General features: G+C 43.5%; 11 protein-coding genes across 16 annotated transcripts in view; 3 read left to right on the forward strand and 8 right to left on the reverse strand.

Moving 5' to 3' along the window:
• Positions 1-24,754: 24,754 nt before the first annotated feature.
• On the reverse strand, positions 24,755-33,937 carry gpr176 (G protein-coupled receptor 176). The gene is made up of 4 exons (XM_012826582.3): positions 33,150-33,937; positions 32,116-32,711; positions 28,291-28,543; positions 24,755-26,627 (listed from the first exon to the last, which is right to left on the reverse strand). Exons 2-4 carry the CDS (start codon positions 32,351-32,353, stop codon positions 25,364-25,366), a joined length of 1,755 nt encoding a protein of 584 aa, XP_012682036.2. The 5' UTR covers positions 32,354-32,711; positions 33,150-33,937; the 3' UTR covers positions 24,755-25,363.
• A 5,144-nt stretch (positions 33,938-39,081) lies between these two features.
• Positions 39,082-44,763, reverse strand: LOC105899396 (acyl-coenzyme A thioesterase 5-like). The gene is made up of 3 exons (XM_012826581.3): positions 43,894-44,763; positions 42,441-42,643; positions 39,082-39,724 (listed from the first exon to the last, which is right to left on the reverse strand). Exons 1-3 carry the CDS (start codon positions 44,405-44,407, stop codon positions 39,119-39,121), a joined length of 1,323 nt encoding a protein of 440 aa, XP_012682035.2. The 5' UTR covers positions 44,408-44,763; the 3' UTR covers positions 39,082-39,118.
• Positions 44,764-57,641: 12,878 nt separating this feature from the next.
• Positions 57,642-65,238, reverse strand: LOC116223743 (acyl-coenzyme A thioesterase 1-like). The gene is made up of 4 exons (XM_031581593.2): positions 64,221-65,238; positions 63,919-64,121; positions 62,421-63,061; positions 57,642-58,372 (listed from the first exon to the last, which is right to left on the reverse strand). Exons 1-3 carry the CDS (start codon positions 64,729-64,731, stop codon positions 62,456-62,458), a joined length of 1,320 nt encoding a protein of 439 aa, XP_031437453.1. The 5' UTR covers positions 64,732-65,238; the 3' UTR covers positions 57,642-58,372; positions 62,421-62,455.
• LOC116223745 (acyl-coenzyme A thioesterase 1-like) lies at positions 58,090-62,413 on the reverse strand. The gene is made up of 3 exons (XM_031581594.2): positions 60,172-62,413; positions 59,870-60,072; positions 58,090-59,013 (listed from the first exon to the last, which is right to left on the reverse strand). Exons 1-3 carry the CDS (start codon positions 60,680-60,682, stop codon positions 58,408-58,410), a joined length of 1,320 nt encoding a protein of 439 aa, XP_031437454.1. The 5' UTR covers positions 60,683-62,413; the 3' UTR covers positions 58,090-58,407.
• Positions 65,239-66,464: 1,226 nt separating the features above from the next.
• Positions 66,465-69,258, reverse strand: LOC105899441 (acyl-coenzyme A thioesterase 5-like). Its single transcript, XM_031582140.1, has 5 exons — positions 69,250-69,258; positions 67,695-68,190; positions 67,380-67,586; positions 67,203-67,210; positions 66,465-67,097 (listed from the first exon to the last, which is right to left on the reverse strand). The coding sequence occupies exons 1-5, from the start codon at positions 69,256-69,258 to the stop codon at positions 66,504-66,506; spliced, it is 1,314 nt and encodes a 437-aa protein (XP_031438000.1). The 3' UTR covers positions 66,465-66,503.
• A 750-nt stretch (positions 69,259-70,008) lies between these two features.
• Positions 70,009-72,467, reverse strand: LOC116223877 (acyl-coenzyme A thioesterase 1-like). Its single transcript, XM_031582142.1, has 3 exons — positions 71,170-72,467; positions 70,861-71,063; positions 70,009-70,587 (listed from the first exon to the last, which is right to left on the reverse strand). Exons 1-3 carry the CDS (start codon positions 71,678-71,680, stop codon positions 70,009-70,011), a joined length of 1,293 nt encoding a protein of 430 aa, XP_031438002.1. The 5' UTR covers positions 71,681-72,467.
• An 81-nt stretch (positions 72,468-72,548) lies between these two features.
• On the reverse strand, positions 72,549-76,121 carry LOC105899443 (acyl-coenzyme A thioesterase 2, mitochondrial-like). Its single transcript, XM_031582227.2, has 3 exons — positions 74,977-76,121; positions 74,448-74,650; positions 72,549-74,072 (listed from the first exon to the last, which is right to left on the reverse strand). Exons 1-3 carry the CDS (start codon positions 75,428-75,430, stop codon positions 73,467-73,469), a joined length of 1,263 nt encoding a protein of 420 aa, XP_031438087.1. The 5' UTR covers positions 75,431-76,121; the 3' UTR covers positions 72,549-73,466.
• A 223-nt stretch (positions 76,122-76,344) lies between these two features.
• On the forward strand, positions 76,345-107,797 carry susd6 (sushi domain containing 6). Of its 2 annotated transcripts, XM_012826629.3 has the most exons (9): positions 76,345-76,592; positions 83,992-84,153; positions 98,201-98,392; positions 98,646-98,855; positions 99,663-99,854; positions 100,568-100,762; positions 101,082-101,220; positions 104,001-104,452; positions 105,063-107,797. In XM_012826629.3, the coding sequence occupies exons 2-9, from the start codon at positions 84,030-84,032 to the stop codon at positions 105,086-105,088; spliced, it is 1,530 nt and encodes a 509-aa protein (XP_012682083.2). In that variant the 5' UTR covers positions 76,345-76,592; positions 83,992-84,029; the 3' UTR covers positions 105,089-107,797. The 2 variants fall into 2 exon arrangements, with proteins under 2 accessions (XP_012682083.2, XP_012682086.1); XM_012826632.3 differs by lacking the exons at positions 104,001-104,452; positions 105,063-107,797 and adding an exon at positions 101,725-101,973 and having other exon boundaries at positions 76,346-76,592.
• A 1,915-nt stretch (positions 107,798-109,712) lies between these two features.
• Positions 109,713-115,112, forward strand: srsf5b (serine and arginine rich splicing factor 5b). 2 transcript variants are annotated; one of them, XM_012826634.3, is made up of 8 exons: positions 109,713-109,816; positions 110,373-110,528; positions 110,780-110,850; positions 110,970-111,104; positions 111,249-111,321; positions 112,983-113,056; positions 113,234-113,341; positions 113,550-115,112. In XM_012826634.3, the coding sequence occupies exons 2-8, from the start codon at positions 110,403-110,405 to the stop codon at positions 113,851-113,853; spliced, it is 891 nt and encodes a 296-aa protein (XP_012682088.2). In that variant the 5' UTR covers positions 109,713-109,816; positions 110,373-110,402; the 3' UTR covers positions 113,854-115,112. The 2 variants fall into 2 exon arrangements, with proteins under 2 accessions (XP_012682088.2, XP_012682089.2); XM_012826635.3 differs by having other exon boundaries at positions 109,742-109,812.
• Positions 115,113-126,766: 11,654 nt separating this feature from the next.
• On the reverse strand, positions 126,767-129,865 carry LOC105889775 (sodium/bile acid cotransporter-like). The gene is made up of 2 exons (XM_031581537.2): positions 129,184-129,865; positions 126,767-127,140 (listed from the first exon to the last, which is right to left on the reverse strand). Exons 1-2 carry the CDS (start codon positions 129,597-129,599, stop codon positions 126,927-126,929), a joined length of 630 nt encoding a protein of 209 aa, XP_031437397.2. The 5' UTR covers positions 129,600-129,865; the 3' UTR covers positions 126,767-126,926.
• A 7,988-nt stretch (positions 129,866-137,853) lies between these two features.
• The window catches only part of max (myc associated factor X), a 6,648-nt gene continuing 3,173 nt past the window's right edge, over positions 137,854-141,328 (forward strand). Inside the window, exons 1-3 of one of the 4 annotated variants that reach the window (XM_012815745.3) lie at positions 137,854-138,005; positions 138,445-138,471; positions 141,072-141,221. In XM_012815745.3, coding sequence (XP_012671199.1) covers positions 137,970-138,005; positions 138,445-138,471; positions 141,072-141,221 — 213 coding nt within the window. In that variant the 5' untranslated portion in view covers positions 137,854-137,969. The remainder of the gene's footprint in view (positions 138,006-138,444; positions 138,472-141,071; positions 141,222-141,328) is intronic. The other 3 variants (XM_012815747.3, XM_012815746.3, XM_012815748.3) reach the window with 3 other exon arrangements.

Below are 141,328 nucleotides of genomic sequence, written 5' to 3' on the forward strand. Positions count from 1 at the left end.
CAACTTAAACCTCAGAAATCGAACTGTGGAAGTGAGTGTGTGTGTGTGTGTGTGTGTGTGTGTGTGTGTGTGTGTGTGTGTGTGTGTGCAAGCAGGAGTTTGCGGTCCGTCCTGCCGAAAGGAGACCGGGGGGGGGGCAAAGGTTTTGAGGTCAGCGATTGAAAGACGACCTGCTCCACTCCTCTGTCCACTGCTGTGTTGTGGGGAATGGGAGGGGTCATTCAGTTTCCCAGTATGCAAACAGCTGGGCAAGTCCATCTCTTGTATGGTTCTAATAAGGCAAGTCCATCTCTTGTATGGTTCTAATTAGGCATTTAACTGGCGTGAACTACCTCTGAGAAGAAAGGAAACCACAGAGGAGGAAAAAAGAGCAGGTTTGCTTTTTACAACCAGCCATGAATTTGTGGCCCAAAAAAAACGGCCCGCTGAGGATGAAGTTGATTTATTAAGAGCATGACCAGTCCTTTTTTACGGGTTTAGTATTGAAAAAAACACTCACATTTTGAACTTGAGGTAGCTAACAGCCCCAAGGCAAGCAGGATAACACTGATGGCTTTTCACAACTAACACGGCCTCGTGTTTATGTTCTTTCTTTATTTTGTTGTCACCTAACTGCCCATCTCTTCATCATGTTTCAGCCGATGTCAATACCATGTGTGGCTATTAAAGAATGAGACTAGAGTTTTTTTCTGTTGCCCTCGTGCCTTGCTATGCAAAGATGACTTGGCTGTCTGAGAGACTGTCTCGGGCAACAGCGTCGTCCCAGGGTCACTCCCTCTGTCCACACGGTGAAACATCAGACTGGAGTCGGGTCACTGGTGTTAACTGGCTCCAGTGTACCCCTCTGGCTGTCTCTCTCTCTCTCAGTCTCTCTCTCCTTTTCCCTCTGGCTGTCTCTCTCTCTCTCAGTCTCTCTCTCCTTTTCCCTCTGGCTGTCTCTCTCTCTCTCAGTCTCTCTCTCCTTTTCCCTCTGGATGTCTCTCTCTCTCTCAGTCTCTCTCTCCTTTTCCCTCTGGCTGTCTCTCTCTCAGTCTCTCTCTCCTTTTCCCTCTCTGTCTCTCTCTCTCTCAGTCTCTCTCTCCTTTTCCCTCTCTGTCTCTCTCTCTGTCAGTCTCTCTCTCCTTTTCCCTCTCTCTCTCTCTCTCTGTCTCTCTCTCGGTCACTCTCTCTCAGTCTCTCTCTCTCTCTCTCTGTCTCTCTCTCGGTCACTCTCTGTCAGTCTCTCTCTCTCTCTCTTTCTCTCTCTCTCTCGCTGTCTCTCTCTCTCTCTCTCTCTCTCTCTCAGTCTCTCTCTTTCTCTCTCTCTCTCAGTCTCTCTCTTTCCCCCCCGCCTATTGAGCTCAGTTTTTCCAGCCGTTACTCACCCTCCTCTAATTAAGACAGGGACTTCGCCCAACCAAAAGGGCAAACCATTTTTCACACAAGGAAGTCCGTTTTTGGGGACTTCCCAAACTCCCGGTGCCTAAACACCTTAGCCAGTGCATAGCCTTTCCAGGCAAGCATTGGTTACAGTTTGAGAACTCTTTCAGTGTGATGAAAAGTCAAGATAAATCTTTTGAATTTGGCTTAAATACCTATATTCCTGGGCACAGTATACATGCCTAAATCTGTCATCTGAAAATGAACACAATGGGTCCACTATTGGTCCACCACGGGTCCTTGTTTATGTGTTTTTCACAGCTTTTAATTAGCTCTCTGTACCGTTGTTGGGGCAACATACCAACGCTTGCACTTGCAGGGGAGACGAGGGGGGACCAGGCAAACTCAAGCACGGCAAGAGACTCTCACTGCTACACATGTTGTGTGGACCTGGGTTGCAGGTCAAAGTTGAGTGCAGCATGGAAGTGAGGTCATGTTTTTTCAGACACCACAATGCTCCAAGGAAGTGTATATGTGTCACCATGATGAGGAGCACAAACACAAACACACACACACACACAAACACACAAACATTCAAATACAAGTAGATGAGTCGCTGATACATTTTCTTACATGCCTACATATGCACCTGCAAGCAAGTACACACACAGATGCTCAGTTATGTTATGTTATGTGATATTTCATTCCCCTTCTGATTTGGTGTGGTACACTAGTAAATGTATCACTGTCATACATGAACTCTGCCATAAAATATAAATGCTCCAAAACTCAAATTTCTAAATGATTAACCATCTGTCCTCTGTGCTCAGTATCACTGCATCACTGCACAGGGTGTTGAATGAACAAAAGCTTAAAATAAAATGAAAGTGACTTACTGACACCTTTGTATTACGTGCACGTGTTGCATTGTATTTGCTTAGGTAATAAAGGATGCCATGTACTTCTCGTGTAATATGATGGTAAATGTTGCAACATGGTACCAACCCTAACCCTACTCATAAGGCCATGTACATCTTGTTGTACTATGTTCTAGTACAAAAAGACCAATGCATTCATTAAGTGTTAATTAAGTCATTAAGTACATAGCGTGCAAAGGGGAAAAGCAAGTCTACTGTAGAATCCAAATAAAGCAAGATTGGGAGGAGCAGTGAGAGGGAACCACAGTAGCTCCTGTCCAGCAGAGAGGACCCTTCGCCCAGGCTCCGAAAACACCCACCGACAGGCAGACTTTACAGGCAGACTTTACAGGCCTCGGCCCATTTAAACAGCGCTTGTAACCTAGAGGTGTGAGAACCATAACCCTCCCAGACACAACATGATCTGCAATACATGCAGTCCCCAACATAGGTCATTGGTGGCCATTTTTGTGCTTGAATGAAAGCATGGCACAGCTTGCACGTGTGACTTCTTTGCAAATCATACAACGGAGCCAGATCCATCCGCATCTGAGAGGAAAAAGGCCAGCAGAAACAGGGCGACATCACTGCTGCTCTTTATGCAGCCTGGGTTTTTATGAGAGAAACAGTAAATCCTGTGTGAGGTGCGGCGGAGGCGACTGCAGAAGCGCTTTTACAAGGAGTTCACATGATGGGAGCAGCAGCGCCATTGGACAGGGCTGAGGAAGGAGGCGCAACGCCATTGGACAGGGCTGAGGAAGGGGGCGCAACGCCACTGGGCAGGGCTGAGGAAGGGGACGCAACGCCATTGGACAGGACTGAGGAAGGGGGCGCAACGCCATTGGACAGGGCTGAGGAAGGAGGCGCAGCGCCATTGGACAGAGCTGAGGAAGGGGGCGCAGCTGAGGAAGGAGGAGCAGCGTCATTGGACAGGACTGAGGAAGGGGGCGCAACGCCATTGGACAGGGCTGAGGAAGGATGCGCAACGCCATTGGACAGGGGGCGCAGCTGAGGAAGGAGGAGCAGCGCCATTGGACAGGACTGAGGAAGGGGGCGCAACGCCATTGGACAGGGCTGAGGAAGGGGTCACAACGCCATTGGACAGAGCTGAAGAAGGATGCGCAACGCCATTGGACAGGGCTGAGGAAGGGGGCGCAACGCCATTGGACAGGGCTGAGGAAGGAGGCGCAGCTGAGGAAGGAGGAGCAGCGCCATTGGACAGGACTGAGGAAGGGGGCGCAACGCCATTGGACAGGGCTGAGGAAGGAGGCGCAGCGCCATTGGACAGAGCTGAGGAAGGGGGCGCAGCTGAGGAAGGAGGAGCAGCGTCATTGGACAGGGCTGAGGAAGGAGGCGCAGAGCCATTGGACAGAGCTGAGGAAGGAGGCGCAGCTGAGGAAGGAGGAGCAGCGCCATTGGACAGGGCTGAGGAAGGAGGCGCAGCTGAGGAAGGGGGAGCAGCGCCATTGGACAGGACTGAGGAAGGGGGCGCAACGCCATTGGACAGGGCTGAGGAAGGGGTCGCAACGCCATTGGACAGGCCTGAGGAAGCTGGGTGGCTGGAAATCATGACTCACCTTTGCGGTTAGAAAGAGAGGAAGAGAGAGTGAGGGAAAGAAGGAGAAAGGAAAAGAGAAGGGGGAGGAAGAGATAGACAGACACAGAAAGAGAGGGAGAGAGATATAGAGAGAGTGTCTGAGAGAGAGAGAGATTTTTACAAGGTATTCCAGATGAGGAAGTGAGAACCCCTTTCTTGGGGAGCTTTATGGAGACAGCGTGCTAGAGCTGTTTGTTGTTGTGCTGCTGCGTATTAATGTCACACCACGACGCCCAAGTGAGTTTAAGACGCCACCCTCCCCCCACAAGCCCCCTGCAACAGTCTCGCTGAAACAACACAGACAGTGAAGCAGCACAAAGCCATACATTTGCCTGGTTTAAACAGAACTTGAGCACCTGCTATTTCAGAGCAGTAGGACTTTCTTTTGTGTTGTGTATGTATGTCACGCGACCTTGAAAACCACCATTTATGTTTTATTTCTTCTAGGACCCCCCTCCCATGTCGCTATTGTTGTGGTGTTATTAATGTGTTGGAACTTGTTGGATACTTGTTGATACAAGACCCAGACCTCAGTGAAAATTCTCTTGTCAGGGCCGAGACATTCAGACCATAGCTAGGAGGGCCAGACTGGCTCTGAGTGGGTATAACTGTTTTTCCAGATCCTAGTAAGGATTTACAAAGGAAAAGCAAATGTTCAAAGTAAAGCAGGCAATCGTTTGTAGATACTTGTAGGTATCAGTTACCAGTTATTTTTTTTTTTTTAAAGGAATGAATTAATGAAAATCACCACCAAGAATAAATACTCTTGTCACGGTGTCACAGGGAACGGACCCCATATTGTCAGTGTGTGTGGGCACACACTCCAGCATGCCGAGAGTTAGAGATATGCTCACTACTTTAATACGTTTTTTAATAGCTTTTTAACCAGTTTATATACTTTGAATGAAGAGAGCATCTTCAGTCATGGAGAAAATGTCTGGACCAGGCAAATATTTAGATACAGTATTTTACTTTTACTTTTAATATTTCACAAGGCAGCACTTCGTCCCAACAGACGAAAGCTTTTTTGTCCAGTAGTTGTAAATCAGAATTGGAAAAGTTTGTAATAACATTTCTCTGGGATATGTTTTTTTCTGAGCAGTGTCAGAAGGTGGTCCGTTTGGTTACTCAACCAAACTGCTGTCAAACATCCACATGCCCCCATTTTAGGGCCTTCCAAAAGCAACATAACCCCCCCCCACACACACACACACACACACACACACACACACACACACACACACACACACACACACACACACACACACACACACACACACACACACACACACACACACACACCCCACCCCCAGACACACACACACACACAACCAATACAAATATCTCACTTTGTATAAAGACTTTGTGACGGGTTGCATTAATCCCAGTTTCACAAACCATAAATCTCCATAAATCTCACGCTGCACCAGTACAATGCGTATAAAGAGAACACTGAGGAGTACTGGGAGGTCTGTGACTCAGATTGTTCTGTAGCACAGAGCCAAAGGCAGATTTACGGCCTGTCCTCATTCAGTTAGCGTCGAGCGGGACCTTTCTGACTCTCTGACTGCCACACTGTCTGTTGGCTTTGCCAGTCTGGAGCTGGAGCACCTCCTCAGTCAAGCGTCTCCTCTGTCTCTCACAAACGCCCTGATGGTAACCATTAGTGGCAAGAAAAGTGACAAAGATTGGACAAGGTGAAGAAGAAGGTTGTGTTTGCTTGTAATAACCAGTAGATGGGGCCAGAGAAATAAATATCCAGTCCTCTCTCAGCGTCCCTGTCTTTTTCCACTGGAGTGACAAAACACCCTACTGTCAATCTACTGTGTACATACATGGACGGATTAAGGAACCACGGGCCCCTGGGCCTGGACATGTTAAAGGCCCCCCCTTCGCGAAAAAAAAATGCAAAACACGCACGCACACACAAACACCATTAGGCACATATATATATTTGACCAACAATGTGTTGGATTTAACGGTCGAATTAGATACTTTGGCTATTGTATTGGGAAAGTAAACAGGTCAGTAACTTCGGTGCACTGCCCTGCTATTGTTTCTGACATTACATGTGACAGGGCAACAGCCGAGTGATTATTTTCCAAATTGAAACTGATTAAGACCTACCTGAGCAGCATGGGGCAGGAGAGGCTGAATGGGCTGGCTATTATGTCCATTGAAAGAGCAAATCATGCATCACCACTTTTATGTTTGAAAGGCGTCTTTCGACAAGTGTACGGTGCCTCTGGCTATGCTCAGTCAGCTTGTAGGTCTTGACGTTCAGATTCTGCACCTAAACTAGCTATATTGTCACATGATCAAATAGAGACTTGACTCTGGCGAACAAGATACATATTACCCAGCAATCATCATTGCATATCTGTATCTGACAAAAATAACAAATTAAACAAGAAATGATTCATTTAATTGAATCAGCTTTTTAATAGTTTCTATAGTGTATGTACGATAAGCATATAATTGTGTTATAGATTGCTACTGATGATTTCCCCCTAAAAATGAAAATCATGACAGAGACAGGTATGCCATTTTGAGGGAATATATAGCATAAGGTATCTGAGATAGTCCATAAAAAAATCATCCTTGATCACTGTCGCATTAAACTAGTGACACTTTGACATTCATATGTTCGAAACATTTTAGAAAGCAGGTTCTGCTTTGCCTACGAACCTTCCGCGCTGGCTGCATTGTCTATAGTTACGCCCCTAGCGCACATGCACATTTTCTAACACAGCACAGGTACACTCAATTAAAGCCATTAGCAAATTAACAATATACACCTTTTTCAACCACAAATAAGAGATACATAACAGCGACTTCACGCAGAGGCTCTGGCTTAGGGGCCCCTTGAGCTCATGGGCCCCTGGGCCTGGGCCCGGTAGGCCCGTTCGTTAATCCATCCCTGTGTACATACATGTACTGATGCCTAATATGGACACATCTTCAGTGATGTTCCTGGAATCATTGGACGTTTCGGGTCTTTCAACATCATACGCCCTCCTCCAGGTGACCCAGCCGGGGCTGATCAGACCCCAGCTTGTGTCCAGATGGCTAGCTAGCTACCATGACTCCATGGCTCCCCTCTTTTGAGCCACAGACATCTTGAGGCTCTCTCTGCCGCATCGGTGGTACTGCGGATGGCTCTCCTCTTTCTCTCACCCTCGATGCCTAAACTACTGAAGGCTCTGGCCAAGGAACGGGCTGCAAATCCTCTGCATCCAACCTCCACAGGGAAACACCTTGCTCTCCAGCCAGCCTGCTGGCAGTCACTGACCAGTCCTGCGTCCTTGGAGAGCTTCCTCTCAAAGGCTTCTTCCAAGCGATCTTCCCACGGGACTGTCAGCTCCAGCAGCACTGCTTTCTTGGTGGACTCAGACACAAGGACAATGTCTGGTCGCAGGGTGGTGACTGCAATATGGCTGGGGAACTTCAGCTGATGTTCAAGGTCCACCAACAACTGCCAGTCTCTTGCAGACGTCAGGATGCCTGCAGATGATGTTCTTCTGGCAGGAGTTGGCTTGTCCCCAGCTCTGACAAAGGCGATGGTTTTCTTGGAGGGTCGGAACTGCTTTGCCCACGCCAGTCCTGCGCTGATGGCTTCAGCAATGGTCTTGAGGACTTGGTCATGCCTCCACCTGTACCGACCATCTCCAAGTGCCCTTGTACAGCAACTGAGGATGTGCTACAGGGTTCCTCGCTTGGAACACAGTGGGCATGCTGGTGTCTCTGCTATGCCCCATATGTGCAGATTTGACGGGCTTGCCTGGATGAGGAATTTGATGCGGTGAGGCTCGGCTTTCCAAAGCTCAGCCCAGGTCACTTTCCTTTCAACCTAGAGGGAAATATCTTAATTTTTTGGTTCAAGTTTCAGAAATGGTCCAGGAATGTGACTCAATCGTCCCACTGATGACCTCAGCCGTGAAAAGACTGCAGCACAGTATTGGCTTTGTGCTGCACGGGTTCTGTTGCTCTGCTATAAACATGAGAAGTGCACATGTACTTGTAGAACCCATCAGGCACTTCGGGCCACAGAGGGGCCTCCCCAGGGCACTTGTGTTTGGGGCCACAGAGGGGCCTCCCCAGGGCACTTGGGTTTGGGGCCACAGAGGGGCCTCCCCAGGGCACTTGGGTTTGGGGCCACAGAGGGGCCTCCCCAGGGCACTTGTGTTTGGGGCCACAGAGGGGCCTCCCCAGGGCACTTGGGTTTGGGGCCACAGAGGGGCCTCCCCAGGGCACTTGTGTTTGGGGCCACAGAGGGGCCTCCCCAGGGCACTTGGGTTTGGGGCCACAGAGGGGCCTCCCCAGGGCACTTGTGTTTGGTGTGGAAGTTTTGCTTGGGGTCAAACGAGAGGAACATGTACACTGAACAGATGTGCCTACATCTGCCACCAAACCATACATCGTCAAGACATAAAACAGTGGCAAGCAGCATCCCTTACAAATATCACTTTTCCCCACAAACCCACAGACATCAATAATTAATACGTTATTGTGTGGACATGTGCAACATTCAAACAAGCGTGTGCCAATTACATTCTCTCGACTGCATGGCTCCGCAGTGCCTTCGAGAATAAGTCTTAAAAGCAGTATTCAGAAAATGGACACCTTGCACAGTAACGTATTACTTAGCAGTCAGGTAAAAGGATCAAATCATTCAGTGATTATGGGAGGAAATCCAAGCAGCCCAAGGTTGCCGTGAGAAACCACTGAAGGTAGAGTGTGTGCCGGCAGCTTGTCCATCATTTAATCCAAACGGACATCTTGCAGCTAAAGTAGATCTGTGGATATGTCTGACTGTAAGCACAGGACTGCCACCCCTGAATAACATTGTTACCATCCATGGTATTTGACTGTTATGTGCATGCAGCACTTTTGAATCCAATTTTTATCCAAATATGTATGTGTGTGTGTGTGTGTGTGTGTGTGTGTGTGTGTGTGTGTGTGTGTGTGTGTGTGTGTGTGTGTGTGTGTGTGTGTGTGTGTGTGTGTGTGTGTGTGTGTGTGTGCTTAGCATGCCCTGATAGTGTGCAGTATCTACATGGCTTTTCACTTAGTAACAGTGACCTGGAGTCTGGTTCAAAGTGGTTGGACTCATGTGATTTTGGCAGTAAATACACATAATATACTTACAAAGGATTTTTGTACTTGTATGTGTTTACAGTCATAAAATGTTCAGGGACTATCATTAACCTGAACTTTGACTTTACATGCAAATATATTATTCAAGTGAAAGTGAGGTCAATGGTGCTGTCAGGTGGCATGTTGTGTTGGACGCTGGAATGTCTCCAAAGCCAGGACACCTGTGTCACTTTGGAATGTGCATAAACACATGCGTGAGGTAAAGCTTTGGGTGACCTGCTGGTCTGACTCCTGGTCAGGTGACCTGCTGGTGCTGACTCCTGGTCAGGTGACCTGCTGGTGCTGACTCCTGGTCAGTGGCAGCAGCGTCTCTGGAGCAGTTGGTGTGACAGCGATGCCTCAGGCTGGAGCAGGTGAGGTGCCCACAAGACCCAGACAATCAGTCACACATATGCCCCCCCAGGTGTAGCACTGTGACCTAGTTAAGGTGAAAGCCCCTCTAGAACACAACAAACTTGAGTCTGGTCAATGCCAAAGACCCAGACAACCGCTCTGAACCCATCATGACCTTTCGCGAAGCAGGATACAGACAGACATTACGTATCAGAGAAAGAAAGAAAGAAAGAAAGAAAGAAGAACCTTCCGCAGGACTGTAAGAGAGTGACTTTTTAAAACCTTATTTTGTGATGATACAGTAATACCAAAAGAGAACAAAGATCAACACATTTTCAGATAAGCCATTCCCCAGAGCATGTCATTGTTTCTGTGTAGAGAGCAGGAATGTACCAAAGACCTTTTAAATCCCCCCCCCCCCCCCCCCCCCCCCACCTTTGTTTTTCATGAGTGAGCTCCATTTGCAGTTATTGCAGCACCTTTATGTGTGATTGTGTAACGGCAATAACAGGCTGCTGTTCTTTTATCTCTACTGCTGAAGAGCCACGTGGTCGGCACTTCACAGCACCATAATGAACATTTGTTTTTGTTTAGACCCCGGGCCGGGAACGAAAAAAACATTTCTTTTCGAGACCAGGGATTTTCTGTTGAATGCGATAAAGGTAAGCAGTGACACTGATTAATTGAATCATTACAAGTGGCTGAAGAGTCATTTTGGATATTCATTTCATACTAAAGTGGCATACTGCCCTTCAACATGCAATGGAAGTCATATATAAAACATATATTTTTTTCTATGTTAGTGTATACGAAAGGGACCCTAATTATATGTGTTATCACATGCACCATACAAAAATGAACCTCTTTTAATTTTTTACAGACTTTTCCCATATGAATAGTAACATATGTACACCTAATATACGTGTGTGCTATTCCCTTTGTCTATTTCAGTCCTCCTTTCCTTGTTACTTACATATCTCCTTATAACCTCTCTCTGTCCTTTCCTCCTGAGATAAACTGGACTTGAAATGAATGTTGACAACAAGGACAGCTGTGTAGTCCAAAACCAGTGAGAGACAGAGAGCATATATCCTCTCCTGCTCGAGCACTGAACTGTCTGCTGATGTAACGTCGCCATCTAGTGTCAAAAGTCTGCCAGTGAGCGCAGTTTGATCCACAGCGTGAAGTGCTAGACGGGGAGGGGCGGGTGAAGAAGTCCACCTGCTAAGCACTAAAGTCTGTACTAACACACACACACTTACGCACGCACACACACAGACACATATACACACATACAGTCTGAACTGGTTCAAGTTCTTACAACAGGGATGTAATTCCAACCCTGAACTGTGGAAATGGAAGAAATGCTTTCCCTGTTTTGTTGTTGTTTCTTTTCAGACACTGTTCACCAGAAAACAAACAGGCATTTGTTACAGTCTGCTATGCTGAACGACAAGCAGCAGCGATGACCATGTATCCAGTCAGAGAGGTCACAGCAACCTCTCTTTCTCACCAAAGAGGCTAGGCTTTAATGAGGTCTGCGCCATCCGCCTATCCCTCTCTTTCTCTCTTTCTCTCTCTCTCTCTGTCTCTCTCTCTCTTTCTCTCTCTCACTCTCTCTGTCTCTCTCTCTGTCTCTCTCTTCCTCACTCTCTATCCTCTCTCTCACTCTCTCTCTCTCTCTCTTTCCCTCTCCTTCTCTCTCTTTCTCTCTCTTTCCCTTTCTCTCTCTCGCTCTCTGTCTCTCTCTCTCTGTCTCTCTCTTCCTCACTCTCTGTCCTCTCTCTCTCTCTGTCTCTCTCTCCTTCCCTCTCCCTCTCTCTCTCTATCTCTCTGTCTGTCTCTCTCTCTCTGTCTCTCTCTTCCTCACTCTCTGTCCTCTCTCTGGTCTCAGAGGCTCGGCTCTGAAGTGGAGAGGAGTCGGAATGGAATGAAATCACAGTTGCTCTGAGTAACTCAGGAGACTTTTCACTTGCGAGGGAGCTCACCATCTGTCTGTAATGAGTTAATGAAAATTATTGGTAACACTAATAGAGGGTATGAAAAGGATCATGGATATAGGATGTGTTATGTCCAAAGAATGAGGAACAGTTTGTTGGGTTTACTCTCTGAAACAGATGCATTGAGAAGATGACATGCTCAGGCTCAAAGAAAGATTATGATTTTATGGTGTTGCTATGTCAATCCTTAACAGACAGTTCACTCAGTTGAAACAAAATGTATCTGTATTCCCAGATCTGTGTAAATTTGAACACATTGAGTGCTTTCTTCTAAAGAAATCTTGTCTGGATTGTTTAATATTTGATATTTTAAAAATCAGTATATTTATGAATGTGTTTATTATCAATGTATTAATAAACATAGTGGATAGAATAGTTGTTGGTAGAGTCCTGTGAAACATAGCCTATGTATTTCGAAATTTGACCAAATTATGTCTATTTACTGTTTAACAAGCAGAATACTACACGTCTAGTCACAGATGCACAAACACACACACACACAGAAACTATTGCTTGAAAAATAAATCATTGAACGTTATTTGTTATCTGTTTTCCTGTGAAATGCTTAATAAAAAAAATGAAACCCTTCTCTGTTGGGGAGAAGCTCTAGCTTCTTTAAAGAAGTGACACCGTCTACCATTACCTGCATTTTCATCATCACTGATTGCAGTGTTATTGCCTTTTGCCATACAAAAGAAACACCATTACAGGTATCCTAACTGGTAAAAACAGCCTATGTTCAAAACTCATCAAAGAGATGGTGTTTGGTAATCATCAAGATAACACAAGGTAAACATATCAACTAGATGTGTGCTACACGCATCATCACATTTTCAGAGTGATTTACGATTACACGCAGATTAATTACATTATTATGAGTGGATCAAATCTGTCTCTGTTTGGTTCATTCAGCTCCTCGAGGCAGTGCCCGCTATGGCCTGGAGATAACGCCATGGAGATTAATTAGATTGCTTTGTCATCGTATCACAGAATCCTCATTGATTAACTTCTACCGGGCTTTAACGATGTGCTCACTCTGCAGCAGAGAAACACAACAGAGCCGCTGGAGACAGAGAGAGTTGCCATGGTGATACTTTCCATTCAGTTCCTTGGGTGAGTTTTCTTCTCCCTCTTTCTTTCTTTATTTATCTCTCTTGCTTAGGACCTCTTAGTCCTCTTGATTGCTAGTTCTTATCAAAAAGCATAATTATATGTATTGGTCAATTGCAGCCTCTATTAGCAGTTATCAAAAGCCACACACCCACAATCAGCTGGCACACACACTCAATCCGTCAGTCTTTACACATACACACATACACACACACACACACACACACACACACACTCAACTGGCACACACGCACACACACACACTGAACCAATCCGTCTGTCATTACACATACACACACTCACACACACACACACACGCACACGCGCGCAGGCACGCATGCACACACACACACACACACACACACACACACACACACACACACACACACACACACACACAGCTACCAGGCGACATTATGGCTCATCGTATCTTTCATATTACAAAAGCCGTAGCCTCTATCTTTTGGGCTAACTGGTGTGCTGTGTGTGTGTGTGTGTGTGTGTGTGTGTGTGTGTGTGTGTGTGTGTGTGTGTGTGTGTGTGTCAGTTGTAGCCTGTATCTTTTATGGCCTAACTGGTGTGCAGTGGAATCGACTAAAGGACAAAGGTGTTTACGAGCCGAAAGGCATCAGAATCAGAATCAGAATCAGAATCAGAAAGGTTTTTACTGCCAAGTAGGTTTTCACCTACGAGGAATTCTTTGTGGTACAATGGTGCAAACAATAAACATACACAATAAACAATAAACAATACACATATTAGGTTACAGCAGGAGTGTGCAAAAAAGGGATTAGAGTCCCTGTTGGGGGGCGGGGGTCCCGGGCCTTGTTGATGAGGCCAACCGCAGACGGGAAGAAGCTGCTCATAATAGAAATGTTTCACATTGTATCCACTCAAACTTACTACTCATCCCACATTTGGTCTGTCTTACAAAATATGGAATTCCATTGATGAACATTAAATGATTTGAGTCTTAGAAAGTATGTGAACCCTTCCTTCCAATAACTGATGTGAACAGGTACACACACACACACACACACACACACACACACACACACACACACACACACACACATATAATATGTGTGAGAGAGATAGAGAGAGAGAGAGATCGTCATGGAGCACCAACAGCCAATGTAGTTTACGGCCCAATGTTGCAGAGGCAGGAGAGAGGGAGACGAGGGATGCGGATGACCCCCAGGAGGTGACCCCTGAACCACCCCCGAGCAACCCAAGGACCGATTCAAGCCAAAAGGCCAAAAGTCTGAACGAGCCGAGAAGGAAGATCAAATGGCCAAAGGCCAGCGAGACGGTGAAGTGGAAGAGGCTGGATGAGTCGCTCAGTGATCTGCTGCAGAAGGCACTGCGTGGGACAGTGGAGGCCAAGCTTAACCTGTTTGGAGAGATTCTCTACGAGGAGTGTAGCGGCAGGTATGGCAAGGTGACGGGCAGGAAAGCAGCCGAAAAATCTAAGGGAAGAAGGGAAAAGGAGATTGACGACCTAGTAGCAGGCAGAAGACAGCTTCGCAGACGCTGGAGGAAAGCAGAGGAATCAGAAAGAGAGGGTCTGAAAGCCCTTTGGGATGACATCAGAAGGAGGCTGGCCAACCTGAGGAGGGCAGAGCGCATTAGGCGGCGAAGGAAGAGGAAGGAAAAGGAGAGGGCAAACTTCTTTAAGAACCCCTTTCGCTTTGCACGAGGACTCCTTGAGGAGAAGACCAGTGGATCGCTTGAGATCTCCAAGGAAGATCTGGAGGATCACATCCATGGTCAATATAGCGATCCCGCAAGGAATGAGCCCCTGGGCCCACCAGGCTATGTGCCAAAGCCGGGAGAACCATCAGTGCTTTTTGATGCTTCACCACCCAAGCTCTGTGAGATCAAGCGGGTAGTTTGGCGGGCAAGATCGGCATCTGCTCCAGGGCCAAATGGGATACCATACAAGCTGTATAAAAACTGCCCAAGTGTGCTGAAGCTTCTATGGACCCTGATGAAAACAGCTTGGACCAAGCAGACCATTCCATCACAGTGGCAGAGGGCAGTGGCAGTTTTCATCCCTAAAGAACAGAACTCCAAGACCATCAAACAGTTCAGGAGCATAGCCCTGCTGAATGTTGAGGGGAAGATCTTCTTCTCAGTCATGGCAAGAAGAATGACTTCCTACCTGATGGAGAATGGCTATATTGACACCAGCTGCCAGAAGGCCGGGATTCCAGGTTTCCCGGGGTGTGTGGAACATGCCACCATGATCTGGGAGCAGATCCAGATTGCCAAGAGGGAGAAGAAAGACCTGCATGTGGTTTGGCTAGATTTAGCCAACGCATATGGGTCAGTGCCACACAACCTCATAGCATTTGCCCTGGACTTCTTTTACATCCCACAGAGCATCAGGGCCATGGTGATGAGCTACTTCCAGGACTTGCACATGTGCTTCATGTTGCCAAATTCCACCACCATCTGGCAACAGCTGGAAGTGGGGATCGCGATGGGATGCTCCATCTCCCCCATCCTCTTCATCACAGCTTTTGAAGTGATCTTGATTGGAGCAAGACAGGTGGTGGGAGGAGCCCGTCTGCCTACTGGACGGAAGCTCCCCCCACTAAGGAGTTACATGGATGACATCACATGCTTGCTCCAAACTGCTCCATGCACGTCCAGGCTTATGAAGAGGCTGGATGAGTTGATCATTTGGGCCAGGATGAAGTTCAAGGCAAAAAAGTCAAGGAGCCTTTCCTTGTGGAAAGGGGTACTGAATGACAGGGTCACCTTTATAATCGGCGGAGAAAACATCCCACGCATTGCAGACCAGCCCATCCGAAGTCTTGGGAGGCAATATACAGCCAGCCTCTCAGACAAGGAAATAGGAAAGACCACCTTGCAGCAGCTCTCAGCAGGCCTGGCCAAAATCGACTCAAGCCAGTTACCTGGAAAGTACAAGGTGTGGTGTTTCAATTTCACACTGTACCCAAGGGTAATGTGGCCGCTGAAGCTGTGCGAAGTCACCTCGTCAGCCGTGAGCAAGATGGATGCAAAGACCAGCTCGTTCATCCGCAAATGGCTAGGACTCCCAAGGGGCCACTCATCGGCCAGCCTGTATGGAAAGAACACACTTCAGCTTCCCCTGAAATCTATCACCATAGGGTACAGGCAGGAGAAGGCAAGGCTGGTGATGGAGCTGAGGGAATCTACAGATGAGACCGTGAGGGACATGGAAGCCCGGGTGGTGACTGGGAGGAAGTGGAGGGCCGAGGAGGAGGTGCAGAAGGCAGTGGGCAGGTTGCAGCACCAGGAGATGGTGGGCAGAGTCCAGACAGGGCGCGCTGGCCTTGGGTGGGGAGATCCGCATATTCTGTGGTCCAGAGCTAGCAGGAAGGAGATGAAGGATCTTGTTGTCTCGGAGGTGACAAATATGGCAGAGGAAGAGTACAGGGTCAAGGCAGTGGCGCTGGGGCAGCAGGGACGCTGGACGACGTGGGAGGGGGTTGCGGGTCGGGTGGTGAGCTGGGCAGACTTCTGGAAACTGCCACAGGCTCGACTCAGTTTCCTCATCAGGGCAACCTACGACACTCTGCCTTCCCCCCGAAACCTCCAGCAGTGGCTGGGCACGGAGCAGGCCTGTGACCTCTGTGGGACCATCAATGCTTCCCTACAACACACTCTGTCAGGTTGCAAGACCGCGCTATCCCAGGGCAGGTATGGATGGCGGCACGATCAGGTGCTGAGGAAACTGGCAGAGGTAGTGGAAAGGAAAAGGCAAGAGGCAAGCGCTGGGAGGCAGCCGGGGAGCCAGCAGAGGACCCATTTCCTTAGGGAAGGGGAAAAGGGGGACACTGTCAGAAGGAGACCAGCATCCACCCTTTTGTTGCCAGGAGTGGAATGGAGAATGGAGGTGGACTTGGGCAGGCAGCTCCACTTCCCAGGGGAGATCTGCAGCACCACACTGAGGCCAGATGTGGTGCTGTGGGCCAGGACGGAGAGATCTGCGCTGCTTGTGGAGCTGACGGTGCCATGGGAGGAGGGGATGGAGGGAGCCCACGAAAGGAAGAGGGCAAAGTACTCTGACCTGGTTGCGGAGTGCAGGGAGAGCGGTTGGAGTACACGACTCTTTCCAGTGGAGGTTGGCACGAGGGGGTTTGTGGGAAGCTCAATGACTCGCCTACTTAAAGAGCTAGGGCTGAGGGGCAAGGAGCTACACAAAGCCACCAGAGAGCTGTCTGAGGAAGCAGAGAAGGCAAGTTTTTGGTTTTGGTTAAGGAGGCGGGACAAGGCATGGGGAGCGAGCAACTCCTGAGAAAGGCTAGCTGCGGGGGGTGACTGGGAGACGTCCCTGTTCACTGCCCCGCCACCAGGAGATGTTCCGGGATAAGGGGCGAAACATCTGTGAAAGGCGGTCCCCGGCTGACGACCCCGCAGCTAGCCCAAAGGGCACCGGTGGAGGTGCGGCAGGCCTAGAGCCTAGCAGGTTTTTACCATCTACCTGTTCACACTAACTGCCCTTGTAGATAGCATACAATGGGAACAACAACACACAACAGCTGTTAAGAGAGAGACAGAGAGAGAGAGAGAAATAGAGAGAGAGAGAGAGAAGGAGGGAGAGAGAGAGAAAGACAGAGAGAGAGAGACAGAGAGGGAGGAAGGGTTTGGAGGATTACTGTGTGAGGAAATGTAACACACTACTGCTGGGGTGTCTAATGTTGGATATACACCCACACACTCCCAGCAGAGTCGGGTGAGGGGGGAGGATGAGGCTGAGGCTGAGGCTGAGGCTGAGGCTGAGGCTGATAAACAGTGCTCTTCTGTTCCCATGTCTTTCCACAGTGATCTACTGAGATGCGCACTCCCTAACAAGGTGCATTGCTCTCACTGAAATGAAAAAAGGCTTCCAAGCTGCTCTTTTTGTTTAGCGGATACATTTCATCCCAGTTCATGCACAACATTTCAAAATGAATGCTGCACAACACGTATGGCAGTATATGTGGTTATTTCAGGACGAGGACAGGATGTGCAGTAATTCTTCACAGACTCAGTGGAGTGGTCGTATGAACAATACACAGTGGACACAAGACACAAAAGACATCATTTGAACATCCATTTTCTTTTGAGGCTTTTTCAGTCATAATGCTCTGAGTTCTGAGAGACAGAAATCCTTTTCTCTGCCCCTTCATTCAGTACTACTGACCTGCTTCAGCTCTGTGGGCACCTTGAGACTAAATGAGATTATCACCCCCCCTAAATTCTCCAAATGATGGCTTGATTGTGTGTGTGTGTGTGTGTGTGTGTGCGTGCGTGCGTGCGTGCGTGCGTGCGTGCGTGCGTGCGTGCGAGTGTGTGTGCAGCGTACCATTCTAGGGCTCCACTGCAGTCATCCAAACCGTTGATCCTCTTTTGGATGGGTGGCTATATGGATTGATGAAGGGGTTACTGATACATGGAAGAATGGATTGATGAAGGGGTTACTGATAGAGTGGATACACACTTCCAACTCACGAGGAGTGACTGAGAGACTCCCAAGGGCACGTCGGGGCAGATTGATCAGTCAGCGGGAGGGAATCAGCGGTGGGGCGGTGGTGGTGTATGAAGGCAAATGGAATGGAATTCCATCTGAGAGCCTCTTGTCTGGGGAGGTGGATCACAGAAGGTCCCTGAGTGGCCAACGAACAGGGGGGTGTTTTTCGTTTTGACATTTGTTGGAAAAGACACAAAAACATCACATTTGGTTTCCTTGAAGTGGGTGCGCATCTGGGTCGTGTGCTCTATGGCAGTCTGTCTCTGAACAACACTCTGACACGACACCAGGTGAACTTAATGCTGCTGGTTTACACATTCACATAAATGGGGAAACGATTTCCTAATGAGACAGGAGACATGGTCAGAGGTACAGGCTGTGTGTCACATTTACATTTCCATTTACATTTAGTAATTTAGCAGACACTTTTATCCAAAGCGACGTACAAAGCTGTCGTGTCAAAGCTGTATGTGTCATAGTTGTATGTGTCATAGCTGTCGTGTCATAGCTGTCGTGTCATAGCTGTATGTGTCATAGCTGTATGTGTCATAGCTGTCGTGTCATAGTTGTATGTGTCATAGCTGTCGTGTCATAGCTGTATGTGTCATAGCTGTCGTGTCATAGCTGTCGTGTCATAGCTGTATGTGTCATAGCTGTCGTGTCATAGCTGTATGTGTCATAGCTGTATGTGTCATAGCTTCTGCACCTTTGTGTTCCACATGCCGTTATGGGCTTTTCAACTGAAATCCAACCACAAAGGCTTTCACAAAAACACAGAGAGACACACAAAAACACACAAAAACACAATGTCTCGGTTCAGGTGTGTGACTCTACATGAAACACCCCATAAGTATGTCGTGCTCAATTTTAAAAACACTCGATGAAAACACTTAAAGGCAATTCAGACTTTTCCCCCAGACCTCTCATCAGTATTCAAAGACCTTTGGAATAGAAACAGCTATCAGGTTTTCCATGAAACACATGATCCATATTAAAAAAAAAAAAACTTTCCAGAGTTTGTGTGTAATCTGATTTGTGAGTGTTCACGTCAGACCATAAACACCTAATAATAATACCCTCGCCTGAGACAGCGGTGCCGGGCGACCCACTGTGTCCATTTCACTGAGGCCCAGAGATAACTGTGCCGGGCTACCCACTGAGTCCATTTCACTGAGGCCCGGAGACAGCGGTGCCGGGCGACCCACTGTGTCAATTTTAGCACAAAAAAAGACCACAGAGAAGCTCTAAAGGGGTGATTGGTCTGTCAAACTCATTCCACAGCCACTCCCACCAACCCCCCATTTCAATTCCAGAGTGTAAATCTGAATCACAGCTTTCTTTCTCCGTCTTTCTGCCCATGCTCTGAATAAACAAGCAGGGTATTTTGCGAGGCGGATAGACATTATGCAATAAATCCATTGTTCCACAAGCACATTGATTTGTTTGACTGCCCTGATGCATAAACGGATTGCACTGAACAGAGAACAATGGGAACGGCGGCCAACACCAACACAATGTGACCACACACTCCTTACCTTTTGGGAACACTTCACTGAAGAACCCTTATGATGTCCTCAGAACCCAGCTGCTGAAAAAGTTACAAAGCAGACAGCAAACTAGCGTGTGGGGGGGGGGGGGGGGGGGAGCGCAAGATAGCTTCAATTAAGTCAACTGATATGCATGGCTCAGGCTTTGAAGCATCAGGGTTATCTGTTGCCAAGCAACTCCACTAATTAAATAATCATTTGCTTCCAGACCTGAGGAACAAACTAAGCCTCTAAAATGCATGTCTCTATCTTTCCACACATTCGCTCTTGAAGCTCGGTCAGTCGAAGCAAATGTGCAATTACACCACGGTGGTTTAGGCAGCAAGAGCGTATTCAACTTTTAACTAGTGCCACTGCTTCATTCGAGGTGAATAGATGGAAAACCTGAAAGAGCCGGTGATTGAACAGCCTACCCCCCATTGCTTACTGTGAGGAAATCAATGAGTCAACATGCATACAGGGCACAGAGGAAGTGAAGTGGTGTTAGTTCCTACTGATTTTATCTACGATAAAAATATCAGTGCTCACTGTCACCCAAAGGTACTTACAGACACAACCTGACATTACGTATATTATATGCCTTTATATATGTATATATATATATAGCAAAGCTTCTAGTAAAGACAAAATGTGGATAGAAGAAGAAGCACCATATTTTGGCACAGCTGACCCAATGGTAAGGATTGAGGTAATCTGTAAGATATATATTTAATAAAAATAATAATAAAACTTTATTTATATAGCACCTTTCATGCAAAAGAATGCAGCTCAAAGTGCTTTTGATTTAAGATATATTACCTATATACATACAGTTTGCCCTTTTGCTCACTAAAGCCCACTCTCAAAAAAACACTTTTTTGTTTCCAATCCCTGTTTCAGGAATCCCACTAATCGCGAGGGGCGGCCAAGACGTTACAATCTGATTTCAACATGACGCCAATGCAAAAAAAAAAAAAACACACACAAAGGAGTTTCAGGACGCTTAAAAGGGTGTCAGAGCCTGATTAGTCATTTTGTTGACATGGCCTAGTTCAAAATCTCTGGCTAATTCCTAGAATGTAAAGTAAGTTAGCAAGTAATGGCCCGGAGGATGTATCTCTCTGTCTGGTTGCTGACGATATGCAGTTTGCAGTGAGTGAAAGCAATTACGTATGTTATTACGGATTAAGTAGCCTATGTGATGTTTGCCTTTGACAAAAATCACACCAGTAATTATTAATGATGTAGGTGAAGACAAGGGTTTCCTACAATAGTGTGAGCTGTTACATTGATCACTTGCCTCTCATGGGTTTCAGCTAAGTCCACTTTCTCTGCTGCCACACAAAAGAAGATTAATTAGTCATTAAAGTGTTTCTTTCTTAGTTATTCTTTGTCTCTTTTCTTTATTAACTTCTGTCACTCTTTATTTCTTATATTGTTCATGACAGCACAGGGGGAGAAAGATTTAGCTGAATGTCACTTTAAAGTAATAAGTCGAGGATGTATGTGCATATCGCACGTTGGCCCTGGCTTGTTGCTATGGGAAACGTGTCCCATTAATGCTCTTGACATTCTCTGATGGCTGACATAAAACCCCGGCCCTCGCAAAAAATTGCTTGTTATGCTGCAAAGGGATCACATTACAGAGCTTAGTAACCAATTACCCCACTAGCCTCGCTAAGCGACACCGCCAATATGTCCAGATATTCAGCGTCCTGCCCCTACAGAAAAGGCAGGTGATAACCCAACCAGTGTCACCACAGAAACAAATGACCACTGACTGTCCCATTGGTGCCAACTTCAGACGTGACCTTCCAGTCATCTGAAGACAGCCAAAATGAGTGATGTCAGAGAGAGGCACCGGTGAGACATAAGCGATCAAAGTCCCCTCTCTGCCAGCCACCAAGGCTTATCGGGGTTGACTACATGGCAAGAATGCACTGCATAGTTTTTACATATACAATTACAAAAAAAACCTAAATGAACTTTGCGCGAAGGGTTGGCATGTAATGCATTTGTATGACAGCAGGATATTTTAAACATGACAGGATGGAAATCTTACGTGCAGTCTTTGCATGCAAAGACCATCCTGATCAATGCTTTTGTAAGTTAGATACAGACATCGATATGTCTATTTTTGACAACAGGATATTTAAAAACATGGAAGCACAAAAATATTGCGTTCTACCAAGAGATATATTTGTTTTTACTGTGTCCGTTTCCGCACTATTTCTCTAAAATAAAGCATGTTGTTGTTTATGCTTACATCCGGATGCAGAAACGACGACGGTGGATACAAGAGATGGATTGATGCTTCTGTTTCCGAGCGAGAGCACGACAGGACAGCAGCCTGTCTGATGGCGGGTGTCTTAGCAGCTAAACAAATATTTGAATTCGGACAGCCTTCTCTTCACGCCCGTGTGAGCGCAAACACTACAGGTTCTACTGTCCTACAGCCTCCACACTTGTCATGTTCGGCACTTTCTAAGACGACTGAAGTCTGTCTCCATGTTTTAAAGCACCTGTAACGAAACCTCACAGGATAATTGGCACTAAATCGTTGTTTGCGATTGATGAATACGAGCTAATTAACAAGAACTCCAATGCAGACGCCATTAGTCGTTCAGTTCAACTAACTAGTTGTAGATTTAAAAGTTAAATTGATTAATTAGAGGCATTATAATAGCAGGCTCTAAACAGGACCGGGCAGAATATATACGGCCCAAATGTGGACGGGGTTTATCACCATGAGTGGATGTGACCAGCAGGGGAGAGAGATTTCAGTGTTGCGCTTGGGTGTAGGCCAGGGGTCTTCAACCGGGGGTCCGCGACCCCCAGGGGGTCCGCGGAGGTACTGCAGGGGGTCCGCCAAATTATTTCATCTGAAGCATTTTTCCCTCTTCCAAAAATTAAAAACGTCCAATAGGCTACATAAACATAAACAGATCGTAACAATTGCTTTCTATTCGTTTATAAAATAATACATAGGCTACCCATGAATCTTCACGCGATCATTTGATTACCATGGCAACATATGCACTTTTAGCTACATTTAGCTATCTGGTGCCAAAACACGTTACCTGCCATAACCATACAATTTAAAAGTTTTGTAATTTCTCGGAACAAAAGCTCCACGTCATACAGCACTGATGGCGGTTCAGATGATCTACCTTCAGAGGATGCCAACATGCCTTAATACCCAAAAACGCAAACTGTAGAAAACACGTAAATATTCAAATAATTATCTGAAGTTTGGCTTCACCTACAAAGAGACCGATGGTGACAAACTACCAGTGTGCGTGGTTTGCTCTCCCGTGCTATCAAACGAAAGTATGAAGCCATCAAAGCTGCAACGACACATAGACTTAGAGACAACCCATGCTCACTTGAAAGAAACAAACATTTAATATTTCCCGTTTAAAATCTTTTGAGGGCCAGCAGACAATCAGCCACAGTTGGCGAGCTAGCTTTAAAACCCTCTTATCAAGTTGCATTACGTGTCGCTCAGACCAAAACGCCATACATAATTGCGGAAAGTTTAATATTGCCAGCAGCTAGTAATATGTGAAAAACAACGTTTGGGAAGGAGGAGTACGTGAAAAAAAAATGAAAAGCATCCCTTTGCTTTTTTCCCCCTTTCAATTGATGAATTGGCAGCTGATGTGAGGGCACAACTAGTCGCGAAACTCCCGAAAGCAGATTATTTTGCACTACAATTAGATGAATCCACAGACATGTCAAACGACCCTCTGTTTTTAGCGTTTGTGTGGTTGTCTACCAAAATGAGATGCAGGAGGAATTTATATTCTGTAAGCAGCTGCATGGACGTACAGAAGAGTTCAGAGACTTTCAAAGTGATCGACAATTTTTTCCGTGAACATGATATACCCTGGCCAAAATGTGTCGCGATGTGCACAGACGGTGTAAGAGCCATGTGTGACGCACTGAATGCTTCATAGGGAGAATCTTGTTGCCAAAGACATGAGAGATGAATTGTCAAACGTCAGGCCTCTCACTAGATCATGAGATATTTCATCCATACTTAAGCTTCTCAAGCTACTCAATTATTTGTCCCCCCCCCCCTCATTGAATACAGAGTAATGGCTAACTGTAAGGGAGAAAAAAAAATCATAAAATTATAAACAGAATAAATTGAAACGAGTTGTGTGTTACAAATTATGTATCATTATGTTCAAACACGTGTAGGGGAGTGTGTTTGTGTGTGTGTGTGTGTGTGTCTGATACTTAGTTCCAGATAAAATATATGAATATCAGGCCTAAATTTGGGGCGGCGGGGGTGGGGGTCCCTGCTCAGTGTCTCTCTCAGCCAAGGGGTCCTTGGGCTGAAAAAGGTTGAAGACCCCTGGTGTAGGCTATTTCAGAGGAGAATCCCAGACCTGGGGGAGGTGAGACGGTTCTCTGATGTGTGCATCACTGCGGCTACATTTCTCTCTCCTCCATCAATGTCCTGTGAATTTCAAACAGGACTCTGAGAAACAGACAAACTGACAAAAACAGACATTCCAATCCTGAACAAAAACATGATTCTTCTGGAATATATGACTATATGATGGTCACAGATTTATTTATAAGGAACAGATATTTTTTTCTGAATTTAATTGTGATCAGTGGCATACGCTACTTTTGTTGGGCCATTAAACAAAATAAATAGGGTATAAATACAGTTTTATATATACTAGAAGTTAATTATATACTAGTAAGTGTTGTTAGATTTTGTGTTTGTGCCTCAATGATACTGCTTGCTGTTGCGGAGGGATCCTCTGCCTTTAGTTACGCCCTTGATTATGACGCTGAGAGAATTCAATGAGCAGAATGTAGAAATATTTGTAAATCATTTAGAATTACTAATGTATATAAATTATTTTATTTACAGTATATACACTTGCCTTGAGAGCGGGTAAAGTACTAATATTTTCAACTGTATTTTTTTGTGCTATGCGATATTTAAATCAGTTTAGTTCTTTAAAATAATGTATTTTTGTGTGTGTGTGGCATGTACAGCAGCAGAACCCCTGATTTACCAATTTTAACTCCATACAGCTGTAACTATCTGATAAAAGAGCCAAGAGCTCACATAACTTGAATACAAATATTTATTATTATATTCTCATCCATGATCACAGACTGTTGGAAATGAATACAACTGAGCCACCCAAGGAAAAGGTTGAAACCAACGGTAACAACAAAAAAGCATATGCTAAGCTTCTCTTGTCTGCATAGCCAGGCTCAAGGTGTTAAAATATATCACGTCAACAACAGTAGAGATCAACTTTTCTTGACGTTTTCCACTCTGAAACATCCTTAGACCTACTGCAAATTACGATTCAGACAGACGTTGAAAAAGACTACAAGTAGATATGGTAATGTTGACCTTTGAAATAAAAAAAAATGGTTTCAGATGATTGTAGGATGAAATGATTTGTTGTCTGATTATGTCCTAGAACACAACTCTGATTACTGAGCATTTTCTGAACTTGAAATAAGATTAAAATGCAAACTTCCATGTATGTCATGTAAACAAAATAGGCGTTTGGTCAGTGTCAGGAGATCGGCTTGGTCATATTGATCTCATTCATCAAATAGCCATCTGGCTAGCAGCAGAAATCAATCCACTTCTCAGGGTGAAAAAAATACATGTAAAAAGGGAGTTCTTAAGGGGAGAAAACAGCGCAAGATCAAGATGTGAGAGAATATCTTCCTTCAGAAATATAAAAAAACAGAAGCCTGTTTCAAACTGTGACTTTGGCACACAGCGCAGTCAGTCTATATGTCTTTATCCCTGTTATGGTCCCAGTTCACTGTTTCAGTGCTGCTGTGTCATGTCTTTCAGCCCCTCGTCAGGTGTCCACGGTGGGAAAGGTGCTGACTTTGTTGTTGCGGCTGATGCGGCGTTCTGGTCGTGGCCGTGGCTGCTTGGTCTGGATGAGTTCTTCCGGCGTGTTCCCCAACGGGGGCAGGAGCCTGCGCTTGCTGTTGCGGGTCTCGGGCAGCCACTGTGGCGGCAGCTCGAACGGGCCGAACCCAAACTGAGTGGCCTCCTCTGGGTCTGTGGGGGTGGCGGGCGCCACCTGGGAAGAGGAGTAGGCGCAAGCGTGGACCGGGGAGGATTTGGGCAGAGACAGGCCCACCTCCTTCTGCCCCTGCTGGTGCTGCTGCTGATGCTGCTGCTGGGTCGGGTCCGGTCCAACAGAACCGGCACCTCTCCCCAAACCAGCTATAGACTCGTCGTCTCTGTGCTGGGATCTTCCTGAGCCCACAGACGGGATCTTGTGCCTCCCGTCCTCCTCTCCCTCTTCATCCTCCTCTTCCTCCTCCTCCTCCCTGGGCCTGAAGATCTGCTGCTGGCCGATGTTGAACATCTCCAGCAGCTGGCTGCCCGAGCGAGCAGCCGCCTCTCCGCCCAATACTCCACCTCCACCTCCACCCCCACCACCGCCCACCTCTCCCAGGCCGTTGGCTGTCACGGCATTGCGGCGGCTGCAACGCCGGTGCGCCCGTGCCAGCAGGTCGGCAAGGCAGAGGCGGGCCGAGCGGTTGACAGTGAGGAAGAGCAGCGGGTTGGTGAGCAGCGACAGCTTGGGCAGCCAGGCGGCGGTGAGACGCAGCGCCACGGGCACCGCCACGGCAACGCCCTTGGCCCCCATGCCCAGCACCAGCGCCTGGTAGACCACCAGCGCGGCATAGGGGGCGCTGCAGAGCGTGAAAGCCAGCACGGCGGCTAGCAGCGTGGAGTGCAGTTCGGCCTCGCGCTGCGACACATACGGGATGGAGATGCAGTTCTGCGGCGTGCGCAGCGCTGCGATGATCACCTTATTCTTCTGGCTGGTGCTCAGGGCACGCCGGATCAGGGCCATGGCCAGGAACACGGCCACCAGCGGCACAATCACCGTGGTGACGTTGTACGCCACCACGTACACCAGGTGGCCCAGCGGGTTGCTCGGGTTGGCCAAGCAAGAAGACGTGGCGTAGATGTCGGTAACGTTGGTAACGACCAGCACGGGCACGCTCGCCACCACGGCATGCACCCAGATGTAGATGACCAGGTCTCGAGACTTGGCATCAGATATCTTCCTCTCCAAAGGGTAAAGCACAGAGTAGTACCTGAAGAAAATAACAAAAATCATAGCAACTGAGTATCAATGCATTTACTCTGGCCACCATTCACTGTAAGCAGAACAATGTCGTCCCCCTTGCTGTCCTGGGTCACTGTCTGAACAAATTGGCAGCATTCATTAACCAGCAACTGTCAATGTCAAGACACAGTTGGAGCAGTGTGCTCTGCTGTGTGTTATTGACTGTGTCTGTGTCTGTGTGAGTGTCTCTTTTGAAACCCACAGTGAATGAAAACAGCTTGCTGAATAAATAAATAAATAAACGTGGCAAAGTGATATTCAAAGTGAAATGTGGTTCACAGCATGTCTTTCCCTGTCTCTACACAAAAAATCACAACAAGATAAACAGATTGAGAGGTGTGAACGGTATAACTGAGGCAGAAATGTGGGGGGCTGGGGGGGGTCTCTTCCCAGGCCCCACCATAAAATAAATTATTCAATGAATCGATGAAGGGGTTGTAGCAGCCCACGTTGCTATGGAAGCAGGGTCCTTAGAGCTGGTAACTGGGGTAGGGAAGGGAGGAATGGAGAGGCCAGGAAAGTGGTTCCTTTCTGGAGGTTGCCATTGGATGCCCGCCGTAATGGACAGCTGGACGTGACCGCTCAAGCTCCACTAGTTGAATAGTCGATTAGTCCTCAGCACGTCCCGCAGGGCCCCAATGGGATCAGAGGAAGTGGTGGGGGGTGGGGACAACCGCCATGGGAGATCCCTACAGATAAGACTTTGATTGGGTTTTCATATTTCTAAATGAAGCTAGCAGTCATCAATTAATGCTGTGTATTTCAACATCATTTTAATTTATTTTCTCTTCCGTCCATCAGCCATACTGTTAATACTTCACCTGCTAACCCCTGCTCCCTACCCTCCACTACATGACTCATTTCGCACAGCTTTTTACTAAAATGTTCTGTTTGTTTGTTTTGTTTGATCCTCTGTCTTTTGTATTTGTGCTGTTGTATTGTTTTGTTTGTGTTCACACATGTAAAGCGTCTTTGAGTATTTAGAAAAGCGCTATATAAAAATAAATTATTATTATTATTATTATAATACTTGATGAGCACAGTACAGTACAGACACCTAAGCAAAGGAAGGGTTGTAGCACATATGGGGGGTGGGGGGGGCGTTGAGGAGAACACTGAGGGGTGTAATTCTTTTAGCCCGCAGGGTTTTACCTTCAGCCGCTATTGCAGACGCCAACTCTAACTCCAAAAAAACATTTATATACTACACTTGGACACACACACACACACTTGGACACACACACACACACACACACACACACACACACACACAGACACACATATGTGCAAATTAAAAAGAAACAGAAAGAAAGATAGATGAAAGGAACACAGAGAGTGTACAGGAACACTGGGAGACCTTGTCCTTTCCTTTCCCTTAGAATTACATAACAGTAGATCTATAAAACTGTATGTTTCACCTTCAATCTTGAATTCATTGTTGATGGATTACAGAATATGGGTCTTGCTACATTTTTTTTCTCTGAAATAGTTATTTATTGTTAATAAAATTAAATTTGCTTTTGCCATAACGAGTGGCCCCATTCAGTCTATCAGCATAAACATGCTGGGCCTTGGAGCTCCTGGACATTCTATGTCCCGTCCCCCCATAAGACCTCACCCACCCCACCCACCTGTCCAGAGCGATGGCAGTGAAGCTGAGCACGGTGACGGAGCAGAAAAGCTTGTGCAGGAACTTGACGGCTTTGCAGAAGAAGAGTGCACGGAGCCACCAGCAGCAGCGCGGGCTGCCGCCCAGCGCCACGTCGAAGGGCACGCACACCAGGGCAGCGCAGATGCCCGAGCACGCCAGGTTCTTGATGAAACGCCCAGTGACCGACTTGAAGACATTGGTGTAGCAGGCACACCAAAGCACCGCGGCATTGCCTGGCAAGAGAGAACAAGAATGAGCGACAACATCAGTTGTGGAGCAAGACAGAGTCATTGACAATGCTGTTATGTGGTAACACCCAATCCTGGATATCCAATGCCTCCATTTTGAGTGATGGCGCACATCTACAAATACTGAGGCTGGTTTGATGTGAAAAGTCACAAAGAGAACCTTCCTAATTCTATCCCATATAAGGCATCTCAGAGAATTATCTGAATCCATGACAACCCAACCATGCTCACGCCATGCGTCACGCCAGACTCACGCCAGGGTCGAGATGTTTGACACAATCCACTTCAGTGTGAGAGCAAATAATAGGCCCAGCAGGAGGTGAGAACAAATCCATTCCGCTATTTTACACACACACACACGCGCACAGACACACACACACACACGCACAGACACACACACACACACACACACATCACATCCTTCACCCATGGAGTGAAACGCCAGCCTTCCCCTCAGACTCTGCTACTACTAAATCCCTATACTGGTTATACTGACCGGGCAAACACCACTCCTGCTGCATCTACATCCCATTATTTGTCTACCGAAAAGGTTTTAAATCGTCACTTGCAAGTATCCCCCTACTACCTAAAATTGGCACCATGGGGAAGGTGACATTTTTGGCAGTTGTATTTCTGCCAATTTCTTTGCCCTGGTACCCACTTAGATAGAAATTACTCTCTTTCCACTGGAATTACCTTCTTTGATGGAAAAAGCACTTAGTGACGGGTGCATTACTCACAGCAGAGGTGAGGGTAAAAAGGGATGCAAAACACAATCATGGGGTGCATCCAGCCTGGAGAAGCTGGAGATGTACCTGACCCAGTTTTGCTAAGCGCATATTTTGTTTCAACAGCTCCATGGCAGTGCATATAAATGTGTTTTCTTTTCTGGGTGCAAGTGACAGGGCAGTATGAAACCTCTCACCCCCTCCGCTGTCTGTTGTGTCGTGCACATTCACAAAACACACACGTGTTATTGGCGAAAATAAAGTTCGAAAAATTATCCATTTGACTTGATGATTTTCTGTCTTCCGTAGTGTACCCAAAGCCATTTCAGTTCTGTTCAACATTACACGGCATGTGTGGGTCACACTGAGTGGACTCCAAACACATCTGAGATAATAGGATATTTCTACACTGGAAAAACCCCAGTATTGAACAGTGATGGAGTTCTTTGTAGCCGTATTTTATGTACTGTACTTATGTTGAAGAGTGACAGCCATGGTATCAGTAAAGGCCCTAATTACCTGAAGCCACTCTTCATGCATGTCATACCTCAGTTCAGAAGTAAAGTTACCTTGCTGCTCAAAGGAATAATTACAATTTGTAATCCTCAAGATGGCATTATCTATTAGCATGTGTTAGTGTGCCGTTTGGCATTTCTACTGGATCGGCTCTGCGACGGTATAAGGCTAAACTTTGGATGTGGAAACATTAAAAAACGTTTGTTTGGAGAAATGTGCCGCTTCTTTATTGTGAGGAATTTTCAAATTGAAAACTAACAGAGAGAGAAAAACTGCAAACCTTATTTGTGTCAAGGAAGCAATAAATGTACTTTGCGTAATGTACTGTTTCCAGTCTATAGAATTGGATGGAGTTCCTGGTTCTGATTCTATGTTCCAGTGTATACAGAGATGTAGAGAATATGGACTGTAACAGAATTGTAACAGTCAGGAAGTGCTACTCTAGCACCTCTAAGAAAGAGTGTTGATAAAACAGTGATGGGACTGGCCTCCTTGGGGGACAAAGTGTTGTATTTACCAGTGTTAGAGTTGATTTCACACTGGCTGATTTGCTGTGAAAAGACGCTATTCAGGATGATGGGGAAAGTAAATACAAAGCATGACTCAGTTCGTAAACACAAAGCATGACTCCCCAGGTGCTCTGAATGTGACTTTGTTAGTCCGGCATCTTATGGAGCAGCTTAATTGGCTGCTAACTATGTCTCTTAATGCGCTCCCATGTACGTCTGCTGACGCATGTTCTCAAAAGAAGGTCCTGTATGAGACACACAAATACCCTAGGGTCAAGAAAGTCATTTTTTCTCTCGTCAAACCAAGTGATCTAATTGTAACTCCTCAGAAGTAAATTACAAACAGTAAATTCCTCTCTATGAAGAGATATAACACAAGACACACATCTCTTATTTTCTCCTTTAAAACATCTGAACTTTGCACCTTAGTACTACCTTAGTAAAAAAAAAATATGAAATAAGACTGCTTGCGAAACAGACCATTTTGTTAATTTACATAGCTTGTTCAATACATTATTGAACATTCTGTTGGTTCAAGTATTCTGGCAAAGTGCAAATCCCAAAGTCTCTAATGTCATGTGACATTTTGTAAAGCCAGCTCTAGGTGTCTCAGTACTTTTCCGGCCCAACACAAAACACATACAGCTTACACTGGTGATTACCACACCATCATTAGCTCAGGTTGAATAACAAGATAAAAACCACCACGGGAACAGAGTCCTATTTTGCAAATCATCCATATATCCACTTTGTCACAATCATCCTTGTCTCATTGCCAGGGCATGTGTCAATGTTTGAGTGGCCAGCCAGCAATAAACATAACTCCTTGGAAACCACATTCAGTGTATAACAGAACTTGTGCAAACAGCAATAATATCAGAATATTTCAAATACAAAAGCACAAGCATGACTTCACAGCACTTGTGCAAGATATTCTTTCACCAGGAGATTAGTTTAATTTAAAAAACGAATATAAATGTCTGTCACATTTTAAGTCTGATTAAGCCAAGCAATAACATTGGCTATCTTGGCTATTGTACCATTATACAAAAAGAATACATTTCTTATTTACTAAATTAGTAATTCATTCTGAATCTTTCCTAGTAATTACATCCTGAGTGATTAAGTATCACAGATGAAAAGGTCTTGATAATGTTCTTAATCAGCCTTGTATGGCCAGCAATGAGACAACTGATATGCAAAACTAAAATGACTCCACATTTTCAAAACTAAATCTAGATAAGGGCTTAGACACCAACTGTAATTACAAGAGAATCCCAAATATACTGCAATCTCTGAATTCATCTGAACAATCAGATAATTGCGATCAATGTGAAAAACACCCACAAGACACTGTGAGAAGGGAAATAAGAGTGTGTTGCTGACAGATTCAATACATTGTTATTACCAGATCAATGTGCAACAGGACTTTCAATGGCTATGGTTATGGTCAGAAGAAATCTTTTTTGAGTTGTATTAGAACTTCCCTGTGGACGTATGTCACCACTCAACAACACCAATAATAAACACAATTTAGTCAACTGGTTTTCACTAGTTGATGACAAGATGCAACATCACAAAATCTAATCTCAGTAACAAAACATCTCCAAATATGATGGTCATATGCAAATCATTTCTGAACTGTTAAGACAATATTATGCATTTACACGCACAAGTGCTGAGTTTACACACTGAAAGTAAAGGGCACCAGAACATAAGGGGCCTGAAGGCCTAAACTCGTGGACCTGAGAACGGAATGATGAATTTAACACATTAGTGTTGTAATTATCTGGTCATTGCTTACCCAGGAGAGACCCGATAAGGACAAGAATCTGCACGGCAGTGACGAAGTCTCGGTAAGCTAGTTCCTTGGTAAAGTAACGGTTATCCAAACGTGCCATTTCAGTTGAGTGTGCGCCCTCCCACGGATCCATCTGGATCGAGGTGTTCTGGATTTTCACCTGACTACTGGCAGCCGCAGTGAGGTTAGCCGTCCCGTTTTCAGCAACTGTTACCCAACTTCCAAAGTTGTCCACGTCCATCTTTCACGCCCGCTTCGTCAATTGCTTTACATCCTATGAATTATCATTGTGGAATTTAGGCTAGGCGAGTTTTATAGTATTTCATGCTCGTATGAGGTAAAATTTTGTTCAGAGACTCATGCTGTCGAAGCTGTGGTGATGCTTTCATGTGTCCAAGAATGCATGGATGGATATCTCTTGCAAAACAAAAGTCCATGGCAGGATGGTGATACCCTCACCACAACCATGCTGTCAATCCAAATCAATTTCCAAAACAAAACACAGATGAATGAAAACCCCCATTTTGTCATTTGATGCTTTCGACAATATACGGATGTCCATGATAGATGATCCAACGCGCTGATCTTGCCCAGTTTCCCTGTAAGAAAAGCACTCTGTGAAACTTAGCAACCCGTCAATAAGGCTACACGGACACAAATCTGAGTGTAATCGCAACCAAAAAGATCTCAACTTTATCCAGGTTCAAGCTACACTCCGAGGTGAGCTACCCTACGCTTCCACTAATGCGATTCATCTCGCTCATGACACTACTAAAATGCCAAAACGTTGTGATAATCGGTTGCTTGGATTTGTTGTAACCATTTCACAAATACAGTTGTATAGCATGTCATTGCAGAGATATATAACCCGTTTGGCTATTCGTGTATTATGCACTGTCACCTAATCTACCCAAACGCCAGTCTCATGAACTCTTTGTGGAGATGTAGGCTATCCTTCTCCCCTCACGAGTCGGCTGCATACACATTTGCACAAATAATGTCACGGTGCAATGAAAAGAGAAATTGTTCGCCTTTACCTTGAGTGCAGACGACGTTTGTTTGCTAGGGAGAATAAGTAGAGGTCTGTTTTCTTCAGTAAAAACTGCCCCCGAATGCTTTACGTCACGAAAGCATCTGTCAGTCACAAGGCACCTTCGACAGACTGTGAGCACGGTGTCAAAAGCTCTGGAGAAAGAAGCTCCACCTCAGAAGGCTAAAATCAAAATAAGGTCGTGTTGTCGCAACACACTTCAGTGCCGAACAAATGGAAACAGCATTGTGTTCTCTGTCGTTGCATGCTTTAGTGGGGAGGTGCAATGCTGTAAATTGTATAATATTTGGTCAGTATTAGGCTACTGTCACTCCTGACGTGCTCCGAATACGGGTAATCCACCTCACAGTTAGGAGAGAAATTCCTCTTGGAGTGACTGGATTCTGCCAAGGCCCTTGTCAGAACGAAAATAAAGGGGAAGTTTCCGCTCTTGGGTAAATTAGTATATTTAAATAAGACTCTTGTCCTTCACATTGCAGCGATCCCAACTGAGTCCTAATGCACCTGCCCCCCCCCCCCAAATGTGTAGGTCTACTCAAGTGGATTTACTGTGATGATGAAGATGACGGATCATTAAATTAAACACGGCAGCTTGCATGATTTTAGGGTCCATTGTAGAGCTGGGCTTGGTTAGAAGGACTCTGTTCCTCGGCTCTCAGGATTGGAATTTAAAACCACGTGAAGAGACTCTCGATTTTGTGTTTGATTGTGTGTGTGCGTAGTGTGTGTGTGAGAGCGCATGTGTGATGAACAAGAAAACGGCTAATACACATTTAGTCCAGGCAAAGTAGCGTTTTACGACAGACTAATTGTAAAATAATTTTTTTCAGCATCGATCATTTCTATGAGGTGTCCAGAACAACATACTCAAATACCTTAGAAATCCTGTTTGAGGAAATATGTTTAATTCTCATCAATCTGAGATGTGTGCTAATAATGCATGGCAAAAATACACCTCAAAAATGTAATTGTTTCCTTTACTCCTATCAAAATGAAACTTTACACAATGAAAGTACCCATGAAAAGTAAAACAAATTGTATTACAAGTTTCTTTTGAAATTAATTTGAATATGCACATGAGCTCCACACTTATTGAATATGTCCATAGGCAGAAACACCATTCATATGTATGACAAATACATCGGCCCAATCTTCATCCAATCATCCTACTGCCAATGGGAGATGGCCATGCTGCTTTTAGACTGGCCTCTAACCTGAAAACTGCCTGGCTTGGTAGTACCTGCCAGGGGTATGGTGTTTCTGCCTATGCAATTAGGACATATTCAATAAGTGTGACGCTCATGTGCATATTCATATTCATTTCAAGAGAAACTTGTAATACAAAAAAAGTAAAGGAAAAAAATAAGCTTATTTGGGTGTATTTTGGGCATATTCGATTAGTGTATAGCTCATTTGCATATTAAAATTCATTTTCAAAGAAACTTGTAATACAAAATGTTTTACTTTTCATGGGTACTTTCATTCATCTGGTACAGAACTGAGCAGAGGACCAGAGGATGTCCAGATTGACTTGATCTACTTTAGAGGCTGCTCTTTAATGATCCAGTTCACCATTACAGATTGACCTCTACTTTAGAGGCTGTTCTTTAATGATTCAGTTCACCATTACAGATTGACATCTACTTTAGAGGCTGTTCTTTAATGATTCAGTTCACCATTACAGATTGACATCTACTTTAGAGGCTGTTCTTTAATGATCCAGTTCACCATTACAGATTGACATCTACTTTAGAGGCTGTTCTTTAATGATCCAGTTCACCATTACAGATTGACTTGATCTACTTTAGAGGCAGTTCTTTAATGATCCAGTTCACCGGTAGCTGCACTGATTCATGAACACAGCAGCAATGAAGTGACAGAAATGTCAATCTAAACAGATGCTTGGAAATAGTCTCTTTCAGGCGATTTAGCAGCATACATACACCCCAGTTCCTGCAAGCAATGTAAATGATAGACAATTTCGAAACACTGTTAATGACTTAAGAATATATTTATCAAGTGCCCTGTATTAATAATTACCTTGTATGAATCATGTGCTTATGTAAGCAGAAACATGGCTTTTCTGTGTTTCTCTGTGTGTGTGTGTAACTTAGATTATTAGGTGCCACTTAGTCTGCATATGTGTAAGAGCATGTTTGGACCATAGGTGATAAGAAGGGTTGAACTGTGCGACCTTGTGTAAAACTGACATCCTTGCCAGGCAGGAAGCATAGTAAGATGACCTTGGACATCAGAGACCCACCACGTGGTTATCCCTGCTGACAAATTGTTTTGGCATCAGAGAACGCTAACTTCTATCTATATAAACCTTGTGTGATGTGTTTACCGTGAATCCTCAAATAAAGACCGGGATTCAATTAGAGGCCGGGCTTCAGATAGTAGCCGGGGGCGTGGTCGATACGGACAAATAAAGACCAGGCCCCGAATACAAGCCGGGGGTAAAAAAAGATACCGGTAGTACTGTAGCCTACCAGCATCAGTCCATCAGCACAAAGCAGACATCACAATTTAATTGAATGCATTTCATAAATACATGTTCTCCTCATGTTTAATGTTGTTGGCTAATTTCATGGCTGTTTGCATTAAAAAAAGAAATGTTTCAGCCTACAAGGCGAATTTGTTATTATACAGTTACTTGCCTATACGATAGAAGACATTCCTCCAAAATACCTCTTTTTAATGATTTTGTTGCCGTTTCGTGATTTCTGCGTTCCAGGTGTTGCGTAGCAACCCATTACTTGCTGACTTCAAGTTACAATGACTTTCCGTTACGTTAAATGACCGTACTTCTTGCAGAATGATATGAAAGATGTGAATTAGAAGCACAAAACCCGTTGCCAATGACAGCGGTCATTAACTCTCTGAGAGAGGGCCCGTGCCTCTCTCTGTGTTACGAATCCCAACCAGAAAACATAACATAAACGAAGTCACAGTGTTGGTTTTGTGCACAAAAGTATAAGTTTACTATAATCAAAGAAAACGCCAAAATCCAGTACAAAAACAAGGTGGTTACAAGACTGAAAGGAAAAAGGAAAAAGAAAACCTCACGCTTGCTGTGTTTGTGGTGTGAACTTGCCTGGCTCCCGTCAAGAGACAGGCAAAACTAAAAGTGAGTCTTCCGAAGTCCAACTTACTTACCTATACTAACTAACTACCACTAATAATGTGCCAAAAATAACCACCAAGTAACAATAAACAATATCAGGAATATTAGCAGAACGGAGCATTCAAATAAACAGGCAATAGACAAAGTATAGAGTGTGTGCCAGCGTTTGTCTTTGTGAGGCGAGAGCGAGCCTCCATCTTGAAAAACTGGATGGCTTTTATCCTTATCGGCCAGCTCCAGTAATTACATGACCCCGCCCAGTCTCCACCTACAGCAAGAAATGCACAGACCAGAGCAGGAAGCAAAGCAAAAACCCAGCACTTTGTAACACTCTGACTTGCCAGGACGTGGGAGAGCCAGACGAGCTTGTTGTTGTTGTTTAATAAATATACTTATATGCAACTCCGGAATCCTGAGGTAACTTGAGTGAATTTTCACCTAACAGTAAACAATACCTCTTTCCTTAAAGCAGCCTGGTCTCAATCAGCCGTCGTACATATGTATACGAAAATTTTGAACATAAAAATTCGTAGTGATACATACGAAATAAATACGGACTGGCGGTTCCATGTAGGATACCTTTATAGGATTGATTTTATAGAAGAATTTGGAAAGAATTAGATATCCTAATTGTTTGAACTACAAAGTAGACCTAGCCTAGGAAACTATTCACGATTACATCCAATAGCACCCTAGATAGCACGTTGAAACTTGTATATCTGTAGTGATTACAGACTACAAAATAGGATAGGCTAATAACCTTAGAATATATTGCTATAGCTTTCCTGGCATAAATACCGCAACTTGTTGATTAATGCAAATGCATATCTCAACTGTAGTAAATGCTTGTCAACACCTGCCTTATCTAAATTACTTACTATTTCAACTGATAACTTTATTCCACGTTAAGTTGGCCTCCCCTGTTTCTGTTAACTGTGGCCTTTTCGTTTAACAAACGCACACATCTAACGTTGCATTTTTTTATCCGCAAGGTATGCAAATATAAATATATAAATACAAATACGGCAAGGAATAGTGTAATCTTTGAATTTACATAATAGAGTCAGAGGGTGGTGTTGTCTGCGCAAGAAGACGTGCCATATCCTATGAAGAAGTTGGAAAGAATTATATATCCTCATTGTTTGAACCAGTTTTGTTACTCTATCCAACAGCACCCCAGATAGCACGTTGAAACGTGTAAATCCGTAATGATTACAGACTACATAATAGGATAAGCTAATAACCTTAGAATAGCTTTCCTTTTTTATATGGCAATGACAGTACGAGCGTTCTGATTGGCTAATGCGTAGTGATGCCACCCGCGTATTGCCCTCCTCACGGATCCATATCCTCCGACGATAATTTCAAAATGAGCAAAAGCGATTCATCTAATTATGCATAGTTCTTGTTCCATGACAATGTGATACAATATTTACCTACTAGATTACACACGATTTGAGCAAAGCTTTGTCTGGCAAATTATCATCTGCACTCAGTTTGCAACCCTAACGGAAATACAAAATCTAAGTTTCAGTGAACTACAAATTCCAGCGCCATTTCTTTAAACACCGTCGGAATAAGCACTATACATCATGGGAAATGAAGTCAATGGAAACTCAATGGGAAATTAAGTCAATGGAAACAGCTCTGACGTACTTAAGTATGAAGTTGTAGTGCAGGTATTATGTTTCATTAAATGTTAATTATCCACTGTTGAAACAAATACATTCTTCAAGTCTTAAAGCTGCTATTTCATTTTTTTTTTTTATAATTATTTTTATTTAGTAAGAAGGTAACAGAAATTATGAAAGGGTACCAGGAATTACAATGACATTAAAGCTGCTACTTCAATGAGAGGCAGACGACTGAGTGCGATGAGCTGAGGTTTATTTCAATCTTGCAGAAATGCAATCTTACTGCCAAAAATCAGTGCACCTACTTCTTTTTACTACAATTCTCCTATTCAGAGACCCCTTCATGAATACTTTGCCGTCTGCGGCAGGGCGTGACATGGCCCTGTGTTAGGTGAAAATTCACCTTACTTCAGGACTCCCGAGTTGTCGATCAGTATATTTATTCAACAAGAACAATTGCAATCGGGCTCACTCACAGCACAAGGATGAAAGTGAAGAAATTTCACTCACAAACCACAAGGTTTATATACTTAAGATGTATCTAATGCTGACGCCATAAATGTTTAACATCACAGTCAAAATAAAGTTCTCGACTGAGCTAGAGCTCCTGTCCTCATGCCAGCAACAGCCACTTATAGGATAGAAAATAAGATGGGTCTCAAAGACAAGATAGGCATTCAATGCAGTGTCATATTATCAACATCTCAGTTGTAATGTTGTTTCTATTCATCTAGCAGACACAAAATTGTTGCTGAGCATTGTTTGTCTTGCCACTATATAAATAGAATAGAATTGAATAGAATAGAATTGAATTGAATTGAATTGAAGTATGTTTGTATTCTTCAAAAGTACAAACTACCCAGTCAACATAGCACTTCCCTTTTACTCATTGTTTGTTATTGTTTGTTGGAAATATGTTTATTTATGACCATGATTATTTCTCAGTGCTCTCTGAAGGACCCACTCTATTAAGTCATACTCCATGCAGTATTAATCACAGTAAAGTCTTGTGGGGCCACACAACCTACTTCTTGTGGGTACTTCATAACGAAAGTTCAATCTAGAGTCAACTGGTTGAAATTATTGACTAGAATAGCACAATTCTAGAGAGATTATTTTTGTCTGAATAATGTTGTGATGCTGCTAGTTATTGAGTAGACACAAACATGTTGATTTATGTGTGCCCTAAGTGCTTTAGAGCCTTGCTTTGCATTGTGGGTGGCCACTGTCTAAATGCTTCCTGAAGAACTCCTGGACCCTCCCCCATAAGTCCACCTGAGCATGTGCATTAGCTCTAGTCTCTCCTCCAAACATCACCACTTCACCTGCGGCTGCATGGACCCCAGAGGGGTAGAAGGGCATGTAGGGGACGTCCACAAAGTGACCTGCCTTCGGGTACCTCACCACCTCAAAGTTCTCCTTGCCATGCGCTCTGAGTCGCTGGCCAGCCAGCTCAGCGAAAAAGACACTGTCCCAGTTCTTGTCGTCTTCAGACGCTACAAACAGGAAGTGGCTGTCTGCATGCTCAATGGGGATCACAGAGGCCTGGTTCTCTTTGGCCATGGGATTCGGCATGGTCTTGGTGATGTCCAAAAGTCCTTGCTCTGTGCGGATTATTTTCTCTAGGTCAGGCAAGAGCGGAGGGAGAACAGTGCCTTTGTACTTGAGGGGAAACAAGGTGTTGGCACAGCAACCGTTAATGGACACAACCGCTTTGACTCCTGGTAGATATGATGCCATTGACAGGGCTATATCCCCACTCTTGGAGATGGAAATAACTCCCACTCCAGAGCCTTTCACCTGGAATAAAATGGAGAAGCAAGACATTTAGACAGCATTATAGTATTAACATTTCCATATTCAGGGGCGGTTTGTCCATAAGGGCGATTTTAGTGACTCACTGCCCAATTGTAAAAGGAGATATATTCCACTACTAGACCGTCTGATCTGCCTCTGAATGTAATTGTCCAATCAGGCTAAAGTCGTGCTTCAAATGGTCCCGCCCCTTTTTGGGGCGAAATGAAAATTGTCCCAGACCTTTCTCATAGACTCTTATGTTAAATCCATTTTTTTTCACAAAACAGGGCTCTCAATGCAATCTCTATGGCTTCCGGGAGGGCTCGCCCCACCATGCCGCGTCATATGTAACTGCGTATAAGGACGTCATACGGCTTTGATCAAGTCACATTCTGTCAAGATTGCTAACGTTCAGTGCAACAACTCGATTCGCTCTTTAAAAAGAAACTCCTTTTAGTCGACGTACTAATGAAGATAAATTGACCACAAAACAAATAGGACCTATTAGGGAAAACCAACACCCGAGGATTTTCCAATAGGTATGAAAGAAAATCGTGGCTAGCAGGCTGTGAACGCGGTCTGTATTTCTATACCACTGACAGTTTTCATAGGTTTCTCAGTTTGAATGTTCGCTACTTGCACTAACACTGAGTTATTTTCTATGTGATGACTTATTTTGCTTTTGTAAGCCAATACTTTCAAGATCAGTCAATAAATATTGTTGGTTATGACTTATATATTGCCCCCTTCTTTATTTATTGATTGATTGATTGATTGATTGATTGATTGATTTATTTATTTAAGCCTCGGAAAACACATTGAGGAATAAGACCCTCATTTACAATGGTGCCGTGGGTAAAATGAATAGTTAATACATTGAAAAATAAAATAAAGAAATAAAATTAAGAAAAAATTAAATAAATATGCATATAAAATAGTACAGGAGTACAAGGGAACGATCATAAATAACAATTTTGAATATTCAGTAAAATACTATGGTTGAGTCAACAGTTACAATCATTGCACGAGAAGTCAGTTGTACATGTGATAAGATTTGAGAATTCTCTTAGTGAAATAAATAAGCACAACCGTAAAGATTTTTGGACCTCATTCCAAATGTAGGGTGCCTTATAACAAAAGTCTGTCTTCCCCAATTTGGTGTTAACATGTCGCAGATATAATGAAAGCCAGCTTTGGGAGCGGGTATTGAGGGTATTACAGTTCCAGTGTATGAGAGAGGAGAGATAGTGGCATTAGCCCAATGATCGTTTTGTAAATGAAGGTCTTCCAATGACCATCCCTTTTTTCAGACAGGGCTGGCCAGCCAACCTTGTTATAAAGAGTACAGTGGTGTGTGCCATAGCGGTCTCCAGTGATAAAACGCAGAGCAGAATGGTATACAGCATCCAGGGTTTTTAGTGTGCTGTGGGATGCATTCCCATAGATTACATCACCATAATCTAAAACTGATATAAAAACAGACTCAATAATGCGTTTTCTGGCTGGGAAAGTAAAACAGCACCTATTTCTGTATAAAAAGCACAGTTTTTTTCTTAGCTTTTTTACGAGTTGATTCACATGTGGTTTAAAATCAAGCTTCTCATCAACCCAAATGCCTAGGTACTTGTAGCTGGTGACCCTTTCCAGAGCGGTACCATTTCTAGAGCAGAGTTTTAAACTGTTAAAATCAGTGCTTCTAGCTTTAGTAAAAATAATCCATTTGGTTTTAGCACAATTAAGGACTAGCTTCAGGTCACTTAACTGCTTCTCAAGCATGTGGAAGGAGAGCTGCAGTCTATTTTTAGCAGAGTCAATATGAGAGGCACTACAGTACAGAACTGTGTCATCCGCATAAAGATGAACTTGACAAAGTGGAGTGAGTGTGGAAGCAATTTCATTGATATAAATTATAAAAAGTAAAGGCCCAAGGACAGAGCCTTGGGGTACCCCCTTGTTAATATCTAAAAAAAGCGATGTTATTTTGCCCACCTTTACACATTGGGAGCGACCAGTGAGATAACTCTTAAACCACTCTAGGTTCATATGGTCAAAGCCGATAAGTGATAGTTTGTGTAAAAGCAGATGGTGGTCAACCGTGTCAAAGGCCTTTGAGAGGTCCACAAATAGTGTGGCACAATGTTGCTTATTGTCCAAGGCAGCAATGACATCATTCACCACAAGAGAGGCTGCAGAAATAGTGCTATGTCGGCTCTAAAACCTGATTGAGATGGACTCAAGAAAGAGGATAGTGATAAAAATGACTTTAGCTGGGTATTAATTTATGTTGTTACTGGACATATCATGTGTCCTGTTCAGCTATTTTACATTATACAACATTTGAGTAATGTGAATAATGAATAAGTGGGATCATTTATTGTGGAGCCACATCATTTTGGCTTATGAAGGCTCCTGGATGCAACTTTCTTCCATAGCTTTCCACCTGTAACTATATCTACTCTATGTAGCTGGATGGGACATCTGTCTGTTGTGTGCTGCCATCTAGTTTACAAAAAGGTATCGCTGTATGAGTTAATCAGCTAACACCAAATTGATACAATTGTACTGAATGGGTCGCCTTAATCATTATCAAAAAAATGACCCCCCCCCCTGATAATCTTTCAGGAGCCACTGTCCATATTACCATTAATATGTATATAGCTTGTCAAATAGGTCAGAGTTATGTGCATACACTTCACATGATGGCAGATTTGATACTAACTTTGGGTTGTTTCAGCAAGAAGCGTACTCCCTCTTCAAAGTACTCCAGATCTAGTTTGCCAAGTCTTTTAGGCAAATCCTTGTAGCGGTAGAAAGCCAGAGCGAGCACTACGAAGCCTTTATCGGCCAGCAGACTGGCTCTCGGTTCTGATGGGCCGCCACCTAAGGTATACAGGTCCACAATGCCAGGGAATGGCCCTGGCCCTGAAAGGGAAGAAAAAGTAATAGTTGATCTGTTAATGTCCTAGATCTGTTAATGTCCTAGATCTCTTGATGTCCTAGATCTGTTATTGTCATTGATCTGTTAATGTCCTGGATCTGTTAATGTCCTTGGTCTGTTAATGTCATTGATCGCTGGGTTAAATAATATACTGAACCTGAATATATTTGGCTGTGCTAAGGTGACAGACAAAATAACGTACTATAAATAAATATATGTACTCACATATCACATTGCATTATGTAAAAAAAACCTTAATTGGCTTTGTTGCTAATGATATTGAGAGAACAGGAAAACACAGCATATCACAACAGTCCAGTATGGCACTTGTGCAATATTTCAACTGCTATACCAAAGGACTGGGGTCTGATTTCTGATTTTTATAAAGTAGGCTCATCGAAATAAGAATAAACTGGTGACATGTGTACTGCAATAGCACAGACAAACATTATCTCCGAATTTCCGGTGACAAGTTCCAAAGGTAAAAAGTCAACCAGTAGACTATTACTCATATCCTGTCAAATTCCCCGAAAACATAAACACCTTACAAACCTGCCTATCTTGAATAACAAAACCCATACCCTAACATCAGCCACATGTTTTTTGTGAATTAACTAAGTTTAAAATGGTAGTTCAAAACGGAACAAATAAGCCATCAAAACGCATATCTCACAACGACAAACTAAATATACAGTATATAACACATATATAAATTCCTTTTTTTAAATGCTTCTTATCTGTAACGTCAGGTCTACAAGTCTTCTGTCTCTTCTACAGGAAATGCAACGAAACAAACTGTACTATGAATACATCGATCGTGTAGTATAGTACAGTATTACGTTCCCATGCTCTCCTTCATGTAATTAAGATTAAGTGATTAGTCATGTCAAAATGCATGGAAAGTTCAAAATCAAATATCCAGCTAATATCCAATCCCAAACTATCTTCACTGCGATTGTGTAAACACATTTGCAATGGACTCTGTCCGTGTGTGAACCTGACTTCGTGAATGCCCATATGTTTTAATTTTGGCACTGGAACGGAATGTGATATTTGCAAGGACATTTAGGGGGCGGCAACTTTTTGTCAGCGTGTACACATAATCTAGGCAGTATAACAAAGTCCAAAGTTTAACAAAACTGTAACTCACACCATGCATTCAAGTATTTTTCTAAATCGGATTTCTAATTATTAATTATTATTTTTATTAAGTATAAATCACAGTATAAATCACCTGGTGGAATGAAAAGGGTTCCACGTAGTCCACCATCTGTCACGACCACCCTTTGGACACCTTCCTTCATGAAACGCCTTTGGTGCGTCTCCTTGGCGAGGACAAGTCCAGCTCTTTCATTACTGACCACCTCAATATCCACTAACAAAGGCATTGATGCATCCCACCGTGTCAATTTATGATGAGGGGCTAATGGTGTCAACGACCAAAAGAGTCCCATAGGCTCAACTCCAGTGTAGGTGCCACCCAGAGAGGGAGAGAAGTTCAAATCCACCTCTCCATTTTCAGTAGCCTGGTGTACGGCAGAGGACTGGAAGATTATATCTTTGTCATCTTTCACTCTCGCTATCAAATTCACAGTCTGTTTAGGTAAGAGCCCACGAACTATGACCTGTACTGGCTCATCGAAATAAGAATGAACTGGTGACATGTGTACTGCAATAGCACGGACAGACATTATCTCCGATTTTACAAACCTGCCAATCTTGAATAACAAAAACCTATACCCTAACATCAACCTATACCCTAAAATGGTAGTTCAAAACGGAACAAATAAGCCATCAAAACGCATATCTCACAACGACAAACTAAATATACAGTATATAACACATATATAAATTCCTTTTTTTAAATGCTTCTTATCTGTAACGTCAGGTCTACAAGTCTTGTGTCTCTTCTACAGGAAATGCAATACTTTAGCGGTGCAACGAAACAAACTGTACTATGAATTCATCGAAGGTCGTTGGGTAATTTCTTCATGCAAAGCCTACAGAAGAAAACCGCTTTCAAAATAAAAGTGCCTCCTTATGATGACGCCTTATGAAAATGGTATGTCTTCTTAACAACATTGAAATTGTGTAAGACATAGTATTACATTTATGGCTAAGTACTGTCATGTCATATTCCTTCTGAGAAGAAATTAAGTATTGGGCATGATGTTCACCTGCATTTTTTTAATCTTCAGTCTGATTGGACTGCTTACTCAACAATCTTCAGGTGCTATCTCAAATGGGCCCACGATGTCCACCGACACTTTTTCCCAGGCAGCAGATGGTAAGGGAACAGGTTGAAGTGGGGCATCATGGGTGACAGTGGACTTATCATTCTGTCTGCATGTTGTACAGTTCTTAATCATAGTTTCTATATGACAGTCCATTTTAGGCCACCAATACAATTCCCTAAGGCGCTGTTTGGTGCGCACAATACCTTGGTGCGTTTCATGAGCAATATCAATGAGTCTCTTCTGCAGTGACTCAGGCACCAGCAATCGATGAGTACCTCTGACGATGCATTCATTCATGACTGCAAGTTCATGGCGAATTGAGAAGAATGGCTGTAAGTCAGGTTTCAATGTTGCTTCATGTGAGGGCCAGCCTTTCTGTAGTTGTGCACGTAGCTTTGTTAGCACAGGGCAGGCACGGCACTCTGATTGAAAGTCTCCCTCAGACACCGCATACAGGTCAGTGAGGATGGCTGCAACTGACTCCAACTCTTCTGCAAATGCAGTGTCTGTCTCCGGAAGTGGGAGCCTCGATAAACAGTCAGCAACATGATTCAAGGATCCAGTCCTATATTCAACATTATAGTCGAACTCCATCAAGCGGGCTGACCATCTGGCTATCCGAAGACCAGCACGGTTATTCCCCTTGGTCATCAGCAATGTCGTAAGGGCTTGATGGTCAGTACGTAACAGAAATCTTCTTCCCCACAGCCAAGTGCGCCACTTCTCAGCAGCCCAGATTCAGGCTAACGCCTCCTTCTCTACAATGGAGTATTTCCTCTCAGCATCAGACAGACTGCGAGATGCAAAAGCAACTGTCTGTTCCGCACCATGACTGTCCAGCTGAGTCAGAACGGCACCTACTCCATAGTCTGAGGCATCTGTAGAGACTATTGCAGGCTTGCTGGGGTCGAACAACACTAAGGCAGGGCTATGCACGATCAGCTGCTTGACTCTGTCCAACGCGGCTTGAGCTGTGTTATTCCACTGAAATGGACAGTCTTTTCGCAGCAGAGCTCTCATGGGCTCAACAACAGTTGCATAGTTTGGGACAAACTTGCTATACCATGCACTCAGGCCAAGAAATGAGCGCAGGGTAGTAGGGTCAGTAGGCGGTGGAGCATTCAGAATGGCAGCAACATGAGAGTCATCCGGCAGCAGACCTTCTGGACCAATCTTTTGGCCAAGAAAGGTTAGAGTAGTTTGACGTGGCTGACATTTATCAACATTGAGTTGCAGTCCTGCATTGTTGATCCTGTGTAGCACAGCACGCAAATTGACCTCATGAGCGGCTTCTGAAGTCCCATATATAATGACATCATCAAGATAGCACTGCACCCCCTTTAGGCCACTAAGAATTTGTGTCATCATCTTTTGAAATGTAGCTGGAGCTGAACACAGTCCATAGGGTACTCTGCAGTACTGATACAGACCTTCATGTGTAATAAAAGCAGTGTCCCCTGCTCTCTTCATGCAATGTCAACTGATGGTAAGCAGATTTGAGGTCCAGGGTAGAGAACATAACAGCCCCATGCAGTTCTGACAGTATGTCCTCAATCAGTGGCAATGGGTGGCTGTCAGTGATTACAGCTTTGTTTGGCTCTCTCAAATCCACGCGCATGCGTATATCACCAGACTTTCTTTTAGTCAATCAATCAATCAATCAATTCAATCTTATATAGCGCTTCTCTATATATATACCCGAAGTCGCTTTACAGAGTCCAGAAGTCATTCATACACAGTCATACCGGTGGTGGTAAGCTACCTCAGTAGCCACAGCTGCCCTGGGGCAGACTGACAGAAGCGTGGCTGCCAATCAGCGCCTACGGCCCCTCCGACCACCACCAACATTCATTCATATTCATACGATGCAATGCATGTCTTTATGGTGGTGGGGGAAACCGGAGTACCCGGAGTAAACCCACGCAGGCACGGGGAGAACATGCAAACTCCACACAGAAAGGACCTGGAACGACCAGGATTCGAACCCAAGGCCTTCTTGATGTGAGGCGACAGTGCTAACCACTGAGCCACCGTGCTGCCCAATAGTGACTACAATTGGGGAGACCCACTCAGATGCATCAATTTTCTCAATGATTCCATGTTGCTCCAGGTTCCTGAGTTCCTGGGAGACAGCATCACGAACTGAGAGAGGTAGACGTCTAAGTTTTTGCTGTACCGGCTTCACTTCCGGTCGGACATTCACCTTGTGTACGAAGCCCTTTGCACACCCGAATGCTGTTGGAGACTTGCATTCCTGTTTGCAGTGGGTGTCGGGTTGGCGAAGTGTTGCACACATCTTGACAGTCCCAGTCTCAGATCACCTGGTCACCTTTAAAGTGTAACTGGAGGGCAGTCACCAGGTCCATGCCCAGTATAGGCGTCCCTGTTTTCACAATGAAGAAGTCTGTCAAAGCACTCTTGCCCTGGTAAGCAGTGCTAGCTCTAAGGCATCCTAATACATTCCGTTTCTCTCTAGAGTATGTCACCAGCTGCACTCCAGGCTCCTTTAGTTAAACTGCGCTGAAATTTGCACTGTAAATATTCTCTGGCAGTATAGAGAAACTAGACCCTGTATCCACTAACTGTCTAACAGTACATGTCTGTTCAGTGTCTGGTACAGTTACAGTAACATTGCACATGAGTTTAGCTGTGTCAACAGTGCAACAATGTCCAACACTTAAAACAGAGGATTCAGGCACAGTCACTTCATTAACAGGCTGTTGAGATGATTTACAGACACGAGAATAGTGCCCAACCTTCCCACATGAGTTACATTTACAGTCTTTAGCAGGGCAGGATTTATCGTTAGCTTTGTGATCAGCCGAACCACAACGGTAGCATAACATAGTTCCATCCATTTTCTGTGCGCCTTTGTATTGTGGTTTGCGCGCCTTCTTTTGAACTTGAATGGCGGCAACGAGCTTTGTATATGCCACAGTAATGGCCTTGGCATCAGCAGCTTCAGTACACCTAGCAAGAGCCAAAGCACGGTCAAGAGTCAAATCTTCCTCCATTAAAAGTCTTTCACGTATCCGGGTGCTATTGGTTTTCTCCACAATCTGATCACGTAGCATTTCATTCTCAAACGTTCCGAATTTACACTTTTTAACGAGCTCACGCAGTGATGCTACGTAGTGATCTGTAGACTCCCCGACAGCTTGTGCTCGTTGTCTGAAGCGGTATCTCTCGGCAACAACGTTGAGTTTGGGCTCAAAGTACTTTTCCAAAGCACTCACGGATCCGCCATAATCATCGGTTTCGAGTGGTAAGGTGTTGTAGATTCGTTGCCCTTCCGTTCCCAAACAGTGAATTGGCAAGGCTCTTTTCCTCGCAGCAGGAAAAGCATCACCTCCAATCGCCAGCAAGTAGTTGTCGAAGTAGCCTTTCCACGCAGTAAATTGAATTTTCGGCTCTCCTGGGCAATCCAGGAACACGGCAGGAGGTTGTATAGATAGCAGAGACATTTCTTCACTATTATCCTCGTCGCCATTTTGTTGTGGTGTTGTTTCAGAAGACATTAACACACACGAAGCATAAGGAACAGAGAGCGTAGTTTACTCAGTCTCTTAACTTCATACAGTACATTCAACACAACCCTTCCGCTAGTACTAGCGCCCCTAGTGTCTGTACTCGCAAGTGCATATCACACCATACTACAACTGTGAATGCATAGAACAATGCAATACATCAATGGACACAACAACAGAGAAGTGCTCAAAACGTAGATCTGGTGAGATACCCTCCTTTGCCTGTGTTATATTAAGTTTTGTCATTCTAAAGGGTTAATAATGTGTCACAAGTGTGAAAAAGACAAGTGCAGCAACAACTCATCAGTATCTCAGTCGGTTATTTCTTCCTGATTAACAGTTTTGTTTTTGTCTTGCCCCTGTTGCCATTGTGCTTGCTCTAAGGGGGGTTCAGGCACTGGGCTCTGTAAAGCACCTTGAGACAATTGTATTGTTTTGGCGCTATATAAATTGAATTGAATTGAATTGAATTGAATTGAAGTATGTTTGTATTCTTCACGAGTACAAACTACCCAGAGTCAACATAGAGCTTCCCTTTTACTCATATTTTGTTATTGTCTGTTGAAAATATGTTTATCAGAATCAGAATTCTTTTTAATGGCCAAGTATATTTACACATACAGGAAATTAACTTGGTGTGGTTGGTGCACAGGACATTAAACACATAACATACCAACAAAATAGCAAAAACAAGAATAAAAGACAAATGTTTTACAAGATAGAATATTAAATAATAATAAATAATTTGGGCACATGCAGGGCTAAGATGCAGTGAATTGGAATTAGCAAACCCAGAGTCAGCGTGATGCAGGGGGCTTGTTTGTGAGTCAAGTCAAGTCAAAAGTCAAAGTGTTTATTATCGCATACACCAAATTTCTTCAGCGCAGCGAAATTCTTACGACTTGGCAGCCAACATCTACGCAGTAGACGGCATACAACAGGTAACAAAAATAACATATACCAAAATAACATATACCAGAAATAACATATAACACTATAACATATAACAAGTAACAACAAGAAAATACAAGAAGGGCAGTTTCCAGGGTGGGGAATATTAAATTAAATAAAAATATGTGCATATATATGGGCCATTCTACCGAATTGGTGCAAAGTGTGGTCCCACAACAAGAAAAACTATTTACAATACAATTAAGTATTCAGACATAGATATTTACTAAGAATATGTTATGGTCTATTTAAACCCAAGACATTAAATGAGATAGGGATAAGCTAAATATATACAAAATCATCATTTATAGGGTACTTTCTATTGGGAAGTAGCTGTCCCCAACCCTGACATCTAAATTTAAATTTCAGTAAATAACACTTATTACATTTTTTTTATTTGTTTCAATGATCTAATTTCAAAGATCTTTATGATTAAGTTTAAACAGAACTTGGAAGATTTAGATTTATTGTGGGTTTAATTTAAAAAAAAATAAACTACACTCAAAAAATCATGTCCATAGTTTTCATGTCACTACCGAAACACATGAGTTTTAGTCCATTGGCTGAGCCTGGTTTTTAGCCACACCCCTGCATTTATAACCAGGCAGTGATACTGCATCCCTGTCCCTCATGGCTGAATGGTAAGTCGCTAAATCCCATACTTTTGATATAAATGTGTTCCAAAGTCGGAAAATCAGTGTGTAACCTTAAGAATTGTCACTACCGAACACATATTTTCTTCAATTAAGTAAACTTTTTGGGGTTTTATGCAAAGTATTATGTTTGTTTGTGTGTACACCTCTTCAAAGATTTGTTTGCTAGCCATGTGCTTGCTAGAATTATTTATTTATGCTCAAAATTAGCTAGAATTGTCACTACCGAAACAGTCACTACCGAAACATATGGTAAAGTTTCGGTAGTGACATGATCGTTTCGGTAGTGACAAAATGGAATGGTAAGTAGTTCAATCCCATCATTTTGAAATAAATGTGTTATGTGGACTAAATGGTAAACATGTAGATAATGCTGATTTCTATCTGATATTGTTCAGGAGAGAAAGAATCATAAGACACCAAAATGCCAAAAGGACAAAGTGGAGCAGAGAGGCTGAGAGAATACCGACAAAGAGTGAGGGAGGACCCAGTGAAACACCAAGAATATTTAAGGAAGGAAAGAGAAAGAAATAAGAAACGAAAGGAAGAAGGAAAGTTGAAATGTATCAGTAATTTATCCAACAGGGAGCAAAAGAAGGTCAGAAAATCATGGAGCAAAATACAGCAAAAGCACAAAACATTTGTGTTTTTATGATTCCCAACCTAAAGCATGGTATGAGTTAAGATTAAGCAATAAGTTTGAGGAAATATGATACAACCTTGCAAACAAAATCCTATGGTCACTACCGAAACAGTGCAGTCGCTACCGAAACACTGGATGTTTTGTAAAAAATAAAGTATATTGAGTTATCAACTAAAATGTTATGATACTGATTGGTTTAATGTATGTTCAATTTCATCAATCATCAACTCTGGAATCAATATGATCAGTATTTTGCATTTTATAAAGAAATATTGCACTTAGATTTTGATGAATTGTATAAATTGAACTTTGAAATTTGGTAAAAAAATTCATTTTTATTGATTTCATTGTGAAAACCTTCAAGAAATATTTGTAAAAATACTCTTCAGAGAAGGGAAGGAAACACAATCTGAACAGGTTAATAATAATACTCTTTTACTATAGTGTATTATTATGTTTCGGTAGTGACAATTTTTGGGAGAGGAAACACATTCCAACACATTCTGAAAATACAACATAAAAATGTACGGTTCTTTTACTAGATATGTGTGCTTTAGATATGGTTCAATATACAAACGGACAAAGTTTTGGGAATAAAGCATACAAATTTTCTAAATATTTCCAAGCTGACTTTGCACCAATTCGGTAGAATGGCCCATGTATACGTAGCAAGTGTATTTGTATGAGTGTGAAGTACAAGGTGATGGCGACTGTTCAATGTTGCTGATTCAGAAACCTTACAGCCCGGGGGTAAAAACTGTTTGTGAGTCTGGTAGTCCGTGCTCGGATGCTCCGGTAGCGTCTACCAGACGGCAGCAGTGTGAATAGTCCATAGCCTGGGTGGCTGTGGTCCTTAACAATGTTCCGTGCTTTTCTCAGGCATCTATTGTTGTAGATGCCCTGCACGGAAGGGAGATGGCCGCCGATGATACGCTCCGCTGTCTTCACCACCCTCTGCAGGGCCTTGTGATCGGCAGCGGAGCTAAGCTAAGCTACCGTACCAGGCAGTGATGCAGCCTGAGAGGACGCTCTCAATGGTGCATCTATAAAAGTGTTCAACACTTTAAACATGTCACAATACATATGTACAATACATATGTCACAAATATGTCACAATACATATGTTTAAAGTATTGTGGAGCATTCAGGGACGTAAATCTCAACTACTTCACACATTTTATTTAATGTTTGGAATGTCCTGAACATATTCCACCCCCCTTTCATTGAGACACAATCTTTAGTTTCATCAGCAAAGTGTGAAACGTGTCATATGGCCCTGCCATTGAAGCTAATGCATTTTCGCCTGTGTGTAGGCCTATGTTTAAAGTATTGTGGAGCATTCAGGGACGTAAATCTCAACTACTTCACACATTTTATTTAATGTTTGGAATGTCCTGAACATATTCCACCCCCCTTTCATTGAGACACAATCTTTAGTTTCATCAGCAAAGTGTGATACAGTGGGGAAAATAAGTATTTGAACCACTGCCGATTTCGCAAGTTTGGCCACTTGCAAAGAAATGTGTGATCTATAATTGTAATGGTAGATGTATTTTAACAATGAGAAATAGAATATCAACAAACAAATACAGAAAACTGCATTTTATAACATTTATGACATTATTTGTATTTGATGCAGAAAATAAGTATTTGAACCCCCAAGCAAACAGCAAGAATTCTGGCTCCCAATGACCAGTTATGTGCCCAAGAAGCACACAGATTAGTCCTCATTAGGCCTAACAAGGTACATCTGATCTCAACTGGTGACGTGTATAAAAGAAACCTGTCCAAAGAATCATACTTCACACCTTCAACCTCACCACCATGGGCAAGACCAAAGAGTTGACCAAGGACGTCAGAGATAAGATTGTAGACCTGCACAAGGCTGGAATTGGTTACAAAACCATCGGCAAGCAGCTTGGTGAGAAGCAGACAACTATTGGTGCGATTATTCGTAAATGGAAGCAACACCAAACAACTGTCAATCGCTCTAGGTCTGGGGCTCCATGCAAGATATCACCTTGTGCGTTATCGGTGATCATCCGAAAGGTGCAGAATAACCCGAGAACTACTCAGGGGGAGCTTGTGAATGATCTCAAGGCAGCTGGGACCACAGTCACCAAGAAAACCATTGGCAACACACTAAGCCGTAATTATTTGAAGTACTGCAGCACTCGCAAGGTCCCCCTGCTCAAGGAAGCACATGTACAGGGCCGTCTGAAGTTTGCCAATGAACACTTGAATGATTCTAAGGAGGATTGGGAGACAGAATGTGGTCAGATGAGACCAAAATCAAGCTCTTTGGCATCAACTCGACTTGCCGCGTTTGGAGGGGGAAGAATGCTGAATATGACCCCAAGAACACCATCCCCACCGTCAAGCATGGAGGTGGAAACATTAAGCTTTGGGGCTGTTTCTCTGCCAAGGGTACAGGACGACTCCACCGCATCAAGGGGACTATGGATGGGGCCATGTAACGTGGAATATTGGGCTTGAACCCCATTCCCTCATATTGAAAACGCAACCTTAAGGATTTGGAGAGGATCTGCAAAGAGGAGTGGACCAAAATCCCTCCTGAGATGTATGTAAACCTGGTGACCAACTACAAGAAAAGTCTGACGTCTGTGCTTGCCAACAAGGGTTATTCCACCAAGTACTAAGTCATGTTTTGCTAGGGGTTCAAATACTTATTTTCTGCATCAAATGCAAATTAAGTCATAAATGTTATAAAATTCAGTTTTCTGGATTTTTTTGTTGATATTCTGTTTCTCACTGTTAAAATACACCTACTATTACAATTATAGGTCACACATTTCTTTGCAAGTGGCCAAACTTGCGAAATCGGCAGGGGTTCAAATACTTATTTTCCCCACTGTATGTGTCACATGGCAATACCCTGGCATTGGAGATAATCCTTTTTCACCTGTGTGATCTGTGTGTCAAGTGTTTTTTCACAGTGAATGACCAGAATAATGACTGCTAAACATATGTTACCCTTTCTTTACAGTGTTCTGAACAAGTTCAACCAACTTTAATGAAGGCATACTCCTTTTATCAGCAGATAGAACTATCGTTGCTCACTGAACGCTGCTCTCAGCTGCACCTGTTTCACTTCATCCGGTTTTCATCAGGCTTTTATCCGGTTTGAACCACACTGGGAGACGAGTTAAGACCTCCATAGACTACAACTGACGAGAAAAGTTTAAATAAAGCAACCAAAACATATTCCATTCCGTATGCTAATCCTTCTTTATAATGTTCTTTGTCTGTCGCACCTCTTAAATGTTTTCCAGCGGGTTTGTAAAATTACAAAAGACGCTTAGTCTTTCAGGAATACTGACGTGACAGCTCATGCACGAGTTTAGTTTATGTTGAGATCATAGGTAATTTCCTTATTTTAGTCATAGGAGACTGGCTGCTGAGAGTTGTGTCGAGGCTAATGCCCTTTTGCCCATATTGAGCCATATATAGGCTATAAAACAATAAAAAAAAAACATGAAACAAAGCCCAAATGGATTCTGGACTCTCATCGCTGGCAGTTATTCAAACAGGGAACATCCACCAATCTGCATAGACAGATTATAGATAGATATAGGCCGCAATGTGAAGCACGAAAAGTCCTTTAGAAAATGAATCCCGCTCCACAGGCGTGCATCTACACAATATTTAGTTCATAAAAAAGAAAGAGTCGTGCTTAGCTACCAAAAAAAAGTTCGTCGCTGACTTTCCAGTCAATTTTTGGTGCGTTTTAAAGGCCTATGTTTTATGCCGAACTAGTTTCTTCAGAGCGTAATAGGATCTTGGTCGCGAGTGCTGGCACTTTTCGACACGTGATCATGCTACACCAATAAGGTAGCTGCTTTTTGTCAACAGAGTTGCAAGATGGCGTCCACCATGCCTTCATCGAGCAGTACGGAAGACGAAGAAAATACACCGGAATGTCTTAATAAATCAAAAAATAAACATTGTTTTATGCATATTACTTCAGTCAAGCACGAGGAGGTACATTATTTCACCACTACACGATGGAATACATACAGGACAAGCCTACAAACGTCTCGAGTCTCGAGACATGGCTGAACTTCAAACACTGTGTTGATGTGGAGTTTGAAAATATTCCCCCGAGGATGCTGGCTTCCATGACACATGCTATCGTAGATTTACGGACAAAAAATCCATCGCAAAGGTGGAAAGACGACTCGCACGTGAGAGACAAGAAGCGACGGAAGACCACGAGGCCATTCCATCGGCTTCTGGGGGCACGAGTCCGACAAAGAAACTGCGATCCAGGTCCGGGCTGCCAATCGCAGGCTCTGGCCCCGTTCTTCCTGCCCTGTGCATAATTTGCCAAAAAAAAGAGAAGTTCATCAACCGAGCAGGCAAACGACAAAGGGATCCTCTGTCAAAGGCTGAAACATTAACAGCAGGTAAACACACACACACACACACACACACACACACACACACATTGTGGTTGAGTGACTGAAAGGTACAATTATAGGCTTCAAACTACAGGTAACTGCAATGCATTTTTCTCTCAAGTCTTATTATTTGTCATGTGCAAGTCCAGCTTTACACAACATGTGTGTGACAGGCCTGAGAAACTGTTTTTAAGTCTTGCTGTTTGCACAGACATGTACCAGTTGGCAACAAGGAGAATAGCTGATGTGTGTGTGTGTGTGTGCGTGTGGTGTGGTTTGTGATGTTGTGTGCCTTTCTTGGGCATCTTTGGTGTTAAATGTGCTGTATGGCAGATATGTTCTAGCCTGTAATGTCTTGTACCACCTCCACCACTCTCTGCTTTTCATGATACTCCTGTGACTCTTAATTGTCACTGTTTTGTTGTGTTGCAGACAGGATATGTTGAAGAAGAGGCTGACTTGTGATTTCCCCCATCAGTATCAAATCAGGACCCCAACCCAATGGAAAAAGTTTCTCTCATAAGGAACAAATAAGGAAGCACTTGCCGAATTCCTGTATGTTGCATGGAAAAATGCAGACCTTACAATAGTGGGCAAAAACCTCTGCTTGTACATCGCACATACAAATCAATGTCACTGTGTGACTGTTAAGGAGGGTGTACAGTCTGTTCGTGTTGTTGAAGACCTGTTGTTGTTTTTACATGCACAACATGCTGCACTGGAGCATAAAGCTGTCATTATCAAGAGCTCTGACATTGATGTGGCAGTCATTGCTGTAAGTGTGCAGACAGATTTGCCATGCAGTTTATATGTTTTCACAGGGACTGGCAACAGGACACGTATCATTGACATTACCAAGGTGTCATCAGCTCTCGGAACCAGTGTGTGTTCAGCCTTGATCGGAATTCACACATTCTCTGGGTGTGACTCCACAAGTGCCTTTTATGGCAAAGGAAAAATAAAGACATTTTCTGTTTCATGTGAGAAAGATGAGTACCTAAAGGCTTTTAAAAGATTAGGTACTAACTTTAACTTGGAGCAGTCAACATTTGCACTTCTTTGCCAGTATGTATGCCACTTATATGATCAGCCAGCTGCCGATAATGTAAATGAAGCTAGGTACAAGGCTTTCTGTATGGCATCATCAGCCTTGCCAGAATTATGCATTCCCTCTACTACTGATGCCCTCCATCAGCACTGCAAAAGGGCAAACTACCAGGCTGCAATAATGAGGTCCTGTCTCAAACTAAATATAAGTGCTCCATCACCTGCTGGATGTGGTTGGCAAATAGAGGATGGGACCTTGCACATCACCTGGATGACCAGAAATCCGGCCCCTGACAGTGTTTTGCATGTGATACACTGCGGCTGCAAAGGTGCCTGTGAGACAGGAAGATGTTCCTGTTTTTCTGCAGGACTGTTACACAGACTTGTCGTTGCTGTAATTGTGCCAACACAAAAGAAACTGAGGAACTGGAAGATAACTCTCCTGACACTGACAGTGAGGACTGAGTGTCTTTAATCTGTTATTTCTTATTTAGTTTTGTACAGTTTTATATATCATATTTCATATTTTTCATAAAGATTGTTTTTATGGTTCATCAGTGTTGTTTTCATTTGTGGAAGAATGAATGAATGAATGAATGAATGAATGAACGAACGAACAAATGGTCATTGGTATAAGTACAATTACTGCCTTTTATTGATACAAGGAAGGAGGTTTATTTGTCACATACATAGAAATACTAACGTAAAGCATGTAGTCATTGTGTGTGTTCAGGATACGGAATGCTTGAGGAAAGAAGCTCCTCCTCAGTCTCTCTGTTCTGGTCTTGTAGCAGCAGAGATGTTTGCCTGACCTCAGTGTTTTCAAAAGTCCATGGTCAGGATGTTAGGAGTCCTTTACAGTACTTTGGGCCCTGGTACGTAGTCTTCTCTTGTAGGTCTCCTGCAGAATAGGGAGAGGTGCTCTGATGATGCGGCACTGCAGTCACAGGCTGTACAGTTCCCATACCAAGTGATGATGCTGTCAGGACACACAGCTAATGGGTGCTGATGCTCTGAACTTCCTCAGCTGACGTAGGAAGTACAGTCTCTGCCTTGATTTCTTCAGTGTGTGCTGGGTGTTCACAGTCCATGTTAGATCGTCAGTAAGGTGTATTCCCAGGTATGTAAAACTTGATCTAAATTACTTAACATAAGCATAACATTATCGTATATTTGCCTCATTGTTCTTATTGGACGCGGCTATGTATACAGCACTATTTATAATCTATTTAGCCCACTTTTGAGGATGTTCGGGTGTTTTCCTCTTTATCGGTAACGTTGAATCTAACCACGGGAGCCGCCATCTTGCCATTCTGTTGACAAAAAGCAGCTACCTCATTGGTGTAGAACGATCACGTGTCGAAAAGTGCCAGCACTCGCGACCAAGATCCTATTACGCTCTGAAGAAACTAATTCGGCATAAAACATAGACGGACCACAAATTGACTGGAAAGTCAGCAACGAACTTTTTTTTGGTAGCTAAGCACGACTCGTTCTTTTTTATAAGCTAAAGATTGTGTAGATGCACGACTGTGGAGCGGGTTGAAACGAAAACAGTGTTCACATTGCGGCCTAATAGGCATAGATCGATTTAAATGCCTGTGGCCAATTTGTTATGTGGCTTTTCGTATACAAGGTGCAGGAAGTGAGCAGCCCATGGGACGACAGTTTTAAAGATGTCGGTGGTCAATATCCTACGTCCAAGACTGAAGTAGCTGAAGTTGGCCATTGACATTAATGGGTGTGATACCTACTCACTCTCTCGGGTCTATATACATTTCTGTATACCCACAGTTCTGCCTTTATACTCTTAGGTTTGCAAATAGGTAAGTCTATCAGTGATGCGCAGTTACGCTAATTGTGCAGGACTAAAGGAAAGTGTCACAAATATTTACAGACATTTAGCCGAAAATGTATTTAAAGCAACAAGAAATCTGATCAGAGATTTGAATGCACACATCACTCAATTATTTATTAATAGGTTCAGATTAAAGGGTTTGATTAGGTTAAAGGTGAAATATGACTCAGTTCAACCCCTCAGGACAAAAGAACAGGAAATCCTGATTATTATGGTGTTGTATCTGAATTTGATACACAAGCACAGATTAATCTACTCTGGCACACAAGCCTGCCCTGATTTCGAAGTCATGACAATTCTGCAGATACACTGCATGATTTTATGATTAGTGTGTTCACCATAGATGCCTCCTGAAAAACTCCTGGACCCTCTTCCAATGGACAGACTAACTTGTACACATTCTAAAACACACTACAGCATGGCTTTAAAACTGGAATGATCACTGTTTAAATGCTTCCTGAAAAACTCCTGGACCCTCTTCCACAGATCAACCTGGGCCTCAGCATGAGCTTTAGGCTCCCCTCCCATCACCACTACTGTGCCCACTACTGGGTGGAAACTGCTGGGGCAGTGGGGCATGTAGGGAACATCCAGGAAGTGACCTGCCTTCGGGTATCTCACCACCTCAAAGTTCTCTTTCCCATGATCTCGAAGCCGTTGAGCAGCCTGTTCGCTGAATAAAACACTGTTCCAGTTCCTGTCGTCTTCAGACGCCACAAACATGAAGTGGCAGTTTGCACGCTCAATGGGAATCACAGAGGCCTGGTTCTCTTCCATCATGGGATCTAGAAGAGCATCCCTTATATCCAGAAGTCCATCCTTTCTGAAGATTATTTTGTCTGTGTCAATGTTGAGAGGAGGGATCACTGTGCCTTTACAGTGAAGGGGAAACACAGTGTTAGCGTTGCAGCCATTGATGAAGACAGTTGCGGAGACCCCAGGAAGGAATGCTGACATTGCAAGGGCTAGATCCCCACCCTTGGAGATGGAGAGGATCCCTATGCCTGGTCCCTTTACCTGAGAAAAAAATTATGTATTTATTTGCAAAGAAATATAAGGCCTTGGCTGATGACGATACCGATATCATCTTCAGACAAAACCTACGCGCTCTCTTTTTGTGCTTCTATGTTTTCTGTTTTAAATGCCAGTTCCCTACCTTTGCAAATTGGGATGGGGGCAGACAGTCTCAGAGACGACTGAGTGGTGCGTGGAAGCCAGACTGAAGCATGCAAGTGAAATTGTTAATTAAGAGTGAAGTAATAAATCAACTTGTTCTTCAAAATAATGTAAAGTTGTCCATTGTCATTTATGTAGGCTATTATATAATGTCAAATAGGCTAATATATAGATTATATTTTTAATAACATTTCTCAGACCTGTAGATTAAGCCGGATATGATTTTGACACGATTTAGCAATAGTAATAATCATTCGTTGTGGTTTAAAATCGGAGGAAATATACGAATGCATAAATTTCACAAGTGAACAGATGTAGGAGTGAGAGAAAGAGAGAGGGAGAGAGAGAGAGATAGAGGGAGAGAGATAGAGATAGAGGGAAAGAGAGAGGGGGGAGTGAGAGGTCAGGTGTTGAGGAAAAACATTAAAAAAAATTGAATTGAACAAATAAATAAATAAATACATAAATAAATAATGCTCTCAAATTGAAAGACCACGCTCTATTAAAGATAGGGAAAAAACCTTCTGCCTTCTGTTGTCTGCCATCTCAATTGAAAATAAAACATTTTAAACTTAAACTTCAAAACCTACACGTTGCAGTTTCCTTAATAGGCAAAGTTCATCATCTCTGTCTCACTTCTGCACAACTCAGTTCACAAGGACACTGCCGTCAAACTGAACATCCTTCCAACACTAACCTTGGGGTGAGCCCGCAAGAATGTCACAGCTTCCTCAAAGTACTCCAGGTCAAGTTTATCCATGACTTTAGGCAAATCCTGATAACCACGATATGCCAAAGCCATGACAACATAACCTTTATTGGCTAGCAAGCTTGCTCGTAGTTCTGTCAAAGCACCACCATAGTGAGGCACATCCAGAATGGCAGGGGAGGGACCAGGTCCTGTAAAATCAAGATTTTTGTAAATCATGTTTCAGCGTTCATCATTTTCAAGAGATTTTAAAACAACAGGAAATAACACATTAACCTATAGTGACTCACCAGGTGGCAGAAACAGTGAACCCCTTATACTGCCACCTTCCAAGGGAACTTTCTGCACACCATCTCCCAGAAATCGCCTCTGGACGGTGTCTTTGGCAACGACCAGTCCATTGCACGTCACCTCTATGTCAACTGACAGCGGCGTCGACACATCCCTCTTGGTTAGCCTACTGTGTGGAACCAATGGTCTCATCGAAGTAAACAGTCCCATCGCCTCAATTCCACTGTAGCTGCCACCCAACGAAGGACATCTCGCCAAGTCAATATGTCCATTTTTGTCAGAACAAAAAGTGGCCAAGGCCTCGAAGGAAACGTTTCTACTGTCTATAAGTTTGGATCGCACCTCAACATATTGTTCAGGGGGAAGTCCCGTGACCTTCACGTCAACAGGCTCGTCAAAATAACGGCATGGCCCGGGTGAAAGTTGTAAGGCCACCCTCGAGTCCAAACTCAACTTTGCCACTATACCTTTCCAATACAGTGTCCAAACACTCCTCTTCAAAAAAGTCATTCTTTTTTATTTTCACTCTTCTTCGCGTGCAGTTCCACCAGAGTTAAAACAGTTTTATTAGCGCCGCCGTGTGTTTTGGTTAGGAATGGCAGCAGCTATTGTATTTTCAAATTCCCCAGCAAATATTTCTCCAAGGCCTACATATTTATCCACAAAAAGTGTATATAGTAATTACACCGATAATTCGATGAGACAATTAGGTCGGTTAGGTTTTCCAGGGTAGTTCGAGGTGTTGGGCTACTGGGTTAATGTGACATATTAAATATTAGAACACCTCATACATTTAAAAATTTTTTACATGTATGTTTGCCTATAATTGCCTATCTTTATGATCACCACCTTAAAAATCAAACCAAATTGTTGACAGCAAAAGCACAGTACACATCTACCTAAACAACTGAAGAACATTTTTGGAAACTGTAAAGGCCTAATGACAACCTTAGTGACGAGAATTGAGTTATGATAGCATGTGACATCTGGATATTGACTATTTTGCTGAAACAGGCAGTTAATTAAGCAAAATATATTCAGTTATGTTTAAGGAAATAAATAAGGCCACCCCATAACAGTGTCCTGATTTCAGAAATTCAACTTCCCTTTCCTGAATTCTTCATTGCAATCCGTTTGAATTCTTATCAAGTCTACAGGATGTCCTTCATTATGTTTTTCTCATGTACAAGGTCAGTTATATTACAGCAACATTGTGGTAACATGCCAACACCGGCTATGTAAGAGGCATGCTAGACACTAGGCTTGCTAGAAGCGTTACCATTAAAACATAATTGATTCATATGCACAAGAAAAAAGAATCTTCCGGGTGTATGTTGATTTAAGGAACTGCTAGTCATCAACCCAACAACATAAAAGGTAGCTTGCTTTATCTATTTATTATTTCACTGTCCAAATTTTCAAACACCTGCATCACCCAACATTGTGATACCTTTATTTTTGAGCACCACACGCTGAACTCTTTGTAGATTCATTCCCAGGACAGAGATATTGTTCACTGGAAACCAATCTTCACTCTTGTAACTTTCATACGGCCTCCATAGATATGAAAGTGCATTAAAGCATAATAGACATATTTCTTTGTGCAGAGGTTTATGTTTTAAGTCAAAGCGATTTTGTTAAAATGAATACATAATTATGAAAAATCCTGGTACAGGAGAAGTGCCATCAGAAAACACTATAATATATTTAATAAATTTAAATAGTTAATGTCCATGTCTTAGTCAATGGCTTAGTTGGAATTGACTGGTCTGTTGCCTCTCACACCAGAACTGCTCTATCTGTAGGCACTGTGCAGTGTCAATGGTTGCCCAGTTGATTGGGCCTGTGGTCCCTGCTCTTACAAAGTTAGGTGTGCTTCTCCAGACAGACTAATGTATCACCAAGACTGAGTTTGGCTTTAAACAGGTAAATCTCTATTGAAGGTACCCTTAGGTCCGAGAGAACCCTTTGCAGAAATCTAGAATAACATTTAGAATGTCTGTGTCAGTCTCTGTATAGTACAGCAGTGCTCAACTGAGTACACACTCATGAAGTGACCTGGCTTTTGGGGGAATTACTGAAAACATAAGACAGAAAGGCAGAAACAACCTACTAAATATCTATTTACCACACCACCTGTTAGTAAAAGTAAATGTCATTACAATTACATACACACTCAAGCGAATCTATACAAGTGCATTCACCAAGCCTATATTTAAGGCCCTACATCATTCAGTGAAATGGGAAAATGGACAGACTAACTTGTACACATTCTAAAACACACTACAGCATGGCTTTAAAACTGGAATGATCACTGTTTAAATGCTTCCTGAAAAACTCCTGGACCCTCTTCCACAGATCAACCTGGGCCTCAGCGTGAGCTTTAGGCTCCCCTCCCATCACCACCACTCTGCCCACAGCTGGGTGGAAACTGCTGGGGCAGTGGGGCATGTAGGGAACATCCAGGAAGTGACCTGCCTTCGGGTATCTCACCACCTCAAAGTTCTCTTTCCCATGATCTCGAAGCCGTTGAGCAGCCTGTTCGCTGAATAAAACACTGTTCCAGTTCCTGTCGTCTTCAGACGCCACAAACATGAAGTGGCAGTTTGCACGCTCAATGGGAATCACAGAGGCCTGGTTCTCTTCCATCATGGGATCTAGAAGAGCATCCCTTATATCCAGAAGTCCATCCTTTCTGAAGATTATTTTGTCTGTGTCAATGTTGAGAGGAGGGATCACTGTGCCTTTACAGTGAAGGGGAAACACAGTGTTAGCGTTGCAGCCATTGATGAAGACAGTTGCGGAGACCCCAGGAAGGAATGCTGACATTGCAAGGGCTAGATCCCCACCCTTGGAGATGGAGAGGATCCCTATGCCTGGTCCCTTTACCTGAGAAAAAAAATTATGTATTTATTTGCAAAGAAATATAAGGCCTTGGCTGATGACGATACCGATATCATCTTCAGACAAAACCTACGCGCTCTCTTTTTGTGCTTCTATGTTTTCTGTTTTAAATGCCAGTTCCCTACCTTTGCAAATTGGGATGGGGGCAGACAGTCTCAGAGACGACTGAGTGGTGCGTGGAAGCCAGACTGAAGCATGCAAGTGAAATTGTTAATTAAGAGTGAAGTAATAAATCAACTTGTTCTTCAAAATAATGTAAAGTTGTCCATTGTCATTTATGTAGGCTATTATATAATGTCAAATAGGCTAATATATAGATTATATTTTTAATAACATTTCTCAGACCTGTAGATTAAGCCGGATATGATTTTGACACGATTTAGCAATAGTAATAATCATTCGTTGTGGTTTAAAATCGGAGGAAATATACGAATGCATAAATTTCACAAGTGAACAGATGTAGGAGTGAGAGAAAGAGAGAGGGAGAGAGAGAGAGATAGAGGGAGAGAGATAGAGATAGAGGGAAAGAGAGAGGGGGGAGTGAGAGGTCAGGTGTTGAGGAAAAACATTAAAAAAAATTGAATTGAACAAATAAATAAATAAATACATAAATAAATAATGCTCTCAAATTGAAAGACCACGCTCTATTAAAGATAGGGAAAAAACCTTCTGCCTTCTGTTGTCTGCCATCTCAATTGAAAATAAAACATTTTAAACTTAAACTTCAAAACCTACACGTTGCAGTTTCCTTAATAGGCAAAGTTCATCATCTCTGTCTCACTTCTGCACAACTCAGTTCACAAGGACACTGCCGTCAAACTGAACATCCTTCCAACACTAACCTTGGGGTGAGCCCGCAAGAATGTCACAGCTTCCTCAAAGTACTCCAGGTCAAGTTTATCCATGACTTTAGGCAAATCCTGATAACCACGATATGCCAAAGCCATGACAACATAACCTTTATTGGCTAGCAAGCTTGCTCGTAGTTCTGTCAAAGCACCACCATAGTGAGGCACATCCAGAATGGCAGGGGAGGGACCAGGTCCTGTAAAATCAAGATTTTTGTAAATCATGTTTCAGCGTTCATCATTTTCAAGAGATTTTAAAACAACAGGAAATAACACATTAACCTATAGTGACTCACCAGGTGGCAGAAACAGTGAACCCCTTATACTGCCACCTTCCAAGGGAACTTTCTGCACACCATCTCCCAGAAATCGCCTCTGGACGGTGTCTTTGGCAACGACCAGTCCATTGCACGTCACCTCTATGTCAACTGACAGCGGCGTCGACACATCCCTCTTGGTTAGCCTACTGTGTGGAACCAATGGTCTCATCGAAGTAAACAGTCCCATCGCCTCAATTCCACTGTAGCTGCCACCCAACGAAGGACATCTCGCCAAGTCAATATGTCCATTTTTGTCAGAACAAAAAGTGGCCAAGGCCTCGAAGGAAACGTTTCTACTGTCTATAAGTTTGGATCGCACCTCAACATATTGTTCAGGGGGAAGTCCCGTGACCTTCACGTCAACAGGCTCGTCAAAATAACGGCATGGCCCGGGTGAAAGTTGTAAGGCCACCCTCGAGTCCAAACTCAACTTTGCCACTATACCTTTCCAATACAGTGTCCAAACACTCCTCTTCAAAAAAGTCATTCTTTTTTATTTTCACTCTTCTTCGCGTGCAGTTCCACCAGAGTTAAAACAGTTTTATTAGCGCCGCCGTGTGTTTTGGTTAGGAATGGCAGCAGCTATTGTATTTTCAAATTCCCCAGCAAATATTTCTCCAAGGCCTACATATTTATCCACAAAAAGTGTATATAGTAATTACACCGATAATTCGATGAGACAATTAGGTCGGTTAGGTTTTCCAGGGTAGTTCGAGGTGTTGGGCTACTGGGTTAATGTGACATATTAAATATTAGAACACCTCATACATTTAAAAATTTTTTACATGTATGTTTGCCTATAATTGCCTATCTTTATGATCACCACCTTAAAAATCAAACCAAATTGTTGACAGCAAAAGCACAGTACACATCTACCTAAACAACTGAAGAACATTTTTGGAAACTGTAAAGGCCTAATGACAACCTTAGTGACGAGAATTGAGTTATGATAGCATGTGACATCTGGATATTGACTATTTTGCTGAAACAGGCAGTTAATTAAGCAAAATATATTCAGTTATGTTTAAGGAAATAAATAAGGCCACCCATAACAGTGTCCTGATTTCAGAAATTCAACTTCCCTTTCCTGAATTCTTCATTGCAATCCGTTTGAATTCTTATCAAGTCTACAGGATGTCCTTCATTATGTTTTTCTCATGTACAAGGTCAGTTATATTACAGCAACATTGTGGTAACATGCCAACACCGGCTATGTAAGAGGCATGCTAGACACTAGGCTTGCTAGAAGCGTTACCATTAAAACATAATTGATTCATATGCACAAGAAAAAAGAATCTTCCGGGTGTATGTTGATTTAAGGAACTGCTAGTCATCAACCCAACAACATAAAAGGTAGCTTGCTTTATCTATTTATTATTTCACTGTCCAAATTTTCAAACACCTGCATCACCCAACATTGTGATACCTTTATTTTTGAGCACCACACGCTGAACTCTTTGTAGATTCATTCCCAGGACAGAGATATTGTTCACTGGAAACCAATCTTCACTCTTGTAACTTTCATACGGCCTCCATAGATATGAAAGTGCATTAAAGCATAATAGACATATTTCTTTGTGCAGAGGTTTATGTTTTAAGTCAAAGCGATTTTGTTAAAATGAATACATAATTATGAAAAATCCTGGTACAGGAGAAGTGCCATCAGAAAACACTATAATATATTTAATAAATTTAAATAGTTAATGTCCATGTCTTAGTCAATGGCTTAGTTGGAATTGACTGGTCTGTTGCCTCTCACACCAGAACTGCTCTATCTGTAGGCACTGTGCAGTGTCAATGGTTGCCCAGTTGATTGGGCCTGTGGTCCCTGCTCTTACAAAGTTAGGTGTGCTTCTCCAGACAGACTAATGTATCACCAAGACTGAGTTTGGCTTTAAACAGGTAAATCTCTATTGAAGGTACCCTTAGGTCCGAGAGAACCCTTTGCAGAAATCTAGAATAACATTTAGAATGTCTGTGTCAGTCTCTGTATAGTACAGCAGTGCTCAACTGAGTACACACTCATGAAGTGACCTGGCTTTTGGGGGAATTACTGAAAACATAAGACAGAAAGGCAGAAACAACCTACTAAATATCTATTTACCACACCACCTGTTAGTAAAAGTAAATGTCATTACAATTACATACACACTCAAGCGAATCTATACAAGTGCATTCACCAAGCCTATATTTAAGGCCCTACATCATTCAGTGAAATGGGAAAATGGACAGACTAACTTGTACACATTCTAAAACACACTACAGCATGGCTTTAAAACTGGAATGATCACTGTTTAAATGCTTCCTGAAAAACTCCTGGACCCTCTTCCACAGATCAACCTGGGCCTCAGCGTGAGCTTTAGGCTCCCCTCCCATCACCACCACTCTGCCCACAGCTGGGTGGAAACTGCTGGGGCAGTGGGGCATGTAGGGAACATCCAGGAAGTGACCTGCCTTCGGGTATCTCACCACCTCAAAGTTCTCTTTCCCATAATCTCGAAGCCGTTGAGCAGCCTGTTCGCTGAATAAAACACTGTTCCAGTTCCTGTCGTCTTCAGACGCCACAAACATGAAGTGGCAGTTTGCACGCTCAATGGGAATCACAGAGGCCTGGTTCTCTTCCATCATAGGATCTAGAACTACGTCCCTTACATCCAGAAGTCCATCAGCTGTGACAGTAACATTCTTAAGGTCCATTTTGGTGGGAGGGATGACCATATCTTTGTAATGGAGAGAAAACTGGGTGTTGGCATTGCAGCCATTGATGGAGACAATTGCTGCGACTCCAGGAAGGAATGCTGATATTGCAAACGCTAGATCCCCACTTTTGGAGATGGAGAGGATCCCTATAACCTGTTCCCTTTACCTGAGAAACATCATTTAATTATTAGCAAATAAATATCTCACAGAAATGCCATATTTTAACATCTGTAATACAACTAACCACAGGAAGGAAACATTGCCTTCTGCTGTATGCTATCTCAATTGAAAACAAAATATCTGGAACTTCATCTGGAACACCAACACGTTGCCGTTTCCTTAATAGGCAAAGTTCAAAGTTCATCATCTCTGTCTCACTTCTGCACAACACACTTCACAAGGACACTGCCGTCAAACTGAACATCGTTCCAACACTAACCTTGGGGTGAGCCCGCAGGAATGTCACGGCTTCCTCAAAGTACTCCAGGTCAAGTTTATCCAAGACTTTGGGCAAATCCTGATAACCATGATATGCCAAAGCCATGACAACATAACCTTTATTGGCTAGCAAGCTTGCTCGTAGTTCTGTCAAAGCACCACCTAAGTGAGGCATGTCCAGAATGGCAGGGAAGGGACCAGGTCCTATAAAAGCAAAAAATTTTGTTAAATCATGTAGATGGTTTCGGCGTTCATCATTTTCAAGAGATTCTATAACAACAGGAAATAACACCTTAACCTATAGTGACTCACCAGGTGGCAGAAACAGTGAACCCCTTATACTGCCACCTTCCAATGGAACTTTCTGCACACCATCTCCCAGAAATCGCCTCTGGACGGTGTCTTTGGCAACGACCAGTCCATTGCACGTCACCTCTATGTCAACTGACAGCGGCGTTGACACATCCCTCTTGGTTAGCCTACTGTGTGGAACCAATGGTCTCATCGAAGTAAACAGTCCCATCGCCTCAATTCCACTGTAGCTGCCACCCAACGAAGGACATCTCGCCAAGTCAATGTGTCCATTTTTGTCAGAACAAAAAGTGGCCAAGGCCTTGAAGGAAACGTTTCTACTGTCTATAAGTTTGGATCGCACCTCAACATATTGTTCAGGGGGAAGTCCCGTGACCTTCACGTCAACAGGCTCGTCAAAATAACGGCATGGCCCGGGTGAAAGTTGTAAGGCCACCCTCGAGTCCAAACTCAACTTTGCCACTATACCTTTCCAATACAGTGTCCAAACACTCCTCTTCAAAAAAAGTCATTCTTTTTTATTTTCACTCTTCTTCGCGTGCAGTTCCACCAGAGTTAAAACAGTTTTATTAGCGCCGCCGTGTGTTTTGGTTAGGTATGGCAGCAGCTATTGTATTTTCAAATTCCCCAGCAAATATTTCTCCCAAGGCCTACATATTTATCCACAAAAAGTGTATATAGTAATTACACCGATAATTCGATGAGACAATTAGGTCGGTTAGGTTTTCCAGGGTAGTTCGAGGTGTTGGGCTACTGGGTTAATGTGACATATTAAATATTAGAACACCTCATACATTTAAAAAAAATGTACATGTATGTTTGCCTATAATTGCCTATCTTTATGATCACCACCTTAAAATCAAACCAAATTGTTGACAGCAAAAGCACAGTACACATCTACCTAAACAACTGAAGAACATTTTTGGAAACTGTAAAGGCCTAATGACAACCTTAGTGACAAGAATTGAGTTATGATAGCATGTGACATCTGGTATATTGACTATTTTGCTGAAACAGGCAGTTAATTAAGCAAAATATATTTCAGTTATGTTTAAGGAAATAAATAAGGCCACCCCATAACAGTGTCCTGATTTCAGAAATTCAACTTCCCTTTCCTGAATTCTTCATTGCAATCCGTTTGAATTCTTATCAAGTCTACAGGATGTCCTTCATTATGTTTTTCTCATGTACAAGGTCAGTTATATTACAGCAACATTGTGGTAACATGCCAACACCGGCTATGTAAGAGGCATGCTAGACACTAGGCTTGCTAGAAGCGTTACCATTAAAACATAATTGATTCATATGCACAAGAAAAAAGAATCTTCCGGGTGTATGTTGATTTAAGGAACTGCTAGTCATCAACCCAACAACATAAAAGGTAGCTTGCTTTATCTATTTATTATTTCACTGTCCAAATTTTCAAACACCTGCATCACCCAACATTGTGATACCTTTATTTTTGAGCACCACACGCTGAACTCTTTGTAGATTCATTCCCAGGACAGAGATATTGTTCACTGGAAACCAATCTTCACTCTTGTAACTTTCATACGGCCTCCATAGATATGAAAGTGCATTAAAGCATAATAGACATATTTCTTTGTGCAGAGGTTTATGTTTTAAGTCAAAGCGATTTTGTTAAAATGAATACATAATTATGAAAAATCCTGGTACAGGAGAAGTGCCATCAGAAAACACTATAATATATTTAATAAATTTAAATAGTTAATGTCCATGTCTTAGTCAATGGCTTAGTTGGAATTGACTGGTCTGTTGCCTCTCACACCAGAACTGCTCTATCTGTAGGCACTGTGCAGTGTCAATGGTTGCCCAGTTGATTGGGCCTGTGGTCCCTGCTCTTACAAAGTTAGGTGTGCTTCTCCAGACAGACTAATGTATCACCAAGACTGAGTTTGGCTTTAAACAGGTAAATCTCTATTGAAGGTACCCTTAGGTCCGAGAGAACCCTTTGCAGAAATCTAGAATAACATTTAGAATGTCTGTGTCAGTCTCTGTATAGTACAGCAGTGCTCAACTGAGTACACACTCATGAAGTGACCTGGCTTTTGGGGAATTACTGAAAACATAAGACAGAAAGGCAGAAACAACCTACTAAATATCTATTTACCACACCACCTGTTAGTAAAAGTAAATGTCATTACAATTACATACACACTCAAGCGAATCTATACAAGTGCATTCACCAAGCCTATATTTAAGGCCCTACATCATTCAGTGAAATGGGAAAATGGACAGACTAACTTGTACACATTCTAAAACACACTACAGCATGGCTTTAAAACTGGAATGATCACTGTTTAAATGCTTCCTGAAAAAACTCCTGGACCCTCTTCCACAGATCAACCTGGGCCTCAGCGTGAGCTTTAGGCTCCCCTCCCATCACCACCACTCTGCCCACAGCTGGGTGGAAACTGCTGGGGCAGTGGGGCATGTAGGGAACATCCAGGAAGTGACCTGCCTTCGGGTATCTCACCACCTCAAAGTTCTCTTTCCCATAATCTCGAAGCCGTTGAGCAGCCTGTTCGCTGAATAAAACACTGTTCCAGTTCCTGTCGTCTTCAGACGCCACAAACATGAAGTGGCAGTTTGCACGCTCAATGGGAATCACAGAGGCCTGGTTCTCTTCCATCATAGGATCTAGAACTACGTCCCTTACATCCAGAAGTCCATCAGCTGTGACAGTAACATTCTTAAGGTCCATTTTGGTGGGAGGGATGACCATATCTTTGTAATGGAGAGAAAACTGGGTGTTGGCATTGCAGCCATTGATGGAGACAATTGCTGCGACTCCAGGAAGGAATGCTGATATTGCAAACGCTAGATCCCCACTTTTGGAGATGGAGAGGATCCCTATACCTGTTCCCTTTACCTGAGAAACATCATTTAATTATTAGCAAATAAATATCTCACAGAAATGCCATATTTTAACATCTGTAATACAACTAACCACAGGAAGGAAACATTGCCTTCTGCTGTATGCTATCTCAATTGAAAACAAAATATCTGGAACTTCATCTGGAACACCAACACGTTGCCGTTTCCTTAATAGGCAAAGTTCAAAGTTCATCATCTCTGTCTCACTTCTGCACAACACACTTCACAAGGACACTGCCGTCAAACTGAACATCGTTCCAACACTAACCTTGGGGTGAGCCCGCAGGAATGTCACGGCTTCCTCAAAGTACTCCAGGTCAAGTTTATCCAAGACTTTGGGCAAATCCTGATAACCATGATATGCCAAAGCCATGACAACATAACCTTTATTGGCTAGCAAGCTTGCTCGTAGTTCTGTCAAAGCACCACCTAAGTGAGGCATGTCCAGAATGGCAGGGAAGGGACCAGGTCCTATAAAAGCAAAAATTTTGTAAATCATGTAGATGGTTTCGGCGTTCATCATTTTCAAGAGATTCTATAACAACAGGAAATAACACCTTAACCTATAGTGACTCACCAGGTGGCAGAAACAGTGAACCCCTTATACTGCCACCTTCCAATGGAACTTTCTGCACACCATCTCCCAGAAATCGCCTCTGGACGGTGTCTTTGGCAACGACCAGTCCATTGCACGTCACCTCTATGTCAACTGACAGCGGCGTTGACACATCCCTCTTGGTTAGCCTACTGTGTGGAACCAATGGTCTCATCGAAGTAAACAGTCCCATCGCCTCAATTCCACTGTAGCTGCCACCCAACGAAGGACATCTCGCCAAGTCAATGTGTCCATTTTTGTCAGAACAAAAAGTGGCCAAGGCCTTGAAGGAAACGTTTCTACTGTCTATAAGTTTGGATCGCACCTCAACATATTGTTCAGGGGGAAGTCCCGTGACCTTCACGTCAACAGGCTCGTCAAAATAACGGCATGGCCCGGGTGAAAGTTGTAAGGCCACCCTCGAGTCCAAACTCAACTTTGCCACTATACCTTTCCAATACAGTGTCCAAACACTCCTCTTCAAAAAAGTCATTCTTTTTTATTTTCACTCTTCTTCGCGTGCAGTTCCACCAGAGTTAAAACAGTTTTATTAGCGCCGCCGTGTGTTTTGGTTAGGTATGGCAGCAGCTATTGTATTTTCAAATTCCCCAGCAAATATTTCTCCAAGGCCTACATATTTATCCACAAAAAGTGTATATAGTAATTACACCGATAATTCGATGAGACAATTAGGTCGGTTAGGTTTTCCAGGGTAGTTCGAGGTGTTGGGCTACTGGGTTAATGTGACATATTAAATATTAGAACACCTCATACATTTAAAAAAAATGTACATGTATGTTTGCCTATAATTGCCTATCTTTATGATCACCACCTTAAAATCAAACCAAATTGTTGACAGCAAAAGCACAGTACACATCTACCTAAACAACTGAAGAACATTTTTGGAAACTGTAAAGGCCTAATGACAACCTTAGTGACAAGAATTGAGTTATGATAGCATGTGACATCTGGTATATTGACTATTTTGCTGAAACAGGCAGTTAATTAAGCAAAATATATTTCAGTTATGTTTAAGGAAATAAATAAGGCCACCCCATAAGTGTCCTGATTTTCAGAAATTCAACTTCCCTTTCCTGAATTCTTCATTGCAATCCGTTTGAATTCTTATCAAGTCTACAGGATGTCCTTCATTATGTTTTTCTCATGTACAAGGTCAGTTATATTACAGCAACATTGTGGTAACATGCCAACACCGGCTATGTAAGAGGCATGCTAGACACTAGGCTTGCTAGAAGCGTTACCATTAAAACATAATTGATTCATATGCACAAGAAAAAAGAATCTTCCGGGTGTATGTTGATTTAAGGAACTGCTAGTCATCAACCCAACAACATAAAAGGTAGCTTGCTTTATCTATTTATTATTTCACTGTCCAAATTTTCAAACACCTGCATCACCCAACATTGTGATACATTTATTTTTGAGCACCACACGCTGAACTCTTTGTAGATTCATTCCCAGGACAGAGATATTGTTCACTGGAAACCAATCTTCACTCTTGTAACTTTCATACGGCCTCCATAGATATGAAAGTGCATTAAAGCATAATAGACATATTTCTTTGTGCAGAGGTTTATGTTTTAAGTCAAAGCGATTTTGTTAAAATGAATACATAATTATGAAAAATCCTGGTACAGGAGAAGTGCCATCAGAAAACCTTATAAACCTATAACTATAATATATTTAATAAATTTAAATAGTTAATGTCCATGTCTTAGTCAATGGCTTAGTTGGAATAGACTGGTCTGTTGCCTCTCACACCAGAACTGCTCTATCTGTAGGCACTGTGCAGTGTCAATGCTTACCCAGTTGATTGTGCCTGTGGTCCCTGCTCTTACAAAGTTAGGTGTGCTTCTCCAGACAGACTAATGTATCACCAAGACTGAGTTTGGCTTTAAACAGGTGAATCTCTATTGAAGGTACCCTTAAGTCCGAGAGAACCCTTTGCAGAAATCTAGAATAACATTTAGAATTTCTGTGTCAGTCTCTGTATAGTACAGCAGTGCTCAACTGAGTACACACTCATGAAGTGACCTGGCTTTTGGGGATTTACTGAAAACATAAGACAGAAAGGCAGAAACAACCTACTAAATATCTATTTACCACACCACCTGTTAGTAAAAGTAAATGTCATTACAATTACATACACACTCAAGCGAATCTATACAAGTGCATTCACCAAGCCTATATTTAAGGCCCTACATCATTCAGTGAAACGGGAAAATGGACAGACTAACTTGTACACATTCTAAAACACACTACAGCATGGCTTTAAAACTGGAATGATCACTGTTTAAATGCTTCCTGAAAAACTCCTGGACCCTCTTCCACAGATCAACCTGGGCCTCAGCGTGAGCTTTAGGCTCCCCTCCCATCACCACCACTCTGCCCACAGCTGGGTGGAAACTGCTGGGGCAGTGGGGCATGTAGGGAACATCCAGGAAGTGACCTGCCTTCGGGTATCTCACCACCTCAAAGTTCTCTTTCCCATGATCTCGAAGCCGTTGAGCAGCCTGTTCGCTGAATAAAACACTGTTCCAGTTCCTGTCGTCTTCAGACGCCACAAACATGAAGTGGCCGTTTGCACGCTCAATGGGAATCACAGAGGCCTGGTTCTCTTCCATCATAGGATCTAGAACTACGTCCCTTACATCCAGAAGTCCATCAGCTGTGACAGTAACATTCTTAAGGTCCATTTTGGTGGGAGGGATGACCATATCTTTGTAATGGAGAGAAAACTGGGTGTTGGCATTGCAGCCATTGATGGAGACAATTGCTGCGACTCCAGGAAGGAATGCTGATATTGCAAACGCTAGATCCCCACTTTTGGAGATGGAGAGGATCCCTATGCCTGGTCCCTTTACCTGAGAAAAAAAAAAAATATTTATTTGCAAAGAAATATAAGGCATTGGTTGATGACGATTCCGATACTATATGCATCTTCAGACACAATCTACGCACTTGAGGCTACTAAACAAGTCCACTGCCTAAGAGAATGCCTGTATCTGGTCCGTTTACCTGAGAAAATATTTTTTTAAATATCATTAGGTCAGAATATTTTAACGTTCACCACTGACTAGATAACATTTATATGTATCGCTTTGAAATGACACTAGATGGAGACATTACTTCACCTTTTTCCACACTCACTATAACAATGTAAAACCCAGTATGTTTCTTACACTCCCATTACCCATTAATGTTTTCTTACACGAAGTATCTTTTTATTTCTTATTTACCTTGGGATGAGTGTGCAACAATGTCACAGCCTTTTCAAAGTACTCAAGGTCAAGTTTAGTTGTGGCTTTAGGCAAATCCTTATAGCCATAATATGCCAATGCCATGACCGCAAACCCTTTATTTGCTAACAAGCTTGCTCGAAGCTCATGCAAGCCAGCACCTAAGGCATACATGTCCAGAATACCAGGGAATGGTCCAGGTCCTGTGAAAGCCAAATAGTTTCAAATGTGACTTGTGGCCTTTGAAGCTACATCTACTACAGTATATTCTTTAGTGTCCTAAATTAGTTCGTTTGCATCATATACACACAAACATACGTTGAATTTGTTCAAGCTGTCCATCTGTTATAAGTGACCTTACGTCCCTAGCACTTCGTCTGATCATTGGTGAAACTTGAAACTCCTTGAAACACTCTAATTTTCACTCACGGTGCATATTCAGTCAGAGAGCCTGGTGTATGATTCACAGATGTAGCTCTAAATCTGTTAAAATATTGAATTAGTATTTCATAAGAATTTAGTGACTGACCTGGTGGCAGAAACAGTGTACCCCTTATACCTTCGTTTTCAACAGGAACCTTTAGCACCCCGTCCGCCATAAAGCACCTCTCGAGTTTTTTTTGGGCAAGGACCTGTCCATTGCTGATCAGGTCAATATCAACACATAAAGACGTCGATGCATCCCTCTTGATTATCTTATGATGTGGCACTACAGGTCTCATGAACACAAACAGTCCCATCGCCTGAGTACCACTATAGCTACCACCCATAGATGGACACGTATCTAGGTCAATCTCACCATTTTTGTCTGAGCAAAAAATGGCAGAAGCTTGGAAGGTGATGCCTTTATCGTCAATAAGTTTGGAACGCAGCTCCACAGTCTGATCCGGGGAAAGACCAGAGACTTTCACATGGACAGGTTGGTCAAAATAACTGCGCAGCCCGGGCAGAATTTGCAAGACCACTCTTGAATCTAAAGGCATTTTAGCAACAGAAAATCGCCTGTACAATGTGCAAAAAGTTAAACTTCCAAGCAGTCTGTAAAAAAACTTCTTCTGGTAAAAGTATTTTCCGTTGACAAATCAAATGGTAAATTTCCCCCACCTACTGTGCCGGAGTGTGAAGTGGACATAAAATCTCCTGCCATACAGACACCTACGATTGAAGGCAAAATCCGCGATTATAATCCCATACATTTCCCCCCAAATCAGCGATTTGCTTCCTCATTGTGAAATAGCACTAAATTTCCCCATTGTCATTTATCTCTGTATCTGTATCGTTTCCTCCTCTCAACTGTGTTTCAAGAAATATGACCAGAATTTGGTCACTTCAGATGTATTTAACTTTCCAAGTTTGATCTGACATGATTCCCAAATCCCTCTGCTTTGTCTTAATTAGAGTATTGTGGGAAAGTAGTTAGGCCTACATTCAAGCATTTCTGCTTTCACCTTTTGTCTGTTTGCCTGCTTGCACATTAACTATTTTTCAGGGCCTCCCACTGCTCACATTTGTTATCTGGGAGTTTTCATATTTTGAGAAAAAGAAAGTTCACTGATAGGATATTTTCTACATTCTGATGCAACCCATAAGAAAACAAATATTTTTAACGTTACAGTAAAATTACAGTAAACTAAAGTATTTTCTAGGACACTTGTATAACAAAGAATGTGTAGAGTACTATGATTGACAATTTAAAATGGAACAAGTAGTTTGTAGGCCTACAGCATGTCATTACGTAGTTGGGCATGCTATTTAGCTGTCTGAAAAAAAATCCACTAATATTGTCAAAAATATAATAACAGCTATTCTAGCTAATTTCTGTTAATAACAAAAACAGCACACAAACCCCCCTCCCCCAACATCACCCTCACCTACCACAGTTCCCATGGAAACGATATCAGAGCGAGGCAGCTGGTGGAGTTCCCTGTAGTCCCTCATGAACGTAGCCTTGCTAACAAGCTCAGCAATAATCCTGTTCTAGCAAGGGAGAGGGTAAGGGACGCAAGATATCAAGGAACTAGCACCAAGACCATTTCAGCGATAGAGGATTTAAAATATTGTATTCCTTACAACACCTTTGGACAATTGGCTACATGCTCCACAAGTGAAAGAAGAGAGGAGGGCTTTTACCTAGCCTTTAAACTGGTATGTATCGAAAATTGTAGGTGGTTAGCTAAAAAGCTAGCATTTGTTGCCCTTTGCTTGCTTTTTGCTATCCCGAGTTTACGACGCACGCAGCCGACGAATCAACCCAGTCTGACCAGTAGCTATCTTTCTCAAAACGGAATATTTTTGTATTCTCGTTAAAAGCTTAACAGATAATGTAAGGAATGGGTAGTAATTGGTATAATTGTGATGCATCGAGATCTATTTGAGCTAGTGTTTGCTAGCTATTGGAGAGTGCTCAGATGATAGTTCAGTCAGGTTCATTTTAGCAACCTGAGATAGGAAATTCTACTAGTACATTGGACAATGCTGTTGAACATCATCACCGAGTTAACCCGAGTTACAATTTTTCGAAGGATATTTCTAAATTACAATAGAAGACAATGTTGGTAGATTTGAGCTCAATCTCGCTTTAGGTAAACGTTAGCTTTTGTTTTGGTCATTATCTGCATTCTTAGCTAGGAAGCAAAGTCATCTTAGTTAGAGCTTGTTTCGTTTGTTGTTGAACAATGATAACAAATGTTCGCTGTGGTTGTAGCTGGTGAGGTATCCTAATGGTTTTTATGCATTTTAGAGATGGTATCAAAGGTAATATATAAATGTAGCAAACGTTAGTTGAATGTTGTTCCTGAATCCTTTTACAGCGACTTCAAGTAGTTTTCACGCGAGAGGTCTGATTCATTGTGTTAAAGAAGACTACAAAAAGACTGCTATGTTTGCCTCTGGACGTTAAAGTGGGATAGTGACAACTGACTTTATTCAGTACTAACGTTTTGTTCGTTTCTCTAAGTCAGGGTTTCAGTCTGTTAAATGTCAGCTGCCTGGCCACATTGAAAGTTTGCTGACATTCAAAACATTTACCATCTTTTGGTTTTGATCGACCGAAAATCAAATCAACGCTTAAGAAAATAACACGATATGTTGAATCTTGTCTTAGGCCGTACCTTATTGCCTATTGCTACATAACATGAAGCCCGTGTTATGTTGTGACAGGATGTGTTGGATGATAAGCGCAGACAGTTCCCTTTGTTTTGTAGCTTCGCCCTCAGTACATTTCGCACGTGTCGGAGCGTGTGACTGAATCTGCTTGGACTAGGGAGATGCCACGGGAGGATTTTACCCCCCCTCTCACGTTAGTTACTGCTGTAACTCTTTATCCTCCGCTGTTTTCAATGGAAGTGTGGCATATCCCTACAGTTTTACAAACCATTAGATGAGCATTCAGGAGTAGTCAATGGCTGGTTTCATATTATCTGATAATCAAAGTGTATTTTTAAGAACATATTTTTTTAAAGGTCCTATTATATATGTCCACTTTGACGACTGTGCTCTGCCCCACCACCAAACTGAGCCTCTCCTCTTCCCAGCACAGCCCCTTCTCTTGCCAAGCACCCTTCTCCCCTTATGGAGAGCCTCAGGCAGCAGGCAGATGCCATTGAAGCATATCACTTCTGTTCCTTAGAAGTGAAAGTCTTCCTTGCCTTCTCTTTAAAAATGGAAAAGAAACACACCCAGAGGTTATGTGGGATTGTGGATTTGGGGGCAGACTTGGAAAGGACTCTGTCCACCATTTTGATGCCACGTCTTGTGTGTTTGGGGCCTGTGGTTTTGTTATGGCCAGACTGGTTTCTCTTCATCACATGACTGTGTTTAAAGCACAAGTCTCTTAACATTGCAACTTGAAGAAGTCTTATCCGTCCCTGCAAATAATACATCAGACATGGCTGATACAGATAGTCAAGAGGCATCATATGTTAAGCTTTTATTGCTGAAGTCATTTGGACATGAATTAGTTACTCACACAGCCTGGCACTGGCCTGCTTGTTGATTGTATTGTGTGGTGGGGTATATGTAATACAATATCTATTCCTGTTGGTCCACCTAAAAAATTATGGTTTCTTCAATCGAAAAACTTTTGCTGTGGCATTCACATGGAAGTAACTTCACTGTAAATTTGACTGGTATCAATAGAAATTGGAGATGTTTTGAAAGGTTAGTCTCATGTGAGTATTTCGGTTATCACATCATTTGACTTCTAAACCATTGGCAAAGACATCCATAATAGTAGGACATCTACCTTGAGCCTAAATTCCAAGCACTCCATGTTCAAAAGACTCAGTAGAAGATTGCCCAAAAAGTTATGAAAACCTGAAACTAGGTTAACATGACGAGATTAGTAGGATTATGTAACCCTAGCACTGTTAGCTGTCAGTAGACTTTAATAATGGCCTCTGAAATGGTACATTAACAGAGTGCAAGCATACATTCAGGTTGGGGGACTGCCATTACGTCTATCATTAGAACTTCTACATCATTTTAACATCTTGCCAAAGCCTGTATTATATTTTGGTTGCTCAAAAAGACCCTGATTTGTAATCAAAAACATTTGCTAGTGAAAACAAACTTCAGTGTCTCCTGTCTGACACCGGTGCTGTTTTTCCATACGAATGGCTTTGCTCAGTGCGGCTTTGCGCATCATAGACGTAGACCATCAATCAAGCACAGCCTCGATTTGCATATCCGTACATCAGGGTCTACTTGCTTGAGGGTGTGTCTTTAAGTCAGGGATAAAGGCAATCGAGGCGACCCGACATACACAAATAAGTGGAGTCAAAGAACTCCACGACGCAAAACATAACGTTAGTTTCCTCCGATTATACCCCAGTTGCCGTACATGTAAATAGATATGTATAACATTAGCCTTTGGGTTAGTCTAAAAACCAACCTGTTCAGTTTCCAGACTAATGCTTCTTTCTTCAGTCAAAGATAACAGAGGTTAAAATTTAGGTTAGAATTGATTCCTTTATTTCTAGGCCTGAATCTTTGCTAACATTAATGTCAGCTGGTTCTAATTCTGTGTGGGCTAGCTTGTCAGCTTGCTAGTTCTCCAGATAACAGTGTTATTTAACCATGGAATTTATCGACCACAGAGTTTACACCACTTGTCACAATGAGCGAATACGTTTATTTGGTTAATTCAATGTCTACCTAAACACACTCACCGTGGTAAAAATGTCGATTGGGCAGTTTACCATTTGTTATCGTTGTTATAGTTACTATTCAAACTTTCCAGATTAAGCTTTTGAACTGGGTCTGCTTCATACGTGTCCTAATACACAAAAATACAGACACACTATGGCAAGTGCTGAATGATGGCTGAGCTCATCACAGAAGAGATATTCTCTGTGACGTCATTCGGCGCATTTGGAGGTGGACCCGGTGCGCTTTGGCCCTGATCCGAAAGGGTCCAAAATGAGCCCGACATAGTTTGGCGGCTTTGAACTTGTAATGGAAATGCAAATTGACTCGGCACAGCTCGGCGTGGCATGGCAGGTTGTGCCAATGGAAAAACCCCACACAGAATTCTCTGGTAGCCAGGAATAGCATGCATATTCTGATGGCTTGCTCTGATACTGCCTGCAACAAGAATAGCTATAGCGTATTCTTCCTTATTCACCAGGGTTGTCGGGGCCAAGTTCCTGTCAGCAGTCACATGTAAATATATTCAAGGTAGTAATGTCATAATCATCAAGAAACCGGTTTGTTTAGATTACATATCTTGACAATGGGTTGGGAAGGGAACAGTGCATTCAACTGCACAGAATGGTACTGTCTGAGGTCATCAAACACATTATTCACATGATTATTCAGTAGGGGAGAATGCGCCAAAGAATTGGAGGGGGGCAAAAAGGACTTGCACATTTAATGGGAGAGTTGTGCCCTTAGTGCAGAGACGGTCTCCTTCCATGCTCCCTTTTCTACTTGCTGTACTCAGGAGGTGAATATTCAATGGCCTCTTATGAGGAGTAGCGTACATACTTTTTTTTTTTTCCCTTTCCACTCACAACAGGAAGCACGTCTGCTCATACAAGCTTCCTGTACAACACGCACACACACCCCCACACACACACCCACATATAGATTCGGCAAACCTGAACTCCATCTCACCCTGCTGAGCCGAGAGGGGAAGGTGTGACACCTCCACAGTAGTATAGTGCTGCCACACAGAGAGCCTCAGTGTTCTGTTTCCTGTGGCGATGTGATGCCCGTGGACGACGCTGGTACAGAGAGCCTCTGTGTTCTGTTTCCTGTGGTGATGCCCATGTAGGCCATTGGTACACACATGCCATGTGCAGAAATGAGAGGTGATGCTCATGTGTCCACATCATCAGTGCTGCTAGGTCCGAGGCGTTAGGTGATGTTCACGTGTCCACATCATCAGTGCTGCTAGGTCCGAGGCGTTAGGTGATGTTCACGTGTCCACATCATCAGTGCTGCTAGGTCCGAGCCGTTTGTTTTGAGAAATTGTGTTTGCCAGTCTGTCCAGATTCTGTGTAGTAGGGGGTGATGCACCAGGCTGGTTTGTATGATGAAATTCTTTCTTATTAATTAAGTCAAAACCATTGGCCATCAAGCTGCATACAGTCAAACTTGCTCTGAAATGGCTTTGAATGAATGCCTCAACCATAGCTTACTGAACAGGCTTTTTTCAGAGTAAAATGTGTAGTATTTATCTAACTTGGATATTATGCCTTACATAGAAATGAGACCTCCCCCTTTCTCTTCCTGCATCCAATGTCTTTTTCAGCGTTGTAGTTCTTTCTAGCTGGTAGGCATTCAATGGTCTGTGTGTGTGCCTCATGGGAAATGTCATAATTGATTATACTCATTTCATTCTTTTATGCTTTTGCGCTCTATAATCTTTGTTCGCAAGCTATGGTAGCTATCATCTGTCCCTACTCTAGCCTACAGCTGGCAGAGGGAGTTACGTCACAATAGCCCAAACGTTCCACCATTCATTTTAATGAGAAAAAAAGAGAGATGAAAAACAACAATAACAACAATAACAAAGAGGGAGCATTGCAACCTTTTACAAGAGCGCAACTCGGGAAGTTAGAGCGATATCGATACCTCAACAAGCTCCAGGAGCAGAAGTGGCGCCAAAAACATGGGTGGAATAAAGAAAATGAATAAATTAATAAAACTTAAGAAGAGTAATATTGCTTCACAATGCTGTGTGATTGAGCGGTCACACTAATGACTAAAACCTGACTACAATAAAGTTGCATTTGTTGTATCTGTATTCACAAAGAAGGTTGAGACTAAAGCTACGCTTACAATTACTGCCAGAAATAACACTGCACTGGCCGGATGGCTGAAGCACTTACACCTGGTATGGATCAAAGGCCACTTTACTATTCTCTGCCTGCTTGCAGTTTGTTCCTATGGTATTTACGGTAGCTTTTTATGCCACTTGTGTGTGGTAAATGACCACACGCACACACAAAGCGTGATCTTAAACGTCAGGTGTGTATGGCTTTCCTCTTGCACAGCACTAGTAGTCCTGTGCAGTAAAATTGCCTCTATCACCTTCCTGCCTGTTTTGAATCATAACTGGTGTGTGAAGGAAAAGCAGTGTGGTTTGCCGCCTGCTCCATGTTGCTCCCGGATTAAAATGGGCTCTGCTGTTTAATCTGTCTGACCCCCCACACCTGGAGCTCATTTGCAAAATAGTGGCATTTTCATTTTTTATCACCTTAATCCAAAATCTGCATGTATTCAGTGCAAGTATAACTAGATTCCTCACAGGATGCTCTCTCTCTCTTTCCTCGCTCTCTTTGTGTGTGTGTGTGGGTGTCATGTTTAAAGATTTCTCCTCATAAACCTCACCAGGCCTCTGTGTCCTGACCCCTCCCCAGCTGTTCCTGGCAAAAGCGCATTTAATTTCCCACTAAAGCTGCCTTCCCCCCAAGTCATCTTGTGTTGAGTAAACTTCACCCACAAATATCATTACTGGAAAGGAACTAGTGATCACTAACATTTTTGTTTTTAAATCAATAAACAAACAAAAAGATGAAAATAAGTACATTTGTGCTACTGTAAGAAAAGTGGCACTGCAAGAACATAACTGTCAGTGTAGAAAAGTGGCACCGTATAAAGTTATCATCAAGTCCTCATCTACTGTAAGTGAAAGTGTTGACGGATGTGCTTGCCGAAGCACTCGATGTGTACAGCCTCATTGCACTGTCTGCAGCTATAGACAGTGGCAGTGACACAAGCATCTGTGCCACTCCTTGACAGCACATACTCCCTGCCGATTCTTCTCTTTTGAGAGTTTCTCACAGTCGTGCTCAAATGTGGTTCTCACAGCTGTCACTGGGGTAACAAGTTCCTGTGTAAGGTCCTCCAGCCACTCGTACTTGGCTGTGAATGTTTTTCCTCCAGCACCCCTTGCAGCACCTTGTGATGTTGGAACTGATAATATACAACCATCTGATACAGCAAATCCACACGTTTAGTGTGTTTTTGGTAGCCGGAAAGGATTGCCGGCACTACAACCTTTGTTTGGTTGTGCTCTTGCATCCTTCTCATCACTGACCCTTTCTCAGTGGGGTCATGGTAATTGGACAGTACCATGACAGCCTTGGTGTCCTGCCAAACACAGGAAGTGAGGTCATCCTCGTGTCTTCCCATGAACTTCACCATGCTCTCATCTATTGTCACAAAGCCATTCACCTTATGGAGTGGCTGGATTTGACTGGTGAGGTAGTTCAGAAACCATCTTTTCAGACATGCACTGAAGTCCTGAAATTGTCCAGACTGTATGTGAGCACACAAATGTCTGAATTAGTTCGACTGGACATACACAGACTTTTCCCTGCCAGCTTGTGAATAGAACCGGTAATTGTCCGGAGAATTCCCAGCGAGGGAGTGGGTCTGTTGATAACACCAGTCACCTTTTACTCTACCCTTACTCACACTTTTTAGCGTAGCAAAAGCGTAGCACAATCACCCAGTGATGGCTAGGTAGCCTTTCTGAACAGCAACGAATCCCAATGTAATTCAACAAGAGAAATGTACATTTTTACGTTTGTTAGCTACATATGTAGCTAGCTAGTTGTTCACATTATACTAGCAAGAAAATGTTCACAGTTTGGAGTTTTGTACTGACCGTAGGTTTTCCCTAAGCTAATTTATGTCTATCTCAGGGGGTTGGTAATTCGAAAAACGCATTCAGTAATTTCAAGCATTCAAAATCAAGACTTATTTATGTTGAACAGGCCTCAACAACTAGGATGTTGTTTAACTTCCAGGGATATGCTAAAAGGATTTTACAATGTGCTCACGTGGCATCCGGCTCTAAAGGAGAAGCAGACATACGTCTCCATACCTAGTCTTGATGGGTTAAAGCAGTTTGCCAGTTTCATTTCAATTAGGTGTTCCTGTGAAACGATGTAGCCCTCGATGCACCCACAGGCACACAATGTAGCTGCGATTATGTTGTTGTTTTTTTGTAATGGAGCTCGCACATGGCCGTGCATTATCGAGTGTTTATGTCCCTCGCCATGGCTGACTGGGCGGCCTCTTCTCTTCACAGGTTGAGCCTGAGCAGATCCCCTCCACTGCTTTGCAGGCATGTGGAAAATGAGTGGCGGGATGGTGGCAGTGCCAAGCCCTTTGGCCCCGTGCTCAATCACACACAGGCTGGCTGTGCCCGTTATCCTGCTGTTGGCCACGCTCACCGGGGGCCATGCATCAGGTAAGAGTCCTTTCCTTGCTAACACACACACACGCACACACACACACACACACAAATGCCACTATGCCATGTGTGTAGGTGTACACATTTATTTGTGATTGCAGTCATGACAGTCAGTGTAGTGAACTCAACCTTTGATTCTGGTTCAGGTGGTTGGTGGATTCTGTAAGCCGAATTGTGAGTGGGTGTTTGTTCTGCTTCTGGGAAGTGAGCACTGAGTGTTTATGGGGGTGTGTGTGTGTGTCCGCGCCTGCAATAAAGATGTGAAATGAGTCTCATTGCTGTTTACACTGTGTGTGTGCTGGTGAAATATGACTGCAGGGCGGCAGCAGAGGAGTCTTCATAGGAAATGGGTGTGTGTGTGTGTGTTGTGCATGTATGATCTCTTTTCCTGTAACCTACCCCTCCCCCATCTCTCCCTTCTGTGTGTGTGTGTGTGTGTGTGGTGCCAAATGTCCTTGCCAGGGCACTGTGATGTATTTCTTGGGTGTGGCAATATGGTCTCAATTCTCGAAGAGCTTAGACGTTCTAAAGGCTCTGATTGATTCCATTTTTATTTAAAGACCGTTTCATGTTTTTAATCTATTTTTAAATGCACTGTCTGTCTGCCTCTGATGCAAGTTGTACTTCTATACTCTCTGAACATCTATAAATTAATACATAAATAAATAAACTACAAACGCAACCTCAGTGTTGATGCATGCACGTGCAAACACCAACTTGGATTTCTGTCCTTGTGTGCACTGATGCTCCAAGGGCTGGCGAGAGTCACCCATCCCCTTACGCAATGCTGAGAGAGAGAGAGAGAGAGAGAGAGAGAGAGAGAGAGAGAGAGAGAGAGAGAGAGAGAGAGAGAGAGAGAGAGAGAGAGAGAGAGAGAGAGAGAGAGAGAGAGAGAGAGAGAGAGAGAGAGAGAGAGAAGAGAGAGAGAGAGAGAGAGAGAGAGAGAGAGAGAGAGAGAGAGAGAGAGAGAGAGAGAGAGAGAGAGAGAGAGAGAGAGAGAATCCCTTGAGACATCAGTCACATTCACGTCATCCCTTTATCTGCTGTGCTGAAAGATAGGAAGTTAACTCACATGGTTCTCCATGCGCTCTGAGTGTGTAGAGCATTTCAATCTGAATGTGTCCACCGTTCCCCACCCCCACCTCCAGATGACACACACACCATCCCACCCCACGCACGCACGGATACTGACAAACACAACATGACCAGACGGAAAGAATCCCATTAAAAATGGTCATCACTTGATGGTCAGCAGATTTGAGATCCACTCCTAGCTCATTGTCTCTGGCTAAGCCCCCACTTCACTCTGAGCACAACCCTCCCTCTCCCTGCATGCATCATTTACTGGAGCAGATACTGTAGAGTAATCCCCTGGCATGGTCTTACTGTTCTAGAGATTTCTATGAATATGAAATGTACAAATTCCATTACAGGACTACCAGCTTACGCATAAAGCTCCTAAATATACAAATTAAGCGTAATTTTTTTTTGGGGGGGGGGGAGAGTCAAGGCAGGAGGCAACCATGTGTAGAAATTAAAATAATAATAATAATGCAAGATCTGTTTGACTTCCCAAATACAGAACGGTGGTTTCCTTAAGATATGCCACATTTAGGCAGTTTAGGAAATGGTTCACGTATTTCTTAATCAAATCTAGCAGGGACCTTCAGGAGGCCGACGTCTCATACGTTGTCAGCTCCTGGTATCCTTTGGCCTTTGTCGCTGTGGCTATGGGAGGGTAGAAGGGGAACTGAGAGTGACCTACTCATACAGACACTAGACTTGATGTGTCTATGCACTTTTATAGTATTGAGAGGTACACACCAATTGTCTCATAAGAGCAGAAGAGGGAAGCTGAGGCTTTCTGTTCCTGCACAGGTCGCCCAAGACCGCAAGAAAACAGCGGCAGCAGTCAGTTTCACAGCGTCGTTCTTGTGTCATAACATAAGCAGTGGCAAGAGCAAGAGCACTTCTGTTCTGTCAACACTAACTAGTCAACTCTGACATGGTTTTCGGGATGGAATGGCGCAGATACAAGGTAAAAATAAAATGGGGAAGATAAAGTTTTATTGTTCTGTATGACGGCAGATGAACTGACTTTGTAGACTGGTTTCAGCAGAAATGCCTAACAGTTTTCCATGGTTCCGCGATTTGCGAATTCAACGCAAATTATCAAATTTTTCCTGCAACATTGCATTTTCTTATTTACCTCAGAAATCGCAGAGATGTTAAAATGTTTTGAAATCACCACCACAATAAAATTAAACACTTTAATCGCAAGAAGTCACAAAAACAAAATGTTAAATCCTGGAGGAACTGCTTTGTTAAGATTGTTAAATGAGGGACTTCAGCTATCAAATGTACAAAGTGAAGCCTTTAAATTAGACACTAAGGCGCTCCGTTTGTGTTTTTGAGCCCATCCCCTGTGTGTGTGTGTGTGTGTGTGAATAGGAAAAAGCTTCCCAATGGGTCGCAGCAGCGGAATTGAAGTCAGTGTTTTTCAGTTGTGTGGCCCCATGGTGGAAGTTCACTGCTTTCCCATCAGCTCCCACCCCGCCCCCACCCCCCAGCAGTTTTAGCCCCCCACACACCGCCAGGCCCTTCCAGCCTGAATGGGGGGGGTGAGATCTCATGAACTCAGTGACTGGGTTGATTCTAAATATGCTCCAAGTGTTGGAATGATAAACAGTGGGTGGTAGGGCTGCTGGAATATCAATGATGATCACAATTATGTTGGTCAATATCACAATTATCTAATACGATTACTCACTCAGTGTTTCCCCAGTTGTGCACGCGAACATGAGCCTGCGACGCTGGACCCTCAGTGCTTTTATTTAATAGAATATTTATTTTATTATTAATAATATTATCATCAATTCATATTTTGATTACATAACAATATATGAACCTGTATTTCATTTTCTTTACTTAGTGAATAGACTAATATGTACGGACAAGTGTTATTTCAAATCATATTTTTTAGTCATGTTATTTAAGTGTTTTGGTTCATAACTACATCACACTAGAGTTGTGGCTCTAGGGCCTGTCGGACTGTTAGTGTCCCTGAAATGACTTCAGTGAAAGGGAAGCCATCATAAATATAGGCTGCTAATTAAGCCACGGTCTGCCTTTGAATGCTAACCTTAGCACAGGGCTGCTGTGGTGGGTCTCGCCTTTGGCAGTTTCACTGTTTGATGGCGAACCAATTAAAAAGGAAACCACGCAGTTAAGCAGCAGATGTGGTTTGGCCTGTTGTATGTTCTCAATAGAGAATGGTTAATCAGACACCACTTGCAAACACCAGAAACTGGTGCAGAAAGCCAGATGCCTTTTCAGCAGATTTCAGTCGTGTGTGTGTGTGTGTGTGTGTGTGTGTGTGTGTGTGTGTGTGTGTGTGTGTGTGTGTGTGTGTGTGTGTGTGTGTGTGTGTGTGTGAGAGAGAGAAATTGACCTATGTGGATTGCAAGAAGCAGAGTGCACATCACACAAGCACTGGGCTCTGGGCGGGCAGGCTTCTCCTACTGCCGGCATACAGGAGGCTCCGCTGTAGCCCTCTAACCCCTGCATCACCAGCTACAAATTGACTTGGAATTTCTGAGTTCAAGCACTACGTGTGGGTGCGTGCGTGTGTGTGTGTGTGGGTGCGTGCGTGGTTGTGTGCGTGTATTTTTCTTTCACACATAGTTAAACAATCTTTTGTTACTGTGCCTTTGTGGATTCCCTTTTGTGTACATGCATATGTGCATAGTTCTGTTTTCTATGTGTCTATCAGCTGTGTTTTTTTTTTTTTTTATGTTGTGTGTTTGTGTGTGCGGTGGTTGGCAGGAGTGTATTTGTTTCCTTGCGCCACCCTATGCGTATCAGCAGGGCAGGCACTGGCTGTGTGTGTGTGTGTGTGTGTGTGTGTTTTGGGTGGCTCTCCAGATTGCTTTGAGTGGCACTGTGAATGGCCCCTCTCTCATACTGGGCAGCGGGCCGGATGATGAAGCACACCCATTCACAGCCTGCTGCCAACCACCCAGGGCTCCGCCACAGCTGCTCTCGCCTCCTTATCTCGCTGGAGAGCCTGGCAGAGCCCGCTGGACCTGGAGGAGGGCATTTAATCATCCACGTGTCCTGCCAGGCACTTCTCTTTGCCCTGTATCCCAAAAAGAAAAGCACTAAAGAGAGACGCCGACAGATAGAGTAATGTTTTGCCAATCTCGTTTGAAGACCTGCTATCGCTTTCTGTGAGCGGGACCAGGCGGGCTGGCCATTTGCGATGTCAGTTTCTTGGTCTGAAAAGTGCCACTGCAGAGAGGCCCGCTCCTGAAACCAGTGGCGTTCTCCAAGGGTGGTGGCGGCGGCACCTGGGGATCCTCAGGCGCGTCTCCTGTTCCCGGTGTGTGCGAAGCCCTCTAGAGCACACAGCTGCTCAGCGATCAGAGCCATGGAGAACAAAGCAGTTGTGTTTGACTGTTACATTTTTCACTCACTCCCTCCCTCCATATCACTCTGTCCAGTCCTTAGCCCTTGGGCCACAAAAGCTTTTCATAATGAAGAGCCAACAGTAGCACAATGGCGAGAGGCCGTCAGCATAATAAAAGAGAAAGTTAAAGGGATAGCTTCACAATGTGGCACTTCCTGGTATTTTGGTTCTGATCCATTCTTGTTTTTATTTCTTTCCTGAACTCGGAATGCATCTGTGACTTGACTCACATTTCGCTCTCCTGGCTGCGATGGGCCGAAAAAGAATGTCTGTCGGGTTGGTTGAAGTCCGGTCGGTTTTGGGAAATGAAGGGGGTAATGAATTGTTCGGTCGACCATCAGTGGAGAGTGGTCTTGCGGCTGAGAAGTATTGAGGCTTGATTGAAAGTGCTCCTACTAATGAGTTTTTTCTAAATTTAGCACTCTGAGTCCCGGTCCCGCTCGCTGTCTGTCTGTTATTGCCCCGCCCTTGGGAGGCCTGTGGGGTGGCAAGAGGGCGAGTGGGGAAATCACCACTGAACCAAAGAGAGACTCTTAAAGCACCAAGGAGAGACTCTTTTAAAGCACCAAGTCTGTTGTTAGTAGTTCAGGAGCATGAAACCCCACAGGTGCTGCCAGCCCTTGTCAGGGACACTCTAGCTGTGATGGAAATGTCCACTCACCCACTATAAGGGGCACTATGTAGTGAATCAGCCATTGTAGTGCTGTTCGAAATCTCAACTGTAAATTGTATTCACCGTATAGTGCACTATAACATTTCCATGCACAACGCATAGTTTACAAGGGATGTACACTACAGCAGAGACCGTATCAATAGATGTTTCTACAATCCGAACACAGCTTCTGTCTGCCTTTCCTGACTCTGCCACGTGCCGTCTCCTGAGTTTTGAATGACTTTGTCCCTGCCTTTCTTTCGCTTTGTCTACCTTTCTTTTTTTTTTCTGCCTTTTTTTTTCTTTCTCTCAAGCATCTTGCAGTGTTTCTTTTCTTCTTTCTTTCTTTCTTTCTTTCCGCCCCTACATCTACCCTTTTGCAAGTGTCCTCAGTGACCGGCCTGTGTTTGCCAAGCAGGCCCTCCTCCAGTGCTCCTGGTTTGGGTTATTCCGAGGCCATCTCAGCGAGAGCACCACGTGCTGTGCTGAAGGAAACACTCCAGTGCTGTCTGGGAATGTTTATGCTGGACCTCGCACTTCAAAGCCGGGACGGGAGCGTCTGAAACCGCACCGGGGGGGGAAATGACTCAAGAGGCCCTCTTTAGTCCATGCATGCACAGGGCGCTAGCAGCATTGAGGAACGGCTGTGGTCTCCGTGACTCACCATCTGATGTGAGGAACAGACACTGAAACATGACTGAATGTCCTGGTTTTGTGAAGGCAGTGATGCTCCAAGCCTGACATCCATGTTCCAGGTGTCCCCTTTGTCAGTTCCTCTGAGTTGTTTGCGCTCAATCACTTTTTCCACTGTCCTGATGGCCTCATAGCTCACTGGACACGGTATATTCGTGTTTTTCTGTTCAGACCTGCGTCTGTCAAATACAGTGGCAAGCTTCCTACTGAGTGGTCACATTAACGACACCAGTCGATGAATGTACGAGGAATGGCTGGCAGTTTTAATAACTCCTAGTTTTGTTTTCTATCCATCTGTAACAGCATTGCTATGCTAAGTTGTTCAAGAGAGGTCAAGTATCACTCATTGTTGGCGCCCATATGCGTTTGTGTACGTGTTTGTGTGCGTGTTGGCATGGTAAATACCCAGTCGGCTGAAACCTGCCTCAGAAACGTGACCGTGGGCTCCCTCTGAAACCTGCCTCAGAAACGTGACCGTGGGCTCCCTCTGAAACCTGCCTCAGAAACGTGACCGTGGGCTCCCTCTGAAACCTGCCTCTGAAACCTGCCTCAGAAACGTGACCGTGGGCTCCCTCTGAAACCTGCCTCAGCAACGTGACCGTGGGCTCCCTCTGAAACCTGCCTCTGAAACCTGCCTCAGAAACGTGACCGTGGGCTCCCTCTGAAACCTGCCTCAGAAACGTGACCGTGGGCTCCCTCTGAAACCTGCCTCAGCAACGTGACCGTGGGCTCCCTCTGAAACCTGCCTCAGAAACGTGACCACAGGCTCCCCCTGAAACCTGCCTCAGAAACGTGTCCGCCGGCTTCCTCGGCCTCTTGGCTGGCCGAGCCCCTGTTAGCAGATGGACAGCAAGCGACCGTCAGAAGGATATTTATATTCCAATAAAGAAAATTGGCTGCGCTCAAGGCTGTAGCCATTTGGGATATGAGCATCAACTAAATAAGCTCTAGTCCTTTTTACACACCACACAGACTGTTTGATAATTTACCCTCATGAACACATAAACGGGACACAACATCTTATCTACCATGCGAGATAAACATTAAGCCTATGTGCTTAATACTGCAGTATGTAGCATCTGTGTTTGTGTATTTGCTTGAAGACCGTTTGGGGGGGCAAAAAATACCACTGTTTCTCTGGCGCCACGGAGATCTGTTAACAGTGAGGAGATTAGCGCCGATGAGATGTTGAGCGATGGCGACGCTGTTAGCGCTCTGCTCATCTGTGCTTGTGGTGCTCTCTGTTTAACACAACACCCCTCTGTTCTCTTCTCCTCCACACTGACCCTCAGCTCCAGGGTGACTCCAATTCCAAAGGCTTTGATGTGCTTATGGCCTGTGTGTGTGTGTGTGTGTGTGTGTGTGTGTGTGTGTGTGTGTGTGTGTGTGTGGGGCAAAGCCAAGGGGGCCTCCAACATCTCAAAAGATGTGTGTTTCTCCTCGCTGGTCATGAGATGTCTCCACCACAGCTTCCTCATAAGAGTCTTAGTTCTGGATCTGTGTGTTTCTCATTGAAGTACACTCTTCCCCCTTTTCACTTAACACAAGCAACGCATAAGACAAGGAAGGTTCAGTGTGGCTAAATGGTGTGTCTGCTCGTCTGGGCCCCATATAGGCCTAGTGGTGTTTTTATGTGATATGCCCCTCCCCCATAATTGCCAAGCCATAAAAAAATCCCCCTAGGGTTGCAGATGAGAAGTGGGGAGAGGGTGACAGAAGACCCTGGAGGGGGTGAGGGGGACTCAGTATAGCTGCGCTCAGCAACCACCACTGCCACCACTCTAAAAAGCCCCTGTGCCACGTGTCCCCGGCATCCCAATATAGTGCTGGACAGAGCTGCTCCTGCTTCACCTTGACCTCAACCCCCTGACTAGTGACCTTTTGACCTCTGTATCGATCCCCACTGAGGTCAAATGCCGAAGAGACTGAGCAGAGCTCCTGCTGGGACTTTAGACCCAAACTCTTGCGAGCGGGTGAGTGAGTGAGGGTCGGTCAGGGAGAAAGGAGGCGGGTGTCTGAGCCAAACAGACATGTGTTGTGACTCATGGCCCCCGCACTCTGCCTTTTGTCTCCGTGGCTAGAAAGCTGAGGAGGTATTTATGCCCCACAGCTGCCTTAATGTATTAGGTACCCCCATCTGCTGCTTCAAGGAGAAACGGGGTGAGGCGTTGTCCTTTAACCCCCCCCCATATGGGGTCGTGTTTCTTTATGTTTGGAGAGGCAGGGGAGGGACCAGGCTGCTGAAATCTGTCAATCCGTGACCCGGGCGGTGAAAGGACACAAAGAGCAGCGTGTGTGTGTGTGTGTGTGTGTGTGTGTGTGTGTGTGTGTGTGGAGACTCACACAGACCCTTTATTATTTGCTCTTTCTTTTTTTCTTTGGAGGGGCGGAGGACAGTCTGTCTTTCCCAAAGCAAAAGGGATATCCTGCAGACATGTGCTTCCCTGTTTGTTTTTGTCTGTGTGTGTGCGCATGCGTGCGGGTGTGTGTGTGTGTGTGTGTGCGCTTTGTTGTATGGATATTAGGGGTGGGGGAAAAAATCGATTTTTCGATTTCTCTCGATTCTCTCTAGAACGATTCTGTCTCGATTCAGAAAAGTTCATTATCGATTTTTTTAATAAAATAAAAAAATATTAAAAAAAAATTATATTTTTTTTTTATTTTTTTATTTTACACATTAATTTTGTGTTGAAATGCAAGTTGCATCGATTATTGCATTGTTCATAGAAAGTCATAATTGTGACAAGGACACACTTTTTCTCTAATAAAAAAATAGATCTGTTGATTTTCTTTAATTATCAAACACAAAGTAGGAAGTGATTTGAGACTGAGTAGCAAACTCAAATGTTTTAAAAATCGAGATGCATCGATAATCGTTTTATTGGTTTAGAATTGATAATCGATAATCGGTTTAGAATCGAGAATCGGTTTAGAATCGAATCGTTGACCTCTGAATCGGAATCGAATCGTGAGGTGCCAAGAGATTCCCACCCCTAATGGATATTATGTTGATGTGAATGTATAGTGCTGAAATACCTGCTTGAGGCAGTGTTGGTGTTCAGTATTATTGCAGTCAGTTGCTGTCATTATTTCTTTCCTGCCAAGCTGTTTGTGGATCTTACTAAAATAAAAGGCCATTTTCTGCTGCACGAACTTGAAGGCCGTTTTTTGTTCCGACTGCACTCTGTTTTTGGGGGGAGAAATGGGTACCTCCTCCAGGGTTAGGGTACCTCCTCCGGGGTAGGTACTTCTGTATGGCCCTGATGCTGCTGGGTGATGCTTGCAGTGATGGTTGACGTCATTGGTTAAGCATGACGTGAGTGGAAGACCATTACAAGCACCATATTTAAAACCAGCAAGGATTCTTTTTTACTAGACGTTATACAGTGAATAATGTTGGGCGAGACAATTCTTTTGTGGGACACAATGTTATTACGTGAACTGAATCAAAAGACCAAATTCTAAATTTGCTCACTAATTCGTTCAGTGACGTGTTTTTATAAAATAGATCTGAAATGTAGTTTACATTTACATTTAGCAGACGCTTTTGTCCAAAGCGACGTACAAGGGAGAGAACAGTCAAGCTAAGAGCAATAAAAAGTAGTGTCTCAATATGTCAAAAAGTTCCCTATTATTTAAGCTAAAAAAAGTTTAGAAGTAATCTAAATATCTCCAGTTAGCCATTACTAGCTAGTGCTGTCAATCGTTTTATAAGATGAATTAATCTCACAGTTTGCTGTGATTAATTGCAATGAATTGCTTAGTTTCTCCTTTTAAGACTGAAGCTTGTCTAATGTTGGTGCTGCCGTTAGAGAAATATATCATTATTTTGTAGTGCTGGGAAGTGACATTGCGATCGAAGAGCAAAGGGTACGTGAAAGAGTAAGTCCTATAGTTCCTGCGCTGCAGTGGAAAGACTGGAAAGACTGCAGTGGAAAGACACCTAAAGGTGCTGAGGTCTGCGGACGAGTCAGCAGACTGGCAGGAGAACTGGAGCCTGTATCACTGTGTGTGTGTGTGTGTTGTAAAAGTTTGCCATGGTCTGCCAGCCAAGCCTGTCTGCCTTTCTCTGGGTGAGTGAGGATCTGCTGCTCTTGTGGCTGAAGGCTCCGGTAGCATGTGCTAACCTGCAGCTAACCCCGCCTCCCTCTCTCCCACACATTCCAGCCGCACACGTCACTCTCTCCAAAGAAATGTCCCTCTCCTCTGGGCTGCTGCTGTAGCACACTGCCTGTGTGTGTGTGTGTGTGTGTGTGTGTGTGTGTGGGTGTGGGTGTTTCTGCACACACATGTGCATACATGTTTGTCTTTTTGGCTCATAGGCATATATACATAGCACACATTCTTACTCACACCTGCACGTGTATATTCTAATGCACATACATGTGCATGCATACTCATGCACACACTCACTAACCCCCCCCCCCCCCCCCCCACACACACACACACACACGCACACACACACACACACACACGCACTCTTAATCCCTCACACACAGTCAGTCCAACTTTAGATGAGTCAGGCCCGATGCAGTGTGTCTGATGTGGCGTGAGCCCACTGAAACTGGAGCCCTGAGCAGAGGCTGCTTCTCCCCCCGTCTCTGTGCAGTCCTCAGCTCGTCTTACAGCCCTGTAAACAGAGACGGCTAATAGCCCTTTTTCTCACACACAGCAGGCGTGTTGAGTTAAGAAGCATGGGATTTCAGCTCCCACACCCTTGGGCTGTCAGAGTTTTTTTTGTTATTTTTTTTTTTCCATGTGTGAGTTTTTCGTTTTATTTAGTTATTCATTTTGTACTTGGCCATTACCCTGATTATCCCTGCAGCTGGCCTGCGATGCCTCAGTACACATCACCCCCCCCCCCCGGGGTAGTGTCCCCTGACGTATGTTTGAAGGATTTAAACCCTTTAGAGTCCGTTTAAACCCTTCAGCTTTGATAACAAATCCAATGTTATGGATGATGAGGACCCCCCCCCCCCCCCCTATCCTCCCATTACACTTGTTATTCTGCCCAACACTCTAAATTAAGGGACTCCCCCCCCCCCCCCCCCCCCCCCCCCCCCCGCCCCTAAGAAAACACTCTCTCACACACACACACACACACACACACGCACACTAAGTGACAGCTTGGTCTAGCAAAGCCATCAGATTAGCAAAGAGAGGGAACAAAAACAACAAACAATGAAACAAAACAAAAACAACAACAACAACAACAACAAAAACAACAAACAATGAAGTCGCGTACACTCAAAAAGAGAGGGAAAAAAACAAAGAAAGGGGGGGGGGGGGGGGAAACATAGAGTGGGAATCCTGAACCAAAACATGTTTTCCATGGGATGGTCACTGGGTGTGGAGGGGTGGAATTACTGACGCTTTTGTCCCAGATGGAGCCCTAATCACGGCCAGGCCGTGGCACGGCTGTGTTGCGAATACCCCAACAAAGCCTCTCCGTGCTACAGCCATGACTCCGCGCTGCACAGCACTGTGTGTGTGTGTGTGTGTGTGTGAGAGAGAGTGAGAGAGAGTGTGTGTGTGGAGGAGCTGCTGCCTGTAATGAGGGATAATTACTATTTCAGTTTGCCACACAATCCCAGAGTTTGGAGCACAGTAGCAAGTGGTGACAGATGGAGGAGGACTGGCTGTTGTTTCTTTCCCTTTCTTGCCTTGTCCCCCCGCCCTCCCCCTTCCCTATTCCAACGCTTTGATTTGGTCTTCCAAACATGGAGAGGTTCGCAATAGTGCTGCTTGGGCAGGAAATGATTAGTGCCAAATTAGAGATTTGAAGATCCCGGTACAGTGGGTTGTTTTCTTAGCCAGGTAATCGTTTTGAGATTGAAAGCAGGGATAGAGATCAGTTGGCTGCATCATTCCCTGCATCTCTTGTCACACAGCCTCTCAGCCCTTCCCTTCCACGGAATTCCTCCATTGTTTTATGTCGAAACTCCCTGCAAGGGGGGGGGGGGGGGGGGGCATATGACTTGACTTGCCAACACTCGTTCCATCCCACTGACGTGGGTTAATCCTTCGCCCCTTTGCTCTCCGCCCCTGCCGTCTTCTCACGATCTTCCTAGCAAGCTCTCTCCGTGACATGAGTCGTGACTTCTACAGGAAGTTTTGTGTTATGTTATTCGAGCGCAACAACAATGTTCAGAGTTGCTTTTTCAGTGACGAATGATCATGAGTTTGCAAGCCATAGCAATTAACCGCTGATCTATTATTTAGGCCAGTTCAGGCGGAGGGCGTGAGAGTGAGGTGGGGAAGTAATGGGCTGTGTGCGCAACCACTGAATTTGAAGTACTGCTAAGCCAAGATGGCTGTGAGCCTACAGCATAGTGTGTTTCTGAAGTCGTGTGTTACGAGCCTAGAGCGTAGAATGTGGGGCAGTTTAGATAAAGGGTTCGAGTAAAACCGCTCATCATCACGTAGTGGGAGCAGCGCTCTCCACTGTTTGTTACCGTTCAAAACACTGAAACAAGCAGGCCATTGTTTGGCTGCCACGGCCTTCCCACCCTCATCTCCAGCGCTCAGTAGGCCTCTCAGCGCCTGCACACAGTCTGCACATTTGGCCTTGGCCAACTGCTAGAGCGCCTGAGAGCGGCGGGTGCGCAAGACGCACCCCATGCTCAGGTTTAGGCCCCCCGCAGGACCCCCACAGCCCCCAGATCCCCTGGAAACCATGTCGAAAAACGTATAGAGAGGTGGGGGGTGTGAAAAGGGTGTTGGTTGCAACGCCAGAGCTTACTGTGCCTATCTTAATCGCTTGATCGCTCAGCTTAAGGAGAGCAGAGAGAACAGATTAGGCTAGATTGCAGTGAAGGTCCTCCTAAAGCGCAGTGCTTGTTTTGGTGTTTGTGTGTTTGTGTCACCGCATAAACAACAGGGGTGTCTGTTCTGTTGTGGTCATGGCGAGTGATTATAGCTCTGCCTCAGAGGCAGATGGAGAACAAAAGACTGTGTGTGTGTGAGCGCGCTTTCGCATCCTCATGTTTTTCTGTGTGTGTGTGTGTGAGCGCGCTTTCGCATCCTCATGTTTTTCTGTGTGTGTGTGTGTGCGCGCTTGCGCATCTTCATGTTTTTGTGTGCGCTTGCGCATCTGTGTGTGTGTGTGTGTGTGTGTGTGAACACCCCCTGGCTGTTTGAAATGGTTCTGTGCAGAGGAGCAGATGATGACAATGAGCATGGTGTTCTATTGTTGGCTGACAGCGAAAGGGTGGGAGGTTGGTTTTTTTTTTTTTTTTTTTTTTTTTTTTTTTTTTTTTCTATTGATTTTGATAGTGTGTGAAAGGCAATCGTTCGGGTGACGGAAATGTGCTTCTTCATTGTTTTTTCCCTCGCATCACAAAAACAGCTATCTGACTGGAAAGGCTTGAAGGGTATGCCACCGCAAGTGTTTAGATAACAAAACATTGTTTTTTTGTTTTTTTTCTTCATAGTGTCTATGTAGTCCCAAACCTGGCTTCCCTTCTCACACATTTCACTTCACGCCTCGTGGTGTGGAGGCACTCCCTTTGAGTTTCCTCAGCTATATGAAGAATTTGAAATTAAATTGCTTTAGTCCATTTGAATGGAGTGGATCAGTGTTTAAAAAGCCATGAGCACAGCTCTCTTCAAGTGCTGCACATTTTCATAGCACAACTTTGTATCACTTATCACTACTTGTATCTCTTTCATCACTACTTATCATCCAGCCCAACACATTCTAATGCAATGTTAGCTTGTTGATTGGCACCACAGAAAATCTGGGTCCTTAATGTAGGGCTTCCAGACTATATCCCAAGAACTGAAATGAAGATACAGTCTGGCCTCGCCAGGCTACGAGATTCCATCCTCCAATCATATTTTAAAGGGTGATTAACATGGCAACATAACTGTTGTAACATTGTATAACCACAGCTTTCGAAACCCTCTTTTAGAGACCTGTCCTGGCTTAACTATTGCTGTCAATTTGACTTTGCCCTGAATCTTGTGTGGGTCATCAGGCTGCTTATCAGTGGAGTCTAGTCTTCGACTGTCCCCCGGCTGCATCCTCCTCCGAACCATTCTCACCCTCAGAACGAACAGGCTAACGCTAACCTGCTGATGCCCTTCCTCTCCTGCCCCCTCGGGCGTGCAGCACGGGAAAAGATCTATTGTGTGAGGTGTTGTACCTCTGAAGTGAAGTGAAACTGAAGCCTGTGGAGCTAGCAGGCTAACATGCTAACACCGGCTCTCCTCTCCTGCCCCTCCTGCAGGATGTCCGAGGCCCTCTGGCGTGCAGCACGGCTGGGTGAATCTGACCGAGACCAACCGGGGCTCGGTCCCCTTGGGCACGCTGCTGCAGTACAGCTGTGACCCGGGCTACGTGCTGGATGGGCCGAGCATCATCACGTGCACCACCTCAGGACACTGGTCCTATGAGCCGCCCCTCTGCATACGCTCAGACGGTGAGCCAGCAACCTCCAACCACGGAGGCTTTGGTCTTTTCCGGCGTGATGCTTCAGTCAGCATTTGGATATTGATTCTGCTACAGCAGTAGTTCAATAAACGTATTAGTTTTTAGTGAGAGTCAGTAGCTAGCATTTAGCCATTTAGCCAATTATTTGGGTAACATGACTATAGTACTCACTTCTAGCTGAGGGCCTGTAAATTAGGCTCTTGTTTTTTTTTTTTGTATTTATTTTATTTTTGAATCTGTAGCTTGTCGACCACCGAGCGCACCAGAGAATGGCGGCTACACCTGCCACCCGTCCCCCTGCCATCGCATTTCCCAGGGCACGGCTATCGAGTACTACTGTGACGAGGGGTATACTCTGAGGGGGGAGTACAAGTACCGAACCTGCCAGAATGGCGAGTGGGATCCAGCCCTGCCCATCAGCTGTCACCTGGTCCAAGACAACCTGGTGCAGGGTCAGTCTGTCTTTCAAATGCCTCCCCGCAACAGCTCTGGGGAAAAAGAGATGAATGTTGTGCTTGTGACAGGCTAGGTGTGCTTCAACATGGCCCAGGGCTGTTGGTTGTGTCCTGGTGGTGCTTCAAAGGGTTCCTCTCCTCTGACATCGTTAAAATATTGACCTTGAGTGGTTGTTATGGAACTAATCAAAACACATTTGAAATTGTGTTACTTTTCCATATGGCGCTTCCTATGTCAGCCACTTAGCTGATGTAATCAAGTCATACACCTAGATGTTTCATTTCCAAATTCTACAAGCTAACGTGCCTTGGCATAATCTTGATTTAGTGAAATTACGAAGAATATGATGAGGCCATCCTTAAAATGATGATGGTTTGCCATAACTATACCTTCATCACATTGTTTGATCAGCCGCAGGACAGGAATTTGAGACGGCACAACAGCCATGTCCTTGTACTAACAAGGGACCTGTTAGAGGACTAAGACTAGAAGAAGACTATAATCTTCCAATAGGTCCTCTGCTACATTTGTTTTGGTGATTGGGAGTAAAATGCTATGGTAAACCAACATATTGTTTTGATAATTGGGAGTAAAATGCTATGGTAAACCAACATATTTTCAACGAAGTGTTTCTTGTCATTCCTGTGTTTGGTGTTGGTGTGGTGCCTTTTAAAATAACGCTATCAGTAGGATTTGAAAAGATCTATTGTGTGAGGTGTTGTACCTCTGAAGTGAAGTAGGGTTGTGTGGAGCTAGCAGGCTAACATGCTAACACCGGCTCTCCTCTCCTGCCCCTCCTGCAGGATGTCCGAGGCCCTCTGGCGTGCAGCACGGCTGGGTGAATCTGACCGAGACCAACCGGGGCTCGGTCCCCTTGGGCACGCTGCTGCAGTACAGCTGTGACCCGGGCTACGTGCTGGACGGGCCGAGTATCATCACGTGCACCACCTCAGGACACTGGTCCTATGAGCCGCCCCTCTGCATACGCACTGATGGTGAGCCAGCGCCACGTCACCTTGCCGTTAGTCCGCAGCGTTTCTGTTCCCCTTGCTGATGGGATTCTTGTTCCATTCCACTTGTAGCATCATTTATTCACAAAGGCTGCAGTCAAGCTGCTTACTGAAAGATGATACATTTTTCCTTCTATTTCACATTTTTGAAACAAAAAGCTACACGGTCATATTTTGTCAGTTTCGCATCCATGCCTGACTATAAATCCAAGGTCAAGGTTAAGTTCACTAAATCCATGATTTTATGCAACCTGAGTTAGAGTTGACAGGTAGTTGTTTTAATGCTTTGTGTTGTTCATGTTGACTTTGTTTCACCACATAGTAGAGGTTGTTACAGGAGGAAAAATAGCTAGCGCTGTGACAGAGGCCCATTTCAAACAAACTCAGTTGGGTGGGACATTTCATTTTCTGCTAGATCAGTGTTGCATCTTCTACCGTACCGTGTCTTTATGGACAACCCCCCTGTGTGTGTGTTTGGAAACATGGCATACCCTCTATGATACACACTGAGCCCCCAGCTGCTGTGATCTTCCACAGGATGCCATTAAGAAGAGCGCACGTTGCTCCCTTTCTCCACCTATCTGCCATACTGTCTGCCCCCAAAACCAACAAGTCGGACTTCCTCCCCATTGTCCTCTTGCAGTGCTGAACTCCTCTGGATTGTTTATTAATTTAGCAAATGTACTATCATTCCCTAGATTGCCAGCCTCCCAGCGAGCCTGAGAACGGCGGCTACACCTGCCACCCTACCCCGTGCCATCGGCTTGCCCAGGGCACCGTGATCGAGTACTTCTGCGACGAGGGCTTCGCTCTGAAAGGAGTGTACAATTATCGCACCTGCCAGAATGGGGAGTGGGACGCTGCCCTGCAGGTCAGCTGCCACCTGAGCCAAGGTGAGTCATTTCTCATGACCCTAACCTTAACTAGCAACTAACCCTTACAGTGGAGTTTGTGTATAGCCTGTGAATAATACAATAGGCATTGAACAATAAACTGAACCACTAACGTTTCTGATCCAAAGCACTTTATAGCACTATACAGATATGCATTTTTGTCAGTTTGTCCCTGGGTGTAGAGCCCATGACCTTGGTGGCGTTGACATTACTTGCTGAGCTGCACAAAGTTCAGAGTTCATTTTCCTGTGAGGTCATATTGTGCCTGTGAGGTCATATTGTGCGTGTGTGCTCACCTGCTGTGTCCATGCCCTGACAGGGAAGGATGAGCACTCTCCGCTGGCCATGCCGGCCCTGTCCATCGTGGCCTCCACAGCCAGCTCTGTGGCCCTCATCCTCCTTCTGGTGGTTCTGTTCGTGCTGCTGCAGCCCAAACTCAAGTCCTTGCACCACAGCCGGTGAGTCCCTCAGCTGGAAGAAGAACTAAAGAGTTTCCTGAAATTTAGCTTTGTCATTTTTTTTTTTCCTTTAGTGTATTTAGTTATTTTAGTTGAATTGAGTTTTCGATTTTTCAATTACCCTGAACACTTTGAATATTCAAGTTAACTTAAACACAGAGTATTTACATTGCCTTGTTGGTCACTTAAAGCAAAAGTGTGCAGGAAATTAGTATGTTTTGTGTTTTTGTAATGCTCACTAGTTTTGGTATCATCTTCAAATTCATTTTGATGGTGTATGGTCATGCGAAGACTGGCCACCTAGACTATGCACATGTAATTCTGTGGTACGGGATGTACCACCCTGCAAAAACGTACAAAAATGTTTCACAGCACAATATTCCCAACTGTATCCTCAAAAGAACACCAGTTAGCATGCTAGCATGCTTTTATCTCTAATAATATTTGGTGCAAAGCTACCAGATAAGTACAGTGTTTCTTCTGTTTCTTTACATCACCAACCAGAGCCTTGTGCTTCCGCAGTCAACATAAGGCCCAAGGGGAAACGGCCTCCAAGCTGGCTTCACTGCTCTCCAATCAAGCCCTATGTCCTCTCTTTTTCCTGTCCATGCTAAAACCCCATACTGCTTCTCCATTTACACCAGTCGTTCTCAAAATGTGGTCCACGGACCACTGGTTGTCCACCAGTGCCCCGTAATGGTCCGCGACATTATTGGTCATAATTGCGACATTTCTAACATACAACTCAGAACGAAGAGAACACAGTCAGTAGTAGCCTAAGAGTTAAAGGCTATTAAAGAGTAGCCTAATCTATTTACAAGGTCATGGATTGGTGGCTTAAGACAGGGACAATGAAAAGAAAATTAAATGAGAGAGCCTCTGACACAGACAAGGAGAAGGTGCAACGGCGAGATGGTTCAGCCGCATTGGGCATCATCCCGCCGCGCTGCTGCATTCAAACAGCGTTTTTTTCTCCCGCTGCGCAAGATGATAACTATATTCTGTGACATTGGATAATGGCAACTCTTAATTATGAAAAGTTGGCTACTAGGATGGCTATATTAATGCCAGTCGGCTAGCCTACTGTTGGTAGTGAATTACTGCGGTCGCGTGGTCGGTATGCGCATCGTTGTGTTTATTGGTTGTGTTGTGTGATACATTGGCGTGTCTGAGTGTGTGATGGGAGTATAAGGCTGTGAGCGAACTATAGTTTGTAACATAATCAAGTCACGCATGGAGCAGGGTTCCAGATGCTTTGCCTAGCGCATTGTCATATCTATAACCGGTACGTAAAAAAGGAGAGCCCACCCGCGAAAATAATGTGCCGCTAACAATTGTCTGGCGCCAGGTCTGGGTAGGAGGCCTGTTGTTCCGGGGATATACTATTTAGTTAGATGGTCCGCCAGTTGTTTTTTATTGGCTAAGTGGTCCTTGGTCTGAAAAAGTTTGAGAAACACTGATTTACACTATTGATCAGTTGCTTGGTCGGTTTAGGAACATTAGCTTATGTCAGCTTGCAAGAGCGGTTAATTGTATGGCTGTAAAACCAGCACAAACCTAACAATTACTGATAAGGGCTGGGAGGGGTGGGTGTAAAAAATATAATATCTAATGTCCATAAGCCTATGTTAAAGACAGAATGTTTGTTTATTTTCATGTAATGTTCTAACTTCCTCCCTTTACTGACTCCCTGTATTGTGATCTATTGTACTGTGCTTATCATATTACCATACCGTGCAGACACTAAAAACTAAAATCTCTCTAGTTGCAGGGATAATAGTAATTGTAATAGATAATGGTAAATATGAATTAAATACAGTTTAATGCTGTTATGCAATAAAATATAATAAACTCCTGTCTACCCCTTTAAAGACTTCCACTGCAAAAAACAGTATGTGTTGGAGCTCTTTTTCTACTCTGGAAACTTGAGCTGAGGAGTTAAAAACAAAATTCAGATTCATTTTGCAACCAAGTGTGACCAAATCGCATCTATTTCCCATGATTATGCAGAGTGTAAATACAGTTGGCATTGGCTGTGCTGCACTGAACTCTTGCTCTCCCCCGAGGGCTGCACTCTGCCCTGTAATCTCCTGTTGCATAATCGCCCCAGCACTGAGCCCTGCTATTATAGGCCGGCCCGATGGACACCGTAACACTTACTCACACGCAGTGTGTGTCGATCATGGTGTCCTCCTCTCCTGATTGCCCCCTCTCTTTCCATCCCTCTGTGTGTCGATCATGGTGTCCTCTCCTGATTGCCCCCTCTCTTTCCATCCCTCTGTGTGTCGATCATGGTGTCCTGCTCTCCTGATTGCCCCCTCTCTTTCCATCCCTCTATCGGACCGGCCTCGAGCAGATGGGCCCCCCCTCTGGGCTGGGTTCTGCCCAAGCCATCTTCCTATTAAAATGGAGTTGCCATCCTTGCTATCGTCTCCTTTTGCTCACTGTTGGGGGTTCAGGAGTCTGTACACACACACACACACACACACACACACACACACACACACACACACACACACACACACACACACACCTACACCTACAAGATAAATGCCTCAAACAATCCAGTTTATAAAGTTCAAGTATGAGGCACCACAGTCATGTGTGTCTGCTTTGAGACGGTGTCTGTTGTTAATAGCACTGTATCAATCAATAAAATAAGATTGAATTGAATTGCTTCCAATTCTGTGCTGCCACATTCAACATTGATTAATCTATGTCTCTCTCTCTCTCTCTCTCTCTCTCTCCCCCCCTCCCTCTCTATATATTTGTCCTCCTAGACGTGAGCAGGGAGTGTCTGGCCAGCCGTCCTCCATCGTTGTGGAGGGCGTTCAGGTGTCGCTCCCCTCCTATGAGGAGGCCGTGTACGGAAGCAGCGGCGTGGCCACAGCAGCCCCCGCCCCCCAGGAGTCCCGGGTGCAGATCGTGCTCTCTGAGGGACCCCAGTCCGACGGGGGCTCCCAGACCGACTGCCACCTCCTGCCCTGCACCTCCTCCTCCTCCGCCAGTTCCTCGCGCCACGCTGAGACGGTGCTGGTGCACCCGACGCCCTCCTGCTCGTCCTCGTCATCACCCTACTCGCCACCCTACTCGCCCCCCTCCTCCTGCTCCTGGGCCGCTGAGCAGCCAGGCGCCGCCGCCGCCGCCGCCGCCCCCCTGCCCCACGACTCCGAGAGCAGCGACCAGCACAGCCTGCTCTCCCTCACCTCCTCCTCGGAGGACTTTGCTGACGGTATGTGACCTCAGGCCGACCTGTCCACCTCCTCTGCTCATGCCTGGGTTATGTTCATATGATGGCTTCTGGCTGCCGCATACCAGAGTTGGTGAATATACTTGATATGGGTATATGCAGTACATTCAGAGAGTTTAAACTTGATATGGGTATATACAGTACATTCAGAGAGTTTAAACTTGATATGGGTATATACGGTACATTCAGAGAGTTTAAACTTGATATGGGTATATACGGTACATTCAGAGTTTTCAGACCCTTTCAAGTTTTCCACATTTTGTTACGTTTCAGACTCAATTTAAAATGGATTCAATTCTTATTTTTTTTCTTATCAGTCTACACACAGTACTCCACAATGACAAAGCAGAAACAAAAAAAAACTGCTTAGTCATTGTTGAATCCATTTGGGTCTGAAACAACAAAATGTGGAGATCTTGAAAGAGTCTGAACTTTTCAAATGCACTGTACCTACGTATGGCAGTGGCCCCCCCATACACTTGAGACGATGCTTGATCTCAAAACAACGTACACACATGTGTTATTCAATGTTCACTGATGTTCTCACACACCCCTCTCTCTCTCTCTCTCTCCTTCTCTGTTCTTCTCGCAGATATTCCTTTGTTGAAGGAAGCCTGAGTCCTGTGGGCACCAGTGCCCCCCTCACCCTGCTGATGCCCATAAGGACTGTGGCGTCTGTAGCCTTCTCCACGAACGCTTCCCCCAGGCCCTGCCAGCCTAGGGCATGCCCCTCACTCCACCTGTACACTTCTGTCCCTCACCTGCAATGACCCCAAACCTTCAGGCCTGCCAGCAGTGTAGGCCACAGCTGTCACTTGCTCAGCCATCGCAGGAGACGACCTCGACTCACACCTGACCACTGGCAACAACATCGGAATTATACACCTTAAAGAGGTGTTTACAAAGGCATACGTAAGAAAAAGTTCCCAAAGTTCTTTTCTCACTATTTATGTTCTCACGTTTTTGTTTTCTTCCCTGCCCCTAAATGGCACTAGGCACGTTTTAGCCAGTGACCTTAGACCAGTCGCCAAAGGCTTGCATCAGACTGTATGACATGAAATGTCAAAAAATGTAACCTTTCATATTAGGTTAGCGCTTGTACAAAGGAAATGATAAATCACCCTGCTCGTATTGAAGTGGTTGGGAAGTTCTGAGGTAGAACATGGAGATCACGGACAGTTCTCTACGAGTCGCAAGCTTGGGCCCTATCGCAGTCTCTGTACGTTGCATGCGGCTGTTCGTCTGCCTCACAGAAAAACCTCGTCATCGGGGGCAGGGGAAGGAGACGCATGAAACTCGCACTCCAGATGCACCTCAGTCTCCGTCTGCTTAGTAGCGTGAGATCCTTAGTGTTGCACCTGCAAGGAAAGATTCTCACTCACTGCACCAAAAGAAATACTGGCCTTTTGATTTTGGTAACACACACATGCACGCACCCAAACACGCACACAAACACGCACACACACACACAGACACACACACACACACACACACACTCAAAATGATATGTGCTGTGCTACTTTTATAGCATGAGTATGGTTTGTTTTAAATGTGTTTTACTTTTGGTTTTGTTCCCGGTTGTGGACAGCTATTGGTGTGCTTCTGAATGCTTCTCCCACCATTCTCACTGTGTATTGAAAGCCTTCATTTCAAGAGGGGCAGGGTTCTGCGTGCGTGCGTGTGTGTTCCTCATTATGGCTGTGATTATCAATCTGAAGTCGTGTTTGTGTATGGGATTAAATTGCAATATTTATGATCCCATCAGAGAAGTTGGTTCACTGTCCTACCACCCCCCGGCATGTTAAAACGCAGTCCCTCATCTGCACTGTTATTGGATTTTAAATGCTTAAGCTTTATGCCAGGCATTATTTGTTGGTAGTGAAATCAGCGGAAAGCTTTCTTTCTTTATCAACACAGGATAAGGAATCAAAGACAACCTATGGTGATGTGCCACTGATAGTATGAAACTAGCTCTACTCATGGAGCTGTGATTGCTTTACTTACCCACTGATAGTATGAAACTAGCTCTACTCATGGAGCTGTGATTGCTTTACTTTTAAGCAACTGGAAAGGTGTTCATAGAAGGGAACAAAACAGTGATTGTTATAGTTCATGTCGCATCACTTATTTGGATTGTTTTGGTTTCTGTCTACATAAACATCCTGTCCCAAAGCGCCTGGTTGCCCTCAGATGCATGTAAATTCAAAATTGATTGTAGATAATAGGTGCAGGTTCTTGGACGTGTATTCTAACAGGGGCTTCGTGACCAGAACAGGCATGAGATGAGTGAATCAGTTCAGGATGGCTCCTTTTAAGAAGTGCTTGGTCTGTTAAAGAAAAGCGCCATATGCTTGTGAATACAACAGCACGGATTAATTCCTCAGACACGGCCCAAAGTTTGACACTACTGCAACAGACTGCAGTAACGAGTGATGTTTATCAATATGTTACCCGTGTGTGTGTGAGAGAGAGAGAGAGAGAGAGAGAGAGAGAGTGTGTGTGGGTGTGGCTGTCAAGTGTAAACTGGAAGGGATTGTCTTTTCCATGTTAATGGAATTGCCTCGTAAGGAATTAACAGCTGTTGATCAACCACCCCCAGAAAACTTGACTGTGTTCTTTGCAGTGATTTGATGTTCCTTGTTTGGTGTAGCAGAGGAAGAACCAGAGCAATGGGTAAACGAAGGCAAAAAATAGTGTTACTGCCTTAAAGACATTTCATAAGTTTAAAAGAAGAACTTAATTTCTGACTTCATCTTCTGTCTGGTGTTCTTTCTGATCTTGAGAAACTGTCATAATCTCCCAAATGGCCTTATGTTTATTTTCTATGCATAAACACTTTCTCCTGGGTATTTCAGTTTTTATTTTCTGTTGTTTTTTTAGGGAGTGGGTGATTTTTTTTTTTTTTTTTTTTTTAATTTTTTTTTTGTTGTTGTTGTTTCAATCTGTTTTCCAGGGACACGACTCAAGAATGTCCACATATCTGTTTGTTGTCCACCCCGAACACTTTTCCAGTGACTGTGATATAAATAATAAAAACGAGACAACATGTCAGAGCACATAATTATATTTTGTCTTTCCTTTGTTACATTTCAGAGATTAAAGAAGAGAACTCATTTTTAGACCCGGGTCACCGTTGTACGGTGCTTGTCCTCTGATGTAATGGAACACAACTATTTTTCTCTCCATTGTATCCCATTTCACTGCTTTTACTTTTCCTGTACATTGTGATGGGTGTGAAGATAGTATTTTAATATTTGTATAAAGTTTAATTTAATTCTACAATGTGCGTGTGTATATAACTATTTCTAATAAAAGCTTTCTTTTGAAGTGTGTGGGATGCACTTTGCATTTTTATCTATTTATTTATTTAAATAACGTCTGTCTTGGGTATGTTGCATGGAGACATTTCCTAGCGTTTAACTCTTAACAAATGCTGGGTAAACGATAAAGATTTCCTTTGGGGGAAATTCGCAGTCTATTTCAACTTACTTAGAAAGCGAAATAATTAAATTTGACTGAAAAGATGTCGACTTCTTCACACTACTGAGTCCGAGCCTGTTTTTCACTTTCTTGGGTAGTCTGCCATGCCTTGATATTTTTGTATATTTCACCTAACTAAAAACATTGAGGCAAAAGTGACATGTATGATAATATTGCTGAGGTCTTCTAAAATATAAACATGAGCGTGAAAGGAATGTAGTCAAAATATATTTTATTTAAACAAACCCTTACAAAAACATATTTTCAGAGTTTGTACAAAAAACACATTTTAAAGATTTTGGAGCAAGGCTTTTGAACTCTGAACTTTGTAAACATAGGTGTTAGCTTTACAAAGGTGCGTTTCGCATTCAGGTGTGTGTGATTTCACTACTACATATTTATAACTTCAGAGTGTCCTATCCCTCTGCAAAACTAGTTTCCCTACAAATGCATATTGATGAGTTGGGTGTAAACAAACCTGGGACACCTCGGTCAAAGACAATGGCCATTACGTAATGGCCCTGGAATGTCTTTGTGGCCCTGTACCCCCCACAGGTTTTCTTGCCACATCATCCAGGTTTCTGGGGGTGTTATTTTTATGTCTCTATGACAAAAACTGGCAGAGCTTCAAAGGCAATTCCCCATAAAAACCACCTTATCCCTGAGGCAAATTCATAGGGCACCATACTCCATCTAGTGGTTAGATCTAATATTGTAAGATCCGTACTGCTCTTAGATCACATTCACAAAATGATTTTAAGACACCGGAAATAGGAGACAAATCATCAGCACTAATATGAATTCATGAGTTGCGTAATGCAATCCCTGATGCATGATATATAAATGACTATAGGCAAATCGCCTATAGTGGTAAAGGGGTTTGAATCCCGGTGTCTGGTTTTGGGGTAGTCATACATTAAATACAGTCGGTCTTGTAGCCACACTGTAATATTTTTTGAGTAACGTTAAGCTTTTAGGCCAATAAACGACATTTTGATTTATGAGGTGTTTCTACATTAACGTAGGCTAAGTATGCCTAACAGAACACAAAAATAGCCTTAAAGGCCCACATTCTGTTACTTCCAGTCATAGAATTTTTAATCGCCCACTTTCACACTAGCGGCACAATAACACTTTCCTCCTGGACATCTACACTGTCACAATCATTGCATACTGTACCATAGGGTCAGACCCATTCTTGTTTATGTTTAATAAGGATCCCCATTAGTCTACACCGTAGTGGAGACTATTCTTCCTGGGGTCCAGTATCTGTAAACACCCCCACTCCGTGTGAATATGTTCTCCCTATGTGTATGTGATTTATGTATGTATGTCTGTGAGGTGTATAAGTGTATAAACTACTGGATGACCTACATTTCCCTCGGGATTAATAATCTATCCATCTATCTATCTATCATAAATCGGTGGCTCAATGCACTAAAACGGAAGTGTTTAAAGGTGTTTAAATCGCATTTTAAAATGGAACCTGCATTTTTACGAACCACAGCCACCGTTCATTGCGTGTGGTGGGGGCGGTACTGGACGAGTCCATTTACGGGGTTCCTGTTAAATATTTTGTATTTCAAATAGTATTACAGTGAGGAAATGAACATTATATCTTCTTTAAGCAATATATTTACAGACTAATAACAGATCAGCACGTTATAACACCGCATATTTACACCGCATATCACATAACAGAAGAAACTTGTGGAATGTTGATTTCACTATCCCTGGATAATTGGTAGAATCGAATGCCCTTGCACTGTAGCCCTAATGTAAGAGTCTAAAAGCGTAGAGTGCTAGAGCGAAAACAGACTCCATTTTGTATTTCGAACAGTAAGGACGGCTGGCTTGTGTCGGTAGGTGAGTGATATCGGCTTTGTGTTTTTCGAAATTACTGTTCTTGCAAATACGCATCTACACACGGTGGTCATAATACTTAATGTTCGTGGCTATAAAATTAATGTTAGTTACTTATCGTATTTTAGCTAGTTAGGGATACCACGACATTAGGCTATGGCTGAGATCTACGCATCGTGTTAAAATTTAGGGCTGACGTTACTCGGCTAGTTAGCAGGCCAAAAATGGTTGCTTTGAGGAATAATCTGTTTTCTTAATTATTTGATTGATAGCTATACCGAATGAGCAGCAACAACCTTCGTTATGTAGGCCATGGTGCACTATAACCTGGGTTGGCGTTATAAGAAACGAACTGTTTAGTCAAATTGGTTTAGCTATTAGCTAGTGAACACCAGGTAGCTAAAAGCTAGCGTGCTATACATTAGCCTTTTGATGTCGCAGGATTATTTTGATTTTAGAGTGCTCCGTTCTCCTGCGATTTTATAACCCTAAATTTAAGATTACCTGCAGTCCCTGTATAATTGAAACGCATTGTGATTTTATGGCCTTATTCCTGCAGTACAAATTTACGCTGGATTTAAACGAGAAAATGAACGGGTGTCGTATCTTCATTGGTCGGCTGAATCCCTCTGCAAGAGAGAAAGATGTCGAGCGTTTCTTCAAAGGATATGGCAGAATCCGCGACATCGATCTAAAACGCGGATTCGGTTTTGTGGTAAGTCCGATTTTGTTTAAAAAGAGCGCTCAAACGTAGAGGTTATTTATATTTCATTACATTTGGGATAACCTCTCATAACAATACTGTTGCTATTAATACATTCTGAGCTTGCGAACATTTGTTTAATATTTGCATCCTACCTTACTGGTTTTTTTGGCCCTCCAATTGTGGCCTACCAATAGTGTCAGTACCTGACATACTGAATTACAAGGTTGCCTTTAAGTCCCGTGGTCATTCTATTTCTATAGGAGTTTGATGATCCACGAGATGCAGAAGATGCTGTTTACGAACTTGATGGCAAAGAACTCTGTAATGAAAGGTAAGCCACAACAACAGAATTGTATTAATTTACAAAGTAAACAAGTAAACCCCCCTAATTGCTTGCTTGTATCCAGTAAAGTGGTGGCTCATTTAAAGGAGACTTGTGCTTCCTTACAGGGTGACCATTGAGCATGCTCGTGTGCGCCTGCGAGGGGGGCGGGGGAGAGGCGGTGGTGGTGGTGGCGGCGGTGGTGGTGGCGGCGCCGGCCGCTTCCCAGCCCGCTACGGCAGAGGCTCCACGGACAGTCGTAGGTAAGGCCGGAGCACAGGGAGCCACATGTGTGCTCTGCACAGGCATTCAGAGCTCACCACATTGTGTGTGGAACCATGGACATAATAGCATTTTAGACTCTGTGTTCCCATCCTTAAGAAACACTCTTGTGTCTTGTTACGCAGTCGGAACCCCCCTCCTATGCGCACCGAGAACCGGCTCATTGTGGAGAACCTGTCCTCGAGAGTCAGTTGGCAGGTGAGTTCCCCCTCGACAAAGTGGTCACGTTTTAAATGTTTGTTATGGTCATACAGTGTTTAAATGACAGAGTGGTTAAAAGTCTAAGAACTAGGGAGACAACATTGTCATCAAAATAAACAAATCAACATCAAAATGTGAAGTGATCTAAATAAAGTAGACACCCAGATGGCCGAACTTAGGCCCGTTGTTACAGTGGGAATCTAACTGGTCCAAATAGACCCTTTCTTTAACCAACTCTCCCACAGATAGCCTGACCTTATGTTAACTAGCATTCAGTCAGTGTTATTAGATTGAGTTTGGAAAAGAAAAATCAACCTAGTGACTTTTTGTCTCTGTTTTAACCAATTGTTCACCCCTTTATTTGCCAGCTTGACTGTTGTGTCGTATGGAAGAGCTCGCTTATGGTGGAGTAAACCCCTTCAGGGTCCCTCTGTGTGGGTTGAGCCAATCGTGCCAGGCAGTGTGTCCCACTCCTAGTTGCCTCCTGCTGGTCGTATGAGCACTCGCTCTGGGGAGCCCCGCTCTCGCTCTCGAGCCGCTGGCTGCCACGTCCAATGTGCCGCCCCTCCGCCGCCTCCCAGCGGAGAGGGGTGGAGGGCTGGGGGTGCCTGGCGCTGCCGAGCTGCCCCAGAGAGAGAGAGAGAGAGCGAGCAAGAAACAGAGAGGGGCAGAAAGAGAGGGAGAGCGAAAACAGAACGGGTCGCTGGCGTGTTGATCGAGGCGTTCGGTAATTTGAGAGGCTTCGATCGCTATCTCCTTCCTACCCACTCAACCCCAAACCCTCCCCTACATCCTCCCCCCCTACACATGCCCCCCACATCCCCCCTTCGCTGGTGGTACCGCAAACACCGTGAGTGAGTCCCCTCCAGGTGGCCGACGCTAGCATCCTCGGTGTGATGTTATGGTCTAGGAGAGACCCAGTGGCCCTGTCCGAAGGGCTCCCAGGTATTAGTTTACTATCTTCCACCCCTGTTCACTCTGCACTGATGGGGGGCAAGGCGGATGGCGTCCTCAGCCCTCCTGTCCAGTGAAATGCAGGGGCTCTGTACAGTACAGCAGGCTACTCCAATCACATCTTCTGCTGCTCTCTGTAAAACGTGTACACTGAGGGGTGAGAGGGGATCCAAAAATGTCACATTTTGGTACTGCCAGCCAGTATTTTTTTTTTATATACTGTTTTAATTCGGACTCGTAACATTCCTTACAAATTCTTAAGTGAACAATTCCGTTAAGGTAGCAGGTGTTTTTTTTTTTTTTTTTTTTTTTTTTTTTTTTTTTTTTGTGTGTGTGTATGTGAGTGTGTGGCTTCGCTCTGGAAGAGGACCAGAATGTGACAGAACCTCAATGTACTACTGGCCCCCAATTAGAAGCACCTTGTTATCCTGTCTGTTTTCACTGGCATGGAGTAACTGCAAGGATATTAGCTCCAAGTTCAAACTAAATTATTCAACTCCATTTTGTACGTGTTTTGGGCTGGACACTTGTGCATTTGTATTGTTTTGGAGATTCTTGGACCCCCCCCCTCCCCTCTGTGGTAGTCTTTGTAGAAGTACTTTTGCTCCTAACCAAATCCTTCTCTCCTTTTGTCAATACTGTACATGAAGTAGAGTGATGTGGTTAGGCTCATGGCTGACTAAAGGTCTTGTGTGTGTGTGTAGGACCTGAAAGACTTCATGAGGCAAGCTGGGGAAGTGACTTTTGCGGATGCCCACCGCCCAAAGCTCAACGAGGGGTACCTGCCTTTGTTGTATTCGCACCACACCATTGCTCTCCTCGCGTCTGCGTTCACACGTGCATGCGTTTGTAGCTCTTAAATGATGCCTGAATCGGTACACGTTCGTTGGACTGTGACATGTTGCACTTAAAGTGATGTAGTCTAAGCCTTAACATGTGTGTTTCATTTCTACAGCGTTGTTGAGTTTGCGTCTTCCAGTGATCTGAAGAATGCCCTGGACAAACTGTCTGGGAAGGAGATCAATGGGAGGAAAATCCGACTCATTGAGGCCAACAAAAAGAGGTGAGTCAGGTAGTGCAGGCATGCTGTTAGGCAGGTAGGTTTATCATCATGACTTGAGATCTGTAAGTCAGGAATAGTGCAGGCAAGCTGTGAGACAGGTATTGTTGATGTAAAATGATTCAGCTGATAGGTGTGTGATTTGGACTAGGACATATCTCACACTTTATCTCCCCTTCCTTTTCTGTCTGTCTATCTCCCACTCCTGCAGGTCCAGGTCTCGTTCTCGTTCCGAGAGCTCGTCGCGATCTCGTTCCCGTGGTCGCTCCCCGTCCCGCTCCCGCTCCCGGAGCAGGAAGTCGTACCGCTCCCGCTCTCGCAGCCGTTCCCGCTCGCCCAGCCACTCCCCAGCCCGGCCCAAGTCCGAATCCAAGCGCCCGCTGCGGGCTGAGTCCGGCTCCCCCACAAGCCCCCCCGTGCAGCGTGCACCGCCTTCCCCGGTCCGCTCCCCATCTCGCTCTCGTTCCCGCTCTCGCTCCCGTTCCCTTTCCCCATCCTCCGACAGCCGGCACTGAGCATGGCCTCCACATAAATACATACACACACACACACACACACACACACACACACACACACATACACACCCCCCCCCTCTCTCACACACATATACACACACTTGATATGGCCCCGCCTGCTGGATGTCTTCTCATGAACAGCTGTTCCCTCCCTCCTGTGTACTAGTCATTTGCCAGCATTCTGATCAAACCACGTTTGGATAAGATGTGTTTCCTTTGCAAAAAAAAAAAAAAAACACACAACCACTCTGAGAGACAGGTAGCTGGCACTGCAGGAGATAATTATGCCCAGTATTTTTTTTTCTCTTTTTTTTTTTTTTTTAAGTGCACAAAACGCATTTAATTTTTACATTTAAGAGCAGCATGACGGTAATTGACAGTGAAATTGTTTGGACGCCGATTTGATGGTGAAACTACAACCATTGGTGTGATACTGTTCTCCACGTGAGAGTGCCGTGAAGTCTCATGGACTCCTTGTCGGTATTAGCACAGAAGTGAACTTGGGCGATCTGTAAAAGGTTCCGTTCAGATTTGGGTCTGTGGTGAGTATGGTACTCTTCGCCCTCGTTTTACTTTTCTTTATCCTATTTTTATTTTTTAATGTTTGATGAAGTTGGATGGAAGAAAAATTCATTTAAACTGGTGTTAAAATGTTAAATTTTGTGTGTGGAAGAAGTCGAAAGTATTGTTTGGTTTTTGTATGTCTGTGTGTTGCTTCTTGGAAAATACATTCAGTCCGACATGATTTGTCCTTTTAAAAGTATACAATGCAGTCAGTTCCAAGTTTCTAAATTTGCTTGAACCAATTTGCTGATTTAAAACAAACAAACAAGAGTGGTTTGCTGGTGTTCATTCCCGTAGAAGATAATGGTGGTGAAATGGTCTTTGATGAGTATCTGTGTGGTGAGTGGGTGCTGGTCAGGTCCAGGCACTGTCCAGTCAGGCTTGTCCTCACAGGGTTTGTCTGCCCCGGCAGGGTTGTTCCTCAGTCCTAGCACGAGGATGCCCAATCACAGAGCCTCAAAGGCCGTGGCAGATTACATTAGCCACCTCTGGTTTACTGATTTCCTAGGTGACAGGAAAGCTACAGAACATCAGGGTTTTGTTTTTTTCTTGTCGTTTCCTCTGCCATCCTCCCTTCATCCGGCCAGCCTCACTCAGGTTTGGGATGTTTAGTTCAGTTTATTAACTGACTTGATATTGTACATATTTTCTGTATCTGTTATTTCACAATAAAATGAAGACTTCAGTTATTATGACTTGACTCTGATCACTTTCTTTTTGAAGTTCCTCGGAGTGTGTGTATATATAGTTAACAGGCACTAACAGTACATGCATGGCTCATGGGCTACTCAGCCCCTTGCACTTTCGTGGAGCCCCACCCTGGACATCGCTGTCCAACACAGCAGTGCTGATTAGACTGAGCTCAGCCTGACCCACAGCTTTAATTTCAAATATCAAATAATTTTAAGTATACAGCTTTTCAGAAAATGATAAAGATTTAAATGTTTACAAAACATCTTTACTATTATACACATATAAAAAATGGTCCAAATCAAAGAGGCATAGCCCTCTTGAATGAGAGACCGCCTCTGAATGAAGGATGGCTATTCATATAGTCATATACCTCAAGAATCATTTGTGTGAAACGGATCATGAGTCCAAACGAAGAAAATGGAAAAACTAAGGGCCTGCAGTTAGCTCTGCTGGTGCAAGGAACCTTGCACGTAGAACTGCCATGCATACCTCAGTTACACCTTGTCTATGTGCTGTGCATTTTGCCTGCATTGACCAAAATGAGCTGTTGTGTGTGTGTGTGTGCATGCGGTTTATAACTCATATCCAGTCCTGCAGAGACACTATTGCACTGGTGGCGTTGTTGGTAAGCAGACTGCATTCTCAAGTTGGCAGTCTGGCAGAAATATTTTCACTTTATTAGAGGGGTATTAAATGCGTATGTAGGCTACAAACACTGCATCTTCCCTTTGTCACCTCAGGAGACAGGCAAGGAAGAGTAGTACCGAAGATTTTAGATGGCCTGGTACTACAACCGAGAGAGGCGAGTGAGACAATATGGTGAAAACGTTTGTTGCAGTAAAGGGAAGCTGTCAACAGAGGGCGCTGTTGCACCCACCGGCACCAACGTCTTGGCCAAAATGATCACAGGGCAGGGTTTATGTCCGTCATAGAAACATCACTGTGGCCACTGGCACTTTTCAAGCTCAGCTCCTTCAGTAGGGCTTTCAACCTCACTGTACACGCCCTTCTCTGTAAAAATAACGTTGAATTACACTCAGCTATAAACATTCAATCAATCAAAACATTCAATCATTTGAACTGAGAAACAGTTTCTCACAGAAAAAATAAGTGAATGACTGACTAGTCACTAGTGGAGTGATGTTTTCCCCAAATGAATCACCGTTTAGGGCATTTATGTTGTATGCAAAGCCAGCTCATCATGTGCTTTCTCTCTCTCTCATACTAGGAGAACTTCCGTATTTTTTAACCTGTGCCCTATTTTCCCATCTTTTAGGGTCCACTGTACTGGGGACAAAAACCGGTCCAGTAGCCTACTGAGTTGGAATGCTATAATCAGCATAATACACAATACAATGTAATCATATGGGGCAAGCAGCCAAGTAAAACGCTTGTGTTCGCCACTAAAGTAATTAGTTTACCTGGCTGTTCTTCCGGTCCGGTCCGGAAGCACTAATGAATGTATAACAGTATTTTTCTACAGTTTCTTTACAGTTGTTGAGGTAAACAGACACGGGTCTATCTCTGTAGGGATCATTTCCATGTTGTTAGACACTTATAATAACATTATGAGCTTTTCAGTGGCGAAAACAAGCGGTTTAATTTGACGTGAACGCTTGCCCCATTGGATTGCATTGTCTGTTCTGCGATTGACGGTTGTAGCTAGCGTTCTAACTCGACCGATTTCGATCATTTTTGTCCCTCGTAAAATTTGGACCCAAAAAGGTGAGAAACTAGGGCCCAGGTTTGAAAAAAATATTGAATTTCTATTTTGAATTTGATAATTACCAGTGGTACCTACCTTTCTTTGATGCCACAAATCTCTGGTGGCATCTGAAGATCGAGATGAACACGAGTGCTTCTGCCACCTGGAAGACGATGTAGACCAGTGGGAACAAGTAAAGCGGACCGATGGTCTCTGGAGGGAAGGCCACCTTAAGTATAGTGGAGCACAGCTGAATGTTCTGACAACCCGTCTCCATGGCGATAGTCCTTCTGCATCTGTGAGAAGAATGTACGTTACAAGATTGTTGTGACATCCTGCTTTTAGTAATGGTAATGTGTGGTTCATGGTTCTGCTAATACAGGTCTCGAAAAACACTGACTTCCTCTATAAAAGCATCTTTAAAACATGAATTTAAGTTAATTTAAAGGCACCATGTAAAATGAATGGATAGTCAACAACTGAGTTTACATGGGTCTGAAGAGGAATGGAAAAGGGAGGAAAGCCCAACTGATGGAAAAATACAACTGAGACTCAAAGCTTCCTTCTCAAATGTTAGGTTTTCACCTGCAGAGAATACTTACGAAGAGTTTAGCCTGAAAATGGCAGATAGGATGTAGCCGAATGTATAGCCGATCAGTGGCATCAATGCTGCTGAAATCATCAGTCGAGAAGAGGCCACAGTCAGTATTGTCCCTCCAACTGTCATGCTAGCGAGAACACCAATTATCACAGAGGACAACAGCAGAATACTCAGTCCAACCTGCCAACACAAAAATTGTCCAGTGTCCAGAATTATTTTCTCAGAATAGAATTCAGAGGGTGTTGCAATATCAGAGGGCCGTACACGTCACCAAGTAATATGTGATTTATATGGAGAAAGACAGAAACAGAATGTAGCAATACCGCACTTGAACACTCTGGATATATACAGTGCCCTCCAGAAAGGCACCCTTTAGGAAAAAAGAGCAAAAAGAGATGCTAAAAAAATTCTTTATCCTCATGATCTTTCATTCAAAATATCCACAAAAATCTAACCTTAATTGAAGTAACATAATCGAAAGAAACATTACATTCTTATCATGGAACAAATATTTTTATCATGTGTGCCACAATTATTGGCACCCCTGCATTTAATGTTTTGTGCAGCCTCCCTTTGCTAAGATAACAGCTCTGAGTCTTCGCCTATAATGCGTGATGAGGGTGGTGAGCACATGGCACGGGATCTGAGACCATTACTACATACAGTATCTCTCCAGATCATTCAGATTCCAGAAAACTCTTCGTAAGTATTCTGTAGACTCTCCTCTTCAGCTCATCCCACAGATTTTCTATGGGGTTTAGGGCGGGGGACTGTGATGGCCATGGCAAAACCTTTATTCTGCGGTTGGTGAACCATTTTTGTGTAGATTTTGTGGTGTGCTTTGGATCATTGTCCTGCTGAAAGGTCCAACCACGGCCCATTTTAAGCTTCCTGGCAGGGGCTGTTAGGTTTGCATTTAATATCTGCTGGCATTTGATGGAGTCCATGATACCATGTATCCTAACAAGATGTCCAGGGCCTTTGGAAGAAAAACAGCCCCACAGCATCAAAGATCCGCCACCATACTTCACAGTGGGTATGAGGTGCTTTTCTGTATGGCTTTCTGTCTACACCAAACCCACCTTTGATGTTTGTTGCCAATAAGCTCTATTTTGGTCTCATCTGACCATACAGTGGGGAAAATAAGTATTTGACCCCCTGCCGATTTCGCAAGTTTGGCCACTTGCAAAGAAATGTGTGATCTATAATTGTAAAGGTAGGTCTATTTTAACAGTGAGAGACAGAATATCAACAAAAACATCCAGAAAACTGCATTTTATAACAGTTATGAATTGATTTGCATTTGTCGCGGAAAATAAGTATTTGAACCCCTATCAAAACATGACTTAGTACTTGGTGGAATAACCCTTGTTGGCAAGCACAGACGTCAGACGTTTCTTGTAGTTGGTCACCAGGTTTACACACATCTCAGGAGGGATTTTGGTCCACTCCTCTTTGCAGATCCTCTCCAAATCCTTAAGGTTGCGTTTTCAATGGGAGGGAATGAGGTTCAAGCCCAATATTCCACGGTACATGGCCCCATCCATAGTCCCCTCGATGCGGTGGAGTCGTCCTGTACCCTTGGCAGAGAAACAGCCCCAAAGCTTAATGTTTCCACCTTCATGCTTGACGGTGGGGATGGTGTTCTTGGGGTCATATTCAGCATTCTTCCCCCTCCAAACGCGGCAAGTCGAGTTGATGCCAAAGAGCTTGATTTTGGTCTCATCTGACCACATCCTGTCTCCCAATCCTCCTTAGAATCATTCAAGTGCTCATTGGCAAACTTCAGACGGCCCTGTACATGTGCTTCCTTGAGCAGGGGGACCTTGCGAGTGCTGCAGTACTTCAAACCATTACGGCGTAGTGTGTTGCCAATGGTTTTCTTGGTGACTGTGGTCCCAGCTGCCTTGAGATCATTCACAAGTTCCCCCTGTGTAGTTTTGGGGTTATTCTGCACCTTTCGGATGACCACGATACCGCACGAGTGGAAATCTTGCATGGAGCCCCAGACCTAGAGCGATTGACAGTTATTTGGTGTTGCTTCCATTTGCGAATAATCGCACCAATAGTTGTCTGCTTCTCACCAAGCTGCTTGCCGATAGTTTTGTAGCCCATTCCAGCCTTGTGCAGGTCTACAATCTTATCTCTGACGTCCTTGGACAACTCTTTGGTCTTGCCCATGGTGGTGAGGTTGAAGGTGTGAAGTATGATTCTTTGGACAGGTTTCTTTTATACACGTCACCAGTTGAGATCAGGTCTACCTTGTTAGGCCTAATGAGGACTAATCTGTGTGCTTCTTGGGCACATAACTGGTCTGTGGAATGATAGTGGAAATGGGTATTTTCAACTATTTAGAAATGTCCATTTCCTGATTTGTGCAGCTCAACAACTTTTCGTTGCAAATCTTCAGTGAGTTCTTGGGTCTTTCCCATAGTGATGAATGGGCGTCGCCACAAAATAATTTAGGGGGACACGTCCCCCTCACTTGAAAAAAAAAAGTCGTTTGGACCCCCCCACATTTGCCATCAAAATATTAGTGCATGACTGGTCTACTAGTCCAGCGTTCTTTCCATTGCTTCACAATCAAATCCGTTCCACTTTATCAGTAGGGGGAATACCCATAGCAATAGAAATCCACTCCGTGTTTTTCTGGTTTCCTACACAAACGGCCTCATCACGCACGCAGATTAAACTCGCAGCTAGCACTTGGTTTTAGACATCGACTGTTCCACAGACGAGATGGACATAAGGAGGGTTTTTTCGAGGAAGAAAGTAAGTCAGAGTTGCCCAAGTTTTCCCTTTAGTGGCCAAAGCACCCTTATGAGACATTCTCTGGTTATAATAATAGCATTAAGTTACAAAGATCCTTCTGCAAACATTATGATCTGTAGCTGACCCTGATGGATCAGCTGACAAGATATGGCCTTAGGTGATGGACATTTAAATTGCATAGATTGATGAATCATTTTATTTATGAATTTGTGATTTAATTTGTTGTGCAAAGTTAATATCCATTTGCTGGTGGTTAAAGGAATTTGTGCGTTAGTCTGGTGACCCTTTGTGTCATGTGACCTTACCTGGTTATATGACCTGGAAGGGCAAGGGCAAATCGGACTTGAAAGACTGAGAGAACACGCACTAATTAAGTTCTCAATCAAATCTACTGCTGGTTTCCAGGCGAACACGGTAATGCATTTACGTATCTGTACTATGTTTTAAATGGAATATGTATATTTGTTTGTGATGATATGTGTAAACTTTGTGTTTGTTTGTTTTGTTGATTGTTTGTTTGTCTGTCTGTCTAGTTTTCATGGTGTTCCAGACAATAAATGAGAAGAGTTGGACATCAGTATGAAGCGTGGAGTCATGTTTATTAGTTATAACCAGCGGGTAGTTACAGTGAAAACGTGCCTGAAGGAGGAACGCATTGCTGTGTGAGGACGGCTGGATTTAACGTGCCTCTCTGCGTCGCTCCTCCTGGATCTTCGAGCTCGGCCTGGCTGAATTCCGGGAACCAGGCCATCAACGCCCGATTGTGTTCCAAAGTGGATTGCGGACTTCGTCTCGCGCCTTTCCATTCCTTGTGGATTATTGCAGGTTCGGCGTGCCGCTTTGCTACGTTTCCCGTGGGGACAATCTTCATCGTCTGCATCTTTCCTCACTGGATACTACGTTCACCATTCGTGGTCCATCGTCACGATTTCGGCCTGCAGTTCGAGCATCTAGCTACAGGTGGTGTTGCCATGTGTATTCCAGGTCAGACTGTACAGTAACATGCTACATTGATATATGATAGATACTTCAAAGTTTCATTCCTAAAGACGTTCAGAACCGAGAAAACAATTCCATACATTCTATGCTGGTATGCTATGTTATAAATGCTCATAATTTAAAGAGTTGGTAACATTTATGTGCATTTATTTTTATTTAAGAGACCTTTGACTGTATATTGTTTAATCTAAGCATATTATTTGATCTGAGAGTGCTGCCTTTCTGAATGCTCAGTTGTCATTGAAAGTGTTTAAAATACAGTCACTCTAAATTCTAAAATAGCCCTGATTGCAAAATGTCAGTGGAATTTGAAGCATCATTTAAGGGTGATGAATTAACTAGGCAGAATGACTCTCCATTAGAAACTGAACAAGGAGCCATCGGTGGGATTACACCAGAAAATGAGAATATTGAGGGTGTTGTGAGGGATCGCCATGCATCATGCACCTCGTGCACGGAGAGATCTGAAGAAAGGCAAAGAGAGCTTAATTCTGCTTTACCAAAAATCAATGAACAAGAAAATCTGTTCGTGACAAACGCTTAACGTCAAAGATGCAGGAGTTAAAAGAGCAAGAACTTGCCCAAAGGGAAAGGAAATTTAAGTCTGCATATGAGAAATGGAAGACTCATGTCCGAGATGTGCGTTCAAGGTTAAAGCATAAATGCTCAGAGACTGAGCTGTATGATATGATGGATACTGTTGAGAAACAAGAATCTGTACTGAAAGGGATATATGATAACATGCGATGCCAAGCCCCACCAAACCAAGAAATAAGGAGAAATGTTGACACATGTGTAGCTGTGACTGCAGAGCTACTCAAACTGATGAAGGTTCGCTCAGTTGAAGATGAGCTAGACTTTGATCCGGAGGCAGAGAAGGCAAGATTACGCTTGCTGCTTGACAATGAATATGCTAAGTCCATATATGGATCTACAGCTTCCAGGGCCACTGGTGTTAGTCGTCACTCAAAGGCTCTTTCAGAGTCTGCAAGTATTTCAGTTAAAAGAGCCGAGATTGCTGCACAATTGGCAGCAAAGAAAGCTGAAGCTGAAATAGAGGCTGAAATAGAGGTACAACAGCAGCATCTGAAGAAGCTTGAACATCGTAGAGACATTGAGGTGATGGAAGCACAGCTAAAAGTGTACACGGAGGAGGAATCGAGAGAAAAATGTGTGCAGTGTAGTCAAGCATGCAGCAACATAATTGCTCCCAGTCCACCTGTAAATAACACATTATGTCTGAAGGGGCAAGGCACAATAAATGAGACATCCCTTGCGCAAGCGCTACAAGAGTCAATGGCTTTAACACGACTGCCTGTTCCAGAGCCCTCCATATTCTCTGGGGACCCGCTGAAGTTCATAGAATGGAGCACAAGCTTCAAGGCCCTCATAGAGAGACGGTGCTTGAATTCGACCGATAGACTGTTCTACTTGCAAAAGTATATAAGTGGTGATGCAAAGTCTGCTTTGGAAGGCAGCTTCTACCGAAAGGATGAACAGGCCTATCAGGAGGCATGGGAAAAGTTGAACACAAGATACGGTCACTCATTCGGGTGCAACGTGCCTTCAGAGAAAAGCTTAACAGATGGCCAAAAATCGGTGCAAAGGAGTATGTGAAGTTAAGAGAATTCAGTGACTTCTTGCAGTCATGTAGCGATGCTATGCCTCATGTTAAAGGCCTTCAAGTATTGAATGATTGCGAGGAGAATCAAAGGATGCTGGTCAAACTTCCCGACTGGGTGACAAGTAGATGGAACCGCTATGTGTCTGAACAGTTAGACCAGGCCAAAGACTATCCAGGCTTTGGCGAGTTTGCAACGTTTATCTCAAAGGAAGCACGTATAGCATGTAACCCAGTATCATCCCTGTATGCATTGAAGAGATCTGACGAAAGGGCAAACACATTTGCTACCAGTGTTAAGACTGCATATACAACCCGTGCCATGGCACAGTCTAGTGATGCTGACGACTCTGAGTTTAAAGATTCCAGAGAACCCAAGACCACACAGGAGTATGATGGCAGCTCAGTTAAATGCTTTTGCTGTGGAGAAAGCCACTTTATACATAAGTGCCAAAAACTTAAGGGGCAACCTGTATCTGAAAGGAAAAGGTTTGTGCTAGAAAATAAATTATGCTTTGCGTGTTTGAGAAAGGGTCATTATTCCAAAGACTGCAGGAACCGAGCCACGTGTGCATTATGCAAGAGACGTCACCCAACTTCGCTGCATGAAGACCGACCTCTAGCAGACAAGTCACCTTTGCAACAACTTTTGCAAGTTGAAGAGAGTACATCTTCCTTATCATGCTGTGTAAACGGAGGAGAACATGGCAGCACATCCATGATCATCCCAGTTTGGCTCTCTTCCCCCAATACAGAGTCTGAAATCTTGGTGTATGCCTTATTAGATACGCAGAGCAGTCACACGTTTGTTGACCAGGAAATGTGTGAGAAGCTGCATGCAGAAATGGAGCCTGTAAAATTAAGGCTTTCCACCATGATGGGAAAAGATGCAATTGTGACAAGCCAAAGAGTGAGTGGACTCAAGGTCAGAGGGCTTTCCTCCAAGGATTTAATTTGCTTGCCTCCTGCTTATTCAAGGGACTTCATCCCTCTCGAACGTGCACACATTCCCACCTGTGATACTGCTAGAAAGTGGACACATCTTGCAGCCGTAGCTGATGAAATGCCCAAGATGATGGATTGTGGGGTGGGACTTGTAATTGGTTATGATTGCTCCAGAGCACTGGTACCTAGACAAGTTATTGCTGGTGGTGACTACGAGCCTTATGCCATCAAGACTGACCTTGGCTGGAGCATCGTAGGGAGTGCGCCCCAGTGCGTTAACTCCAAGGATGTCACCAGTCTATGCCACTGTATATCTGCCAGGGAAAGAGAAGTATTTCCTGACCAAGGAACAGTAGAGAAGTTGGTGGGAGATCCTGAGGTCAAGGTGGTCCAGGTATTGACAACTGAAGCCACGGCACAAGTAGATTCCAAAGGCAACTATCGCGGTTCTCAAAGGGGAACATGGCTGGGAACGTGATTGCCTGGATCCAACGGCTGGCAATGAGGATTAAGACGCCAGGGCCAATAAGGATGGAAGAAAGAACATCTCGCCAAAATCTCTCTCGGGCAACGATGGCCTACTGCGAATGTACAGCCAGGTGACATTGTGAGGTGACATTGTGATTTGTAAAGAATGAAGGCCACCAAAATGAATGGAAGTTGGCCAGAGTTCGGGAAGTCTACAAGGATGATGGACTGGTGCGCAAGACTAGAATACAGATTGGAGATCGAAGGTTAGGAAAAAGGGCTGAACGCCTCTCTAAACCCCCAGTCATTGAACGCCTTATTCAAAAGTTGGTTCTTGTAGCTAATAGCTAAAATTCAGTAATTTCTCAAATTGAATTGATAATTTTACGACCATGAAGTCAGACATTGACCCTTTGTTATTGATATTACAACTGTGTGGTAATGTGCAATATCCCCTTTTTAATGAGTGTATTAAAAATGGATCATGAATTGTGATTTTAGTGAATTTGATTGCTCAGATTTCAAGTACTGTAAGTGTCTTTCAGGATGCCTGGAAATTACCGTTGATATGATTGATGTGTTCGACTATTATCAAGGTAATTTGGTGGGAGTGTAAGCTGACCCTGATGGATCAGCTGACAAGATATGGCCTTAGGTGATGGACATTTAAATTGCATAGATTGATGAATCATTTTATTTATGAATTTGTGATTTAATTTGTTGTGCAAAGTTAATATCCATTTGCTGGTGGTTAAAGGAATTTGTGCGTTAGTCTGGTGACCCTTTGTGTCATGTGACCTTACCTGGTTATATGACCTGGAAGGGCAAGGGCAAATCGGACTTGAAAGACTGAGAGAACACGCACTAATTAAGTTCTCAATCAAATCTACTGCTGGTTTCCAGGCGAACACGGTAATGCATTTACGTATCTGTACTATGTTTTAAATGGAATATGTATATTTGTTTGTGATGCTATGTGTAAACTTTGGGTTTGTTTGTTTTGTTGATTGTTTGTTTGTCTGTCTGTCTAGTTTTCATGGTGTTCCAGACAATAAATGAGAAGAGTTGGACATCAGTATGAAGCGTGGAGTCATGTTTATTAGTTATAACCAGCGGGTAGTTACAATGATTATAGCTAGATAAGCAAGCTATTTACCTACTACTAGCACTAGGCGATACCATACTTTATTTACCCATTACAAGTGGAACAGCATTAGTTGATTTCTTAATCTGGGTCTGAAATATGTTGTGCTTTTGGCCGTGTTCAGACCTAGGGGTCTGTTTCAGGCAGAAAGCGATGAGCAGGATGTTTTTTTTCAAGTAGCTACAAAAATAAATGCTGGTGGTTTTTTTTTATTGCCACAACAACCGCGAGCTAATCTGGAGTTAACGTTAGCTAACATGCTAGTTTTATTTTATTTAAGATTGCAGATCGGGCTGGGTTTACCCAGTCTACCAGGACATAATAGTAGTCAGTAATTGCAGACCATGCCGACTCCTAGGAAAAACAATGAAATAGAGAGATCATTTTCTATCTAAAAACATGTTAAATGCACCAGGAAATTGCATCTATATCTTTAAAAAAAAATAGATTTTGGCTTGTGTCACCTTATATTTATAGCCCAGTGAAACAGGAAGTCATGGTTGACCACATGGTTGAGTTCCTAATCAAACAGGTGAACTTAAAAATGTAAAACATGACTGGAAATATATTTCAGCTAGATTTTAATTATAAGATTTTTTAGGGGTGCTAATAATTGTGGCACACATGTTTTGGAGAAAAATATTTATTTAATGTCAATATTTTTTTATTCTTTCAATAATTTTACTTCAATGAAAAGGTAAGATTTTTTGTGAATATTTTTTATGTGAAAGACCAAGTGGATAAACAGCCAAGACATTTTTTCATAGCCTGTGTTGCTCATATTCACTAAGGGTGCCAATAATTCTGGAGGGCACTGTATGTCATAGTTATGTCAAATGACAGATTGTGTCACAGATCTTCGAGGGATTCAATCAGGCGATATCACAGTGTCAGTTTATCATTATCAGTAACTGTCATAACATAACATAATGACAATGACATCTTACCGCATGTAATGTGAGAGCCCGCATGACAATTGCTAACAATGGTAAGACTGGAACGATATTATATATGTGACGACCCCGCCTCATTTGGTTGCTGGGCGGGCTGTTTGTCTTTGTTCGTGTGTTTGTGTTGCAGGTGCCCAGCAGGTGTGTCGGCTCGTCAGTTATTGGGGACCAGTGTTCCCAGTACTATAAGAGCACATCCCACTGGTTCCAAGGGAGATTTATTGAGAGATTCAGAGAGAGAAAAAAGGGACATTTTGCTCTCTACGCTCTGCTCGCGCCATGCTCATCCTGGTGTACTTGCGATACAACACTCCATTTGCTGACCTAGCATGCACGCAAACACGCCAACCTTACGTATTCACTGACTGCCACACCTCACCGTAGCTTGGACTATTAGTGTCCTGACTAGTTGCTAATAAATCCTTAGTGTTTTGGCTTTTAACTCTGTGTGAACTTCTGTTATTTGTCATGTCTGTGGGCCGGACATGACAACATGCATCATCATGAGTGAGTACCGAGTGAGTGTTGAAATGAGTGACATGGCAATGGCGGTGCTGTGACAGAGAGGTCAAGAAATGACCTAGTCTTACCAAATTAGTGAATTCAATTAGCTACCTTACCTTTGTTATGAGTTTGGAGTACTGGGGCACACGGTGGTTAATGTACACGCCGATGGCACAGGGCAGAAGGGTCAGGACGAGAGAGAGTGTGATGCCAGTGTAGGGCACGGCGTTCTCCAGGCCAGAAATGCCCTGGCAGTACAGGAAGAGCAGCAGGGGCATCATGCCCAGAGCCAGCAGTGTGGAGCAGGTAGTCATGACAATACTGCAGCAGAAGGTGACACAAGCACGGTTACACACACACACACACAACACACAAACACAAGCACGGTTATACACACATACAACAAACAAAGTATTACACATGCTGTGGGGAGATGTATCTTTTAGCTACTGCTTATAGTTGTTATGGCAAGCAGAAACTCATCTCAGTAGTGTGTATATCTATATAAATATATTATATATGTGTGTGTGTGTGTGTGTGTACAAAACTAAGTTGTCAATTGTATTTTCATTTTTTAGACATACATTTATGAGTCAATCTATCTGTCAACTCCCCTGGGTTCTGTTAATGTGAATTAATAGATAAGCTAGGCTTTTGTCTCTAGTGCCATATCTGACCGTAAGTAGGTTTTACTGCTGGCTTTATCACATCATGATAGCAAAAAGGACAGTGTGAAATTGTATGTCTTGTTTTTGTAATTATCAATCAGGCCTAGATGCAATAGAAGGACATTTTTCAATTATGTGACGATGTGTTTAAGATTAAGTGGGTCATGGGTTATACTCTAGGGAGCACTGGACAGTTAAGATGTATGCCTTTCTTGAACTATTAATGATTATGGATGAACACATTTAGTCATAAATTTAGTGAGGGATAATGTTTAGTCCGCCGGTCAGTATTGGAAAATCAATCACGACGGGTCGAACAGGACCCCGACTCGCAACAGAGGTAGCAACCCATTTAGTTGCTGACTTCAAGTTACAATGACTTTCCGTTACGTTAAGTGAATGGACTACTTGCGGAATGATATGAAAGATGTGAATTGGAAGCACAAAACCCGTTGCCAAAGGCAGCCGTCATTAGTTTTTTGCAACATTCTGAGGATAATTGGCAATAATGCTGCTGTCAAGTCATGTTCACTGTATAAAATAGCTCACATGCACACATATATGTGTGTGTGTGTATATATATATATATGTGTATGTGTGTGTGTGTATATATGTGTATGTATGTGTGTGTGTATATATGTGTATGTGTGTATGTATATATATGTATGTGTGTGTGTGTGTATATATGTGTATGTATGTGTGTGTGTGTATATATATGTATGTGTGTGTGTGTATATATGTGTATGTGTGTGTGTGTATATATGTGTATGTATGTGTGTGTGTATATATGTGCATGTGTGTATGTATATATATGTATGTGTGTGTGTGTGTATATATGTGTATGTGTGTGTGTGTGTGTGTGTGTGTGTTGTATATATATGTGTGTGTGTGTGTGTGTGTGTGTGTGTATGTATGTGTGTGCGTGTGCGTGTGTGTGTGTGTGTGTGTGTGTGTGGTCAGTAACACCTGGTAAGCCAAGGACACTTGTTGGGACAGCTAATAGGTCAAGGACCTGTTAGAAATGTTAAAGCACTTCACCATAGATAAGATCACCTTCAAAAGAAGAGGTTAGAGTGTCTCATCACAAGATATTACTTACAGTCTGTCCTCCTTCCCAGGTGTAGTGTGCCAGTGAAAGGGGTTATTGACCTACCGGTTAGTAAGTAGACTAATATATCCGGGGTGATATGTATGTGCTATTAACCAATCATTTTTTATCATACAGGTTAACAGCAGGGAGGTCATTCACCTCACGCAAATATGCCACATTCAAATGTCTCCATGTGTCCTTGAAACACTTGAATATTTTCTCTCACTCTCACTTTTCGCAAACACATATCTATGTATCTTTTGTATGTACATCTAGTAATTCATTTATCTGTACATTTTTGTAATCATTTTGTTGCTTGAGCTTTGGTAGTTTCTTTCGAATTTCCTTTTTAGATTATATACAGATATGTTTATTATACAGATATGTATGGAAACTGTATGTCATGACTAATGTCACTCTATTTTGGCGTACTGTTTGTATACCTTATACAATTTACTGTTTGTCAAATCATATCTGAAAGCAACCTGTAATAATGAATTAAATTCGAAGTTAGAACTGAAAGTATGAATAAAAACGTCAGTATAATTCAGTCGTCAATTAATTATTCAATTCATTGAATTAACACTTGTGTTCAAATACAGGTACCTGAGGTTCATGTCGCCCCGCAGGGCCAGTGCCAGTATGTTGGAGAGGTTCCCTCCCGGGCAGCACCCACAGATGAGCACCGTCACCGCCTCCATGGGAGACATCTGGAGCGCCTTGGCCAGGCCGAACGCCGTCAGCGGCATGATGCCGTACTGGGCCACCACGGCGATGGCCACACCTTTGGGCCGGCGCATGTGCTCTTTGATCTTGGACACCTCCATGGTGCAACCAAGAGACACCATGGTGATGAAGAGGATGACGACGGTGACGAGGCTGATGATCTTGTCGACCGCCTGGGAGTAGGGCAGCTGGAGTGCGGTGGAGTTGTTGGGGGCCGTGATGTTGAGGAGGTCGGTGGCGTTTAGAAGATCAAACCCACCGTAGAGGGAGTCAGTGTGATCTGTGTTTCCCCCCATCTTGGAAAATGTTACCTAGCATTAACAACAGAAGAAGGAGTTAAGAAAGATACATGTATATATCACAGATATTATATTGAATAGTGACAAGTTTAAGTGCAATTTCTCCTATTATCAGCAATGATAAGACATAATATCTTAGAAATTTTAACACAGCAAAAAGCTCTCGTCCATGTGGTGAACCTCAAAAAAAGCTGAATGAGTGCCAAACCTAGGGAGCATCCGTCAGACAAAAGCTGCATGGCTGAATTGATTTCTTTAGCTTTTGAGAGACAGGTTTGTCTTCTTTCACTTGCACACAGCAGGTTCATATGTGGTTTAAAATGGTGCAAGCAGAATGTAAAAGCTGTGTCAGGTCAGTGTATCATGTTATCTAGCAGCGCCAGAGTTATATGAGAGAACCAACTCCGAAATGAAAGGTCTAAATGAGTGCTACTACAATGAAATAACAAAATACCCAGAAAAAGAAGCTGTTTACTCCCACAGAGTGAAGGAACACCAAAGCCTGCAAGGTTTAAACTTGAAGAACATACAAGCTGTGGAATCTCAGGCTTTGAAAGAATATAAAACAAAGAGAACGCACAATTTTTTTTGTCCTACCTTGCATTTACGGTTTTGTCGACTTGACTTCTTGACAAACAAGTCTGTAAGTGATGTCACTGAATGACTTGACTCCCTCTCTCTCTTCCCCATTTCTCCCTCCCTTTAATTCTTTGAACTGACACAGATCGGCAGATTGACATCTTTGAGCAACATCCTGTCAGGGCTTGCATCCAGAGTTATTGGGTAGTCTTATATCCCATGCAGACCAATGAGATAAACTACCAGGCAACTTCTATCATAGATAAATTGGATTTGGTGACCACCCCACCCCTTAAGGACATATTTCGATGGATTTGTGGTATGAGTGCATTTATAACATTTTTTAAACATAGTGCATTTTTTTTTTTTTTTTTGTCTGTTTCGTTTTGTTGTGGTTTGTTTATGTATTGTTCTTCTGTACTATGTGGCCTCAATCAGGGCATTGCTGCAAAAGAGCCCTGTGCTCAGTCAATTTCTCCCTGAATAAACAATGATGATGATGATGATGATAACAGCTTTGGTGTCACCATTTGGTTGATAACAGGAAGGTCACAGACCTGAACAGACACGGTACCATGAGATTTATTTTGTTCATACTGAACACCTGATTACAAAATGTCTGATCACAAAATGTCCAAAATACAAAAACAATTACACCATGATAACACTATTACCTGTACTCTAGTAAACACTGACCAAGCCACATACAAGCCTGTAGCAGCTAAAATGCTAAGACTACTCACTCCCTAAATTCATAAGTTCTCACTCTTACGGGTCACATGGTTCATCAATTCCCCAGCAGGATTGACTAGAGTCTTGAAAAGAAGTCAGCAAAGCTGAATAAACAATAGCAGCATTGCTATGTGATCAAGATACGGTATACCTTAGCCTTAGGTATGTTGATTGATTTCCTTTGGATACCAAAACAATAGGATCAATAGTCAAGCTGTTAAGATTAAACTGCGCTCAATGTCCTGTTTTTCAACAGGCTACAAGAAACACAATCTCGGGTTCAGTTTTTTTGAGGTCCACAGGTTCTGCCCTGGCATGCCCCACGGCATGCCACCTACTCAAGAAAAACCCACATCCTTCACAACAAGTCTGCAGTGTCACAATCACGGTGTGAACAGTGGCAGTTCACACAGCAACGTGCACCTTTTATTACTCTGCACGCTTTACAGTGGTCCCATCTTGAAAAGCACACTTTTAATCACGCTGTCATTGTTCACCCAATGACCCAGGAGAGAGGGGGCAGACAATATTTTTTAGATATTTAAACAAATAGGCGTTAACAGTTTAATCTAAGAGTTATTTTGTGTTGTGTGACAATAGAACCATTCTACACACAATTTTGAACTATTAGGTCCTTCAGTCCTGTGCCTCTTGTGCAAGTCATGACCCCAAAATGTTATCTTGTTTATTTTTGGATGTGGAGGATTACCAGTCATGACAGAAAAGTGAATGAACCTGAATTGAAAATATGTTTACCTGTGCTGGAGTAATCACCTGTGCTGGAGTAATCTTACCGGTGCACTCCTTCACTGAAGACTGAACTGCACCAGTACAGCCCAATCTACATACACTCTCTAGTGGCTAATTATTACGGGAGCCATAAATATTACAAGATCGCTTCAACAATCTGAACTATGTCCTGTTCAGCTCCATGGATCTCTGAGCTTGGCATGTGATCACTTCTCCCTTAGTTTACCTGTCAGGATATTTCATACTTTGTCACACACACACAAACACAAACATACACATACACACACACACACACATGACACACACACACACATGTGCTGTTGTAGGTGTTTGGCAAGGCAAGTCTTTAGGCTTTTAGCTATTTAGCTTCATCATTTTGGACAAGAACTCCTTAATAGCCTCAGTGTTGCAGCTCTAAAGCATAGAAACGCCATCTACTGTTGAGCGAGGTGTCACCTCACGAGATGCTCTGTATGACTCCACTGATGCTAAAGCATTGGTCAAAAGTCACCATGATACCAAATCTGCATGTGTGCCCTGCCCCCTGACCTGACACACTCGAGAGATAACGAGAGAACACACACAGAGTCATGTTTAGGAGAGAGAGAACACACACAGAGAAAGTCATGTTTAGGAGAGAGAGAACACACAGAGTCATGTTTAGGAGTAGGAGAGAGAGAACACACACACTGAGAGTCATGTGTAGGAGTAGGAGAGAGAGAACACACAGAGTCATGTTTAGGAGTAGGAGAGAGAGAACACACACACAGTCATGTTTAGGAGTAGGAGAGAGAGAACACACAGAGTCATGTTTAGGAGTAGGAGAGAGAGAACACACAGAGTCATGTTTAGGAGTAGGAGAGAGAGAACACACAGAGTCATGTTTAGGAGTAGGAGAGAGAGAACACACAGAGTCATGTTTAGGAGTAGGAGAGAGAGGCGACAGTGGTACAGTGGTACAGTGGTAGAGAAGTCGTTTAGTAATCAGAAGGTTGCTAGTTCGATTCCCTGTCAAAGTTTCCTTGAGCAAGACACTGAACCCCTAATTGCGCCTGATGTGCAGTGTGCCATCAGTGTAAATGTAAAATGTAAAATGTGTATACATTGTAAGTCGCACATATGTAAGTCGCTTTGGATAAAAGCGTCTGCTAAATGTAAATGTAAATGTAAAGAGAGAACACACACAGAGTCATGTTTAGGAGAGGGGCAGCTAGAGAGAGGAGTTAGGTTGGGATTGTGCTGTGGTGGAGGTAGGGGCAGCTTCTTTCTAAGGCATGATCGGGTAAGGTGATCAGCAGTGATAAAACATGATTGATTAAGGTGATCAGCAGTGGTAAAACATGATTGGGATAGCTTAGCTGCGCTTTAGAACGGTAGGCCTACTACTTAAAGAGGAAGTTTCAGGAGTTAAGCACATAGCTGTGCGCTAAATTGAATGTGTTTGAATGTGCTTGGGTTCATCTGACACGCTGTTAGTCCGTCTGGAAACCGAAACTAAGATATCCAGACCGTACAGGGATACAAGAATGCCACTCAATGATATCAACACTGAAGTGAGATCCTCTGAAATATGAATATGCTATTATTAAATTGCGAACACTAATGAATATTAATAATTAACAATACTGCTGTGATCTTATGGAGTCAGGCATATCTTTAGCTTTCTTGCCGTTAATAAAAACACAGCACAAGCATTCAGACACAGACGCATCAGCCTCGTCCAGCCCGAGATCATCGTCCACCTCCGGCCCACCGGGGTTCGCAGTTGTCTCTTAAACATGAGGGCTGCAAGGATGCACTTTGTAAACTCCTGTACAGCTGTCCGGTATGCAAATAGGACCAGGGGCAGATGTTGGTCCCAGATACAGAAACAGAAAAGTCATGTTTCAGCTATCGCTGTGGGGATGCAACCGGGCAAGAACAGAATCTTGAGCCTGATCTCGATGCAGCTGCTCGGGATCGATGAGCTCCCATTAGCTGATCTTGGGATCGATGAGCTCCCATTAGCTGATCTTGCTGGTGGCTGCTGAAGACAGGTGGTCACTGCTAACTGCTGCTGAAAACTGGGGATCGCTTTCGCTGAAGACGGGAGGCGGCTCGTAGGGTGACCACCATCGGAACAGCTGCACTGGCAGTGCCAGCACTGCTCCACTTCATATGGCCACTGGGACAGGGCACCTGTACTGCCATGCAGACAGCCAGCTCAGTGACAGAGATCAAAGTCATAATGGAGTGTCTCGAGCCAGCTGACCCTCCAGGAACATGTGGCACTCCTTCGGATGCAGCCGCAAACCAACTCAGTAGATGGCAGGGAAGACCTCTCGCGGAGGAGGTCTTCAACGTAAACCACACAGCGGCTGCCGTCTCCAGTGGCCAGTGTAGCTCCAGTGCTGGCGGCTCTAGTGCCCAGTGTGGGTCCAGTGTGGCTCCAGTGCCCAGTGTGGGTCCAGTGCTGGCGTCTCCAGTGCCCAGTGTGGCTCCAGTGCTGGCGTCTCCAGTGCCCAGTGTGGGTCCAGTGCTGGCGTCTCCAGTGCCCAGTGTGGCTCCAGTGCTGGCGTCTCCAGTGCCCAGTGTGGCTCCAGTGCTGGCGTCTCCAGTGCCCAGTGTGGCTCCAGTGCTGGCGGCCCGCCCTCCTGCGCTGGTTGCGTTGGCTGGTTCCATCTGCCGCTCCTGGGCAAGGGCACATTCAGGCTATGTAGCACGTAACTTGGAACAATGCTTTTAAGTTGTGATCCCAGCTCAGCTCTTCTTGAGCTTGGTCATCTGCGGATCTCACTGACTGACACTAATTTAGCGATCTTGCGTATCTTTGGCTTTCTTGGCGTTTATTAAAACAGTGACACAGACTGGCAACTGGAGTTGGCTTATATACACAGACACATCAGACTGACTTGGGATGGACAAAGATGCTAAAACACAAGGGTATTTACAAATTACACATCCATATCGCTAACTAAAACTAAATGTAAGCATCAACATAAGAGGGGAATCACCAAACACTCAGAAATAGAACACAAACAGAATTAGAACACAAACAGAATCGTTGTTGTTGTATCGTGTTGGTTACCCACAATCTGTTCATGAGGAATCAATATTAGAAAAAAAAATCTAAATATTATATTTATTATAAAGTTTAAAAACGGTAAGCCAACTCATTTTGGGATCCTGAAATTGGAGCACAAGCGAATGTGGCTTTTGTTTGAATGTCACATTTTCTTTTGTGTCTTTTTTTCCTGAGAAACCCATACAAATCAAAGTAGTCCTAAATGACAACACACGCCTACATGGGTAAAGAAATACATACAGTAGCCTACCATCTCTGTGTAATGGAAAAGCCTATCGGTCTAACTCTTGGAAAAAATCATTCTAATCTCTTCCCTAAAGTAGCCTATCAATGTTAGTGTTAATATTGACAAAAGTTTTATGAAAATAAGCATTTTATGAGTTAAAATGGTTCAACACACCATCTACTGTTTAAAATCATAAACTCACCCCCTCCCTTGTATTTTATTTGTCAGATTTAATGGTAACATCAGAGGACAGATTTTCAAGATCTTAACATACAGATTGTTCTTTGTTCTCTCCTAAAGAAGATGAGTTGATATTCACAGTTTTATATCAGTGAAATATGATCTTCACATAGCTTATAGTGCAATTGTGTAAAAAATAGTAATAGTGTAAATATTGTCTTTAATCTGAGTATATGAATATGATATACATATAAGAAATAGAATAGAATAGAATATATATACATTACATAAATGGATAATAATAATTATAATAACAACAACAACAACAATAGTAGGCCTAATACCAACAACCAACACAATAACAACAACAGTCAAATTAACAACAACAGCAACAATACGAAGAATAAGAAAAACAATAATGACAATAGTGCATGTCAATAAATGTTAATAATAAATACATGTCAAGTTAATAAAACATCAAGACAATAAAGATTATCTTTAGAATCATATTTGCATCCTCATTTCATATAAGACTATCAAAACATGTTATGATGAGGGTTGTGTTGTGCTTTCAAGCAAACTGCTTCATTTCAAACAGTCCTTTGTGTTGCTATGGCTTAGGCTGGCTGTTCTCTTATGTCTGGCCCCTGACCCTGTTCTGCCACACACACACACACACACACACACACACATACACACATCCACTTGGTCTTCTGAGCTCACAAGGGTATGGATATTACACTGTTCTTGTTTGTACACATTAACTGATCCATCCCAGCAGCCCTAATAATCCAGTGTGTAAGCTCTTTATCTGGGGCAAGATTTGATGGGGGGGAAAAGTGCATGGCTTTCTATCAGAGCTTCCTCATGACCTTTATTTGCAATGGTATGTATATCATTTAAACATTCGTGGCTAAGGAAAGAAAACAAACAAAATTTGTTTTGATGGTTTTTACAGAATTTCTATTCCATTTATTCATTTATTTATTCTATATCATTTATTTTACGTCCGTCATTATACTACATTAACAACAATAACAACAACACCTACTACTACTACTACTACTACTAATAATAATAATACTTCAATTTTTTTATAGCGCTTTTCTATATACCCAAAGTCGCTTTGACAGTTTAGGACAAGCATGACAAGACAACACTAAAATATAACAAAAAGGGTCGGACAAACAGACAAACAGAACATTATATAAAAAAAGAAAAGTAGCAACTAGTCTATTAGTGGAGGGGAGGGAGCAGGGGATGGTCAGGTAAAGGCGAGGTTGAACAGGATGGTCAGGTGAAGGCGAGATTGAACAGGTGGGTTTTGAGGGAGTGTTTAAATAGTTCTATGTTGGGAGCCAGGCGGATGGGGAGAGGGAGGTCGTTCCAGAGGGAGGGTGCAGCGGCAGAAAAGGCCCTGTCGCCCCAGGTCCGGCGCTTAGTCCTGATGGTTTTGAGAGTGTTTGCGCCGGCGGACCTGAGGCAACGGGTAGGGGCGTGGAGGGGGAGGAGGTCAGAGAGGTAGGAAGGGGCCAGGTTATTGAGAGCTTTGAAGGTGATGAGTAGTATTTTAAAGTTGATCCTGTGTTTGACCGGGAGCCAGTGGAGGTTTCGGAGGACCGGGGTGATGTGTTCATAACGGCGGGTGGAGGTGAGCAGGCGAGCGGCAGAGTTTTGGACATATTGAAGTTTATTGAGGACAGTGTTTGGGGAGCCATATAGAATGCTGTTACAGTAATCCAGTCTGGAGGTTATGAGGGCATGAATCAGAGTTTGGGTGGAGTCGAAGGACAAAGAGGGCCGGAGGCGTGCAATGTTCTTGAGGTGGAAGAAGGCGGTTTTGGTGACGTGGTTGGCGTGGGGTAAGAAAGAGAGGGTGGGATTTAAGATGATACCAAGGTTACGGACCTGGGTGGAGGGGGTGATGGTGGAGCCGTCAATGTTGAGGGAGAAAGTCTGGGCTGAGTGGGTGAGGTGTTTAGGGCCGATAATGAGTATTTCAGATTTATTGCAGTTGAGTTTGAGAAAATGTTGTTGCATCCAAGATCTAATACTACTACTACAACTGGTACTGGCCTACTACTACTTCTTCTTCTACTACTACTACTACTAATAATAATAATAATAATACAAATAATAATAATAATAATAATAATAATAATAATAGGCTAACATAGGCAATACATGTGGGAACAACTGTAAAACCTGTAAAAAATAACCTGTCCTCTGTTCGAGGAAGTGTCTAAATGTCCAAAGAATCAAATAGTCAGCCTATGCAGCAAGTTATGTAAGCCCTTTTTGAACATTTCTTAGTTTCACGTCTACCTGTTACCTAATTTACAGGAAACCGAATGTCCAACTAGTTTTTAAATAGCCTTACCATATTATAATTTGCTTTAGACAAATAGAAAGTATGATAGGTATGGTCATATGATATTTAGCTCTATTTTACACATCCGCATGTCTCACTTTTTGATTTTCCGATGTATTGTTGTCTGAACTACAATTCCCAATGCAGCTTCAAAGTTTTTGCGTTTGATTGGAGCGCCCACTTAAACTGAACACTGCGATTGTAGTTTTGACGTCATTACTACGTAAAACTTCACATGGAAATGTTTTCAGTAGAAAACTACAAAGTCCATATCGAACCTCGTTGGTCGCATAGGCGTGTCGTTGAATGGTACATGTTCCTGTGTGGGCGAATCACGTGTAGGGAGTTCGTTGATCTCGCTTCTCTTCTGCAGTGAGACTTGACTGTTCACTTGGATAAGGTTGCACCTACCTACATGTTGTTTTTGACTCCTTCTTTCGTTTAGATTAAGTATTCCATCGAAGGATGAGTGACAACGATGACATCGAAGTCGATAGTGACGTGAGTATTAATTTCTTAAATTATTTATTTCTAAGTTTGTAAGCTAGGTAGGTAGGTAGTTTGCGATCACCCAGAAAATGTAGCTAGCAACCTAGGCAGCTAGCTGCTAGTGAAATTACGTTAGCTAGCTAACATTACATTGCAAGCTGATGCATTGAGTTTTCGATATTCGAGCCGGAGACGGCTAACTGGTTGATGGATAGCCAGTTAGCTAAAATAATGAGGACAGCAACGTTCTGGTTCAGGACTGGTATCGTGATAATGGAGATTTCATGGTTTACATAAACACTGACTCCACATGACAGAAATATAAGTTACACAGCAGATACAATATCATGATACGTTAGCAAATTAAAGCAGATTGTGTTATAGCCAGCAGTTTCTTTTTTAAACTATTGTTGCTAACGTGTCAATACTTTTCTGTTCTGTTCTTTTACAGGAAGAATCACCGATATTTAACAATGAGGTGCGTAATTAACGGAGCTATCCGTCCAATTTAGACGTTATAATATGACATTTCAACCGTGTTTGTAGCTACAGTTGATTTCCGGGTAGGTGACGTTGATATATATGAGTTCCCAGCTTGCTAATAAGTTTCAAGTCGGTGATGGAATCGAATAAATTGTGGTAATGTTAGCTTTGCCGGAGAAGCTTTCTGCTGTTGCCTAGGTTGAAATCTATCTCGCTGGAATAGATAGCTTGCTCTCTCTCCAGCCGTGTTGCTGCCCAGCACTACATCCACATTATGATCATGACTCCTCCTTGTTAGGTCAGTGGAGAGAGGATGTTGTGAACGTCTAAAGCTTAGGGAGATTGGGAGGGGAGGGGGGTTAGTTGGATATGTCGCTCGAACTGTCGTCTAAACGTTATCACCACTACAGCAGCCAGTCCGAATACACCGCTATGCTCACTCTTAGTGTTTGTTTACGTTGTAATGGAATCGGTCAGAATGCCAGGATGTACCCAACAGGTCCTATATTGTTAAACGTTGTCAGGAAGGTTAGGATGTTACGCTCGCTAAACCGATAGTTAACATACCAGTGCTACAGACCACACCAAAAACAGTGAATATCGTGTGGAACCGATGCTGGTTGCTAGGTCGGAGAGCTTCGAATGACTGACGTTCTGCATATGGGGAGACTAACTGCGACGACTTATATTTATCCTCGTTTCACGCATTTTTTAAAAAGGGATTTCAATGGAAATCTTAGATGAATAATACAGGCAATTTACAGTATTATCCCCGTGCAGTAGACCAGCAACCTTATAAGTTAGCGTAATAAAGTGACGTAGTGTTGTGCGGGGGAAAACAGCAGTCCATTAACAGATATGGTCCCACTGCGTAGAAATGTTTTTTTTTTTTTTTTTTGCCGAAACGGAGTTAAATTAATGAAACAGTTGGGAAAAAATGGGAATAGCACTTACATTATTCTTCTTTTAAAAACATCTTTAAAATTCTATACTAACTTTACGTCCAGACTGATTGATTTAATTTGCTTACTGCCAAGTGGAACAGGAACACCCTTGGGTGTACCATGAAATGGTCACGATGAAAGTAGTTTGTAGGTGTTCAGAGTTGACTGTTAAATTAATTATCCTGGAATATCCCCATCTCTACGCTGGGACTTGTTTGTCATGAGACACATAGGATGTGAATTCTCCCTTCTCCAGAGATTACATGAAGAAAACATCTTGAGTCAGCAACAAAGCCCTGTTATGTAACTATAATTGTATCAGTTGTCACACATCGTCAGTCAGTCACTCAAAGTCTTTGAAGGCTGGAGACTATGCTAGGATGGGTTTCCCCAAACATGCCAAACGAGCCAAACCCTTCACATGCACTGAGCCATGTGTGTATTTTTTAAGGCCTTTTTTTCTCTCGTTTCATTTAGTTTGCTTTAGTGGAGTCCACCAAAATGCCATGCGTCTTTAATACCAGTCACATGTGTGTTTATGGCTGAGCTTAGTTTGTTGTGGTATTGAGCAGAGGCTGTGTTGGGTAGTCCACATGGACAATGGCTGCCAGTGACAGCACTGCTCCACGTAGAGTGCAATGTCCATCACCTCAGCTCCTCCTTAGGCTGAAATTGTCCGAAGCAATCTCAGGGATTGTGTCTAGCGAGGTGAAAAACACCAAAGATTTCCCCACCTAAATTAAGAACGTATTACCTTAATAAATCCCATATTTGTGACAATCAGTTTATGCCTCCATTGTCGTTAAGGACATAGGCTTTGTGTTGCTGACTAACTGGAGCCAGAGCAGGTTTGGCCACAGAAGGCCAAGCCCTAGGGCTGCGCGAAGACATTGGGCTCCAGCAGATGTCATTTTCCCTTTGAACTCGAGATCCCCCGCCTCCCTTTTCCAGGTTAGGAAAAAATGCCTGGCTCAGGGATTCTACTCTTTAGCCAAAACATTCTGAATTCTCACTAGCCTCTGAATGCAGACACAACTGATGGCAACAGTGAAAGAACACAACAGCATTCAACAATGTATTCTCGTTCTCATACCCCAGATCAAATCATTTCTAATAATTTGAATTAATCCATTCAGTTATATATATATGTATATATACCAGTTGTGTCTGCATATATATATATATATATATATATATATATATATGTGTGTGTGTGTGTGTATTGTATGTATATATTCATATTCAAATTAATTCAATAAAAGTAAATTTTTAATATCTGTTATTCTAATTAAAAATACCCGTCTCATTACTGACCAAGTAATCAGATACCAGTCAAATCATACATTTTCCAATGGCCTTCAGTCACTTGGACATATTTCTCGTGTTCCTTCAAACCCCGTATTAGTTTGATGAGTTAAGGCCCCTTGTCTCGCACAAAACCAACACGGCATCATGTAGCTCTTACCCCTCCCGGCACGCGTCAATGCATACGCCATGTTGCCAGTCGCATCACGACCACCAGCAGCAGGGTTCGTGCCAGTGGTGTCCCCCCCCCCCCCCTTGAACACGGACTGGATGAGAGGGGTGGGAATTTGTGAATGATGTGGTGTCTCCTGTGCCCTTGACTGACCGTGTGACTCTCTCATTGCAGGCAGACAAACGTGCACATCACAATGCACTGGAGCGCAAGCGTAGGGACCACATCAAAGACAGCTTTCATGGCCTGCGCGACTCCGTCCCCGCCCTGCAAGGGGAAAAGGTTGGTAGACCTGACGGGAGAAAAAAAAAAGAGCTCCTAAAGGTTATGATCATTTTTTTTAATTATTATTATTATTATTATTATTATTTTTAAAGTGGGGAAATGTATGTATGAAATATGTGATTTGGATGTTGGGAAGGGGGGGTGGT

The sequence above is a fragment of the Clupea harengus genome, chromosome 15, assembly GCF_900700415.2.
Source record: "Clupea harengus chromosome 15, Ch_v2.0.2, whole genome shotgun sequence".
NCBI lineage: Eukaryota > Metazoa > Chordata > Actinopteri > Clupeiformes > Clupeidae > Clupea > Clupea harengus.

What these genes read in the sequence shown, in the direction of transcription:
- susd6 (XM_012826629.3), top strand. Translation starts at nt 84,030, where the DNA reads ATGTGGAAAATGAGTGGCGGGATGGTGGCAGTGCCAAGCCCTTTGGCC. An exon ending in CCTCTGCATACGCTCAGACG is followed by an intron (nt 98,393 to 98,645) that starts GTGAGCCAGCAA and finishes TTGAATCTGTAG; the next exon opens with CTTGTCGACCACCGAGCGCA. An exon ending in CAGCTGCCACCTGAGCCAAG is followed by an intron (nt 100,763 to 101,081) that starts GTGAGTCATTTC and finishes ATGCCCTGACAG; the next exon opens with GGAAGGATGAGCACTCTCCG.
- LOC105899443 (XM_031582227.2), bottom strand. Translation starts at nt 75,430, where the DNA reads ATGCCTTTAGATTCAAGAGTGGTCTTGCAAATTCTGCCCGGGCTGCGC. An exon ending in TACACTGTTTCTGCCACCAG is followed by an intron (nt 74,651 to 74,976) that starts GTCAGTCACTAA and finishes TGGCTTTCACAG; the next exon opens with GACCTGGACCATTCCCTGGT. An exon ending in TGTTGCACACTCATCCCAAG is followed by an intron (nt 74,073 to 74,447) that starts GTAAATAAGAAA and finishes TTTTTTTCTCAG; the next exon opens with GTAAAGGGACCAGGCATAGG.
- LOC116223743 (XM_031581593.2), bottom strand. Translation starts at nt 64,731, where the DNA reads ATGACTTTTTTGAAGAGGAGTGTTTGGACACTGTATTGGAAAGGTATA. An exon ending in TTCACTGTTTCTGCCACCTG is followed by an intron (nt 64,122 to 64,220) that starts GTGAGTCACTAT and finishes TTGATTTTACAG; the next exon opens with GACCTGGTCCCTCCCCTGCC. An exon ending in TCTTGCGGGCTCACCCCAAG is followed by an intron (nt 63,062 to 63,918) that starts GTTAGTGTTGGA and finishes TTTTTTTCTCAG; the next exon opens with GTAAAGGGACCAGGCATAGG.
- LOC105899441 (XM_031582140.1), bottom strand. An exon ending in TTCACTGTTTCTGCCACCTG is followed by an intron (nt 67,587 to 67,694) that starts GTGAGTCACTAT and finishes TTGCTTTTATAG; the next exon opens with GACCTGGTCCCTTCCCTGCC.
- srsf5b (XM_012826634.3), top strand. Translation starts at nt 110,403, where the DNA reads ATGAACGGGTGTCGTATCTTCATTGGTCGGCTGAATCCCTCTGCAAGA. An exon ending in GGCTCCACGGACAGTCGTAG is followed by an intron (nt 111,105 to 111,248) that starts GTAAGGCCGGAG and finishes CTTGTTACGCAG; the next exon opens with TCGGAACCCCCCTCCTATGC. An exon ending in CCTCGAGAGTCAGTTGGCAG is followed by an intron (nt 111,322 to 112,982) that starts GTGAGTTCCCCC and finishes GTGTGTGTGTAG; the next exon opens with GACCTGAAAGACTTCATGAG.
- LOC105889775 (XM_031581537.2), bottom strand. Translation starts at nt 129,599, where the DNA reads ATGGGGGGAAACACAGATCACACTGACTCCCTCTACGGTGGGTTTGAT. An exon ending in CGGGGCGACATGAACCTCAG is followed by an intron (nt 127,141 to 129,183) that starts GTACCTGTATTT and finishes CTTCTGCTGCAG; the next exon opens with TATTGTCATGACTACCTGCT.
- gpr176 (XM_012826582.3), bottom strand. Translation starts at nt 32,353, where the DNA reads ATGGACGTGGACAACTTTGGAAGTTGGGTAACAGTTGCTGAAAACGGG. An exon ending in CCTTATCGGGTCTCTCCTGG is followed by an intron (nt 28,544 to 32,115) that starts GTAAGCAATGAC and finishes CTCTCTTGCCAG; the next exon opens with GCAATGCCGCGGTGCTTTGG. An exon ending in ACTGCCATCGCTCTGGACAG is followed by an intron (nt 26,628 to 28,290) that starts GTGGGTGGGGTG and finishes TATTTTCTTCAG; the next exon opens with GTACTACTCTGTGCTTTACC.
- LOC105899396 (XM_012826581.3), bottom strand. Translation starts at nt 44,407, where the DNA reads ATGTTAGGGTATAGGTTTTTGTTATTCAAGATTGGCAGGTTTGTAAAA. An exon ending in AACCCTTTTCATTCCACCAG is followed by an intron (nt 42,644 to 43,893) that starts GTGATTTATACT and finishes CTTCCCTTTCAG; the next exon opens with GGCCAGGGCCATTCCCTGGC. An exon ending in TCTTGCTGAAACAACCCAAA is followed by an intron (nt 39,725 to 42,440) that starts GTTAGTATCAAA and finishes ATTTTATTCCAG; the next exon opens with GTGAAAGGCTCTGGAGTGGG.
- LOC116223877 (XM_031582142.1), bottom strand. Translation starts at nt 71,680, where the DNA reads ATGACTTTTTTGAAGAGGAGTGTTTGGACACTGTATTGGAAAGGTATA. An exon ending in TTCACTGTTTCTGCCACCTG is followed by an intron (nt 71,064 to 71,169) that starts GTGAGTCACTAT and finishes TTGCTTTTATAG; the next exon opens with GACCTGGTCCCTTCCCTGCC. An exon ending in TCCTGCGGGCTCACCCCAAG is followed by an intron (nt 70,588 to 70,860) that starts GTTAGTGTTGGA and finishes GATGTTTCTCAG; the next exon opens with GTAAAGGGAACAGGTATAGG.
- LOC116223745 (XM_031581594.2), bottom strand. Translation starts at nt 60,682, where the DNA reads ATGACTTTTTTGAAGAGGAGTGTTTGGACACTGTATTGGAAAGGTATA. An exon ending in TTCACTGTTTCTGCCACCTG is followed by an intron (nt 60,073 to 60,171) that starts GTGAGTCACTAT and finishes TTGATTTTACAG; the next exon opens with GACCTGGTCCCTCCCCTGCC. An exon ending in TCTTGCGGGCTCACCCCAAG is followed by an intron (nt 59,014 to 59,869) that starts GTTAGTGTTGGA and finishes TTTTTTTCTCAG; the next exon opens with GTAAAGGGACCAGGCATAGG.